The 134608-nt window shown below is 47.1% G+C and overlaps 3 protein-coding genes, 2 long non-coding RNA genes and 1 pseudogene across 5 annotated transcripts; 4 read left to right on the top strand and 2 right to left on the bottom strand.

Moving 5' to 3' along the window:
• Positions 1 to 5016: 5016 nt before the first annotated feature.
• Positions 5017 to 12983, top strand: LOC131924260 (serine protease inhibitor A3F-like). Its single transcript, XM_059279531.1, is given in 5 exon segments — positions 5017 to 5440; positions 5443 to 5622; positions 7537 to 7810; positions 11689 to 11839; positions 12783 to 12983. Coding segments are annotated over 5 exon segments (1230 nt in total).
• Positions 12984 to 21970: 8987 nt separating this feature from the next.
• LOC131924220 (serine protease inhibitor A3N-like) lies at positions 21971 to 26932 on the top strand. Its single transcript, XM_059279471.1, has 4 exons — positions 21971 to 22584; positions 24473 to 24746; positions 25666 to 25816; positions 26738 to 26932. Exons 1-4 carry the CDS (start codon positions 21978 to 21980, stop codon positions 26930 to 26932), a joined length of 1227 nt encoding a protein of 408 aa, XP_059135454.1. The 5' UTR covers positions 21971 to 21977.
• A 5371-nt stretch (positions 26933 to 32303) lies between these two features.
• LOC131924521 (uncharacterized) lies at positions 32304 to 38845 on the bottom strand. The gene is made up of 3 exons (XR_009382927.1): positions 38761 to 38845; positions 33572 to 33891; positions 32304 to 33063 (listed from the first exon to the last, which is right to left on the bottom strand). It is a non-coding gene; the product is annotated as an uncharacterized LOC131924521 (long non-coding RNA).
• Positions 32889 to 71445, top strand: LOC131924518 (serine protease inhibitor A3N-like; annotated as a pseudogene).
• On the bottom strand, positions 53023 to 73500 carry LOC131924522 (uncharacterized). Its single transcript, XR_009382928.1, has 2 exons — positions 72953 to 73500; positions 53023 to 53253 (listed from the first exon to the last, which is right to left on the bottom strand). It is a non-coding gene; the product is annotated as an uncharacterized LOC131924522 (long non-coding RNA).
• Positions 73501 to 81422: 7922 nt separating this feature from the next.
• On the top strand, positions 81423 to 89940 carry LOC131924519 (serine protease inhibitor A3N-like). The gene is made up of 5 exons (XM_059279835.1): positions 81423 to 81554; positions 83441 to 84094; positions 86334 to 86607; positions 87443 to 87593; positions 88525 to 89940. Exons 2-5 carry the CDS (start codon positions 83458 to 83460, stop codon positions 88723 to 88725), a joined length of 1263 nt encoding a protein of 420 aa, XP_059135818.1. The 5' UTR covers positions 81423 to 81554; positions 83441 to 83457; the 3' UTR covers positions 88726 to 89940.
• The last annotated feature ends 44668 nt before the right edge of the window (positions 89941 to 134608 follow it).

Raw genomic sequence — 134608 nt, forward strand, 5'->3', positions numbered from 1 at the left:
TTAAATCTGGGGCAGCACATCTGAGATAACCCACGGAGGGAAGCAAAGGTTTGGTTTGATCACAGTTTCAGAGAGTTCAGGCCGAGATCTGCTGGCTTCTTTGCTTTGGGCCTGAGGCAGGGCAAGCTTTGTACATTGAAAGAAACTATCAAGAGGCTCATCCTGGGACATGGGCAGGTGCATAAAGTGCTGGTCTCATATGCATGAGGATCTGAGTTATATTCCCTGATACAGAAGTAAAACAGTTTAGTGTGGTAGCATGAATGTGTGATCCCAGCTCTGGGGTGGAAACAGGTGGATTCCTGGGACTTCCTGGCTAGTGAACCTTGGCAATCAATGAATTCCAGGTCTATGGAGAGACCTTATTCTAAAACCAAGGTGGATGAGGAATGGCAGTTGAAGTTGACCTCTGACCTTCATATGGATGTGCACATGGATGCACACATACACATTCACAAACACAGAGAACCACATAAAGTAAGTGTTCAAGGAGAAAGAGAAAAGGGCTGGGGAGGTAGCTTGGTGGTGGGATGCTGGCTTGGCTTATAGATGTGAAGTTTAGGGTCCCTAGCACTGTGAGACTGAAGAGATAACCCCCAGGATGGTAGAAAATGTCTGCAGCTCAGGCGTCTGTGCATGGAATTCTTATAACTCAAACAGATAACAAAGGCATCCTTCACACCACCAGGAAGGCTGTATGGTTCCTCAGCGGTTACATCAGTGTGTCCTCACAGCCAGGCTGGGTATGGGTCAGCAGGTTCCAAAGCTGTGGTGATGGAGAGGATGGACACCATCCAGCTGGACTGGATCACACTCCTGGATTGTCTCAGCATTGACTAGTGTCTGGCCCTAGGATTCTATACAGTAGGCAGTCAACACCGGGGGACACCTCAGCAAGTACTGATGAGGATGCAACAAGGTCTTAGGCATGAAGGACAGAGCAGCAGTGGTGACCTTTGTGGTCTCTGTGGGGAGAGAGAATGAAGAGCAGGAAGAGGGGCTTCTGCCTAGGGAAGATTCCGCTGTGAGACACTGCTGTGGTGTTGAAATGATCCACATGACATAGTTATTAACAACACTAGTATTAAGCCAGTTATTGGTTTAAATACTTTTATTAATCGTCAGACTAATGGTGATCTCATGACTCCAAAAGTTTGTAGGTGTCCAAGTTCAGGGACACAGCACATTTAAAGGCAAAACCCACAGAGACCATAATTTACATACAAGTTAGATGAAGGTCAGATTAATTTAAAATGTTCTTTTCTGGCAGAGTCGAGTTACTATTTAAATCATAGCATGAATAATAATTTTGAGTTATAGCTTTTTTATTTATTGTGATTTCCTTTAGTTATTCTGGTCTATTCTGTGCAGCATGGACATGTCCCTGGAACTCTCAAATACATGTGAATGCAGACATGACTGTGGTGGGGAAAAGAGAGAGCTGAGAAATCTGTGAGGAAACACAAGATGGAGTCAGGGCATGAAGGACTTACCTTGGTCATTTCAGTGAGAGCCTGCAGGTTGTCTTCTGACTTGTCTGTCCATACTCTCTCCCTTGGTCCTAAGGACTAAGAGGGAGACTGCTCTTGTCACACATCTGTTGATGCAGAATAAATTGCCCCCAAATAAATGCACAGCTTAAAAGAATAAGCATGGAATATCTCACAGTGTCAGGCACCCATGAGGAGTCAGGCTGGATGGTTCTTCCTAGGGGCCTCTCGTGAGTCATTCAGTTGGCTGAAGACTTGACACATACTGGAGGATCCATGTCCAAGTTTGCTCTCATGACGTTCTTTTTTTTCTGGTGCTATAAACTGAACCAAGCTATAGTGTTTTCTGGGCAAACCCCTGACCACTGGTCTAACCCCCAGCCCTCTCATGGCTTATAACAGAAAATCTCTCTGGGCCTACTCAAAGGGCTGCTCAGTTAGGCAGGAGCCTCAAGACAGGAGGGAAGCTTCTCTACAGGTTCAAGATGTCATCTGCTGCCATTCTTAGCTTTTGGATTGAAGCTGGTTGTCTGCTAAGTGAATAGACTCTATTGTCACAAGGTTGAGTTCTGACACAGAGGGAAGAAACATGGCTGTTCCAGAGAGGCAGCACCTAGTCCATGAGAAGGTCATTAGCCTCTGACCTGCAGTGTTCCCATCTCTCTACAGTACTGAAATTCAGATCAGCCAGCCAGGCTCTGCAGACACAGATTCCTCTAGGAGTTTTCCTTCACCACCAGACAAGGCAGCTTCCCTCCAGAAGTCAAGAGGGGACAGTAAGTCTGATGAGAACATGCCCATTGCTGCCAGACAGGATGGTTACACAGATGTACATGGGTATCTTTAAGCATCCAGGCATGTGTTTATTAATGTATGAGTTTCCATAAAGAAATTAGGGAGCATGGAAATAAAGTTTTTGTATTCTTTTTGAAGTGTCATAAATAGTCTAGGGAAACTATTATCTGTAGCCCTACCTGGTGACGAGTACAGCTTGTGTCCTGTCTTTTTAACTCTGACTTCTCCCCAGTTTCACACTGACCATTTACCATTAGAGAAACAGAAAGCCACAATGGCAATCCAGTGGGCTTGTTGTTAGGAACAAAGAAGCCATGATGTGAAGCAGATGTTAAGATACCAGTAAGCCACGAGCCATGTGGCAACTTATAGATTAATAGAAATGGGTTAATTTAAGATATAAGAACAGTTAGCCAGAAGCCTGCCTTGGCCATACAGTTTGTAAGCAATGTATGTTTACTTGGGGGACACGAGTGGGAGAAATTTGTCCCGACTGCCAGCAGGCTGGGACACAGGAAAACTTTAGCTACACAGTGATATTTTCCAAAGAATATTTTTCCAGCAATTGGGTCTCAATAACTGACTTTAAATATGGAATAAAAATCACATTGTTAGCATATTTAAAAAAAGAACATGGTTAGAGGATTTCCCATCAGGATGTGGTTCTGCCTCCTGGAGCTTCTAAATGCACATTACCTGAAATCATCCCATGTGTATATTTCCAAACTGAGCACAGAGCACAACTTGTCTGGGCCAGCATTTCCTAAGGAGAGGGAGGAGTCCCTGGTGGGGATAAATAGACATCAGTGTGCTTGGGGAGAACAACACACCAGGCAGACAGCCACCCGAACATCAGAACTCAGCTGTCACAGGCTCTGGCAGAGGGCGTCAGCTCTGCAGGTAATGCCCGGGATTCTTTCTCTCTGGGGACAGAAAAGGTACCTTTACAGGAGTGAGTGCTACTGGTAATGACCTAAAGTCTTTATTTGGAGGGGTGAGGAGTAGTTCCTGGGACACTGGGTTAGAATCAGGGAACATTTCTGGGGTGCATATAAATCTTCTCTCCAGTCTGGGTCTTCATGTGTATGAAGATGTGGGTGCCATGGGCTATGCTCCTTCTGACCCTCCACCGGGAGGAAGTATTGAGACCTTGACTAATGCCAGGTGCAGCTGTAGGAACCAGAGGGAGACAGAAGAGTTACATAGTCCTTTTGGGGGTGGTGACACCCCTGCAGTGCTTACAGCAGAGAGGAGATGCCTTGGGGTCAGGGGCCCCACTTCCCCCACAGATCCGATGCCCAAGAAAAGGGACCACACCCTCTCCTAATAAGGAAAAGAAGGCTACAGCTCAGCCACTGAGCCAGGTCTCCTCCTCAAACGGACTCACCTCTTTTCTGTGGAAATATTTTTGATTTAAAATATGGTTGAATGTTTTCCAAATAAATGGTTGCTTCATTCTGACAATAAACACAGGGTAAAGTCAGCTGAAGTCCCTGGCCCCTCTTCAGGCATGTCACAGCCCTGGGGACCTGTGGCTCAGCTCCAACACCTCCCTCCCCTGCTCCCTCCATTCTCCTCCTACACTCTCCTGGTCTTCTCTCACCTCCATCTTCTCCTTGACTCCCTCATCTGATCCCCCTCCCTCCTCCAGTCCCCCCTCCTCTTCCCCCCACTGTCTCACTTCAGCCTCTTTTCCCACCTGGTCCTCTCTCCTCTGTTCTTCTTCCTCACTTTCCTATTCCTCTAGCATCTACGTTCTCCTCTGAACTCATCTACAGTGTGGACAGAGGCTAAGGTGGGTAGCAGTGTTTACCATGATCATCAGCCTTCAACTGTAGTTTTTATGATGCTCCCAGTCCAGGGATGTATGGAGGAGATGGCCCGCTGGACATTCCCTACAAATACCCACAATGCCCATAATAAGCCATACACTTTTACTAAGAGTGTAACCTTGGTCACTCAACAGCTGCCCAGACAGTTCTATGCATTTCTTTGCCCCACACAGACATCATAACAGTCAAAATGAAATCTGGTCCAGGCATCCACGACTGGAACACCATTCAATTTCCTTCCCATCAGGAGGCCTTCCAAGCTGAGATACAAACCTCCGTGTGCTATCCTGGCAGGGCTGAGAGCACCTTCCCCTATTGGTCCTTCTAATACCTGTTCTCACCAAGGCTTTGGCGCTGCACCAGTCATCTCCAGTGCTGCCCTCTGTTAACCCTTCACACTCCCAGAAACAGTCACAAGGTTCAGCCGAGAGCTGTGAGATTTCTTGGTGTGTCTGCTGCAGTTTGCGGTGGGCCTTGTGCTACAACACTGGTCTAAGGTTCCTTCCCTGCATCCAGAATAGAAGTTGGTGATGGGGTAGAGGACACAAGTGCAAAGGAGGAGATCCCGTGCTTTCTAATGACTCCTTATGCCAATCCAGAAGAGGAGAGGAGACATTCGGATTACATAAGGCTTGAACCCATCCTCAGGTTCTTCTCCTCCTTACCCAGTGACCCTGGCAAATCTCTTCAACCCTTTGAGCCTTGGTTCTCTATTGGGAATATTAGGTTCTCTATTAGGAATACTATCTGAGTGGCCAGAGCACCTCCCATGGATAGTCACAGAGGTAGCAGAGCAGGGACAGAGCACAGACCACATGGGAGGACAAGAAGATGGTTAGGGCAGCAAGTTACCCTCCCTAACAAAAGGATCTTTTCTTTTCAACCAGGAGAACAGAGTAATGGCTGAGATCTCCCCTGATGTCCTCTGCCAACCAGATGGCACATTGGGAAGGGACAATGCTGTCCAGGAAAACCCGAACAACAGGACACCAGTGGACAATCTAGCACTGACATCCACCAACACTGACTTCGCCTTCAGCCTCTACAAGGAGCTGGCTTTGAAGAATCCAGATAGAAATGTCGTCTTCTCTCCATTCAGCATCTCAACAGCCTTGGCCGTCCTGTCACTGGAGGCAAGGAGCAAAATCCTGGAAGAGATTCTAGGAGATCTCAAGTTCAGTCTCACAGAGACCCCTGAGACAGACATCCACTGGGGCTTTGGGTACCTTCTACACATGCTCAGCCAGCCAGGGGACCAGGTGAAGATCAGCATAGGCAGCATGACGTTTGTTGAAAAGCACCTGCAGATCCTGGCAGACTTCAAGGAAAGACAAGGGCACTGTACCAGGTCGAGGCCTCCATGACTGACTTCCAACAGCCTCATGAGGCCAAAAAGCTCATCAATGACTATGTGAGAAAAAAGGCCAAGGGGAAGATCAAGGAACTGATCTCAGACCTGGATGAGAGTACAGTAATGGTGCTGGTGAATTACATCTACTTTAAAGGTAAAGATGGTTGATGTTTCAGGGTTATATAGAAAGAGTGTTGGCTGTGTGTGCACCTTGTGTCCATACACTGACCACTGGGAAGGAAGTACTCATTGACTTAGAGACATGTGTGCCTAACTTCTTATTACTAACTGGCCTTACTTCTCTTCTGTGGTATTCTGGATGGTGGTTGAGTTTCCTGGTACTTACTCAACAGAACCCGTGAGCTCTCAGCCTAAGAGGACTCTTTTTGGCTGTGACTTAACCTTACTGACTAGCAGAATGCATAGCTTGCTTGTCCAGTCCTCCCTGAGTAGGGAGAAGCCATGGCTTCTCCCTGCAGAGACAGATCCCTAGGTCTGCCCACTCCAGAATTTCTAATCTGTTCTTGTAGAAGGTGTCCATCCCTGCTGGAGAGCCTCTATCTCTAGGAGAGTCCAGGTGGGCTGGAAACCTTTTACCTAAGGAGCATGGATACAGACACTTAAGGGGAAAGAGGCATAGCTAGTGAAGTACCATAGCTAGTAAAGAGCCCTTCTTGTATTCCTATGCAAGACCTCTCCCGTGATCCTTTCTGCACCAAGCTAGACCTGGGCATGGAAAAGCAGGTGGGGCAAAGCCATTAGAGAAGAAAGATCAGCCATGCAGTGTTCTGTGTTCAGTGTCTGGCTGCTTTGTGGAATTTTGCTTTTGTAAAACTAATACCTGGCAGCCTGGAAGGTTGCAGTGCACAACACTCACACCTGAGCCAGGGAATCTGGAGTTACAGAGCTAATGATTTGGGAAACTAGGCTGGAATTGCTTTGGGTAAGGGTTTTGGGATGGACATCCAGAGCCTACACTCATAAATCCTGCCTGATAGAGACCGTGGATTGACGCTATAACCCAGAAAATTATGTCTGATGAAAATCTTGATGTGACTAGACCTGGGGTGGATTTGAGGCTGGACATAGGATAGTCTAGGATACAGGAGAACATGCTCTGAGACTCTAGACAGAAGGTCAATTGACCATGGACAGAAGCAGATAGGAGGACAGAGGACAGGAGACCAGGATGACCCCAGAGCAGCTGTGCTCTGAGGAGAAGGGAAGCAGAGTGATGGCCTGGAGGATTAGTCTGCAGGGCCTGGCTCTCTCTGCTGGGCCCAGATCCCAAGCACCAAGGCTGCTTGGCTGCGAGCTGGGGATATATGTTTATGCTGTTGGATCCTGAGCCCAAGAAATTGTCAAAGTACCATGTCCCCTAGGGTATATTGCAGATGGTCACATGCACTTGGAATGTGCATAAAGTCTAAGTAGGGTATCTTTGATTCACGGAGGTGAACATGACCCGCAAGGGAGAAGAGGACTCATTACCAATGTCTTAGTCAACCAACTATTGGATCCTGGTAATCCAACTCTGGGAAGTTCCAGGGCCCTGGAGCTTGATTCTAAGCCCAATTTGGCTCTGGGCTCTGCCTTCCATTAGGTGTTTCACATTGATGAGCAACATTGACAGGTCACTGTCTGGAGGTTTCAGATTCTTCCTGTTTCTCTGGTAACCTGTCCCACAAGCAACTGCCTTCTAGACAGGGTTCCTCCTAAGGAAGAAGGGATCCCCAAATCTCCCCAGGCTCGGGTCTCACCACTTTTACTTTCATTTCTCTTTAAATCACCCATTCTCAGATCCCAGATTGTTTCCCAGGTTCCTCAAGGAGCCAGGCTTTGGTTTTGAGTTCCCTTTTCCAAACCAAGCCTGTGGATCACTTCTCATTCATAGTTCTGCATAGATCAAGGTTTTTCCAATCCAGATTATGCAAGCACCTAGGGATACTACACTCTATGTTGTTGAAGATGGATTGATTGTTCTCTTGATTCCGAAACTGGGCCAAAATGTGGTGGAGGTGGTGTCTCTCCTGTGTTGTTACATTCTGATAGCCTGCTCCATATTTAGGGAAATGGAAGACATCATTTAACCCTCGTGACACATTCGAGTCTGAGTTCCATTTGGACAAGAAGAGGTCTGTGAGGGTGCCCATAATGAACATTGAGGAACTGACCACACCCTACTTCCAGGATGAGGATCTGTCCTGCTCTGTGGTAGAGCTGAAGTACACAGGCAATGCCAGGGCCCTGTTCATCCTCCCTGATGACGGCAAGATGCATCAGGTGGAAGCCAGCTTGCAAACAGAGACCCTGAGGAAGTGGAAGGACACTCTGAGGCCCAGGTGTGTGTCCAAAGGAACCAGAGATGGTCTGGCTCCCTATCCTGCTGCTGGTTTGAGGTCCAGTGTCCCTGTCCCTCAGAGTCCCACTTACCATTCAGTGTATTACCTGGGGAGTCAGCAGGGACAGGTGGAGTGTAGCTGACTTCCTTTCTAAACTTGATAGTTGAGGCAAATTTTAATGTCTTTTTTGTTGTTCACAAGATGAGATCACCTAGAGCAGGAGCTGAGGATTTCTCTGTGTCCAACAGTCTGTAATTATAGGGAATCTTGATGGGTTTGGGGATGCAGAGGAGAGTAAGGTTGAGATGAGATCAGCTCTGAGAATCAGCTCTGCTCTGTGTAGCCATCTCATCCCCTCATCACTCATTCATTCACCATTCATGGAATGATGACTTGAAGACCTATGTGCTGTGCTCGAATTTAGACCCTGAGAGGGTATCAGAAACTCAAGTACATAATTTCTTATCCTCACAGGCTCACCTTGAAATTGAAGAGGAGAGAGTAGGTGATTGAAAATACAATTAATCATTATTTGACTAGTTAAAAAGCAAGAAGCAGTGATGTTTTAAAAAAGGGGGGGAGTGTCCAAGGATAAGGAAAGCTGGAGTCAGAAGGAGTGTGCAATTTTAAATAGAATGATCATTAGATGAAGTCTGAGGGTCCACATGACAGCGAAGTACTGCATTTTGAGGATCTTGGAAAAAAGCATTCTTGGTAAGGGAACTACTAGTTCCAAGTCTCATCACCTGCCCCTGTGAAAACTCTGTGGCATTGATGGTTAGTTAATGCATTAGGAAAGAAAAATCAAGTGGTCTAGGATGGATGGAAAGAGGGCTGCTCTCCTGTGAGAGGGCTGTCTGTGGAGAGGCGCCCTAGTGAAAAGGTGGGTTGTGTGGCAACGAGTCCAGTGACTCTTACATTTCTCTTTTTCATTCTCAGGGTGATCGATGATCTCTACATGCCCAAGTTCTCCATCTCCACTGACTACAACCTGGAGAACAGCCTTCCACAGCTGTTCTCTGGGCATCAGGGAAGTCTTCTTCACAATGGCTGACCTGTCTGGGATCACAGGGGCCAAGGACCTGAGAGTCTCTCCGGTAAGTCAAGAAACACTGGGTGGTTCTCACTGGGTGCCAGAATATGTATGCTGAAAACCAGGTGGCAAGAGGAGATGGTAAATGTGTGAGAAAGCCTGCATTGTGAAATTACCTCATCTTGGGAGAGCTGGATTTCAACCTAGATACTCCTGCTGGAGAGCATGCTGCCAATCCCTCCTCTCTCCCCTGAACATAACTTCACCCAGGAGCCCAGGGTGGGGAAAAAGACCGTGCTTGATGTTAGACCACCATAGGCACCGACCTGTGCTGCAGTGCAGATACCACCCACAATCCACTGCAGGGCAAATCTCATCCAGCCTCAGCTTATTCACTGCAGAGCTGACCCAGTACTTCCTGAGGAGCACACAGAATACTAGCAGGAAGGAAATAACAAGGGATGATTGGCAGTTGTGATGAAAAGCTTAAGAGTAGGAGAGAAGATTCCTTAGGACCCCACACTACATTCCCCGATGCACAGATCGGCATTGCCTTCTGTCTCTCCAGTGACAACTCTGACCTCTGGGTGCAAATCTGTACAAAAAGGACATGGCATTTTAATAAAGAGAAGCCATGCCCTGTGTATTGTAGTTGTATGTCCCAAGGAGGCTGGAGCAGGAGGGATGCTGAAGCCCGCTCTTGCTGACAGCACACTGGCTGTTCACTGTGGGTCTCCTGAGAAGCTGCCTGTGGAGTAAAGACTGGCATTGCCTACACCCATACCCCAGTTTGAGGATGGGTTTGAGGGCAACACAGATTCTCAGAGACTGAGCAGACCCAGAGCATGCCTCATCTCACACCCTGAGCAGAGGCTTGGAAACACCAGGGGTAGAGCTCACTGTAGGAACAAACCATTTCACCAGCAGCTGAGGCCAGCAGTGGATGCTTGCTCCAGGGATCTCCTCTGCTGCCTTCCCTACTCTCCAGTGAGTGATGTCTTTCTCCTACAGGTGGTCCACAAGGCTGTGCCGGATGTGGCTGAGACAGGCACTAAGCAGTAGCCACCACAAAAGTCAAAGTGGTCCCTTGTTGTGCAGGTGAGTGAGCAGGGAGAGGGCATAAAGATAGATTCCAAGCTCAAAAACATTAGCAGGTGCTCCCAAGAGGCCTGAGAGCCTGTCACTCACAGTTCAAGGCTCCTGTGCATGTAGGAGTCATGAAGTTAGTCAAGGTCACTGTCCAAGCCAGGTATACAAAACCAATCAGAGCACGGAGTCCAAGATGTACACACCCACATGCAGACTGCCTCCTGGGCTCCTGGGCAGAAGCCTCTCCACTTGGGAAGCTCTAGCCTCACTTAGGGTTGGAGATTTTGTCCAGAAAGAGGGTCATCTGAGTAATCGTTTCAGAGACAAACATTCTGTGTGGCCCCAAACTATGGAGTCAGTGGAGGGAAAGTTGCCTCCACTCCACCTGTCCTTGTGGACTCTGGAACCATTACACTCATGCTAGAGAGACTCTGGGGGACAGGGACACTGGGCCTCAGGCCAACAGCAGAATGGAGAGCCAGACCAGCTCTGGTTCCTATGGACATACACCTAGACCTCATAGAGTCCTCCCACTTCCTCAGGGTCTCTGGTTGCAAACTGGCTTCCACCTGCTGCATCCTGCCCTCATCAGGGAGGATGAACAGGGCACTGGCATTGCCTCTGTACTTCAGCTCCACCACAGAGTAGGGCAGATCATCATCCTGGAAGTAGCGTGTGGTGAGAAACTTATGGTGCATCATGGGCACCTTCACAGACCTCTTCTTGTCCAAGTAGAAGTCAGACTCATGTGTGAAATGAGGCTCAAAGATTCTTTTCCGTTTCCCTAAATGTGGGGCAGGCCATCAGATTGTACCATTAGCAGAGAGACTCCACCTCCACGCCATTTCTGCCCAAATTCTCACTCTTGACAGAAATCAACCCATCTTCAACAACCTAGAGTGCCCCTTACTGGTTACATAATCTAGATTAGAAATAAACATTAACAAATGTAGAACTATAAATGAGAAGTGATCCACAGGCTTGGTTTGGAAAGGGGAACTCAAAACCAAAGCTTCTCTACATGAGATATCTGAAAAATGGCCAGGGACTCCTCCCTCTTCTTAGGAAATGCTGTCCTGAACAAGTTGTGCTCTGTGCTTAGTCTGGACGTGTGCAGATGGGATGACTTCTGGTAGTGTGCATTTAGAAGCTCCAGGAGGTAGAACCAATTCCTGAAGGTGGTAAACAACAAGCCCACTGGATTGCCTTTATGGCTTTCTGTTTCTCTAATCATTTAATGGTGAGTGTGGAACAGGAACGAAATTAGAGTTAAAAAGACAGGGCATAAGTCCTGTGTGTCTTTGGGTAGGGTTGCAGCTAACATTTAACCTATACTTTCTAATTCATTTTGAAAAGAACACATCTCTATGTCTGTGCTCCCTGATTTCTTTAGGGAAACACACATTAACAAAGACTTGCCTCAATGCTGACAGAACCCCACCTGCATCTATATAACCAACTGTCCCGCCTGGCAGCAAGGGATATGTTCAAATAGAGACTCCATTTTGTAGATCTGGAAGAAAAGCATTCTCCTCAGAGGAACAGGAAGTACCAAGCTATGTTACCTGGCCCCTGTAAACACTCTCAGGCACTGATAGATAATTAATGCATTTGAAGAGCAAATCACATGGTCTAGACATGGATGGAAAGAGGGCTACTCTCCAGTGAGAGGGCTGTCTCTGGTTACCCAGCTATAAGGTACATTAATGGAGCAACAGAGTCGATTGACTTTTATATTTCTCTTTTTCATTCTCAGGAAGATCAATGATCTCTACATGCCCAAGTTCTCCATCTCCACTGACTACAGCTTGAAGAAAATCCTTCCACACCTGGGCATCAACGAAGTCTTCTCCTCACAGGCTGACCTGTCTGGGATCACAGAGGCTAAGGACCTGAGAGTCTCTCAGGTAAGCCAAGACACACTGGGTAGTTCACTTTGGTGCCTGAATGTGGATGGTGAAGGACAAGTCGTGTGTGGGGAATGGTAAATGTGTGAGAAAGCCTGCATTTCTGAGATTCCCTCATCCTGGAAGAGCTGGATTACAGCCTAAATACTCCTGCTGGATATCATGCAGCCAGTCCTTCCTGTACCCCCTGAGCATAATCTCACCTAGGAGCCTATGGTGGGAAAAAGCCTGTGCTTGGTCTTAGACCACCTAGGCATGACCCTGTGCTGCAGTGCGGATACCACCCACATTCTGCTGCAGCGCGAATCATTTCCAGTCTCAGCTTTTTCACTGCAGAGCTGGCCAGGATTTCTTGACTAGCACACAGAATGGTAGTAGTAAAGGAAATAACAAGGAATGAATGGCAATTGAGATGAAAAGCTTAAGAATAGGTGAGAAGATGCCTTAGATCCCACATTACGTTCCTAGACACACAGCCTGGGATAGCCTAATGCTCTGTCCAGTGCCCACTGAGAGGCCTGAGCTCAGACCTGTACCAGCAGGGCATGCCATTCTGGGAATGAGAAGCAATGTCCTATGCAGCGCTGTTGTATTTACCAAGGAGGATTGAGTAGCAAGGATGTGGAAACCTGCACTGGCTGCCAGCACGCTTGCTGTTCTCTGTGGATCTCCTGATAAGCTGTCTTGGGGGTAATGACTTGTTCTACCTACACCCATCCTCCAGTTTGTAGGGTTTTTTAGGACAACACAGATTCTCAGAGAATGATCAGACCTAGGGCATGCCTCCTCTCACACCCTGAGCAGACACTTGGAAACATCAGGAGTGGAGCTCACAGTAGAACAACATCTTCATCAGCAACTGAGGCCAGCTGTGGATGCTTGCTCCAGGAATCTCCTCTCCTGCCCTCCCTGGTCTCCAGTGAGTGATGTCTTTCTCCTACAGGTGGTCCACAAGGCTGTGCTGGACGTGGCTGAGACAGGCACAGAAGCAGCTGCCACCATGGGTTGGAGTTCTGTGGGATCAGCTCTAATTTTGAACCCTCTGAGAGTGTATTTCAACAGGCCATTCCTGGTGATTATCTCTGACACAAATACTCAGACTCCACTCTTTATGGCCAAAGTCACAAATCCCAAGGGAAACTAAAATTTCCCATGTGGTGAGACTTGTTCCTGGGAGCCAGGAATTGAGCCTGTATGTGGGTCTCTATGTGCATTTTGGCCTCCATGCTCTGACTGGCTGTGGCATGCCTGGACTGGACAGTGACAGTGATTAACTGTATGACTCCCTCATGGACAGGGGACTGGGGACAGTCAAATGTCAGGTTCCCTGTCCTCTGACAGCACTGGCTCACATTCCTGAGCCTGAAATCTGTCTTTGTGTTTCTCCCTGCTGCCTGTCCTGTATCTGCCTCTACACAAAAGCCTGGGCCCTGGCAGGTAGGATCAGTTCCTAGCCAGGCTCTGGTTATGTCTGCCTTCAGCTTCCGCAGGCTTGATGGGACTATGCAAACCTAGAGGCCAACCTCAGCCCCAGCACTGAGAAGGAAACCTGCCACCTTGAGTCTATTTCCAGCATCTGGGCCCACTGTGTGCCCAGTTCCTGCCTCACACTTTCCCTCTTCCAGGCTGTGCCACCCACTGTCCCTTGCAGGGGTGCCCTGCCCACATCTGGCACAGTTTTTGGATCTCTCATTCCTGCAGCTCTTGGAGTCGGTTGGAAAGACCAGCTCCTTTCCCCCTAGAACACCTAGGGCAGTGGAGTCTTTTTCTAGGCACCCACTGACCAACTTCACACAACAGATGGACATGTCCACCTTCCTCACCCAAAATGCAGTGCTTTGAGCAAAAGATCAATAAACACATAACTGCTCAGAAAGTGTCCAGGCAGTGTTCACTCAGCTCCTTTTGGCAGGGGTGTACCCTCTAGTGACCACAGAGTAGTAGAGATTGTCACTCACAGTCTGTGACTCCTATGATGGACATCTGACCTACATGTTATTATCAGTCCTTTTTATGGATGAGGAAACAGAGGTACAGAGAAGCTTAGTTCTTTCCCATGGCCTCACAGCTAGACAATATGTCTGGCAGGATGTTCTTCAAGTGTCCTGATGTCACAGGAACAGTTTTCACCTAGCAGGGGTTCTATGCATAGGCATCACCACGGTGGTGTGAAGGTGGATCATGAAACAAGGCTCTGATGCTTCACAGAGAGCTTCCAAAAGAGTCTATGGATCATGTGACCTATATGCTGTGGGAGAGTAGGATGAGAAGGCAGTCAGGTGACCAGAAAGAATGCTTTGGGCAGGACAAAGAACTATGGAGGCATTTTAAGAATCGTGGTGGGTTTAAGTAAAAGAAGAAACAGCCATTGGATTGCCAAGAGCCTGCACCTGTGAGAATTCTCAAATGACTCAGAACTACAGAGAACTTTAAGGGGTGAGTCACTGTTCCTGCCTTGGGAAACTCATAACTCTGTGTGGCAATAGGGCAGAGAACTGCTCTGGGTAAATATGGGGATTTTCACTGAAGGCAGTTTCATGGAACATCAGGCCACATAGTAGAGGAGAGTAGGTGATTTATCTCAAGGATTAACTGGTTTGTTGCCCAGACAGAGGATGAGAGGAGGTCACAGAGCATTTAGGTTGGGGTGCTGGGTGTCCGTGGAGAATCTGTGAGCTCTGAAACACTGCTGGAGGCCTGCACAGACAGGGAAAATTGTTCACTCAGTTTGAGACACACTTGAGTCTTGAGACACCTAAAAACACACAATGCATAGGTGGACTCATTGTTACAGAGAATTACAGCCTGGAGGCTCACACACAGGATTCTCTTCCACAGTGTGCACTAAGGTATTACTCCATGAGGACCATGGAGAGATAAGAACGGGACCCATGTATTGAAAATGGCCATGTCCCAACAAATCCAATGTGTCCAACAGTCAGTCAAGGCCCTGAGTTCACCACCTCATGCACTCCATGATCACTTACAGGCCTCAGCTGCAGTCCTGCATCTTTCCTGGCTTCAGCATAGATATCTAAAGAGCCTGGCGCTGAGTACTTCTCATACTGCCTGTGAACTGTTTCCAGAAGTGTTGGCCGAGTCTGAGTCCATCTCTTAAGGGAGTCTAGGACACAGATGTCAGGGTTTCACTTTTGCCCATTCTATGAGAGTTCCCCCAGGATTTGGCCAGCAAATGTTGCCAGGGTGATGAACTCTCTACAGGGACCACGGTGTGCAATAGAGGTAGCAGACTGTGAGGGGAAGAGGTTTACAGTAGTGATCTCAGACACCTGTGCTCCAAACTAAAACCAGGACAAGGTACCTAAGGATAACCCCACCTAGATGTGAGGACCCCCAAGGGGTAGCCACTGTGAAGTGCCTGATTTGAAGATCATAGCATGATTCCAGAGCCTTCTGAGAGGATATTGAGCTGCCATCCAGCTGGCTGCCTCCATCTGTTTTCTGTTGTTGTTACTGAGGCCACAGAGCAGACAGTAGATAGAGGGATATGTCAGTTAGCCTTATGTCACTGGGACAGCACATTAAGACAACCCACTGAGGGAAGCAAAGGTTTGGTTTGAATCACAGTTTCAGAGAGTGCAGGCCGGGGTCTGCTGGCCTCTTTGCGTTGGGCCTGAGGCAAGTCAAGCTTTGTGCATCTAAAGACACTATCAAGAGGAAGAAGGATGGGGACATGGCCAGGTGGGTAGAGTGTTCCCACGCCACACACACACATTAGGGCCAGATTTTTATGCTCTGAAACTAAAGTAAAAAAAAACAAGTTGGGTCACATGAACTTGTGATCCCAGCTCTGGGGCAGTGGAGACAGGTGGATCCCTAGGGCTCCATGGGGAGCCAACCTAGGCAATTCAGTGTCTTTAAGGCCTATAAAGAGACCCTGTCCTGAGCTTTTCTACAATGACTGATGGAAGCAGATGCAGAGATCCACAGCCAGGCGCCAGGCAGAGCTCCTGGTGTCCAGTCAGGGAGAGAGAAGAGGGAATCTATGAGCAAATGCATCAGGATCATGATGGGGAAACCTGCAGAGATGGCCAAACCAAACTAGTGGGAACCCAAGAAATTTGAATCAACAGATGTGGAGCCTGCATGGGACTGGGCTGGGCCCTCTACATGGCAAGACAGTTGTATAGCTTGACCTTCTTGGGGAGTCCCCTGGCAGTAGGATTAGAATCTATACCTTGTGCATGAGCGGGCTTTTTAGAGCCCACTACCTATGATGGAACACCTCACACAGACTTGAGAAAGGTGGAGGGGCTTAGAATTGCCTCTACTGGATGTGCCTCCTCATGGGAGGCCTTGCCTTTCTGTTGGGGAGAGTGGGGAACAGGTTGGGACAGGGAATCTGGGGGGGAGGAAAGAGGAGGATCATTGATTGGTGTATAAAATGAAAGGAAAAATTATTTTAATAAAAAGGGAGAGAGAGAATCCCTGTCCTAAAACCAAGCTGAATGAAGAATGACAGTTGAGGTTGACCTCTGACCTTCATACGGACGTGAACATCGATGCACACATACACATTCACAAACACACAGAACCACATAAAGTACGTGTTCAAGGAGAAAGAGAAGAGGACTAGAGAGCTAGCTTAGTGGTGGAATGCTGGCTTGGCTTGTAGATGTGAAGTTTAGATTCCCCAGTACTGTGAGAGTGAGGAGACAAGCCCCAGCATGAGAGAACATGTCTGCAGTTCAGGCATCTGTACCTAGAATTCTGGTGAACTCAAACAGTTGGATAACAAAGCCATCCTTCATACCACCAGGAAGTCTGTATGGTTCCTCAGCTGTTACATCAGTGTGTCCTCACAGCCAGGCTGGGTATGGGTCAGCAGGGACCAAAGCTGTGGTGATGGAGAGGATGAACACCATCTGGCTAGTCTGGATCACACTCCTGGCTTGGCTCAGCATTAACTGGTGTCTGTCTCTGGGATCCTGCACAGTAGGCAGTCAACACTGGGGGACACCTCAGCAGGTGCTGTGAAGAGGCAACAGGGTCTTAGGCATGAAGGACAGAGCAGCAGTAGTGACCTTTGTGGTGTCTGTGGGGAGAGAAAGAGAAGAGCAGGAAGAGGGGCTTCTGCCTAGGGAAGATTCCACAGTGAGACACTGCTGAGGTGTTGAAATGATGCACATGAGGTAGTTATTGACAACAACACTAGTAAGCCAAAAATAATTTAAGTCCTTTTATTAATGATCAGACCAAGAATGAGCTCATGTCTTTTAAAAGGTTATAGGTGCTCAAGCTCAGGGACACAGAATGTTTAAGGGCAAAACCACAAAGACCATAATTTAATTACAAGTTAGATATAGTTCAGATTATGCTGAAATGTTCTTTGTTGACAGAATAGAGTACTCATCTCAATTATAATATGACAAAATAATTTTGAATTATAGCATCTTTATTTATTGTGGTTTTCTCACTTGTTCTGGTTGATTCTTCTGCACCATGGATGTATCCATAGAAATCTGAAATACATGTGAAGGCAGACATGACTGTGGTGGGGAACAGAGAGGGTTGAGAACTGTGTGAGGAAACACAAGATGGAGTCAGAGCATGAAGGACTTACCTTAGTCATTTCAATGTGTGCCTGCATGTTGCCTTCTGACATGTCTGTCCTTACTCTCTCTCTTGGTCCAAAGGACTAAGAGGGAGACTGGTCTCCTCTCACGAATCTGATGATGCAGAGTAAATTGCTCCGATATGCACAACTTGAAATAATAAACATGGAATATCTCACAGTGTCAGGCACCCATGAGGAACCAGGCTGGGTGGTTCTTCCTCAAGGCCTCTCGTGAGTAACACTGTTGGCTGAAGACTTGACACATGCTGGAGGTTCCATGTCCAAGTTTGCTCTCATGATTTTCTTTTTCCTCTGGTACTATAAACTGAACCAGGGTATTGTGTTTTCTGGGCAAGCCCCAGACCACTGAGCTAACCCCCAGCCTCTCACGGCTTATAATGGAAAATCTCTCTCAACCTACTCAAAGGGCTGCTCAGTTAGGCAAGTGCCTCAAGACAGGAGGGAAGCTTCTCCACAGGCTCAAGATGGTATCTGCTGGCATTCTTAGCTTTTGGATTGAAGCTGTTTGTCTGCTAAGTGAATAGACTCTATTGTCACAAGGTTTAGTTCTGACACAGAGGGAGGAAACATGGCTGTTCCAGAGAGTCAGCACTTAGCCCCTGAGAAGTTCATTAGCCTCTGACCTGCAGTGTTCCCATCTCTCTACAGTACTGAAATTCAGATTAGCCAGCCAGGCTCTGCAGACACAGATTCCTTTAGGAGTTTTCCTTCACTGCCAGACAAGGCAGCTTCCCTCCAGAAGTCTGAGAGCCAAAGAGGTGAGAGTGAGTCTCTATTTAGAATATGCCCATTGCTGCCAGACAGGATGGTTACACAGATGTACATGGGGTTCTGTCAGGATCCAGGCATGTGTTTATTAATGTGTGAGTTTCCATAAAGAAATCAAGGAGCATGGAAATAAAGTTGTTGTATTCTTTTTGAAGTTACTTAGAAAGTCTAGGACAAAGTGGATCAAAGACCTCAACACATATCCAGTTACACTAAACTTAATAGAAGAGAAAGTAGGAAGTACTCTTGAACGCATTGGCACAGGAGATCACTTCCTAAATATAACACCAGCAGCCCAGACATTGAGCACAACAATTAATAAATGGGACCACATGAAACTGAAAAGCTTTTTTAGGGCAAAAGACACCGTCAATAAGACAAAAAGACAGCCTATAGAATGGGAAAAGACCTTCACCAACCCCACATCTGACAGAGGACTGATCTCCAAAATATATAAAGAACTCAAACTAGACATTAAAATACTGAACAATCCAATTAAAAAATGGGCTAAAGAACTAAACAGAATTCTCAAAAGAAGAATCACAAATGGCTGAAAGACTTTTAAAGAAATGCTCAACATTCTTAATCATCAGAGAAATGCAAATCAAAACGACTCTGAGATACTACCTTACCTTGTCAGAATGGCTAAGATCAAAAAACATCAATGACAGTCAATGTTGGAGAGGATGCGGAGTAAAGGGAGCACTCCTCCACTGTTGATGAGAATGGAAATTTGTACAATTACTGTGGAAATCAGTATTGCGGTTTCTCAGAAAATTGGGAATCGATCTACTTCAAGACCCAGCCATACCACTCTTGGGCATATACCCAAGGACTGCTCAATCATACCACAAAGATACATGCTCAAATATGTTCATAGCAGCACTATTCATAATAGCCAGAACCTGGAAACAACCTAGATGCCCGTCAACTGAAGAATGGATTAAGAAAATGTGGTACGTATACACAATGGAGTACTACTCAGCAGAGAAAAACAATGACAGCATGAAATTTGCAGGCAAATGGATAGAACTAGAAAATATCATCCTGAGTGAGGTTACCCAAACCCAGAAAGACAAAAACGGTATGTACTCACTCACAAGTGGATTCTAGATATAAAGCAAAGAAGAATCAGACTGCAACCCACAGAACCAGGGAGGCTATATAGCAGGGGGGACCCTAGGATGACCGTGGCTTATAAGTAGTTTTGGTTTTACTCAATTCCTGGGCAAGCCACAACGAAACATTTCACAAATAGGATAAGAATTTATACTATATCAAGTTGATAATAAAAAAATAAATAAATAAAATGGGAAAAAAATAAAAAAACAAATGAGTAAAAAAGAACTAATTTAAGGGGCTAGAGAGATGGCTCAGAGGTTAAGAGCACTGGCTCCACTTTCAGAGAACCCAGGTTCAATTACCCGCACCCACGTGGCAGCTCACAGCTGTCTGTAACTCCAATTCCAGGGGATCTGACACCTTCACACCAATGCACATAAAATAAAGTTGAACAAATTATTTTTTAAAAAAGGACTAATTTAAAATAAAAAAAAGAAAAGAAAAAAAGAAAGTCTAGGACAACTATTATCTGCATCCCTACCTGGTGGCAAGTTCGGCTTGTGCCCTGTCTTTTTATCTCTGATTTCTGCCCAGTTTCACACTGACCATTAAACAATTAGAGAAACAGATAGCCAGAATGGCAATCCAGTGGGCTTGTCATTTAGACAAAGTTAGGGGATTTTCCCATCAGGATGTGGTTCTGCCTCCTGGAGTTCTAAATGCACATTACCAGGAATCATGCCATGTGTATATTTCCAAACTGAGCACAGAGCACAACTTGTCTGGGCCAGCATTTCCTAGGAAGAGGGAGGAGTCCCTGGTGGGGATAAATAGACACCAGTGTGCTTGGGGAGAACAACACACCAGGCAGACAGCCACCCGAACATCAGAACTCAGCTGTCACAGGCTCTGGCAGAGGGCGTCAGCTCTGCAGGTAATGCCCGGGATTCTTCCTCTCTGGGGACAGAAAAGGTGCCTTTGCAGGACTGTGTGCTACTGGTAATGACCTGAAGTCTTGGTTTGGAGGGGTGAGGAGTAGTTCTTGGGGCACTGGGTTAGAATCAGCAAACATTTCTGGGGTGCATATGAATCTTCTCTCCAGTCTGGGTCTCCATGTTTATGAAGATGTGGGTGCCGTGGGCTATGCTCCTTCTGACCCTCCACGGGGAGGAAGTATTGAGACCTTGACTATCCCAGGTGCAGCTGTAGGAACCAGAGGGAGACAGGAGAGTTACAGAGTCCCTATGGGGGAAGAGACATCACTGTCATGCTTAGAGAGATAGGAGATGACTTAGGGTCAGGGGCCCCACTTCCCCCACAGATCCGATGCCCAAGAAAAGGGACCACACCCTCTCCTAATAAGAAAAAGAAGGCTACAGCTCAGCCACTGAGCTGGGTCTCCTCCTCAAACGGACTCGCCTCTTTTCTGTGGAAATAATTTTGATGTAAAATATGGTTGAATGTTTTCCAAAGAAATGGTTGCATCAGTCTGATGGTAAACACAGGGTAAAGGCAGCCAAAGTCCCTGGCCCCTCTTCAGGCACAGGCCTGCATAGCCCTGGGGACATGTAGCTCAGCTCCAACACCTCCCTCCCCCATTTGATCCCCTTCCCTCCTCCAGTCCCCCCTCCTCTTCCCCCCACTGTCTCACTCCAGCCTCTTTTCCCACCTGGTCCTCTCTCCTCTGTTCTTCCTCCTCACCTTCCTATTCCTCTAGCATCTACGTTCTCCTCTAAACTCATCTACAGTGTGAACAAGGCTAAGGAGAGTGGCAGTGTTTACCATATCATAAGCCTTCAATTGTAGTTTTCGGGATGCTTGTGCCCCAGTCCAGGGATGTAAGAAGGAGATGGCCCTCTGGACACTCCCCACCAATACCCACAAAGCTCCTAATAAGCTATACACTTTTACTAAAAGTGTACACTGGGTCACTTAACAAGCTGTCCAGAGAGGTCCACCCATTTGCTTGCTACCACCACACAGTCATCCTGACAGCCAAAATGGAAAATGGTCCAGGTGTCAGAGACTCAAACATCTTTCAATTTCCTTCCCACCAGGAGGTCTTCCAAGCTGAGATACAAACCTCCCCTATTGGTCCTTCTAATACCTGTGATCAGGGGTCCCAAGGCTTTGGAGCTGCACCAGAGCCACCCTCAATTAACCCTTCACACTTCCAGAAACAGGCACTAGGTTCAGCCCATGGCTATGGGATTTCTTAGACATGTCTGCAGGAGGTTGGGGTGGGCCCTGTCCTGCACAACTGATCTAAGGTTCTTTCCCTGAGCCAGGACTAGAGGTTGATGATGGAGTAGAGGACACAAATGCGAAATAAGAGATCCCCTGCTTTCTAATGAGTCCTTATGTCAATCCAGAAGAGGAGAGGAGACATTCAGATTACACAAGGCTTGAGTCCATCCCCAGATTTTTCTCTTCCTTACCTTGTGACTCTAGCAAATCTCTTCATCCCTCTGGGTTTTGATTCTCTATTAGGAATATTGGTTGCTGCAACAGCAGTTCTTCCTGTGGTAAAAGGGAGCAGAGGCTGTGGCACTACCATCTGAGTGGCCAGAGAACCTCCCATGCACAGTCACAGAGGCAGCAGAGCAGGGACACTGTGCTGGCCACATGAGAGGACAAGGAGATGGTCAGGGAACCATGTGACCCTCCCTGACAAAAGGATCTTTTCTTTTCAAGCAGGAGAACAGAGTAATGGCTGAGATCTCCCCTGATGTCCTCTGCCAACCAGATGGCACATTGGGAAGGGACACTGCTGTCCACGAAAACCCAAACAATAGGACACCAGTGGACAATCTAACATTGACCTCCACCAACACTGACTTCGCCTTCAGCCTCTACAAGGAGCTGGCTTTGAAGAATCCAGATGGAAATGTCGTCTTCTCCCCATTCAGCATCTCAACAGCCTTGGCCATCCTGTCACTGGGAGCAAGCAGCAACACCCTGGAAGAGATTCTGGAAGGTCTCAAGTTCAATCTCACAGAGACCCCTGAGGCAGTCATCCACCGGGGCTTTGGGCACCTCCTCCACATGCTCAGCCAGCCAGGGGACCAGGTGCAGATCAGAACAGGTAGTGCCATGTTTATTGAAAAGCGCCTGCAGATCCTGGCAGAGTTCAAGGAGAAGGCAAGGGTGCTGTACCAGGCTGAAGCCTCCACGATTGACTTCCAGCAGCCTCATGAGGCCAAAAAGAACATCAATGACTATGTGAGGAAACAGACCCACGGGAAGATCAAGGAACTGATCTCAGACCTGGATGAGAGTTCATTAATGGTGCTGGTGAATTACATCTACTTTAAAGGTGAGAATGATTGCTGATTCAGGGGTGGATGAAGAGGGTGTTGGCTGGGTACTTTGTGTCCATACACTGACCACTGGAAAAGAGGTGCTCATGAACTTAGAGAGGGGTGCCTAACTTATTATTATTAACAGGCATTACTTCTCTGTGGTATTCTGGATGATGGTTGAGGTTCCTGGTGCTTACTAAATAGAACCCCTGAGCCCTCAGCCTAAGTGGGCTCAGTTTGACTGTGACTTAAACTTAGTGACTAGCAGAATGCATAGCTTGCTTGTCCAGTCCTCCCTGAGTGGGGAGAAGCCAGGGCTGCCCCTGCAGAGACTGAGTCTCTCAGTGTGCCCACTCCAGCATTTCTAATCTGCTCCTGTAGAAGGTGTCCATCCCTACTGGAAAGCCTCTATCTCTATGAGGGTTCAGGTGGGCTGGACTTTTTACCTAAGGGGCCTGGCTACCCAATCTTAAGGAGAATGTAGCATGTGCCATAGCTAGTGAAGAGCCCTTCATGTATTCCTATGCAGGACCTCTCCCTTCATTCTTTCTCCATCAAGCTAGACCTGGGCATGGAAAAGCAGGGACTGGGGCAAAGACATTAGTTTGAAGAAAGATCAGTCATGCAATGTTCTACGTTCAGTGTCTGGCTGCTTTGTGGAATTTTGCTTTTGTAAAACTACTTGCCTGGCAGCCTGGGAGGTCACAGTGCACAATACTCACTCCTGAGCCAGGGAATCTGGAGGTAGGGAGCTAGTGATTTGAGAAACTGGGCTGGAATTGCATTGGGTAAGGATTTTGGGGCGGACATCCAGAGCCTACACTCCAAAACCCTGCCTGATAGAGACCAGGGATTGAGGCGATAGCCCATAGAACAATTCCTGATGAAAATCCTGATGTGGCCTGACCTGGGGTGGACTTGAGGCTGGACACAGGATAGTCTAGGGCAGAGGAGGACAGATTCTGAGACTATAGCAGAAAACCAATTTGCCATGGACAGAAGAAGATAGGAGGACAGAGGACATTTGTTCAGGATGGAGTCAGAGCAGCTCTTCTCTGAAGAGAAGGGAAGCAGAGTAAAGGGCTGAAGGATTACTGCAGGGCGAGGCTCTCTTGCTGGGCCCTGAACTCAAGCTCCAGGGCTGCTTGGCTGTGAGGAGGAGTTGTATGTTTATGCAGCTGCATCCTGAGTCCAAGAAATTGTCAAAGTACCAAGTCCCCCAGGGTGTATTGTAGATGGTCACATGCACTTGGGACGTGCACAAAGCCTGGGCAGGATATCTGTGATTCATGGAGGTGAACATGGCCAATGTGGGAGAAAAGGACTCATTACTCATCTTAGTCAACTAACTATGGGATCCTGTTAATCCAAATCTAGAAGTTACAGGTCCCTGGAGCTTGAGTCTAAGCCCACACTTGGCTCTGGGCTCTGCCTTTCATTAGTTGGTTCACACTGAGGAACACTATCAACAGATCACTGCCTGGAGGTTCAGTCTCTCTTGTTTCCTTGAAATCTGTCCCCCAGCAATTGCCGTCTAGACAGGGTTCCTCCTGAGGAAGAAGGGATCCCCAAATATCCTCAGGCTCCATTCTCTCCACTTTCACTCACATTTCTCTCTAATATACCCCACCCTCAGATTCTAGATTGTTTCTCAGGTACCTCAAGTAGCCAAGCTTTGGATTTGAGTTCCTCTTTCCAAACCAAGCCTGTGGATCAATTCTCATTCATAGTTCTGCATCTAGCAATGTTTTTTTCCAATACAGACTATGCAGACACCAAGGGATACTACACTCTCTGTTGTTTAAAATTGATTGCTCTTTTGACTCAGAAACTGGGCAGAAATGGGGAGGAGGTGGTGTCTCTCCTGTGCTGTTATATTCTGATGGCCTGCTCCACATTTAGGGAAATGGAACAGACCATTTGACCCTCATGACACATTCGAGTCTGAGTTCCATTTGGACAAGAAGAGATCTGTGAGGGTGCCCATGATGAAAATTGAGAAACTGACCACACCCTACTTCCGGGATGAGGATCTGTCCTGCACTGTTGTGGAGCTGAAGTACACAGGCAATGCCAGTGCCCTGTTCATCCTCCCTGACGAGGGCAGGATGCAGCAGGTGGAAGCCAGCTTGCAACCAGAGACCCTGAGGAAATGGAAGGACTCTCTGAGGCCCAGGTGTGTGTACACAGGAACCAGAGCTGGTCTGGCTCCCCACCCTGCTGTTAGCCCAGTGTCACTGTACCTCAGAGTCTCACTAGCACCCAGTGTAATGGTTGGAGAGTCAGCAGGGACAGGTGGAACAGAGGTTACTTTCTCAGGAGTTTTTGGACATTTTTTACTGTCATTTTGTTGTTCACAAAATGACATCAGCTAGTGCAGGAGCTGAGGATTCCTCTTTGTCTAACAGGCTGTAATTACAGGGAATCTTGAATGGGTTTTGGAAGGCAGAGGGAAGTGAGGTTGAAATGAGATCAGCTCTGAGAATCAACTCTGCCCTGTGTAGCCATCTCATTTCCTCATCACTCATTCACTCACCATCCATGGAATGATGACTCTAAGACCTATGTGCTGTGCTCAAATTTAGACCCTGAGAGGGTATCAGAAACTCAAGCATATAATTTCTTATAACCACAGGCTCACCTTGAAATTGAAGAGGAGAGAGTAGGTGATTGAAAATATAATTAATCATTATTTGAAGAGTTAAAAAACAAGAAGCAGAGATGTTAAAAGCAGGGAATGTCCATGGGGAAGGAGAGCTGGAGTTAGAAGGAGTGTGCAATTTTAAATAGAATGATCATTAGATGAAGTCTGAGGGTTCACATGACAGGGGGAGAAATGCATTTAGTGGGAGAAAAGCATTCTTGGTAAGGGAACCAACAGCTAGTTCCAAGCCTCATTGCCTGCCCCTGTATAAACTCTCAGGTATTGATGGTTAGTTGATGCATTAGGAAAAGCAAACTCAAGTGGTGTGGGATGGATGGAAAGAGGGCTGCGCTCTTGTGTGAGGGCTGTCTGTGGAGAGGCGCCCTAGCAAAAGATGGGTTGATGTGGCCATGGAGTCCAGGGACTCTTTCATTTCTCTTTACATTCTCAGGAAGATCGATGAGCTCTACATGCCCAAGTTCTCCATCTCCAGTGACTACCGTCTGGAGAACATGCTTCCACAGCTGGGCATCAGGGAAGTCTTCTCCAGACAGGCTGACCTGTCTAGGATCACAGGGGCCAAGGACCTAAGAGTCTCTCAGGTAAATCAAAACACACTGGGTGGTTCTCACTGGGTGCCAGAATATGTATGCTGAAAGCCAGGTGGCAAGAGGAGATGGTAAATGTGTGAGAAAGCCCGCATTTCTGAGATTCCCTCATCCTGGGAGAGCTGGATTACAACCTAGACACCCCTGCTGGAGAGCATGCATCTAATTCCTCCTCTACCCCAGAAGCCCAGAGTGGAAAGAGCCTGTGCTTGGTCTTAGACCACCATAGGCACTGACCCTGTGCTGCAGTGCGGATACCACCCACAATCCACTGCATGGCAAAGCACTTCCAGACTCAGCTTCTTCACTGCAGAACTGACAAAGTACTTCCTGACTAGCAAACAGAATAGTAGCAGTAAAGGAAATAACAAGGGATGAATGGCAGTTGTGATGAAAAGCTTAAGAGCAGGAGAGAAGATGCCTTAGGACCCCACATTACAGTCCCAGTTGTGCAGCCTGGCAATGCCTTTTGTCCGTCCAGTGCCCACTCTGACCCCTGGGTGCAAGTCTGTACAAATAGGACATGACAGTTTGGTAAAGAGAAACCACACTCTGTGCATTGTGGTTGTATGTTCCAAGGAGGCTGGAGCAGGAGGGATGCCAAAACCTGTACTGGCTGCCATCACACTGGCTATTCACTGTGGGTCTTCCTGCCTGTGGAGGAAGGACTAGCGTTGCCTACACCCATCCTCCTGTTTGTAGTGGGTTTGAGAGCAACACAGATTCTCAGAGACTGAGCAGACCCAGGGCATGCCTCATCTCACACCCTGAGCAGAGACTTGGAAACACCAGGGGTAGAGCTCACTGTAGGAACAAACCACTTCACCGGAAGCTGAGGCCAGCAGTGGATGCTTACTCCAGGAATCTCCTCTCCTGCCCTCCCTGACTCCAGTGAGTGATGTCTTTCTCTTACAGGTTGTCCACAAGGCTGTGCTGGACGTGGCTGAGACAGGCACAGAAGCAGCGGCCGCCACAGGAGTCAAAATGAGGCCTTGTTGTGCGAAATTTATATCGATGACAGTCCGTTTCAACAGGCCATTCCTGATGTTTATCTCTGAAACAGATACTCAGACAACCCTCTTTCTGGCCAAAATCTCCAACCCTAAGTGAGGCTAGAGCTTCACAAGGTGAGAATCTTCTGCCCAGGAGCCCAGGAGGGAGCCTGCACGTGGGTGTGTACATCCTGGAATCCATGTTCTGATTGGCTTTGTATACCTGGCTTGGACAGTGACCTTGTCTAACTCCATGACTCCTACATACACAGGAGACTTGGACTGTGAGTGACAGGCTCTCAGGCCTTTTGGGACCACCTGCTCATGTTTCTGAGCCTGGAATCTATCTTTATGCCCTCTCCTTGCCTACTCACCTGTATTTGTCTGTACCCCAAATGTAGGCACTATCATGTAGGCTCAGTCCCAGTATACTCTCTAGGCACATCTGCCTTCAACATTTATGGCCATGATGGGATCATTCAAGCTTACCGGCCAATCCATGAGGACCAGGACCAGGACTGAGAAGGGAAGCTGCTGCACCGAATCTCACTCCTGCATCTGGTACCTCCTGGTGACAAGTTCTTACCTTGTGCTTTGCCTCTCCAGTCCCTAGGCTCTGCCACCCACTGCCCTTTGCAGCAGATGCTGACCTTGCACATATCTGGCCCACTGTTGGAGACTTCACTCATCTTGAGGGGCCGATTGGTCAGACCAGCTCCTTTCCCCCAGCACTCCTACTTAGGGCGCAGTACCCATTTTCTAGGTTGGCAACTGACACCTCCAATTTCATCACCCAAAATGCAGGGTTTGGAGCAAGGATCAATAAAAGTATAATTCACTCAGCTCCTATTGGCAGGGGTGTGCCCTCTAGTGACCACAGGGTAGTATAAATTGTCACTCATGCTCTGTGACTCCTGTGATGGACCTCTGACCTACATGTTATTATCAATCCTTTTTATGGATCAGGAAACTGAGACACAGAGAATCTTAGTCCTTTCCCATGACCTCACAGCTAGACATTATGACTGGTGGGATGTTCTTCAAGTGTCCTGATGCCAGAGGAACAGTTTTCACCAAGTGGGGATATGTGCACAGGCATCACCATGGTGGTGTGCAGGTGGATCATGAAACAAGGCTCAAGATACTTCACAGAGAGCTCCCAAAAGCACATATGGATCATGTGACCTCTGTGTTGAGGTCAGAGGAGGGTGAGAAGGTCATCACATGACCAGAAAGAATGTCTTGAGCAGGGTTCCCAGTAATGGAGGCATTTCTAAGAATCTGAGAGGAAGTGAGTCTTTGGGACAACACAACAGAAGGGTAGTAGAGAGGAAGAAGCAATTACAGACACAAGACGGCAAAGAGCCTGGCTCTAGGAGGATTCTGAAGTTCCTCAGAGCCACAGTGAGCATTGGAGGTGTTAATTGGTGTTTGCTGTCTTAGGCAAGTTATTTGTGTGGTTACAATGCAGAGAACTGAGTTATTCAGAGATCAGGTTGTTATTGAGGGCTTTTTTAGGGAACAGCTGGAGAGGGGAGTTGATGATCCAGATCAAGAGATTAGCTTTCTTGGTGTGTAGATGCAGAAGGAGAAGAGGAGGCCTAGACATTGGATTGGGGCACCTGGTAATCATTGAGAATCCTCTGAGCCCAGAAACACAGCCAGCAGCCTGCACGGAGAGGGAAAGTTGAACATTCAGTTGGAGACTTACTTGTGTCTTAAAGATCCTAAGGAAACTCTTGACAGGTGGCTCTGAGATCAGCAGAGATGTGCAGCCTGGCAGGACCCTCAAAGAACCCCTTCCCCAGTAAACACCGAGATACCATTCCATGAAGGATGTGATGTGAGAGAAAAGCAAACATCTATTGAAAGCAAACAAATGTTCCAACCATCTTTCCAACGTGTAGCAGGGCAGGTCCTGAGGCAGGGGTACAACCAGCACTCCATGGGCACTGACACGTCCCAGCTGTATCCCAACATTTTTCCTGGTTTCAGTGCAAGTATATAAGGAGGCTGGTGCTGAATGCATCTCAAGCTGACCAGACCTGTGTCTGGAACTTGTGGACAAAGTCTGAGTCCACCTCTTATGGGAGTCTAGGACCTAGATATCAGGGTTCACTTTTTCTCATTCCCTGGGGGCTGAGGATTCTCTCATTTCTTGGCCATCAAATGTTGCCTTAATGATGAACTCCTTACAGGGACAGGCCCAGCTTTCAATAGACGTAATGGAGTGTGGAGGGGGAAGGGAGGGGCCTGTAAACTGCAGTTTACTGAGGTTGAAGGCCTGGGAACTCCATGCTTAGCTCAGGAGTTTCTACATGTTGAACAATCACCTTATAGAAATTTAGCAATGGTAAGTGGCTGAGTGGTGTGGTGTGGTGGGGTGGTGGTCTTAAAAACAATGCACCATATTCTTCATTCTGTGCTTCTGAACATGGCCCATCAGGTCTAATAATAGTCTGACATTCTGTAGGCTGTTGTTTTGTCTTATTGACTGTGTGTCTTTTGCCCTACAAAAGCTTCTCAGTTTCAGGAAGTCCCATTTATTAATTGTTGCTCTCAGTGTCTGTGCTACTGGTGTTATATTTAGGAAGTGATCTCCTGTGCCAATGCATTAAAGACTACTTTCTACTTTCTCTTCTATGACGTTCAGTGTAATTGGATTTATGTTGAGGTCTTTGATCCACTTGGATTTGAGTTTTATGCATGGTGACAGATATGGATCTATTTCCAATCTTCTACATGTTGACATCCAGTTATGCCAGCACCATTTGTTGAAGATGCTTTCTTTTTTCCAAACAACAACCTACAGAATGGGAAAAGATCTTCACCAACCTCACATCTGACAGAGGGCTGATCTCCAAAATATATAAACAACTCAAAAAGCTAGACATCAAAATAACCAACAATCCAATTAAAAAATAGGCTACAGAGCTTAACAGAGAATTCTCAACAGAAGAATCTCAAATGGCTAAAAGACATTTAAGGAATTGCTGAACATCCTTAGTTATCAGGGAAAAGCAAATCAAAATTACTAAGATACCATTTTACCCCTGTCAGAATGGCTATGATCAAAAACACTGAAGACAGCTTATGTTGAAGAGGATGTGGAGCAAGGGGAGCACTCCTCCACTGTTGGTGGGAATGCAAACTTTCACAGACACTCTGGAAATTAGTATGGTGGTTTCTCAGAAAATTGGGAATCAATCTATCTCAAGACCCAGCTATACCACTCTTAGGCATATACCCAAGGAATGCTCAGTCATACCACAAGGACACATGCTCAGCTATGTTCATAGCAGCATTATTGATAATAGCCAGAACCTGGAAACAACCTAGGTGCCTCTCAATCAAAAAATAGATAGAGAAAATGCAACACATATACACAATGGAGTACTACTCAGCAGTAAAAAACAATGATATCATTAAATTTGCAAGCAAATAGATGGAACTATAAAATATCCTGAGTGAGGTAACCCAGACTCAGAAGGACAAACACAGTATGTACTCACTCATAAGTGGATACTAGATGTAAGGCACAGGATAACCAGACTACAACCCACAGCTCCAGAGAAGCTAGGAAACAAGGAGGACCCTACAAGGGACACATAGATAGCCCAGTGCAAGAGAAATAGATAAGATCTACATGAGCAAACTAGGAGTGTGTGAGGGGGTAATGGAGGGCAAAGAATGGGGGATGAGAACATAAGGAAATGGGAAGTTCAAGCTGGAACAGGGGCAGAGTGGGAGAGCAAGGAAAGAGATACCATGATAAATGAAGACCTCACGGGAATAGGAAGAGGCACGGTGCCAGGGAAGTTCTCAGGAATCCACAAGGATGATCCCACCTTGGACTACTGGCAATGGTCAAGAGGGTGCCTGGACTGGTCTATTCTGGTGACCAGACTAGTAAATACCCTAACTGTCATCATACAGACTTCATCCAGTGACTGATGGAAGCAGATGCAGAGATCCATGGCTGGGTGCCAGGCTGAGCTCCAGGAATCCAATCAATGAGACAGAGGAGGGAGTCTATGGGCAGGGGACATCAAAATCATGATGGGAAAATGTGCAGAGATGACCAGCCACACTAGTGGAAGCCCATGAACTGTGGACTGATAGCTGAGGAGCCCTATAGGACTAGACAAGATACTCTGGATATGGGAGGACAGTTGTTTAGCTTGAACTGATTGGGGACCCCCAGGCAGGGTGATCAGGATCCATCCCTGGTGCATGGGCAGGCTTTTTAGAGCCCAGTGCCTATGGTGTGACACCTTGCACAGCCTTGGTGCAGGGAGGAGGGTCTTGGACCTGCCTCAGCTGAGTGTGTCAGGCTCTGCTGACTCCCCATGGGAGACCTTGACTTGGGAAATGTGGGGATGAGGGGTGGATTGGAGGGGGAAGGCTGAGGGGTGGCGAGAGGTAAGAGGGGGGATCTGTGGTTGATATGTAAAGTGAATAGAAAATTTCTTAATAATAAAAAAAATAGTCTGACATATAATTCTCTTGGCCAAATTACTTGTCAGAGGTAATTACCAAGGTCTCATGTCTAAACATCAATAATCAGAGAATACCAACCATGAAGTACTATGGAAGTGGTAAGAGTAGTAGTGGCAATGGTTATAATGACCATCAAGGGCCAGGCTGCCTCTTCCTCCCACCCCTTCAGCCACATCAGAAACCCACTCCAATATTCGAGCATGGGAAGAATACTTATCCCTTCAGGTGTTGTGCAGTTGGCACAGCCCAGGAGGGCACTGAAGCAGCTGCCAACAGGAATCAAGAGTGACCTCCCTGCAGAGAACAATGCCAGCCACTGTGCATCATCAGAACCCATGGTATCCATGCTCACCCAGAATGGCAGCAATATCTTCTCTCAGAGAATAATCCTCAACCCCAGGAAGGTGTGCTATAGTAACTTGCTAAGCAGACTGTAGGAGATGTGCACTACAGAGCATTCATTCCCAGCCTGTGCCTTACAACAAGCACAAAATCTACAGCGTGTTTACAGTAATAAGTTCAGAGATCTGTGCTCCAAACCAAGGCCAGGACAGAGTATCTAAGGTAACCCCACCAGATGCCAGTATCCCAAGGGAGAACCACTGTGAACTGCATGATCTGCAGATCCTTACCAAGGTTTCTCCCCCTAGAACAATCACAGCCAACTCCAGGGCCTTCTGGGAGGATGCTGAGCTGCCATCCAGCTGGCTGCCTCCATCTGTTTTCTGTTGTTGTTTCTGAGGCCACAGAGCAGACAGCAGAGAGAGAGGTGTGTCAGTTAGCCTTATGTCACTGGGACAGCACATCTGAGATAACCCACTGAGGGAAGCAAAGGTTTGGTTTGAATCACAGTTTCAGAGACTTCAGGCCGGGGTCTGTTGGCTTCTTTGCTTTGGGCCAGAGGGAAGTCAAGCTTTGTGCATCTAAAGACACTATCTAGGGAATGAGGATTGGGGATATGGCCAGGTGGGTAAAGTGCTGGTCTCATATGCATGAGGATCTGAATTTATTCCCTGAAGTAAAAAAGCCAACTATGATGACATGAACTTGTGATCCCAGCTCTGGGGTGGAGACAGGTTGGTTCCTGGGACTCCTGGGAGAGCCAACCTTGACAATTCAATGAATTGCAAGCCTATGGAGAGACCTTATCCTAAAACCAAGATGGAAGAGGAATGACAGTTGAAGTTGACTTCTGACCTTCACGTGGATGTGCACATGGATGTACACATACACATTCACAAACACATGGAACCACATAAAGTAAAAATTCAAGGAGAAAGAGAAGAGGGCTTTGGAGTTAGCTTAGTGGTGGAATGCTGGATTGGCTTATATATGTGAAGTTTTGGTTCCCCAGTACTGTGAGTGTGAGGAGACAACCCCCAGGATGGGAAGAAATGTCTGCAGCTCAGGATTCTGTACGTAGAATTCTGAAGAACTCAAACAGTTTGATAACAAAGGCATCCTTCACACCACCAGGAAGGCTGTATGGTTCCTCAGCTGTTACATCAGTGTGTCCTCACAGCCAGTCTGGGTATGGGTCAGCAGGTTCCAAAGCTGTGATGATGGAGAGGACAGACACCATTCAGCTGGTCAGGATCATACTCCTGGATTGACTCAGCATTGACTAGTGTCTGGTCCTGGGATCCTTCACAGTAGGCAGTCAACAATGAGGCTCACCTCAGCAGGTAGGAAGATGCAACAGGGTCTTAGGCATGAAGGACAGAGCAACAGTGGTGGCCATCATTGTCTCTGTGGAAGAAAGAACATCAGGAACAGGGGCTTCTGCCTAGGGAAGAATCCACTGTGAGACACTACTATAGTGTTGAAATGATCCACATGACATAGTTATGGAAAACAATAATATTAAGCCAATTCATGGTTTAAGTACTGTTATTAATGATGAGACCAAAAACAAGCTTATGCCTCCAAAAAGTCTATAGGTGCCCAAGCTCAGGGACACAGCATGTTTAAAGGAAAAAACCACAAAGACCATAATTTACAAACAAGTTGGGTGTAGGTCAGATTAATTTGAATTGTTCTTTCCTAACAGAGTAGAGTTACTATTTCAATCATAATTTTGAGTTATAGCTTCTTTATTTATTGTGATTTCCTTTAGTTGGTCTATTCTGTGCACCATGGACATGTCCCTGGAACTCTCAAATACATGTGAAGGCAGACATGACTGTGGTGGGGGAAAGTAGAGAGCTGAGAAATCTGTGAGGAAACACAAGATGGAGTCAGAGCATGAAGGACTTACCTTAGTCATTTCAGTGAGAGCCTGCAGGTTGTCTTCTGACATGTCTGTCCACATTCTCTCCCTTGGACATAACGACTAAGAGGGGGATGAATGGTCTTGTCACATGTCTGGTGATGCAGAATTAATTGCCCCCAAATAAATGCACAACTTGAAAAAACATGAAATATCTCATAGTGTCAGGTACCCATGAGGAGCCAGGCTAGATGATTCTTCCTCAGGGCCTCTCATGAATCATTCAGTTCACTGAAGACTTGACACATGTTGGAGGCTCCATGTCCAAGTTTGCTCTCATGATGTTCTTTTTCCTCTGGTGCTATGAACTGAAGCAAGGTCTGTAGATGTAACCAACCATCTTATTAAATAAGAAACAGAGCCGATTCAGAGCAGAAAGCCAAGAGATCAGAGCTAAGAGCCTCACCCTTCCTGCTTCAACGATCCTCTTCAGCCAAGAGAGAGCTCCGCCAGGGGCCTACTTCCTGTGTATGTCTTTATATAGTCTAGCTGTTCTGCCTTCTCATTGGTTGTAAACCCGAACACGTGACTGCCTCATCACTGCCTGTATGTACAGCCCTCCAGGTCCTCTATGGTATTGAGATTAAAGGCATGTGTCTCCAATGTTGACTGTATCCTTGAACACACAGAGATCTACCTAGCTCTGTCTATCAAGTGCTGGGATTAAAGGTGTGTGCCACCACCGCCATGATCTTGCTACGGCTCTAATATCTCTGAACCCCGGGCAATTTTATTTATTAACATACAATTAAAATCACATTTCAGTACAAATAAAAATACCACCATAAAGGTCTAGTGTTTTCTAGGAAATCCCCCTACCACTGAGCTAACCCCCAGTCCTCTCACAGCTTATAATGGGAAATCTCTCAGGGCCTACTCAAAGGGCTACTCAGGGAGGCAGGTGCATCAATTGGAGGAGCTTCTCCACAGGCTCAGGGTGTTAGCTGCTGGCATTCTTAGCTTTTGGATTGAAGTTAATTGTCTGCTAAGTTAATAGACTTCATAGTCACAAGGTTTCTAATTGAAACGTATCTTTGTATACCTAGAAAACCTAACTAAGACGGCTACAAATTTGACTTTTATAGATGACTATTAATCTGGGTTTTATAATTATACATTGCATTTTTAAGTGAGCTGCATAAACATAACCTTAAAAAAGAGTAAAAATATACATACAGTGTGACAAAATTGACTTTAAATTTGTATCAATAACCTAAAATTCAAACCAATGTAAAATATTTGAGATTAACAGTTGTTTTTTGCCTAAAGTAGATGCAATAATCTACATCTTCTTTTCATCATAATAATCTCCCCTTTTCCCCATCATTAATATATCATATCCCCCTTTCTTCTTTAGAAAGAGATCGACTATAACCAATAACACATAGGGTGCCAGGTATTGCAGGAAAGAATTCTAGGTTCAAACCAGGTTTATTAACATGTGAAATCAATAAGGTACACTCATGACACAGAACAAAGCTAAGACGGAGCCACTGATTCAGCTGCTGAGGTCCTGCCATTCTGCCCAAGTACGATGGGAACTAAACTGCAAGCCATGCTTTTCTGACCCTCACTATCTACTCTGACCAGCCCAAGAGAGGGCAGGACCATTTCCCCACAGTTCTTAAGGGGTCACACGTCTTGAGAAAAGACAACACCCATTGGGCTCAACAAACCGCTCCATACAATTGGCCATTGGACTGAATGGCAGAATTCCCACAACTATAGCCTCCACTATGGAGGCATTTTCTCAATCGAGGGTCCCTCCTCTCAGATGGCTATAGAGGGTGTCAAGTTGACATAAATCTAGCCAGTGGAGAAGAGAAACAGCTGGAAAAACAGACTCTAAAATTTAGACTTGAACTAGGTGGGGGTAGTGGGAGGGAATGGCAATAGCCAGCAGAAGCAAGTGATTGGCACGCAGGGTGTCAAAACATAGGCACTTTAGTTCACTTAGAGTGGATAGGGCCCTTTCTAAGGTGCCCAGTGCTCTCTCCATGGTTACAGAACCAAATGTAAGTCAGTGTGGGGAGAAATAGAGATTCATTGAGGATTAAACGATCAGGATTTTCTCTCTGCGTTGGCAGAGAAAATAAGCAAAATGGCAGAAAAAGAAATAGTTTGTTTTAATGACATTGAGGTAGGGATGTTTGAACTGATTCAGCCTGTCTGGTTGAAGGGGAACTGGGTGTCTGTGCCTGAGTTAGCAGGTGTTTTTTTGGGAAGGTTAGGATGTGTCCTGATAAACAGAAATGCACCATGGGTGATCTGCCTCTCTGGAACACAGAGACTTTAAGCTACTGTTTACTCAGCCAAAATCCTTGTTGTTAGGATCAGCACCTCCATCATTTGGGGACAACAGCTTTTGACCAAACACCTGCCTGCTGAGTTTGACCACACTGTGGACACAAACACCACAGCTCTCATCCTATGGGGAACAACAGACACTTCATAAGAACAATTTTAGGTGACAGGATCTGAGAACACAGATTTAGGTTACTCAAATTTCATGTTCCAGTATGGAAACAGTTTCATGAACTTGATAGCTTAATCAAACCAAGTCACAAATCAAGGCAAGTTTAAAATGCAGGGGAGGGAACTTCAGGGAGGCAGATGCATCATCAAGATCGGGGAGCTTCTCTACAGGTTCAAGATGTTATCTGCTGCCATTCTTAGCTTTTGGATTGAAGCTGGTTGTCTGCTAAGTGAATAGACTCTACTGTCACAAGGTTGAGTTCTGACACAGAGGGAGGAAACATGGATGTTCCAGAGAGTCAGCACTTAGCCCATGAGAAGGTCATTAGCCTCTGACCTGCAGTGTTCCCATCTCTCTACAGTACTGAAATTCAGATCAGCCAGCCAGGCTTTGCAGACACAGATTCCTCTAGGAGTTTTCCTTCACCACCAGACAAGGCAGCTTCCCTCCAGAAGTCTGATAGTCAAGGGGACAGCAAGTCTGTTGAGAATATGCCCATTACTGCCAGACAGAACGGTTACACAGATGCAGGTGGAGTTCTATAAGCATCAAGGCATGTGTTTATTAATGTGTGAGTTTACTTAAGGAAATTAGGGAGCATGGACATAAAGTTGTTGTATTCTTTTTGAAGTGACTTAGAAAGTCTAGGACAACTATTATCTGTAGCCCTACCTGGTGACAAGTTCGACTTGTGCCCTGTCTTTTTAACTCTGACTTCTCCCCTGTTCCACACTGACCATTAAACAATTAGAGAAACAGATAACCAGAATGTCAATCCAGTGGGCTTGTCATCCAGAACAAAGTAGGGGATTTCCCATCAGGATGTTGTTCTGCTTCCTGGAGCTTCTAAATGCACATTACCTGAAATCATCCCATGTGTATATTTCCAAACTGAGCACAGAGCACAATTTATCTGGGCCAGCATTTCCTAAGGAGAGGGAGGAGTCCCTGGTGGGGATAAATAGACATCAGTGTGCTTGGGGAGAACAACACACCAGGCAGACAGCCACCCGAACATCAGAACTCAGCTATCACAGACTCTGGCAGCGGACATCAGCTCTGCAGGTAATGCCCGGGATTCTTTCTCTCTGGGGACAGAAAAGGTACCTTTGCAGGACTGTGTGCTACTGGTTATGACCTGAGTTTTGGTTTGGAGATATAAGAAGTTGTTTCTGGGGCACTGGTTTGAAATCAGGGGACATTTCCGGGGTACATATGAATCTTCTCTCCAATCTGGGTCTTCATATGTTTGAAGATGTGGGTGTCATGGTCTATGCGCCTGGAGAGAGAATGGAGCCTGCTCCTTCTGACCCTCCATGGGGAGGAAGTATTGAGACCTTGACTATCCCAGGTGCAACTGTAGGAACCAGAGGGAGACAGGACAGTGACAGAGTCCTTGTGGGGGTGGTGACATCCCTACAGTGCTTACAGCAGAGAGGACATGTCTTGGGGTCAGGGACCTCACTTCCCCAACAGATCCCATGGCCAAGAAAAGGGACCACACCCTCTTCTAATAAGGAAAAGAAGGCTACAGCTCAGCCACTGAGCCAGGTCTCCTCCTCAAACGGACTCGCCTGTTTTCTGTGGAAATAATTCTGACATAAAATGTGGTTGAATGTTTTCCAAAGAAATGGTTGCATCAATCTGACAATAAACACAGGGTAAAGGCTGCTGAAGTCCCTGGCCCCTCTGCAGGCCCGGGCCTGCATAGCCTGGGGACCTGTGCCTAAGCTCCAACTCCTCCCTCCTCTGCTCCCTCCATTCTCCTCCTACACTCTTCTGGTCTTCTCTCCCCTCCATCTTCGCCTTGGCTCTGTCCTACTGTCCTCCCCACTCATCCTCCCTCCTCTTACCCCCCACTTTCTCACTCCAGCTTCTTTTCTCACCTGGTCCTCTCTCCTCTGTTCTTCTTCCTCACCTTCCTTTTCCTCTAGCATCTACATTCTCCTCTGAACTCTTCTACAGTGTGGACAGAGGCTAAAGGAGGGTGGCAGTGTTTACCATGATCATCAGCCTTCAACTGTAGTTTTTATGATGCTTATGCTCCAGTACAGGGGTGTATGGAGGAGATGGCCCTCTGGATATTCCCCACAAACATCCAAAGTGTTCCTAAAAAGCCATAGACTTTTACAAATAGTGTACACTAGGTCACTCAACAAGCTGTCAGTAGACGTTCACCTATTATTTTGCCCCACACAGACATCCTAACAGTCAAAATAAAATATGGTCCAGATCTCAGAGACACAAACACCACTCCAGTTCCTTCCCATCAGGAGGCCTTTGAAGCTGAGATACAAACCTCCTTGTGCTATCCTGGCAGGGCTGAGAGCACCTTCCCCTATTGGTCCTTCTAACATTTGTGGTCAGGGGTCCCAAGGCTTTGGTGCTGCAATACTTGTCTCCAGAGCTGCCCTCAATTAACCCTTCACACTCCCAGAAACAGGCACTAGGTTCAGTCCATGGCTGTGGGGTTACTTGGATATATCTGCTGCAGTTTGGAGTGGGTGCTGTGATAAATAACTGGTCTAAAGATCCTTCCCTGAGTCCTGAACAGAGATTGATGATGATGGGGTAGTAGACATAAATGCAAAGGAGGAGATCCCCTGCCTTATGATGAGTCCTTATGCCAATTTAGAAGAGGAGAAAAGACATTCAGATTACACAAGGCTTGAGCCCATCCCCAAGTTCTTCTCTTCCTTACCTTGTGACCCTAGCAAATCTCTTCATCCCTCTGGGTATTGTTTCTCTATTAGGAATATTGGTTGCTGCAACAGCAATTCTTCCTGGAATAAAGGGAGCAGAGGCTGTGGTACTCCCATCTGAGTGGCCAGAGAATCTCTCATGCACAGTCACAAGGGCATCAAAGGGGCAGCAGAGCAGGCACACAGTGTAGGAACACAGTGGGAGGACAAGGAGGTAGTCAGGGAAACACATGACTCTCCCTAACAAAGGATCTTTTCTTTTCAACCAGGAGAACAGAGTAATGGCTGAGATTTCCCTTGATGTCCTCTGCCAACCAGATGACACATTGGGAAGGGACACTGCTGTCCAGGAAAACCAGAACAACAGGACACCAGTGGACAATCTAGCACTGACATCCACCAACACTGACTTCGCCTTCAGCCTCTACAAGGAACTGGCTTTAAATAATCCAGATAGAAATGTTGTCTTCTCTCCATTCAGCATCTCAACAGCCTTGGCCATCCTGTCACTGGGAGCAAGCAGCAACACCCTGGAAGAGATTCTGGAAGGTCTCAAGTTCAGTCTCACAGAGACCCCTGAGGCAGTCATCCATCGGGGCTTGGGACACATTCTCCACATGCTCAGCCAGCCAGGTGACCAGGAGCAGATCAGAACAGGTAGTGCCATGTTTATTGAAAAGCACCTACAGATCCTGGCAGAGTTCAAGGAGAAGGCAAGGGTGCTGTACCAGGCTGAGATCTCCACAGCTGACTTCCAGCAGCCTCATGAGGCCCAAAAGAACATCAATGACTATGTGAGCAAACAGACCCAGGGGAAGATCAAGGAACTGGTCTCAGACCTGGATGAGAGTTCATTAATGGTGTTGGTGAATTACATCTACTTTAAAGGTGAGGATTGTAACTGTTTCAGGGGTTGATTATAAGGTGCTGGATGGGCACTTTGTGTCCATATTCTGCCCACAGGAAAGGAGGTGCTTATGGCCTTGGAAACATGGTAACCTCACTTCTCATTACTAACAGGTCTTACTTCTCTGGAGTGTTCTACATAATGGTTACAGTTCCTGGTACATACTCAACAGAACCCCTGTGCTCTCAGCCTAACAGGGCTGAATTTGGCTGTGACTTAAACTTATTGACTTGCAGAATGCATAGATGACATGTCCATCCTACATGAATGGGGAGTAGCCATGGCTTCTCCCGGCAGAGTTGGAGTCTTAGTCAGTATTCTATTGTTGTGATGAGACACCAAGACCATGGCAACTCTTATAAAGGAAAATGTTTAATTAGGGTGGCTCACTTACAGTTCAGTTTCAGTCCATTATCATCATGGTGGGACATGACAGTGTGCAGGCATACAAGATGCTAGAGTGGTATCCGAGAGTCCTACAACTTTCAGACAAGAGGAAGTGGTCTGGGACTCTGGGCAGTATCTCGAGCATTTATGAGACCTCAAAACTTGCCTCAACAGTGACACACTTTCTCCAACAAGACCACACCTACTCTAACAAAGCCACAATTCCCAATAATGCCACTCCCTGTGAGCTTATGGGGGCCAATTGCATTCAAACTACTTCAAAAGAAGTCCCTCATTCAGCCCATTCCTGCATTACTGAAATGCTCCTAGAGAATCCATTTGATAGAGAACCTATGTCTTTAGGAGGTCTCAGGTGGTCTGGGACTTCTTGACCTAAGGAGCCTGGTTACTCAATCTTAAAGGGGGAAATACCAGGTGCCATAACTACTGAAGAGCCTGTCACACATTCCTATGCAGGACCTCTCCCTGGGCCTTTTCTGTAATGCTGGACATGGACATGGAAAAGCAGGGACTGAGGAAAAGCCATTAGTGAGAGGGAGGTGTCAGCCAGGCAGTGTTCTGTGTTTAGTGTCTGGCTGATCAATGCAATTTCAGTTTGTAACATTAGTAGTCAAAGCAGACTTCAGGGTCACAGTGCTGAAGACATACTCCTGGGACAAGGGATCTAAGTTTTGGGGGCAAGAGAGTTGGGAGACTGTACTAGAATTGCTGTGGGTAATTGTTAGTGGGAACACATGCAGAGCCCACACCCACAAAACCCTGCCTGATAGACCAAGGAGTCAGGCAATGGCCCACAGAATGATTCCTGATAAGACCTGATGTGGCTGGATATGGGGTGGATTTGGGACTCTGGACTCTGGACAGGCCAAAGCAGAGGAAGATAGGCTCTGAGACTATACACAGAAAACCAACTGACCATGGACAGAAGAGGGTAGGAGGACAGAGGACAGGAGTCCAGGATGGCCCCAGAGCAGCTGTTCTCTGGAGAGAGGGGAAGTAGAGTGATGGGCCTGAAGGATTAGACTGTAGGGTGTGGTTCTCTCTGCTGGGCCAGGACCTAAACTCCAAGGCTGATTGGCTGTGAGCTGGGTATGAATCTTTATGCTGCTGGGTCCTGAGGCCAAGAAATTGTTAAAGTACCATGTCCCCAGGGTATTGCACATTGCCACATGCACTTCGGATATTGGGTAAGTCTGAGTAGGATATCTTTGATTCATGGAGGTGAAATGGATGATATGGGAGAAGAAGTCACATTACCCATGTCTTACTCAACCAACTATACTGGTAATCTAACTCTGGGAAGTTGAAGATCTCACCAGCTTCAATATAAACAGACTCATGACTTTCATTAAGGTGGTTCACACTGAGGGGCACCATGGACAGATCACAGTGTGGGAGAACAAAGTCTCTCTTGTCCTGTTCTTCCTAAAACCAGTCCCACAAGACACAGCCTTCTATACATGGCTCCTGGGGGGAAGAAGGGATCCTCAACTCCTCAAGCTCCAGGCTCCCCAATTTCAATCTCATCTCTCTGATACACTACCCCACCTTCAGATACCTGGCTGTTTTTCAAATATCTCATATAGGGAAGCTTTGGTTTTGAGTTTCCCTTTCCAAACCAAGCCTGTAGATCACTTCTCATGCATAGTTCTACATTGGACAAGGTTTTTCCTAATCTAGATTATGCAACCAGTAAGGATCCCTCTATGCTGTTGAAGATTGATTGATTCCTGTCAAGACTGAGAATCTGGCAGAAATGGGGTGGAGGTGGGGTCTCTCTGCTAATTGTACAATCTGATGAGCTGCTCCACATTTAGGGAAATGGAAGAGGCACTTTGAGCCTCATTTCACACGAGAGTCTGACTTCTACTTGGACAAGAAGAGGTCTGTGAAGGTGCCCATGATACACCATAAATTTCTGACCACACCCTACTTCCGGGATGAGGATCTGTCCTGCTCTGTGGTGGAGCTGAAGTACTCAGGCAATGCCAGTGCCTTGTTCATCCTCCTTGATGAGGGCAGGATGCAGCAGGTGGAAGCCAGCTTACAACCAGAGACCCTGAAGAAATAGAAGGACTCTCTGAGGTCCAGGTGCGTGTCCACAGGAACCAGAGCTGGTCTGGCTCCCCACCCTGCTGTTGCCTGAAGCCCAGTGTCCCTGTACCTCAGAGTGTCAGGAGTACCCAGTGTAACGGTTGGAGAGTCATCAGGGACAGGTGGATTCGAGGTGACTTTCCCTCCACTGACTCAGCAGTTTTTGGACAGATTTTACTGTCATTTTGTTGTTCACAAGATGACATCAGCTAGTGCAGGAGCTGAGGATTCCTCTGTGTCTAACAGTCTGTAATTACAGGGAATCTTGAATGGGCTTTGGAAGGCAGAGGAGAGTGAGGTTGAGATATTAGCTCTGAGAATCAGCTATGCCCTGTGTAGCCATCTCATCCCCTCATCACTCATTCATTCACCATTCGTGGAATGATGACTTGAAGACCTACTATGTGATGTGCTCTGATTGATACCCTAAGAGGTTATCAGAGACTCAAGAATAAAATTTCTTTCCCTTGAGGGCTCCTCTTGTAATGAGGAAGAGAGAATGGGGACGTGAAGATACAACTAATCATTATTTGATTAGTTAAAAGGTGAGGAGGGGTGAAATTGAGGAGAGTGTTCAAGGATTAGGAAAGCTGGAGTCAGATGCAGAGTGAAATTTAATATACTAGTGTCATTAGGAGATGTCTGAGGGTCTACAGGTCAAGGGAAGGGCTCCATTTTGTGGATCTTGGAGGAAAGTATTTTCGGGAGAGGAACAAAAAGTATTAAGCCTAGACGGGCAGTGGTGGCGCACGCCTTTAATCCCAGCACTCGGGAGGCAGAGCCAGGCGGATCTCTGTGAGTTCGAGGCCAGCCTGGACTACCAAGTGAGTCCCAGGAAAAGGCGCAAAGCTACACAGAGAAACCCTGTCTCAAAAAACCAAAAAAAAAAAAAAAAAAAAAAAAGTATCAAGCCTCACTGCCTGGCCCCTGTAAACACTCTCAGGCACTAATGGAAAATCAAGTGATCTAGGCATGGATGGAAAGAAGGCTGCTTTCTAGTGAGAGGGCTGTCTCTAGTTCCCCAACTATAAAGTGGGTTGATGGGACAATGGAGCTCAGTGACTCTTATATTTCCCCTTTTCATTCTCAGGAAGATTGATGATCTCTACATGCCCAAGTTCTCCATCTCCAGTGACTACAGCCTGGAGAACATCCTTCCACAACTGGGCATCAGGGAAGTCTTCTCCACACAGGCTGATCTGTCTAGGATCACAGGGGCCAAGGACCTGAGTGTCTCTCAGGTACGCCTAGAAACACTAGGTGGTTCTCATTGGTGCGTGAATGAGGATGGTGAAGGCCAAGTGGTGTGTGGAGAAATGGCAAATGTGTGAGAAAGCCTGCATTTCAGAGATTCCCTCATCCCAGGAGAGCTGGATTACAGCCTAGATACTCCTCCTGGATACAATACCACCAATCTCTCCTCTACCCACTGAACATAATCACACACTGGAGCACATGGTAGGAAAGAACCTGTGCTTGGTCTTAGACAATGATAGGCACCGACCTTTGCTGAAGTGCAAATACCACCCACAATCCACTGCAGGACAAAGCACTTTAGCCTCAGTTTCTTTACTGTAGAGCTGGTCCAGTATTCTTGATTAGAACACAGAACAGCAGCAGTAAAGGAAATACCAAGGGATGAATTCAGTTGGGATGAAAAGATTAAGAATAGGAGAAACCGGGCGGTGGTGGCGCACGCCTTTAATCCCAGCACTCAGGAGGCAGAGGCAGGCGGATCTCTGTGAGTTCGAGGCCAGCCTGGTCTCCAAAGCGAGTTCCAGGAAAGGTGCAAAGCTACACAGAAAAACCCTGTCTCGAAAAAAAAAAATAGGAGAGAAGATGCCTTAGGATCCCACACTACATTCCCAGATACAGAGTCTGGCATTTCTGGTGTTCTGTCCAGTGTCTACTCAGAGGCCTGGGCTTAGATCTGTACCAGCAGGGCATGGCAGTCTGGTAATGAGAAGCCATGCCCTGTGCATTGAGGTTGTATGTCCCATGGAGGATAGAGCAGGAGAGATGCTGTATCCCACACTGGCTGCCAGCACCCTGGCTTTTTCCCTGTGGGTCTTCTGAGAAGCTGCCTGTGGAGTAAGGACTGGCATTGTCTACACCCAACCTCCAGTTTGAGGATAGGTTTGAGGGCAACACAGATCCTCAGAGACTGAGCAGACCCAGGGCATGCCTCATCTCACACCCTGAGCAGAGACTTGGAAACACCAGGGGTAGAGCTCATGATAGGAACAAACCACTTCACCAGCAGCTGAGGCCAGCAGTGGATGCTTGCTCCAGGAATCTCCTCTCCTGTCCTTCCTGGTCTCCAGTGAGTGATGTCTTTCTCCTACAGGTGGTCCACAATGTTGTGCTGGACGTGGCTGAGACATGCACAGAAGCAGCTGCCGCCACAGGATGGAGTCCTGTGGGATCAGCTCTAATTTTGAACCCTCTGACAATAGAATTCAGCAGGCCATTCCTGGTGGTGATCTCTGACACAAATACTCAGACTCCACTCTTTATGGCCAAAGTCAAAAACCCCAAGGAAAACTAGAACTTCCCAAGTGGTGAAGCTTGTTCTTAGAAGGCAGGGGTTAAGCATGTATGTGGATCTCTATGTGCATTTTGGCTTCCATGCTATGATTGGCTGTGGCATGCCTGGATTGGACAGTGACAGTGACTAACTGTATGACTCAACCATGCACAGGGGACTGGGGACAGTCAGTGTCAGGCTCCCAGTCCTCCTGGCAGCACTAGTTCATGTTCCTGAGCTTGAACTCTGTCTTTGTTGCCCTCCCTGCTGCCTCTCCTGTATCTGCCTCTACCCAAATCCGGGCCCCTGGCAGGTAGGCTCAGTCCCTATCTAGGCTGTGGTTATTTCTGCCTCAGCATCAGCAGGCTTGATTGAACTATGCAGCCTTATAGGTCAATCATGTAGCGCTCAGTCCCAGGACTGAGATGGGAACTTGCCACCCTGAGTCTATTTCCAGCATCTGGGATCACTGTGTACCTAGTTCCTACCTCAAACTTTCCCTCCTTCAGGCTCTGCCACCCACTGTCCCTTGCAGGGGCTTCTGACCCTGCCCACATCTGGCACATTGTTGGATCCCAAATTCCTACTGCTCATGGAGTTGGTTGGTCAGACCAGCTCCTTTCCCCTAGTACACCTACTTAGGTTAGAGGAGCCTTTTTCTTGGTTCCCCACTGACCAACCTCACACAACAGATGGACACATCCACCTTCCTTACCCAAAATGTAGGGCTTTGAGCAAAGAATCAATAAACGTATAACTGCACAGGAAGTGTCCAGACTGTGTTCACTCAGCTCCTGTGGGCAGGGTATGGCCTCTAGTGACCATAGGAAAGTAGATATTGTCACTCACACTCTGTGACTCCTGTGATGGACTTCTGACCTACATGTTATTATCAGTCCTTTTTAATGGATGAAGGAACTGAGGCCCAGAGAAGCTTAGTTCTTTCCCGTGACCTCACAGCTAGGCATTATGACTGGCAGGATGTTCTTCAAGTGTCCTGATGACAGAGGAACAGTTTCCATCAAGCCAGGTTCTTTGCACAGGTATCACCATGGTGGTGTGCAGGTGGACCATTAAAGAAGGCTCTGAATCGTTCATATCAAGCACCAGGATGAGTCAATGGTTCATATGACCTCTGAGCTTAGGTCAAAGGAGGATGAGAAGGTGGCCAGATGACCAAAAAGAATTCCTTTGGCAGAGCATACAGCAATGGAGGCATTTATAAGAATCATGGGTTTTTAGGAAAAGGAATAAGTCACCAGATGTCAGCACACCTGGCCCTGTGAAGATTCTCAAAGGACTCAGAACTACAGAGAGCTTTGGAGTGGTGAATCACTGTTCTTGTCTTGGGAACCTCATAACATGGTGTGGCTATAAAGCAGAGAGCTGCTCTAGGCAAATGTGGGGATTGTCACTGAGGACAGCTTCAGGGAACATCAGGCCACATTTGGAGAGGAGAAGAGGTGATTCAGCTTAAGGATTAGCTGCATTAGTGCCTGGACAGAGAAGGAGAGGAGGACACTGTGAATCTGGGTTTGGGTGCTGGGTGTCCATAGGGCATTTGTGAGCTCTGAAACAGTGCTTGACCCTGCACAGATAGGGAAGGTTGTTCGTTCAATTTGAGATATCCTTTAGTCTCAAGACTCCTAATAACAAACATTGAGCAGGTGGACATGTAGTTGCAGAGAATTACAGCCTGGAGAATCACACACTGCTGGGGCCCACAGGAATATATCATAAGAACTCTGCTGGTTATGGCAAAGTCACTACCTGGAGGGATCAAGGAATTTCTCCAGAGGAAGCCAAATTCCAAGGAGCTTTTGGTATTATTTGGCTTGTTACATATCAGCTGTATTCTGCTATGAAAATCATGTGTCCCAATTGACTTTTCCCTAAGAAGGGCTAACAGTGTGGTCTGATCACTCTCTGGACATACAAATTCCAGGTATTTGGAGAACAGCCTCAGGAAAGGCTTCCTCTGGAATCAGATATCTCCCTTGGCCACTTTCAAGGACTAGCAGTAATAACAGTCCACATGCAAGTCTCCTGATTTAAGCTAAATTCTACAAGGAGACACCACCTAGGTCAGGTGGTCGTTAAGTAATAGCTTTACACAGTTTAGCTCAGACCCTCCTTTCTTACAGCCTTACTAACTTTATAGACCTTTAACTCTTTAGCTAACCACTTCTAGAAATATTTAGATAACTTTCTGTGCTGACAGCTATGCTCAGCCAGAACCCTAGTTCAAGCCTCCCTGTAATTATCATTATTGGCAGCATCCAGTCAGGTCCATCCCCAGATGGAGGAAAGTACCTTATCAGAGATACCTCTGTACTCTCTAAGAACAGACTTAAGCATCCAGGCTACTTGTTTGAGAAGGCCTGGCAGATATGCCAATTAAGCTTTACTTCCTCCTTTCCCTTGGACAGATAGGAGCCATAGGAAAAAAGAACGCATTTTATTTTCTCCCATTGACCTAGCAACTTATAGAGTCTTAACATTTTCTACCAATCATGTTTAAGACTATAGTTGAGCATATAAGATCCCTCTTAGATATTACCCGAATTTAGCCTTTAGTTAATTCATTTCCCCATTAGTCACTTCCCTTTTGGGTTGCAAGTGATTCTTATCACCCCTCCATTTGACCCTGGAAGCCTGGCTTTGCATTGTCCAGGGATTACTGCTTGTAATTGTATATATACCAGAACTTCCAGGGCACCAGGAAGCAGAGAAGAGAAAAGAGAAGGGAAGAACTAGATTGGTAAGAACTTAAGAGGAACAAACTGAGATGGGGAAGAACTAGATTGAGGGACTAGAAGACAGTACTAGAGGAACAAGATGGAAGATGAGGAAGAGCCAGATGGGGAAGTACAAGATGAAGAAGAAACAGATGAGAGAGAAGGAGATGGGAGAGGAGCTGATATGGGAAAGAACTAGATGGAGGAATTAAGATAGAACCTAGAGGGGACAGCAGATATATGTAAAGAGAAATTGAGCAAGAAAGGAGTTAAAAATGAGAGCAGAGTATAAGCTTGTAGAGAGAGAACCAACACAAAAATAATAAAGTGTATGGACTACAGAGTTTTGTGTATATAGATTCATTTCTTTTCTTCAAAGATTAATTATCAGCTGGTTGTAGATTCTTCCCTGACCCTGGGAGAGGATATCAAGGGGCTGGATGCTCATACTCTCTGATAACACAAGGATTCCCTTTCCCAGTGTACATCAAGGTACCACTCCATGAGGACAATGGATAGATAAGAACAGGACCTGAAGACACTAAGACCATGGATGCCAGCATAGACTAATATACCCAGCAAAACTTTAAATCACCATAGACAGAGTGAACATGACATTACAAGACAAAACCAGATTTAAACAATACCTATCCACAAATCCAGCCCTACAGAAAGCACTAGAAGGAAAATTCCAACCTAAGGAAGTCAGATACACCGATGAAAACACAGGCAATAGATAACCTCACAGCAGTAAATCCCAAAGAAGAGAAATACACAAACACTACCACCAAAAGCTAACAGGAATTAACAATCACTGGTCATTAATATCCCTTGGTGTCAATAAATTTAATTCACCCATAAAAAGACACAGAATGGTTACAAAAGTAGGGCCCATCTTTCTGCTGCATACAAGAAACACACCTCAACTTCAAAGACAGACACTACCTCAGAGTGAAAGACTGGAAAAAGACTTTCCAATCAAATGGACTTAAGAAGCAAGCTGGTGTAGCTATCCTAATATCTAACAAAATAGACTTCAAACTAAAATCAATCAAAAGAGATCAAGAAGGACATTACATACTCATCACAGGAAAGATCCACCAAGATGAAGTCTCAATTCTAAACATTTATGCCCCAAATACAAGGGCACCAACATATGTAAAAGAAACATTACTAAAGCCTAAATCATACATCAAACCCCACACATTAATAGTGGGAGACTTCAACACCCCACTCTCACCACTGAACAGATTGAAACTTAACAGAGAAATAAGGGGCTTAACTGATGATATGATTTAAATGGACTTCATTAATGTTTACAGAACATTCCACCACAAAAAAGAGTAAACCTTGTTCTCAACACCCTATGGAACTTTCTCTAAAATCAACCATATACTCAGTCACAAAACAAATCTCAACAGATACAAAACAATTTGAATAACCTCCTGTGTTCTATCAGATAACCATGGCTTAAAGTTAGATATCAACAACAAAAATTATAGAAAGCCTACAATCTCATGGAAACTGAATAATGCTCAACTGAATCACCAAAGGGTCAAGGAAGAAATAAAGACAGAAATTAAGCACTTCCTACAGTTCAATGAAAATGAATGTACTACATACCCAAACTTTTGGGATGCTATGAAAGCAGTGCTAAAAGGAAAATTCATAGCTCTAAATGCCCTAACAAAGAAGTTGGAGAAATCTCACACTAGTGAGTTAACAGCACACCTGAAAGCTCTGGAACAAGAAGAAGCAAGTCACCCAGGAGGAATAGATGCCAGGAAATAATCAAATTGAGAGCTGAAATCAATAAAATCGAAACAAAGAGAATAATATAAAGAATCAATGAAACAAAGAGTTAGTTCTTTGAGAAAATCAAAAATAAATCAAGCCCTTATCCAAATTAACCAAAAGGCAGAGAGAGAGCATCCAAATTAACAAAAATCTGAAATGAAAAAGGAGATATAACAACTGACAATGAAGAAATCCAGAGAATCAGCAGGTCATACTTCAAAAACCTGTACTCCACAAAATTTGAAAACCTAAAAGAAATGGACAACTTTTTGGATAGGTACCACAAACCAAAGTTAAATCAAGACTAGATAAACAACTTAAATAGACCAATAACCACTAAGGAATTAGAAACAGTCATTAAAAGTCTCCCAACCAAAAAAAGCCCAATACCAGATGCAGAATTCTACCAGATTTTCAAAGAAAAGTTAATATGAATACTCTTTAAATTCTTCCCCATAATAGAAACAGGAAGAATGTTATCAAACTCCTTCTATGAGGCTACAGTTACTCTAATTCCCAAGCCACATAAAGATGCAACAAAGAAAAAGAATTTCAGACCAATCTCCCCCATGAACATTAATGCAAAAATACTCAATAAAATATTGGCAAATCGACTCTAAGAACACATCAGAAACATTATCCACCATGATCAAGTAGGTTTCATCCCAGAGATGCAAGGATGGTTCAACATACGAAAGTCTGTCAATGTAATACACCATATAAAAAAACTGAAAGAAAAAAAACCACATGATCATTTCATTAGATGATGCAAAGGCCTTTGACAAAATCCAATACTTCTTTATGATAAATGTCTTGGAGAGATCAGGAATACAGGGAACATACCTAAACATAATAAAGGCAATTTACAGCAAGCCAACAGCCAACATCAAATTAAATGGAGAAAAAATAAAAGCGATTCCACTAAAATTAGGAACAAGACAAGGCTGTCCATTTTCCTCATATTTATTCAAAATAGTACTTGAAGTTCTAGCTAGAGCAATAAGCCAGCAAAAGGAGAACAAGGGGATACAAATTGCAAAGGAAAAAGTCAAATTTTCACTATTTGCAGGTGATATGATAGTATACATAAGTGACCCCAAAAATTCGACCAGGGAACTCCTACAGCTGATAAACACCTTCAGAAATGTGGAAGGATACAAGATTAAATAAAAAAATCAGTAGCCCTCCTATATACAAGTGATAAACTGGCTGAGAAAGAAATCAGAGAAGCATCAACCTTTACAATAGCCACAAATAATATAAAATGACTCAGTATAAATCTAAAAAAGAAAGTGAAAGACATATATGAAAAGAACCTTAAGTCTTTGAAGAAGAAATTGAAGAAGATATCAGAAAATGGAAAGATCTCCCATGCTCATGGATAGGTAGGACTAACATAGTAAAAATGGTAATCTTACCAAAAGCAATCTACAGATTCAATGCAATCCCCATCAAAATCCCAACACAATTTTTCACAGACCTGGAAAGAACAATACTCAACTTCATTTGGAAAAACAGAAAACCCAGGATAACTAAAAGAATCCTGTACAACAAAACCATCTCTGGAGTCATCACCATCCCTGACAATAAGCTCTACTGTAGAGCTATAGTAATAAAAACAGCTTGGTATTGGCATAAAAAACAACATGTGGACCAATGGAATCAAATTGAAGACCCTGACATTAACCCACACACTTATGAACACCTGATTTTTGACAAAGAAGCCAAAACTGTACAATGGAAAAAAGAAAGCATCTTCAACAAATGGTGCTGGCATAACTGGAGGTCAACATGTAGAAGATTGCAAATAGATCCATCTCTATCACCAGGCAAAAACTCAAGTCCAAGTGGATCAAAGAACTCAATATAAAACCAGTTACACTGAACCTGATAGAAGAGAAAGTAGGAAATAGTCTTGAACACATTGGCATTGGAGACCACTTCCTAAATATAACACCAGTACCACAGACACTGAGAACAACAATTAATAAATGGGACATCCTGAAACTGAGAAGCTTCTGTAAGGCAAAGGACACAGTAAGTAAGATAAAATGACAGCTTAAAATTACAGCCCACATCTGACAGAGGGCTGATCTCCAAAATATATAAAGAATTCAAGAAACTAGACATCAAAATAACAAACAATCCATTTTTAAAAAAAAAAAAATGGCCTATAGAGCTAAACAGAGAATTATCAAAGGAAGAATTTCAAATGGCTAAAAGACATTTAAGGAATTACTCAGCATCCTTAATTATTAGGAAGATGCAAATCAAAATGACCCTGAGATACCATCTTACACCTGTTAGAATGGCTAAGATCAAAAGCACTGCAGACAGCTTATGCTGGAGAATATAGGGAGCAAGGGGAACACTCCTCCACTCTTGGTGGGAGTGCAAACTGGTACAGCCACTTTCAAAATCAATATGACGGTTTCTCAGAAAATTGGGAATGAATCTACCTCATGACCCAGCCATACCACTCTTGAGCATATACCCAATGAATGCTCAATCATACCACAAGGACACATGCTCAACTATGTTCATAGCAGCATTATTCATAATAGCCAGAACCTGGAAACAACCTAGATGCCACTCAACTGAAGAATGGATTAAGAAAACGTGGTACATATACACAATGAAGTACTACTCAGCAGAGAAAAACAATGACCTCATGAAATTTGCAGGTAAATGGATGGAACTAGAAAATATCATCCTGAGTAAGATAACCCAGACTCAGAAGAACAAACATGGCATGTACCCACTCTTAAGTGGATACTAGATATAAAGAAAAAGATAATCAGGCACCAACCCACAACTCCAGAAAGGCTAACGAACAGAGAAGATCCAAAGAGGGTCTCATGGACCACACTGGGAAGGAGAAACAGATGAGGTTTGCATGAGTAAATTGGGCATGAGGGGTGGGCAATGGATGGTAGGGGCTAGGGGATGAGAACATAAGGGAATGGGATGGTTGAGCTGGAACAGGGATGGAGGGGGTAAGCAATGAAAGAGATACCATGATAGAGAGAGATATCATGGGGATAGAGAGTAACCTGGTGCTAGGAAAGTTGCCAGGAATCCTCAAGGATGACCCCAACCTGGAATTCTAGCAATAATGGAGAGGGTGCCTAAACTGAAATGGCTTGCCCCAGAGATCAGACCAGCAAATACCTTAACTGTCATCACAGAGCTTTTCTCCAATGACTGATGGAAGCAGATGCAGAGATCCACAGCCAGTCACCAGAGCTCCAGGAGTCCAGTCAAAGAGAGAAAAGAGGGATTCTATGAGCAAGTGCATCAGGATCATGATGGGGAAACATGCAGGGATGACCAAACCAAACTAGAGGAAACTCATGAAAGTTGGATCACTGGCTGTGAAGCCTACATGGGACTGGACTAGGCCCTCTGCATGGCAAGACAGTTGTGTAGCTTTATCTGCTTGTTGGGCCCCTTGGTGGTAGGATCAGAATCCATCTCTGGTGCATGAATGGGCTTTTTGGAGCCCACTACCTATGATGGGACACTGCATGCAGCCTTGAGGCAGAGGGAATGGCTTGAACTTGCCTCTACTGGATGTGCCTCCCCATGGGAGGCCTTGCCTTCTTGTGGGGGGGGAGTGGAGGTTCAGTTGGGAGGAGGAGGCTGGGGAGGAGGGAGGAGGGCATAGGGGGATCTTTGATTGGTGTGTAAAATGAATGAAAAAAATCTTAATAAAAAAGGGGAAAATACAGTAAAAAAAAATAGCAAAACAAAATATAATCAAACAAACAAAAGAACAGGAAAACAATAGTACTAAAAACAACCATGTTTCAACAAATCCAATGTGTCCAACAGTCAGTGAAGGCCCTGAGGTCACCACCTCATGCATTCCATGTTCACTTACAGGCCTCAGCTGCATCCTTGCATCCTTCTTGGCTTCAGACCAGGCATCAAAGGAGCTTGGTGCTGAGTTCATCTCATGCTGCCCAAGAGCTGCATCCAGAAGTTGTTGGCAAAGTCTGAGTCCACCACTTAATGGAGTCTAGGACACAGATATAAATGTTTCATTATGCCTATTCTATGAGGGTTCCCTCATGATTTGACCACCAAATGTTGCCCTGGTGATGAACCCCCTGCAGAGACAGTCTCATGGTGCAATAGAGATAGCAGACTATGAGGAAGGAAGAGGCATGCTTATAGTAGTGATCTAAGACACCTGTCTCCAAACGAAGGCCAGGACAAAGTATTTTAGGGTAACCATACTTCATAAAAGGGTTCCCAAGGCGTAGCCACTGTGAACTGCCTAATCTGCAGAGTTTGATGAACTTTCTCCCTATAAATCATAGTAGCCAGACTCCAGAGCCTTCTGTGAGGATGCTGAGCTGCCATCCAGCTGGCTGCCTCCATTAGTTTTCTGTTGTTGTTACAGAGCAGACAGTAGATAGAGGGGTGTGTCAGGTAGCCTTATGTCACTAGGACAGCACATTGAGATAACCCACTGAGGGAAGCAAAGGTTTGGTTTGAATCACAGTTTCAGAGAGTTCAGGCCGGGGTCTGCTGGCTTCTTTGCTTTGGGCCTGAGGCAGGGCAAGCTTTGTGAATTTAAAGACACTATCAAAAGGATGAGGGCTGGGGACATGGCTAGGTGGGTAGAGTCTTCCCACGCCCCCCCCCTCACACACACACACATTAGGACCATGTTTTTATGCTCTAAAACAAAAGTAAAAAAGCCAAGTGTGGTCAAATGAACATCTGGTCCCATCTCTAGGGAGGTGGAGTCAAGTGGATCCCTGGGACTCCATGGGGAGCCAATCTATGCAATTTGGTGTCCTCCAGGCCTATAAAGAGACCCCATCCTAAAACCAAGGTCTATGAGGAAACACAGTTGAATTTGACTCCTGACTTTCATATGGATGTGCACATGGATGCACACATACACATTCACAAACACAGAGAACCACATAAAGTAAACATTCAAGGAGATAGGGAAGTGGGCTGGGGAGCTGTTTAGTGGTCAGTTGCTGGCTTGAATTGTATATGTGAAGTTTAGGGTCCCCAGTACTGAGTGTGAGGAGAAAACACCCAGAATTGGAGAAAATGTCTGCAGCTCAGGTATCTATACATAGAATTCTGATGAACTCAAACAGTTAGATAACACAGCCAACCTTCACACCACCAGGAAGGCTGTATGGTTCTTCAACTGTTACATCAGTGTGTCCTCACAGCCAGGCAGGGTATGGGTCAGCAGGGACCAAAGCTGTGGTGATGTAGAGGATGGACACCATCCAGCTTGTCTGGATGACACTCCTGGATTGACTCAGCATTGACTAGTGTCTGGTCCTGGGATCCTTCACAGTAGGCAGTCAACAATGGGGCCTACCTCAACAGGTGCTGGTGAGATTGCAACAGGGTCTTAGACATGAAGGAAAGAGCAACAATGGTGGCCATGATTGTCTCTGTGGGGAGAGAGAAAGAAGGGAAGAAGCAGGACTCGTGCCTAGGGAAGAATCGGTTGTGAGACACTGCTGTGGTGTTGAAATGATCCACATGAAATAGTTATTGACAACAATGCTATTAAGCCAATTAATGGTTTAAGTACTTTTATTAATGAACAGACCAAGAGTGGGTTTATACCTTCAAAAAGTCTATAGGTGCCCAAGCTGCAGGGCACAGCATAATAAAAGGCAAAAAGCCACAAAGACCATAATTTACATACAAGTTAGATGAAGGTCATATTAATTTGAAATGCTCTTTCCTGGCAGAGCAGAGTGCTTATTTAATCATAATGTGGCAATGAATGTTGACTTCTTAGCATCTTTATTATTGTGGTTTCTTTACTTACTCTGGTTGATTCAACTACACCATGGAAAAGTCCATGGAAATCTCAAATACATGTGAAGGCACATGAGACTGTGGTGGGGAAACAGAGAGGGCTGAGAACTGTGTGAGCAAACACAAGATGGACTCACAGCATGAAGGATTTCCCTTAGTCATTTCAGTGTGTGCCTGCATGTTGTCTTATGACATATCTGTCCTTACTATCTCCCTTGGTTCTAAGGACTAAGCAGAAGACTGGTCTTCTTACTCATCAGCTGATACAGAATAAATTATCCTCAAATGCACAGCTTGAAACAATAAACATAAAATATCTCACAGTGTCAGGCACCCAAGAGGAGCCAGCTTGGGTGGTTCTTCCTCGGGGCCTCTCATGAATCATACTGTCGGCTGAAGACTTGACAAGGGCTCCAGGTTCAATATCCAAGTTCACTCTGATGACTTCTTTTTCTTTTTCCTTTAGATACTGTAGACTGAACCCAAGGTCTTGTGTTTCCTGGGCTAGCACTTTACCACTAAGCTAAACCTCAAGCTCTCTCACCTCTTATAATGGGAAATCTCGCTGGGCCTCCTCAAAAGCTGTTCAGACATAACTTCTGAGAGAGGGATCCAAAGAGTTAGGGAAAGATGAGGGAAGAGAAGAAGCAGAAGACAAAGGAGGAAGAGGGGAAATCAGGGGAGAAGAGGAGGAGGTTAGGGATGAGGGGAGGAGAGAGGTCAGGTGTGGAGGCCTTGGGAGGGCCCCGAGAAAGAACTACCAGAGCTGAGGCTCAACACACATGAATCCAAGCACTAGAAAGGCTGACACAGGGTGACCAGGAGTGTGAGGATATCTTGGGTATGTTAGCTGGTATCCTTGTTGCCAGGTCATTTTTAATACCAGATGTGAACAACTTGGAGGTAGAAGGGTTTATTGGGCTCTTGTTCTCTTGGCAGGAAAGACAGAGTGACAGGATGAGTTTTGATGCGTGGTGGAAGAAGAGATCAGCATGTCCCATCTGAAAGATCAGAAACCAGAACTCAGCCAGTTAATTCCCTCTAGCTCACAGCGTCAATCAAAACTTAGTCACTAGTCTCCCAAATAGAGTCACCAACAGGAGGACAAGAATTCAAACCATGATCCTCTAGGGATCAATTCACATTCAAACCATAACCCTTCACTACATAACAAGACTCTATTTCCAAAACCAAAACTGAACAGAAACCAGTGGGTAGAGGGGAAGGTGTGTCTGTCTTTTCACAACTCAAACCTGTGATGACCTCCCTTTTTGTGCTCACATTCTATCCTTGAGATGCAGAGATGCAAGTGATAACTGACACTCTCACAAAAAAAGCCACCCACTGCAGTGAAGTGTCTACATGGCTCATTGATGAAGATGTCATTATTGTGTACATTTGGAATACTGCCTACCAAACAAAATGATCTAGGGCTATTATTTAATACTCATTCATCATTGAACTTATTGTGTGAATGGCTCATTAAATTTTATGTGTTAGGATTCACTATAGGAACAAAGGCTGCAGGAAGAATCTATATATAAAGAAGGAGAATTTGTTAGAATGGCTTGAAAGGTGTGATTCAATTGGTCCAAATATGGCTGTCTTCCAATAGAAGGTCCAGGAATGCAGTAGTTGTTCTGTCCACAAGCCTAGATGTCTCACCTAGTGATCAGTATATGCTAGAATCCTGAAGAAGTAGGCTCTAATGCCAGTAAAAGGTGGATTTGCCAATGAAAGTGAGAACAAGTAGGCAAAGGAACCAAGCATTCTTTTTCCAAGTCCTTTACATAGGCTGTTGCTTTGAAATAATCTTTTGTACACTATAAAGATTTGTAACTCAAATTGGTTTAATAAATTGCCAATTGGCCAGTAGCCAGGCAAGAAGTATAGGCAGTGTGACCAAACTATTGGTGATGGGAAGGAGAAGGGAAGAGTCAGAGAGTTGCCAGAAAAGGCAGAGAAGCAAGATGAGAATGTCATACTGAGAAAAGGTACCAAGCCACGTGGCTAAACATAGATAAGAATTATGGATTAATTTAAGTTTAAGAGTTTGCTAGTAACAAACCTGAGCTATCAGCCAAGCATTTATAAATAATATTAAGGATCTATTTCAGTTATTTGGGAGCAAGCAGTCAGGACAGGAAAATGTCAATCTACAGGCTGACAGCAGAATGTGTGGCCCAGATTAAAAGTGGATCTTTCCACCTCAGAGGATCCAGATTAAAAGTATCTCTTCCCACTTAAAATTATTTAATTAAGAAAATTCCTCACAGGTATACCCAGCTTCTTCGATTTTAGTTAATTCTAAAAGGAGTAAAGTTATCTTTACTCAATAGTACCCATCACAATTTCACCCATTCCCAACTTGACACATGATCATATCTCCTTAAATTATACTTAATTTCCACTGAATATAATAATCAGGTCTTAGTTATGTCTTAGAGGGTTTTATTATCATATGAATAATTGCAAATGCATTATATATTTAACATGCAATAATCAAACCAAATATGATATGACTATCCTTCATCCTACCACAAATGCATTATAAATTTTATAATAGGTGGCAATGTTTCTAGAGAGATATTCTCTTAGTATCTCAAATTTGAATATTATATCCTCTAATATGCTCTCAATTGGTATTAATTACATGATAAAGAAATTGAGGAAAGAAAACACAAATATCTCTACAAATACATGCTTAACAAAAAATTGACAGCAATACTCCTGTCGATTACAATCCTCATTTCTGCAACTGATCACTCAGCCTCAGCTGGTTTTTATACCTATATTCTTCCACAACCATCTGCATTTCCTATGCACAAAGCAAGCATATCACCTGGTCCTTGCTCTTTCCTGGAGAAGTGACCCACACCTTCATTCCCTTTGTCATCCTGACTGGATTAGGTTGTTGTAGTTTTTCATGATCATCTCAGGACATAGAAACATAAAGGGACTCCCTTAAGGATCACCTGACCTCTAGACATAATCTATCTTCCTTCCACTGTGGAGAAGTAATCTAATTCTGCTTGGTAATCTGGACCAACCCCTCCATCTGACACATTTATTCCATGCTGTGGGATGTATGGCAAATGTGTTGCTAATTAATCAATAAAACACTGATTGGCCGTTGGCTAGGCAGGAAGTATAGGCGGGGCAAGGAGGAGAATAAAGCTGGGAAGTGGAAGGCTGAGTCAGAGAGACACTGCCAGCCGCCACGATGAGAAACAGCTTGTGAAGATGCCGGTAAGCCACGAGCCATGTGGCAAGGTATAGGTTTAAGGAAATGGATTAATTTAAGCTATAAGAACAGTTAGCAAGAAGCCTGCCACGGCCATACAGTTTGAAAGCAACATAAGTCTCTGTGTTTACTTGGTCGGGTCTGAGAGGCTGTGGGACTGGCAGGTGAAAGAGATTTGCCCTGACTGTGGGCCAGGCAGAAAAACTTAAGCTACAATTCCACTCTTAGACTGTTGGATAAAAGCTATCAGAAGCCCAAATAGCCAGGGGAAGTCTGAGTTTTCAGTTCAGTGGAATGTTCATTGTGTGTACAGGCAAGAGCCATCCCTCCTTCACAACTAAAACTATTAGACCAACAGAAAGTAAGGGGTATGTGACCAAAAACCTTCATAGTAGGTCACAGGAGATGATAGTTCATGGAACCATTGACCTCTTCAGTCCTGGACCTGTGGACCTGGCTATAGGAGAAACCATACTATACATTGGACAATGGTTCAAAGCATATACCACCATCTGGAGAACCCTGCCCCAGCCCTCCAGGCTGCTGCTACTGAATTGGCACTGTAACTATGTCTGCAGAAAGCCATTCCATCTTTCTATCAGAACAGCTACTTCAGAATGTGGGGAACATGGTAAGACCAGTGGTGTTCATGATCATGGGCTCACTGTCCCACTTCTCTGGGTGTGAGGTGAGCTGGAAGCAATGCTGGGTAGATAACATTACTGTGGATAAGATATTAGGTAAGTCTGTGGATGATGGTTTTGACAGAAGCATTACATTCAAGAAAGGCAAGTACCTACTCCAATAAAGAAAAGGTATTGTCCTTTTCACAGAGGAAAAGGTCCATTATATTCAAATTGCCTCCAGAACATTGGCTAGTTGTCCAAGAGAATGGTGCCATATCTGGAGCTCAGTGTTGGTCTCTGCTGCCAGCAGATCTGGCATTCAGCTGCAGACTTAGCCAGGCCATCCTCCTGACTGACAGTCCATGTTGTCAAGATCATGAATAACCCCCATCTCTGCCACCATGACCATTTTGCTCATGGCCCCTGTGCTGGCTGATCTGATGTCAACTGGACACACAAACTTGAGCTATCTGAAAGAAGGAATCCTTAATTGAGAATATACTCCCGTAATATCTGGCTGTAAGGCATTTTATTCCTTAGTTATTGATGGGCCAGGGCTCAGCCCATTGTGGGTGGTACCCTCCCTGAGCTGGTGGTCCTGGGCTCTATAAGAAAGCAGGCTGAAGCCGGGCGGTGGTGGCGCACACCTTTAATCCCAGCACTTGGGAGGCAGAGCCAGGCAGATCTCTGTGAGTTCGAGGCCAGCCTGGTCTCCAAAGCGAGTTCCAGGAAAGGCGCAAAGCTACACAGAGAAACCCTGTCTCGGAAAAAAAGAAAGAAAGAAAGAAAGAAAGAAAGAAAGAAAGAAAGAAAGAAAGAAAGAAAGAAAGGAAGGAAGGAAGGAAGGAAGGAAGGAAGGAAGGAAGGAAGGAAGGAAGAAAGGAAAAAAGGAAGAAAGGAAGAAAGGAAGAAAGGAAGAAAGGAAGAAAGGAAGAAAGGAAGAAAGAAAGCAGGCTGAGCAAGCCAGGAGAAGCAGGCCAGTAATCAGCAGCACTACATGGCCTCTGCATCAGCTCCTGGCTTCAGATTATTTTGTTATTTGTGTTCCCATCTTGATTTCCTTCTGTGATGGACAAGCATATGGAAGTATCAGCCAAATAAACCTGTTTCTCCACAACTTGCTTTTGGTCATAGTGTTTTGCCCCAGCAACAGAAAACCCTAAATAAAGCAGGATGGTACCAGTGTAGTGGGGTATTTTTGTGACCGACCTACTACATTTTAGGAAGGATTGTGGAAGGACTTTGGATCTTTGGGCTAGAAGCCACTAAGTGCTTAGAGCTCAGTTGGAAGTTTTGTGGGTGCTTAAAAGATAAGAATCTTGAAATCAGTGAAGAGAGTGAAGGCCTGACTTGTGAGGGGTCAGAGGGAAGTTTAAAGACCCTATCTAGATCCATGCAGGGGCCAGCTCCAGGTTCTGATCATCCTTGGGAGGAGGTTTGACCTTTGACAGGAGATTCTGGTGAGAATGTCATCAGGCACAGAGAGAGAACAAGAATTGAAGGAAAGAAAGCCTGAACACGCTCTGTGAAACGGCAGAATTTGTCCAGATCAGTGAGAATGTGGTAGTTGAATACATCATTTAATGGTCATTGAGAATGTCTGCCAAGCTTATGGTATAGCCAAGCCATGTTGCAATAAAAAAATAAGGTGGTGAGACTTAATGAGATCTGTAAGTGTGAGGTGGGAAAGAGACTTAAAGATAGAAGCAAGTGGAGTTGAAGAGTCACACTTGGAAAGGAAAAAGCCCAAATTTGAGCAAGTGAGAGAGACAGAGCAAGCAGAAAGAAAGACAACCTTGAAAAGGCAGCAGTAGAAGACTTCAGAGTGAAGAGGAAGTAGGAGTCTTAGAGAAGAGGGTGGAGGAATCCCACCAGGAGAAGGATACCGATAGCACAGGAACAAAGGCACAGGGAGGGATGCAGTGAGTGATGTAGGGACAGAGTCTCAGTCTGAGGGTGTCTCCATAGAGAAAGAGACTCCTCAGAAAGATGCTCAGCCTCCCAGTGAACAGATGTCCCTTTACAGAGGATGGGGTGCCCAGAAGTGTATAAAGGAGCTACCTGATGAACAGCAAGACTTTTGTCCAATACACTTCAGGAGTTCAGAAAGACAGAGGGACAGCAGGCTCCCGTGATGCAATGAGAGAGATAGACACAGAGGAGGAAATTCCAAAATGTCACTTAAGCAAGCAGGGATGGACAGAGAGTGGGCAGAGTAGGTAAATATCTTTGCTAGGGTTTCTACTGCTGTGGTGAAACATCATGACAAAAAAAACTAGATGAGGAGGAAAGAATTTCTTTGCCATAAAATTCTGTAACAATGTTCATACATTAAGTAAATCAGGACAGGAAATCCAACAGGGCAGGGTCCTGGAGGCAGGAGGTGATGCAGAGGCCATGGAGGACTGCTGCTTACTGGCTTGCTCAGCTTGCTCTCTTACAAAACCCAGGACCACCAGCCCAGGGATGACACCACCTACAATGGGCTGTGCCCTCCCCATCAATCACTAAACAAGAATATGCTCTATAGGCTGGCACACAGGCCTGACTTATGGAGGCATTTTCTCAGTTGAGGTTCCTTCCTCTCAAATGTCTATGGTTTGTGTCAAGTTGATATGTGTCTAGCGAGCACAGTGGAGTAGAGAAACAGCTGGATAGGCCAACTCAAAAATTTGGAGTTGAAGGCCGGGCGGTGGTGGCGCACACCTTTAATCCCAGCACTCGGGAGGCAGAGCCAGGCGGATCTCTGTGAGTTCGAGGCCAGCCTGGGCTACCAAGTGAGCTCCAGGAAAGGCACAAAGCTACACAGAGAAACCTTGTCTCGAAAAACAAACAAAAAAAAAAAAAGAAGGAAAAAAATTTGGAGTTGAATATGGTAAGAGAGGAGCCAGCATAGTGATACTCACTGAGGGGTGTGCAAAATCAATACTTCAGTTGAGTTAAGGCATATAGGGCCACTTGAATGGTGCCCGGGTTTCTCTTCCTGGCTTCACCAGCAAATGTAAGACATGAAACAGTAAAATCATCAAACTACACAACTCCATGGATAGAAAGATATACTGATTGGGGATCAAACTGCCAAAGCTCTATCTCTCTGGAGAGTGGGGCCAGAGAGATGCAGAATATCAGAAAAGAAAACGATTTTCCCTGACAGCAGGGTAGGGACATTTGAACTAATTCGGTCTGTCTAGATTGAAGGGGAGCTGGGTGATTTGCCTGAGGTAGCTGACATTTGTGGGAAGATTTGGGTGGCTCCTGGCAAACAGAAATGTACCATGGGTAATCTTCTTCTCTGCTACACAGAGACCTGCCTTTAGGCTTCTGTTTACTGAGCCAAAATCCTTCTTGTTAGGACCAGCACTGCCGTTGGGGGGACAGCAGCTTTGGACCTAACACCTGCCTGCTCAGTGCCTGCCTAACACCTCCCCATCCTTGACACAAACACCACAGCTCTCATCCTGAAGGGAATGACAGACACTTTATAAGAGCCATTTCTAGTGACAATGAGCTGAGAACATAGATTTCTATCACCCCAATTCCATGTTCCAGTGTGGAAGAAGTTTCATGAAAACTTGATAGCTTAACCAAACAAAGTCACAAATCAAGGCAAGTTTAAAATGCAGGGGTGGGAACCTCAGGGAGGCAGATGCATCATCAAGATTGGGAAGCTTCTCTACATTCTCAAGATGTTCTCTGCTGGCATTCTTAGCTTTTGGATTGAAGCTGGTTGTCTGCTAAGTGAATAGACTCTATTGTCACAAGGTTGAGTTCTGACACAGAGGGAGGAAACATGGCTGTTCCAGAGAGGCAGCACTTAGGCCATGAGAAGGTAATTAGCCTCTGATCTGCAGTGTTCCCATCTCTCTACAGTGCTGAAATTCAGATCAGCCAGCCAGGCTCTGCAGACATGGAGTTTTCCTTCACCACCAGACAAGGCAGCTTCCATCCAGAAGTCTGAGAGCCAAAGAGGGTAGAGTGAGTCTGTTTAGAATATGCCCATTGCTGCCAGACAGGACGGTTACACAGATGCAGGTGGGGTTCTTTAAGCATCCAGTCATGTGTTTATTAATGTGTGGGTTTCCGTAGAGAAATCGGGGAGCATGGACATAGAGATGTGTTCTTTTCAAAGTGACTTGGAAAGTATAGGTCAAATGTTAGGGGCAACCCTACCCCGTGACAAGTAGGGCTTGTGCCCTGTCTTTTTAACTCTAACTTATCCCCTGTTCCACATGGACCATTAAATGATTAGAGAAACAGAAAGCCACAAATGCAATCCAGTGGGCTTGTTGTGTACAACCTTCAGGAATTGGTTCTACCTCCTGGAGCTTCTAAATGCACATTACCAGAAATCATCCCATCTGCACACGTCCAGACTAAGCACAGAGCACAACTTGTTCAGGACAGCATTTCCTAAGGAGAGGGAGGAGTCTCTGGTGGGGATAAATAGACATCAGTGTGCTTGGGGAGAACAATACACCAGGCAGGCAGCCACCCCGACCATCACAACTCAGCTATCACAGGCTCTGGCGGCAGGCATCAGCTCTGCAGGTAATGCCCAGGATTCTTTCTCTCCGGGGACAGAAAAGGTACCTTTGCAGGACTGTGTGCTACTGGTAATGATCTAAAGTTTTGGTTTGGAGGGCTGAGGAGTTGATCCTATGGCACTGGGCTAGAATCAGGGAACATTTCTGGGGTGCATATGAATCTTCTCTCCAGTCTGGGTCTCCATGTTTATGAAGATATGGGTGCCATGGTCTATGCTCCTGGAGAGTGAATGGAGCCTGCTCCTTCTGACCCTCCATGAGGAAGAAGTACTGAGACCTTGAATAGTTCAGGTGTAGCTATAGGGACCAGAGGGAGACACGAAAGTTACAGAAACCCTATGGGGGAAATGACATCACTGTCATGCTTAGAGTGACAGGAGATGCCTTGAAGTCAGGGACCCAACTTCTCCAACAGATCCCATGGCCAAGAAAAGGGATCATACCCTCTCCGAATAAGGAAAAGAAGGCTACAGCTCAGCCACTGAGCCAGGTCTCCTCCACAACCAGACTAGCCTGTTTTCTGTGGAAATAATTTTGACATAAAATATGGTTGAATGTTTTCCAAAGAAATGGTTGCTTCATTCTGACAATAACCACAGGGTAAAGTCAGCTGAAGTCCCTGGCCCCTCTGCAAGCATGTCACAGGCCTGGGCACATGTGGCTCAGCTCCAACTCCTCCCTCCCCTGCTCCCTCCATTCTATTCCTACACTCTTCTGGTCTTCTCTCACCTCCATCTTCTCCTTGACTCCCTCATCTGATCCCCCTTCCTCCTCCAGTCCCCCCTTCTCTTCCCCCCACTGTCTCACTCCAGCTTCTTTTCCCACCTGGTCCTCTCTCCTCTGTTCTTCTTCCTCACCTTTCTATTCCTCTAGAATCTACGTTCTCCTCTGAACTCATCTACAGTGTGGACAGAGGCTAAGGTGGGTAGCAGTGTTTGCCATGATCATCAGCCTTCAACTGTAGTTTTAAGAATGCTTGTGCCCCAGTCCAGGGTTATATAGAGAGGATGGCCTGCTGCGCTTTCCCTACAAATACCCACAATGCCCATAATAAGCCATACACTTTTACTAATAGGGTACCCTGGGTCACTCAACAAGCTGCCCAGTCAGGTCCACCCATTTCTTTGCCCCACACAGACACCCTGACAGCTAAAATGAAATCTGACAAGTTCTCGGAGACACAGACACCATTCAATTTCCTTCCCATTAGGAGGCCTTCCAAGTTGAGATACAAACCTCCATGTGGTATGCTGGCAGGGCTGAGAGAACCTTTCCCTATTGGTTCCTCTAGTACCTGTTCTCAGGGATCCCAAGGCTTTGGAACTGCACCAGTCCTCTCCAGTGCTGCCCTCTATTAACCCTTCACACTCCCAGAAACGTGTACTAGGTTCAGTCCAGGGCTGTGAGATTTCTTGGTCATATCTGTGCAGGTTGTGATGGACCCTGTGCTACATGACTGGTCTAAGGATCCTTCCCTGAGTCCTGAACAGAGATTGGTGATGGGGTAGAGGACATAAATGCAAAAAGGAGATCCCCTGCTTTCTAATGAGCCCTTATACCAATTTAGAAGAGGAGAGGAGACATTCAGATTACACCAGGCTTAAGCCCATCCTCAGGTTCTTCTCTTCCTTACCCTGTGACCCTGGCAAATCTCTTCATCCCTCTGGGTTTTGATTCTCTATTAGGAATACTGGTTACTGCAACAGCACTTCTTCCTGTGGTAAAAGGGAGCAGAGGCTGTGGTACTCCCATCTGAGTGCCCAGAGAACCTCCCATGCACAGTCACAGAGGCAGCAGAGCAGGCACACAGTGCAGGAACACAGTGCTGGCCATGTGGGAGTGCTAGGAGGCGGTCATGGAACCATGTGACCCTCCCTGACAAAAGGATCTTTTCTTTTCAACCAGGAGAACAGAGTAATGGCTGAGATCTCCCCTGATGTCCTCTGCCAACCAGATGACACATTGGGAAGGGACATTGCTGTCCAGGAAAACCAAAACAACAGGACACCAGTGGAAAATCTAACATTGACCTCCACCAACACTGACTTCGCCTTCAGACTCTACAAGGAGCTGGCTTTGAAGAATCCAGATAAAAATGTCGTCTTCTCTCCATTCAGCATCTCAACAGCCTTGGCCATCCTGTCACTGAAAGCAAGGAGTAAAAACCCTAGAAGAGATTCTGGAAGGTCTCAAGTTCAGTCTCACAGAGACCCCTGAGACAGACATCCACCAGGGCTTTGGACACCTCCTGCACATGCTCAGCCAGCCAGGGGACCAGGTGCAGATCAGAACAGGTAGTGCCATAATTATTGAAAAGCACCTGCAGATCCTGGCAGAGTTCAAGGAGCAGACAAAGGCACTGTACCAGGCTGAGGTCTCCACAGCTGACTTCCAGCAGCCTCATGAGGCCAAAAATCTCATCAATGACTATGTGAGGAAACAGACCCAGGGGAAGATCAGGGAACTGATCTCAGACCTGGACGAGAATACAGTAATGGTGCTGGTGAACTACATCTACTTTAAAGGTGAGGACGGTCACTGTTTCAGGGGTTGATTATAAGGTGCTGGCTGTGCATCTTGTGTCCATACACTGACCACTGCCTTGGAGACATGGGTGTCTCGCTTCTTTTTACTAACAGACATTACTTCTCCTTTAGGGTATTCTATATAATGGTTACGGTTCCTTCATAGTCCACGAAACCCCTGAGCTCTCCATATAAGAGAGCAGAATTTGGCTGTGACTTAAACTTACTGACTACCAGAATGCATAGATTATGTGCCTAGTCCTACCTGAGTGGGCAGAAGCAATGCTGAGATGGTGTCGTGGTCAGTTTTTTATTGCTGTGAAGAGACACCATGACCACGGCAACTCTTATGAATGAAAACATTTAATTGTGTTGGCTCATTTACAATTCAGAGGTTCAGTCCATTATCATCATGGTGGGACATGGCGGTATGCAGGCAGACATGGTGCTAGAGCCGTATCTGAGAGTCCTACATCTTTCAGGTTATAGGAAGTTGTCTGATACTCTGGGCAGTATCTTGAGCATTTGAAACCTCATAGTCTGTCTCAACTGTGACACACTTCCTCCAACATGATCACAACTGCTCTAACAAAGCTACACCTCCTAATTATGCCACTCCCTAAGAGTTTCTGGGGCCTAATTACATTCAAACTACCCCAAAAGGAGACCCCCATTCAGGCCACTCCAGCATTTCTGACATGCTCCTGGAGAATCCATCTGCTAGAAAACCTCCATCTCTAGCAGGACCTGGGTGGTCTGAGGACTTCTTGACCTAAGGAGCCTGGCTACCCCAATCTTGAGGGGAAAGAAGTATGGCTGACAATTATTGAAGTGCTCTGTGGGAGGTTTCTATGCAGGACCTCTCCCTGAGCCTTTTCTGTAATGCTGGACATGGACATGGAAAAGCAAGGACTGAGGAGAAGCCATTAGTGAGAGGGAGGTGTCAGCTGGCAGTGTTCTGTGTTTAGAGTCTGGCTGCTTTGTGGAATTTGCTTTTGTTAAATTAGTAGTCAAGGCAGCCTGCAGGGTCACAATGCTGAATAACCAATTCTGGGACAAGGAGTCTGGGTTTGGGGTGCAGGAGACTTTAGAAAATGGGTTAGAATTTCAGTGGGTAAGGATTAGTAGGGAGACATCTAGAGCTCACACACACAAAACCCTGCCTGATAGACCAAGGAGTGAGGCAAAGGCCCACAGGATGATTCCTCATAAAAATCTTGATGTGGCTGGATATGGGGTGGATTTGGGACCATGGACTCTGGATAGGCCAGGGCAGAGGAGGGTAGGCTGTGGGACTATAGACAGAAAACCAATTGGCCATGGACAGGAGAGGATGGAGGACAGAGAACAGGAGTCCCGGATGGCCCCAGGGAAGCTCTGCTCTGAAGAAAAAGGAAGCAGAGTGATGGCCTGAAGGATTAGACTGCAAGGCGTGGCTCTCTCTGCTGGGTCCAGAACCCAAACACCAAGGCTGCTTGACCCTGAGGTGGGGATATATGTTTATGCTGCTGGATCCTGAGCCCAAGAAATTGTCAAAGCACCATGTCCCACAGGTTGTATTGCAAATGGTCATATGCACTTGGATGTACGTAAAGTCTAAGTAGGATATCTTTGATTCATGAAGGTGAACGTAGCCCACATGGGAGAATAGTTCTCATTACCCATCTCTTCCTACCAGAAACTGTGGGATTCTGGTAATTCAACTCTGGGAAGTTGTAGATTTCACGAGTTTCAATTAAAACCCCCTCATGGTTCTGGGAACTGAATTCCATTAAGGTGGTTCACACTGAGGGGCACCATGGACAGATCACGGTGTGGGAGAACACAGTCTCAATTGTTTCCCCTAAAACCTGTCCCACAAGGCATAGCCATAGACATGGCATCTCCTAAGGAAGAAGGGAGCCTCAACTCTCCCCAGTCTCCAGTCTCCCTAATTTCAATCTCATCTCTCTGTTACACACTACACCCTCAGATCCCTGGCTGTTTTTCAGATATCTCACATATGGAAGCTTTGATTTTGAGTTCCTCTTTCCAAACCAACTCTGTGGATCACTTCTCATTTATAATTCTACAACTGCCAAGGTTTTCTCTAATCTGGATTATGCAACCAGTAAGGGACACTCTATGCTGCTGAGGATGGATTGATTTCTGTCAAGACTGAGAATCTGGGCAGAAATGGGGTGGAGGTGGGTCTGTCTGCTGATGGTACAATCTGATGACCTGCTCCACATTTAGGGAAATGGAAGAGGCCATTTGAGCCTCATTTCACATACAAGTCTGACTTCTACTTGGACAAGAAGAGGTCTGTGAAGGTGCCCACGATACACCATAAATTTCTGACTACACCCTACTTCTGGGATGAGGATCTGAACTGCTCTGTGGTGGAGCTGAAGTACACAGGCAATGCCAGTGCCCTGTTCATCCTCCCTGATGAGGGCAGGATGCAGCAGGTGGAAGCCAGCTTACAACCAGAGACCCTGAAGAAATGGAAGGACTCTCTGAGGTCCAGGTGCGTGTCTACAGGAACCAGAGCTGGTCAGGCTCCCCACCCTGCTGTTGGCCTGAGGCCCAGTGTCCCTGTACCTCAGAGTATCAGAATCACCCAGTATAATGGTTGGAGAGTCATCAGGGACAGGTGAAGTGGAGGTGAGTTTCCTTCTGCTGACTCAGTAGTTTTTGGACAGGTTTTGCTGTCATTTTGTTGTTCACAAAATGACATCAGATAGAGCAGGAGCTGAGGATTCTTCTGTGTCTAACAGGCTGTAACTACAGGAAATCTTGAATGGGTTTTGAAGGCAGAGGGGAGAGAGGTTGAGATGATACCAGCTCTGAGAATCAGCTCTGCCCTATGTAGCCATCTCATTCCCTCATCACTCATTCATTCACCATTCATGGAATGATGACTTGAAGACCTACTATGTGCAATGTTCTGATTTAGACCCTGAGAGGATATCAGAGACTCACAAACAAAATGTCTTACCCAGAGGGCTAATCTATCTTGTAATGAGGAAGAGATTGAGGACATGAAAATGTTAACTAATCATCATTTGATTAGTTAAAAGATGAGGAGGGGTGAGATTGAGAAAGGGAGTGTTCAAGGTTAAGGAAAGGTGGAGTCAGATGCAGAGTAAAATTTAATATAATAGTATCATTAGGAGATGTCTGAGGGTCCACAGGACAGATGAAGGGCTCCATTTTGTGCATCTGGGAGAAAAGCATTTTCCTAAGAGGAACAAGAAGTACCAAGCCTCATTGCCTGGCCCCTGTAAACACTCTCAGGCACTGATGAGTAATTAATGCATTAGGAAGAGGAAAATCAAATGCTCTAGGCATGGATGGAAAGAGGGCTGTGCTCCAGTGAGAGGGCTGTCTCTGGTTCCCCAGCTAAAAAGTAGGTTGATGGAGCAACAGAGTCCATCGACTTTTATATTTCTCTTTTTCATTCTTAGGAAGATCGATGATCTCTACATGCCCAAGTTCTCCATCTCCACTGACTACAGCCTGGAGAACATCCTTCCACAGCTGGCTATCAGGGAAGTCTTCTCCACACAGGCTGACCTGTCTGGAATTGCAGGGGCCAAGGACCTGAGAGTCTCTCAGGTAAGCCTAGACACACTGGGTGGTTCACCTTGGTGCCTGATTGTGGATGGTGAAGGTCAAGAGGTGTGCAGGGGAATGGCAAATGTGTGAGAAAGCCTGCATTTCTGAGATTCCCTCATCCTGGGAGAGCTGGATTACAGCCTAGATACTCCTGCTGGATACCACAGACAGTCCCTCCTGTACCCTCTGAATATAATCTCACCTAGGAACTCATGGTGGACAAGAGCCTGTGCTTAGTCTTAGACCACCACAGGCACCACCCTGTGCTGCAGTGGGGATACTACCCACAATCCACTGCAGGGCAAATGCATTTCCAGCCTCAGCTTCTTCACTGCTAGCTGGCCAGTACTTCTTGACTAGCACACAGAACAGTCGCAGTAAAAGAAAAGGCAAGGGATGAATGGCAGTAGGGATGAAAAGATTAAGAACAGAGGAAAAGATGCTGTAGGATCCCACATTACATTCCTAGACACACAGCCTGAGAATGCCTAGTGTTCTGTCCAGTGCCCACTCAGAGGCCTGGTCTCAGATCTGTACCAGCAGGGCATGGCATTCTGGGAATGGGAAGCCATATCCTATGCATCACTGTGGTATTTACCGAGGAGGATGGAGTAGGAAGGATGTGGAAACCTGCACTGGCTGCCAGCACCCTTGCTGTTCACTGTGGATCTCCTGAGAAGCTGTCTTGGGGGTAATGACTAGTTCCATCCTCCAGAATTTAGGGTTTTTTAGGACAACACAGATTCTCAGAGATTGAGCAGACCTAGGGCATGCCTCCTCTCACACCCTGATCAGACACCTGGAAACATCAGGGGTGGAGCTCACGGTAGAACAAACATCTTCATCAGCAACTAAGGCCAGCAGTGGATGCTTGCTCCAGGAATCTCCTCTCCTGCCCTCCCTGGTCTCCAGTGAGTGATGTCTTTCTCCTACAGGTGGTCCACAAGGCTGTGCTGGACGTGGCTGAGACAGGCACAGAAGCAGCTGCCGCCACAGGATGGAGTCCTGTGGGATCAGCTCTAATTTTGAACCCCCTGAAAATAGATTTCAACAGGCCATTCCTGATGATGATCTCTGACACAAATACTCAGACTCCACTCTTTATGGCCAAAGTCACAAATCCCAAGGAAAACTAGAACTTCCCAAATGGTGGGGTTTGTTCCTAGGAGCCACGGAGTTAGTCTATATGTTGCTCTCTATGTGCATTTTAGCCTCCACGCTCTGACTGGCTGTGGCATGCCTGGACTGGACAGTGACAGTGACTAACTGTATGACTCCCACATACACAGGGCACTGGGGACAGTCAGTGTCAGGCTCCCAGTCCTCCTGGCAGCACTAGTTCATGTTCCTGAGCTTGAACTCTGTCTTTGTTGCCCTCCCTGCTGCCTCTCCTGTATCTGCCTCTACCCAAATCCGGGGCCCTATCTAGGCTCTTGTTGTCTGCCTTCAGCTTCAGCAGAACTTGAAAGGACTATGCAAACTTATAGGCCAATCTGTATGGACCTCACCCCAGCACTGAGAAGGGAACCTGCCACCCTGAGTCTATTTACAGCATCTGGGACCACTGAGTGCCCAGTTCCTGCCTCACACTTTCCCTCTTCCACGCTGTGCCACCCACTGTCCCTTTCAGGGGCTCCTGACCCTGCCCACATCTGGCACAGTGTTGGCGCACTCCTTCATGCAGCTGCATGGAGATGGTTGGTCAGACCAGATCCTTTCCCCCAGTACACCTACTTAGGGCACAGGAGCCTTTTTCTAGGTGCCCCACTGACCAACCTCACACAACAGATGGACACCTCTACCTTCCTCATCCAAAATGTAGGGTTTGGAGCAAAGGATCAATAAAAATATAACTGCACAGAACATGTCCAGTCAGTGTTCATTCAGCTCCTTTTGGCAGGGGTATGGCCTCTAGTGACCACAAGATGGTAGAGATTGTCACTCACACTCTGTGACTCCTGTGATGGACCTCTGACCTACATGTTATTATCAGTCCTTTTTATGGATCAGGAAACTGAGGCACAGAGAAACTTAGTCATTTTATGACCTCACAGCTAGACATTATGACTGGTGGAATGTTCTTCAAGTGTCCTGATGTCAGAGGAACAGTTTTCACCAAGCAGGGGTTCTGTACACAGGCATTACCATGGTGGTGTGCAGGTGGATCATAAAACAAGGCTCTGGGTGTTTCACAGAGAGCTTCAAAAACAGTCTATGGATCATGTGACCTCTCTGCTGTGGTCTGAGTTGGATGAGAAGGTGGTCAGGTGACCAGAAAGAAAGCTTTGGGCAGGGCAAAGAACAATGAAGGCATTTTAAGAATCTTGGTGGGTTTAAGAAAAAGACAAAAACAGCCATTGGATTGCCAAGAGTCTGCACCTGTGAGGATTCTCAAATGACTCAGAACTACAGGGAACTCTGAAGGGGTGAATTACTGTTCCTGTATTGGGAAACTCATAACTTTGTATGGCTATAAAGCAGAGAACTGCTCTGGGTAAATATGGGGATTTTCACTGAAGGCAGTTTCATGGAACATCAGGCCACATAGGAGAAGAGCGCAGATGATTTATCTCAAGGATTAACTGGTTTGGTGCCTAGACAGAGGATGAGAGGAGGTCACAGTGCATTTAGGTTGGGGTGCTGGGAGTCCGTGGAGAATCTGTGAGCTCTGAAACACTGCTGGAGGCCTGCACAGACAGGGAAAGTTATTCATTCAGTTTGAGACACACTTGAGTCTTGAGGCTCCTAAGAACACACAATGAATAGGTGGACACATGGTTACAGAGAATTACAGCCTGGAGGCTCACACTCAGGATTCTCTTCCATAGTGTGCACTAAGGTATTACTCCACGAGGACCATGGTGTGACAAGAACAAGACCCAAGTATTGAAAATGGCCATGTCCCATCAAATCCAATGTGTCCAACAGTTTTATTCAAGGTCTTGAGGTCGAGACCCATGCACTCCATGAGCACTGACAGGCCTCAGCTGCATCACTCCATCCTCATGGCTTCAGACCAGGTAACTAAGGAGCCTGGTGCTGAGTACATCTCATATTGCCCATGAGCTGTTTCCAGAAGTGTTGGCAGAGTCTGAGTCTACCTCTCACTGGAGTCTAGGACACAGCTATGAGGGTTTCACTTTCACCCATTCTATGAGGGTCCCCTGTACCTGGCCACCAAATGTTGCCCTGCTGATGAAGCCCCCGCAGGGACCACCTCAGTGTGCAATAGAGGTAGCAGACTGTGAGGGGAAGAGGTTTACAGTAGTGATCTCAGACACCTGTGCACTGAACTCAAACCAGGACAAGGTACCTAAGGATAACCCTACCTAGATGTGAGGACCCCCAAGGGGTAGCCACTGTGCAGTACCTGATTTGCAGATCACAGTATGACTCCCGGGCCTTCTGGGAGGATGTTGAGCTGCCAACCAGCTAGCTGCCTCCATCTGTTCTCTGTTGTTGGTACTGAGGCCACAGAGCAGACAGTAGACAGAGTGGTGTGTCAGTTAGCCTTATGTCACTGGGACAGCACATCTGAGATAACCCATGGAGGGAAGCAAAGGTTTAGTTTGAATCAGTTTCAGAGAGTTCAGGACAAGGTCTGCTGGCTTCTCTGTTTTGGGCCTGAGGCAAGTCAAGCTTTGTGTATGTAAAGAACCTATCAAGGGGATGAGGGCTGGGGACAGAGGTAGGTGGGAAGTGTGTTCTCACCCCACCCCCCAATAATACACATAAGGGTCAGATTTTTATGCCCTGATACAAAAGTACAAAAGCCAAGTGTGGTCACATGAACTTGTGATCCCATCTCTGGGGAGGTGGAGACAGGTGGATCCCTGGGGCTCCCGGGGGAGCCAACCTAGGCAATTCAGTGACTTCCAGGCCTGTAAAGAGACCCTATTCTAAACCAAGATGGGTAAGGAATGACAGGTGAGGTTGACCTCCTACCTTCATATAGACATGCAAATGGATGCACACATGCACATTCACAAACACACAGAACTACAAAAAATAATTGTTCAAGGAGAAGAGAAGAGGGCAGGGAGCTAGCTTAGTGGTAGAATACTGGCTTGGATTGTGTATGTGAAGCTGAATGTCCCCAGTACTGTGAGAGTGGGGAGACAACCCCCAGGATGGGAGGAAATGTCTGCAGCTCAGGATTCTGTACATAGAATTCTGATGAACTCAAACAGTTGGATCACAAAGCTATCCTTCACACCACCAAAAAGGATGCACCTTTCTTCATCTGTTAGATTAGTGAGTCCTCACAGTCAGGCTGGGTATAAGTCAGCAGAGACCAAAGCTGTGTTGATGCAGAGGATGGACACATTCTGGCTAATCTGGATCACACTCCAGGTTTGACTCAGCATCAACTAGTGTCTGGTCCTGGGATCCTATACAGTAGGTCATCAACACTGGGACCCACCTCAGCAAGTGCTGGTGAGGATGCAACAGGGTCTTAGGCATGAAGGACAGAGCAACAGTGGTAACCTTTGTGGTCCCTGTGGGGAGAGAAAAAGAAGAGTAGGAAGAGAGACTTCTGCCTAGGGAAGAATCCACTGTGAGACACTGCTTTCATGTTGAAATGATACACCTGAGATAGTTACTAACAACAATAATATTAAGAAAATCAATGGCTTAAATACTTTTATTAATGGTCAGACAAAGAATGAGCTCATGCCTACAAAACATCTGTAGGTGCCCAAGCTCAGGGACACAGCATGTTTAAAGGCAAAAACTACAAAGACCATAATTTATATACAGTTAGATGAAGGTCATATTAATTTAAAATGTTCTTTCCTGACAGAGCAGAGTTACTATTTCAATCACAACATGAATAATAATTTGGGGTTACAGCTTCTTTGTTTATTGCAGTTTCCTTGCATATTCTGGTCAATTCTGTGCACCACGGACATGTCCATGGAACTCTCAAATACATGTGAAGGCTGACATGACTATGGTGGGGAACAGAGAGGGTTGAGAACTGTGTGAGCAAACATAAGATGGAGTCATTATGAAGGATTTACCTAAAACATTTCAGTGTGAGCCTGAGTGTTGACTTGTGACATGTCTGTCTTTACTCTCTCCCTTGGTCCTAAGGACTAAGAGGGAGACTGATCTTCTCTTGCATATGCTGATACAGAATAAGTTGCCCAAAAATGCACAACTTGAAACAATAAACACAGAATATCTCAGTGTCAGGCACTCATGAGGACCCAGGCTGGGTGGTTCCTCCTCAGGGTTACTCATGAGTCCCACTGTTGGCTGAAGACTTGACAGAGGTTCCATATCCAAGTTCACTCTCATGACCATTTTCTTTTTCTTTTTTCTCTTGTACTCTGAACTGAACCCAGGGTCTTGTGCTTGTTGTACAAGCCCCCTACCACTGAGCTAACCCCCAGCCCTCTCATGACTTTCGATGGGAAATCTCTCTGGACCTACTCAAAGGGCTTCTCAGATCTAACTTCTGAAAAGGAATCAAAAGATATCAAGAGAGAGGGAAAAGAGAAGAAACAGAAGAGAAAGAAGGAGGTGGGGAAAGCAGGAGAAAAGAGGAGGAAGTGAGGGGAGAAAAGAAGAGAGAGGTCAGGTGGGGCTGGGGAGGGCCCTGGGAAAGAACTGCCAGAGCTGAGGCTGTACACACATGTAATCCCAGCACTAGAATGGCTGAGACAGGGAGACCTGGAGTGTGAGGATAGCCTGGGTATGTTAGTTGTTATCCTTGTTGATGGGTCTCAATACCCAACAGAAGCAACCTGAATGTAGAAAGATTAGTTTCAACACTTGAGTGTTGTGGATATCACTCTGTATGCTGTGGATGTGTTGCTCTGATTTGGCTGATAAATAAAATGCTGATTGGCCAGTAGCCAGGCAGGAAGTATAGTATAGGTGGAATAAGCAGAGAAGAGATTCTGGGAACAGGAAGGCTGAGTCAGAAGACGCTGCCAGCCACTGCCATGAGGAGCAAGATGTAAAGATACCGGTAAGCCAGGAGCCAAGTAGCAAGGTATAGATTTATAGGAATTGGTTAATTTAAGATGTAAGATCTAGGTAGCAAGAAGCCTGAGCCATTAGGCTATACAGTTTTAATTAATATAAGCCTCTGTGTGTTTATTTGAGTCTGAGTGGCTGTTGGCCTGGGTGAGACTGGAGAAAACTCCAGCTACACTTGAGTTCTTGACAAGACAGGCAGGATGACAGTCCACGTTTCAATATAAGGCTCCAGACGCAGATCAGCTGGTCCCATCTAAAGAATCAGGAAATAGAAAACTTGGTCAAAATTCAGCCAGTTAAATTCCTCTAGCTTACTGTATTAGTCAAAAGTTATCCACAGGACTACCAAAGCAGTGTCATCAACAGGAGGACAAGAATTCAAACCATGAGCCTCTGAGGATCATTTCACATTCAAACCATAACCCTTCACTACATAGCAAGGTTCCATTTCCTAAAGCAAAACTGAAGAAAACCCAGTGGGTAGAGTGAAAGGCAAATCTGTCTTTTCATAACTCAAGCCTGTGTCTCCCTCCTTGTTTGCTGCCCACATCTACCCATAAGATGAAAGTGATAACTGACACTCTCACAGAGAAAGCCACCACCTCAGTGCAGAATTTACATGGCTCACAATGAAAACCTCACGAATGTGCAGAGTGGAACATTGTTATATTGATTTAAATTATCATGGGTTATGACTTAGTCCCCATAAATACCCATTCATCATTGAATATATGAAGTAAATGGGCCATTAAATTTCAGCTGTTAGGGTTCTCTAGAGAAACAAAACTTATACCATGATTCTATATTTAAAAAAAAAGGAATTTATTAGAATAGCTTAAAAGCTGTGGTCCAATTGGTCCAAAAATGGCTGTCTACCAATAGAAGGTCCAAGAATGCAATAGTTGTTCAGTCCACAGGCCTAGATGTCTCACCTGGTCTTCAGTTTATGCTGGAATCCTGAAGAAGTAGGCCCTGATGCCAGGGAAGAAATGGACTTGCCAGGAAGAATGTGAGTAAGCAGGCAAAGAAAGCAAGTTTCCTTCTTCCATGTCCTTTATATGGGCTGTCAGGCAAAGGTGTATTCCTGATTACAGGTGGATCTTCCTACCTCAAAAGATCCAAAGTAAATGTACCTCACCCTATTTAAAATTATTATTTAAGAAACATTTCTTGACAGGTATAGCCTGATGCTTGAGTTTTACTTAATTCCAAATGGAGTCAAGTTGATGATCAATAGTAGCCATCACAAGTCCACCCCTTGTCTACTTGACACACATCATGTCTCCTTAATTCATGCCTAACTTCAGATTGAAAATAATAATCAGGTCTTAGCTATGTCTTACATGGGTTAACAATCATATGTACAATTACAAATACAGTATATATCTAACATGTCAAAATCATAACTAACATGATATAACTATCCTTCATCTGACCACAAATGCATTATTAATTTTATAATAGGTAGTAGTATTCCTTGGGAGTCATTCTTTTAGTGTGTCTACAAGAATATTATATCTATTGATATTCTCTGAATTGATGTTACATTGCATGATAAAGAAACTGAGGAAAGAAAATACTAATATCTCTACAAATACACTCTTAACCAAAAAAAAATGACAGGAACACTTATGTCTATTATAATCCTAGTTTCTGGAACTGGTCACCAAGCCTCACCTGTATTTATACCTATGTTCCTCTTCTACACATTCTGTATTTCTTCCACACTCAGCAAGCACCTTACCAGGTCTTTACTCTTTCCTGGACAAGTGACCCATGCCTTCATGCCCTTTGTCATCCTGACTGGATTAGGTTGTTATGGTTTCCCCTGACTTTAATCTCAGGACATGGTAACACAAAGAGACTCCCTAAAGGATCACCTGACTTATAGACAGAGTCTATCTTCCTTCTACTGTGGAGAAGCAATCCAATTCTACTTGGGAATCTGTACCAACCTCTCTACCTAACAGATTTATTCCATTCTTAGACTGTTGGATAAAAGGCATCAGAAACCCAAATAGCCAAGGGAAGTCTGACCTTTCAGTTCAGTGGAATGTTTGTTGTGTTTCCTGGAAGAAGCAATCCAACCTCTAGAAACACAACTTCTAGGCCAGCATAATTTAGATCATGGGAATAGGAGTCACAAACGTTCATTAAGATGACTAGGGGGGATAGTGAGTGGAATCACTCCCTTTTCACCTCTTATCTCCCGGATCTATGGGTCGTATGCTGTGGGATGTTCTGTATGGCAAATGTGTTGCTCTGATTGGTTAGTAAATAAAACACTGATTGGCCAGTAGTCAGGCAGGAGGAAGTATAGGTGGGACAAGGAGGAGAAGAATTCTGGGAAGTGGAAGGCTGAGTCAGAGACACTGCCAGCCCCCGCCATGAAAAGCAGCATGTGAAGATGCCGGTAAGCCACGAGCCACGTGGCAAGGTATAGATTTATAGAAATATATTAATTTAAGCTATAAGAACAGTTAGCAAGAAGCCTGCCACGGCCGTACAGTTTGTAAGCAATATAAGTCTCTGTGTTTACTTAGGTGGGTCTGAGCAGCTGTGGGACTGGCGGGTGAGAAAGATTTGTCCTGACTGTAGGCAAGGCAAGAAAACTCTAGCTATAGTCATGCCTATGGGAGAAACCATACAATATATTTGCTAATGATTTGCAGCATGTATCACTTTCTGGAGAATGCTACCACAGCCCTCTGGACTGTTGCCACATAATTGGCACTGTAACTGTTTTCAATAGGCCATCCTATCTCTCTATCAGGCCAGCTGCTTCAGTATGGTGGGGAACAGAGTAAGATCAATGGATTTGTACTTCTTGGGCTCTGAAGTGAGTTCCTTGATCAGAAGCAATACTGTGTGGATTGACATCATGGTTATTAAGACATTCTGTAAGTCCATGGATGATGGTTTTGGCAGAAGCATTCCACACAAGAAAGGAAAATCCATAACCAAAGTAAGTACCTACTCTAGTGTCTTAGTGTTCTATTACTATGAAGAGGCACCATGACCACAGCAACTCTCATAAAGGAAAACATTTAATTGGACCTTGGCTTACAGATCAGAGGTTCAGTCTCTTATCAGCATGTCAGGAAAGCATGGCAGCATTCAGACAGACATTATACTGGAGAGGAGCTGAGAGCTCTATGCTGTGGAATGTTCTGTATGCTGTGAATATGTGTTGCTCTGATTGATTGATAAATAAAACACTCATTGGCCAGTAGCCAGGCAGGAAGTATAGGCAAAACAAGAGGACAAGGAGAATTCTGGGTATAGGAAGGCTGAGTCAGGAGACACCAGCCTGCCACCCAGAGAGCAGCATGTAATGGCATACAGGTATAGCCATGGAAAACATGGCAACATATAGTTTAACAGAAATGGGTTAGTTGAAGTGTAAGAGCTAGTAAGTAGTGAGCCTGAGCTAATGGCTGAGCAGTTTTAATTAATATAAGCCTCTGTGTGTTCATTTGGGTCTCAGTGGATGTGGGACTGTGAGGCCATGGGAGCCAGGTGAGCACAGAAAAACATTCAGCTACAGTTCTACATCTTGATCTGCAGGCAACAGGAAGTGAATTGAGACACACTTCCTTCAGCAATGCTACATCTACTGCAATAAGGCCACACCTCCTACTAGTGCCACTCCCTATGGGCCAAGCATTCAAACACATGGGTCTATTGGGGCCCACCACCACATCCAGTAAAGACAAGCCATTTTCCTATTCAAGAAAAAAGTGATCCAATGTGGTCAACCTGCCACCAGGTCATTGGCTAGTTATCTAGGAAAATGGTGCCATATGTAGGGCTCAGTGTTGGTATATTGGCTGACTGATCTGGCACTCAGTGACAAATGTAGCCAGGTAAGCCTTGCTTACTGGTGGTCCATGTTGTCATACCTATGTATAACCCTTATCTCTATCACCATGACCAGTTTGCTCATAGGCCCCTTGCTGGCTGGTCTTATGTCAACTTGGAACACAAACAGTTAAATTAAAGAAAGGAAGCTTAATTTAGAATATGCTTCCATAAGACCTGGCTCTAAGGATTTTCTTAATTAGTTATTGAAGAAGGAGGATGCAGCCCACTATGGCTGGTTGCATTCCTGGACTGGTGGTTCTATAAGAAAGCAAACTGAGCAAGCCAGGGAAGCAAGTCAGTAAGCAGCACCCCTCCAGGACCTCTGATTCAGCTCTTGGCTCCAGGTTCTTTCCCTTTTGAGTTCCTCTCCTAACTTTCTTCAATGATGAACAGCAATATGGAGGTAAAAGCCAAATAAACCTTTTCCTCCCCAACTTGCTTTTTGGTCATAGTGTTTCATCACAGCCATAGAAAACCCTATGTACGACAAGATGGTACCAGTGTAGTGTGCTATTGCTATGACAGACCTACTATATTTTGGGAAGGATCATATAAGGACTTTGGAACTTTGGAACAGAAAAGCCATTGAGTGTTGAGAGCTCAGTGGGATGTTCTGTGGAAGCTTGGAAGACAAGAATGTTGAGAGCTGTTCAGAGAATGGAGGTCTGGCTTGTGAAGTTCAGAGAGAGGTTTAAAGACTCAATCAGCACCCATGTGGAAAAAAATGACAGAAAACATTTTATATGACAGTGGGGTAGATATCCTTGAGCTGATTCATCCTGTCTGGATTGAAGGGGATCTGGGTGTCCTTGCCTGAGGTAGCTGACATTTGTGGGAAGGTTAGGGTGGCTTTTGGCAAACAGATATGCACAATGGATGATCTGCTTCTCTGAAACACAGAGACCTGCCTTTGGGCTTCTGTTTATTTAGCCAAAATCCTTCTTGCTAGGACCAGCACCTCCATTTTGGGGAGAGTAGTTTTGGACCTAAAACCTCTGCGTTGAGTCTCTAACCACACTGTTGACACAAACACCACAGCTCTCATCCTATGGGGAATAACAGACACTTTATAAGAGCCATCTTGAGCAACAATGAGCTGAGAACACAGATTTAAGTTGCCCAAATTCCATGTTCCAGTGTGTAAGAAGTTTCATAAAAACCTGATAACTACACAAAACAAAGAAAGCCCCAAATCAAGGCAAGTTGAAAATGCAGGGGTAGGAACCTCAGGGAAGCAGGTGCCTCAAGATCGGGGAGCTTCTCTACAGGTTCAAGATGTCATCTGCTGCCATTCTTAGCTTTTGGATTGAAGCTGGTTGTCTGCTAAGTGAATAGACTCTATTGTCACAAGGTTTGGTTCTGACACAGAGGGAGGAAACATGGCTGTTCCAGAGAGCAGCACTTAGCCCCTGAGAAGTTCATTAGCCTCTGACCTGCAGTGTTCCCATCTCTCTACAGTACTGAAATTCAGATCAGCCAGCCAGGCTCTGCAGACACAGATTCCTCTAGGAGTTTTCCTTCACTGCCAGACAAGGCAGCTTGCCTATCAAGTCTGAGAGCCAAAGAGGGGAGAGTGAGTCTCTATTGAGAATATGCCCATTGCTGCCCAACAGGATGGTCACACTGATGAAGACGGGGTTCTGTCAGGATCGAGGCATGTGTTTATTACTGTGTGAATTTCCCTAAAGAAACCAGGAATCATGGGCATAAAGTTGTTGTGTTCTTTTGGAAGTGATTAGAAAGTACAGGATAAATGTTAGCTGCAGCCCTATCTGTTGACAAGTGGGACAGGGATAGTGCACAGTCTGTTTGCTTCTGACATGCCCAGAATATCGGGTAGTCTTTTTTAGAACACTTTGGGCAATTTCCCATCAGAAGGATCTGCTAGCAGAAGCCTCTAAATGCAATATTACCAGAAATCATTCTGTCTGCCCATTTCCAGTCTGAGCACAGAGAACAGCTTGTCCACACTAGTATTTCCTAAGAAGAGGGAGGAGTCCCCAGTGGGGATAAATAAGCATTAGTGTGCTAGGGAGAACAACACACCAGGCAAGCAGCAACCCAGAACATCAGAACTCAGCTGTCATAGACACTGGCAGCGGCGATCAACTCTGCAGGTAATACCCAGGATTCCTACCTTCTGGGGACAGAGTTAGAACCTTCCTAGGACTGTTAGGTACTGGCAATGAGCTGAAGTCTTGGTCTGAAGGAGGAATGATGAGTTGTTTCCTGGGGCACTGGATTGGAATCAGGGGATATTTCTGGGGTGCATATGAATCTCCTTTCCAATCTTTCCAATCTAGGTTTTCATGTGTATGAAGATGTGGGTGCCATGGGCTATGCTCCTGGAGAGGGAATGGAGCCTGTTCCTTCTGACCCTCCACGGGGAGGAAGTATTGAGACCTTGCCTAGCCTGTGTGCTGCTATCATAGCTGGGGGGAGACAGGAGGGCTGCAGAGTCCGTCTGGAGGAGGTGGCAGTCCTGCCATGCTTACAGCTGACAGGAGTTGCCTGGGGGTCAGGGACCCACTTCCCCCATAGATCCCATGGCTGAGCAGATCCGCCTCACCCTCAACTAGGGAAGCAAAGAAGGCCATAGCTCAGCCCCTGAGCCAGGTCTCCTGCTGCGCACACCTTGCAGCCCCTTTCCTCTGGAAACTATCCTGGCACAAAGTATTGCTCAGTGCTTTGCCAAAGAAATGCTTGCATCAGTCTGAAAGCAAATACAGCAGCCAACTTGCTGAGGTCCCTGGCTCCTCTGCAGGCGTCTCACATCCCTGGCGACATGTGGCTCAGCTCCAGCCCCTCCTTCCCCTGCTCCCTCCAGTCTCCTCCTACACTCTTCTGGTCTTCTCTCCCCTCTGCCTCCCCCTTGGCTCCTCCTCCTTTCTCTAGCCCTCCCTCCTCCCATCTCCCTGCCTGTCCACTTCCACTTTCTCGCTCCTTCTTGATCTCTCCAACCCCCTGCTGTCCCCTCCCTCCTCTTCCTGTCCCTCCCACTCATTTACTATCCACTTTCACCTTTGGACACCTGAACAAATGTTCAAGGCTAGTTGTGGGTGTCTGTGTTTACCATGATGACAACCCCTCAACAATAGTCCTTTAGGATGCTTGTGGCCCCCACTCCAGGGGTGGATGGAAGAGATAGCCCTCTAGACATTCCCTACAACTAACCCATTGACCCATAATAAGCCAGACACTTACCAATAATGTAAACTGGGTCACTCACCAAGCTTCTGAGAGAAGTCTGCCCATTTGCCTGCTACCACACAGCCATCCCAAGAGCCAAAACAAAATCTGGTCCAGGGGACAGAGACTGACATCACTCACCTTTCTTCCCACCAGGAAGCCTTTCAAACCTGAGGTTCAAAGCAACATGTAGTTCCCTGGCAGGACTGAAAGAACCTTGCCCTGTTTGACCTCCCATGACCTGTTCTGGAGGTGCCAAGGCTCTGGCACGACACCAGATGTCTCTGGTGCTGCCTCTCAATTATTCCTCTCCAGGTCCAGCTTCATGTACCACATTCTGTCAAGGGCTTTGAGATTTCCCAGACTTTTCATCAAGAGGCAAGTTTAGAGCCTGTGCTAACCACTTCTTCAAGGACCCTAAGTTCTGCCTACGGGGAGGGGGTGTGAGTGCAAAGGAAGAGGGTCCCCAGCCTTCTAATGAATCCTTCTGCAGGAGAGAATGAGAGGAGACAATTTGACCAGACCGGGCTCGTCCCACCCCTCCACTCCTCTTCTGGCTTCTCTGTGGACCTGGCGTGTCCATTCCCCTCTCTGGGTCTTGGTTCTCTGTGAGGAGACTGGGCTACTACAATGCTTCCTCCAGTGCTGATAACAGGAGCACATTCTGTGGGACTGCCATCTGAGTGACCAGAGCACCTCCCATGCACAGTCACAGAGGCAGCAAAGGGCAGCAGAGCAGGGACACAGTGCAGCCCTGTGGGAGGACAAGGACACCACTTGGTCCTCCCAGACTCAAAAGATCTTTACTTTTCAGCCTGGAGAGCAGAGAAGATGGCCCTCCGTGTAGCTCTGGGGCTCTTGATAGCAGGGATCTGCCCTGTTGTCCTCTGTCAATCAGATGGCACATTGGGAAAGGACACCGAAGTCCATGAAGACCAAAAGAATGGGACACAAATGGACAGTCTGATACTGGCCTCCATCAACACTGACTTTGCCTTCAGCCTCTACAAAGAGTTGGCTTTGAAGAATCCAAATAAAAATGTTGTCTTCTCCCCACTCAGCATCTCAGCTGTTTTGGCCATCCTGTCCCTGGGAGCAAGGAGCAAAACCCTGGAAGAGATTCTAGGAGGTCTCAAGTTCAATCTCACACAGACCCCCGAGGCAGACATCCACAGGGGCTTTGGGCACCTCCTCCACATGCTCACTCAGCCAGGAGATCAGGTGAATATCAGCATAGGCAGCATGATATTTGTTGAAAAGCACCTGCAGATCCTGGCAGAGTTCAAGGAGAAGGCAAGGGCACTGTACCAGGCTGAGGCCTCCGTGACTGACTTCCAACAGCCTCATGAGGCCAAAAAGCTCATCAATGACTATGTGAGGAAACAGACCCAGGGGAAGATCAAGGAACTGATCTCAGATCTAGATGTGAGGACAGTAATGGTGCTGGTGAACTACATCTACTTTAAAGGTAAGACTGCTCACTGTTTGGGGAGTAGAGAGAAAGAATGGTGACTGGGAACCTTGTATTCTTATGCTGACCACTGGAAAGGTGGTGCTCACAAGCCTGGAGACATGAGTGCCTCCTTTCTTTCTACACACAGGCCTTACCTCTCCCCTAGGATTTTTTTGGATACAGTTGTGGTTCCTGGCACATACTACACAGAACTCCTGAGCTCTAAGTCTAAGAGGGCTCCTTATGGCTGTGACTTAAACTTATAAACTAGCAGAATGCATAGGTTGCGTGTCCAGTCCTACCTGTGTTGGGAGAAGCCAGGGCTGCTCCCTGCAGAGATGAGGTCCCATAGTCTGCCCTCTCCATCATTTCTAATCTGCTCCTGTAGAAGGTGTCCATCCCTACTGGAGAACCTCTGCCTCTAGGAGACTCCAGGTGGGCTGGGGACCTCTTGACCTAAGGAGCCTACCTACCCATCTTATGGTGAAAGTAGCATGTCCCATAACTACTGAAGAGCCCTGTGGGCAATTCCTGTTCAGGACCTCTCCCTTGAGCCATTTTGGTAATGAGCTGGGCCTGGACATGGGAAACCAGGGATGCAGAAGCAGACACTAATGAGAGGGAAGTGTCAGCCATGCAGTGTTCTGTGTTTAGGGTGTGGGTGCCTCCTGGAATTTTGCTTTTGTAAAATTGCTAGCCCAAACATCCTGAAGGTTAGAATGCCCAAGATATACTCCAGGGCCAGTGAGTCTGATGAGAGTTGGGTGCAAGAGAGCTGGGAGACTCAGTCTGATATGTAATCAGTAAAAGTAGTGGGGGGACTTGCAGAGCCCACACCCACAACACCCTGCTTGACAGAGACCAGGGAGTTAGGAGACAGCCCAGAACTTGGAATCTGAGAGAAGTCATGATGTAATCAGATCTGGGTTGAATTAAGGATAGTGCAGTGTAGATGTAACTGACCATCTTATTAAATAAGAAACACAGAACCAATGCAAAGAAGAAAACCAAGATCAGAGCTAAGAGCCTTACCTGCCTGCTGCAGCTATCCTCTTCAGCCAAGAGACCTCTCCAAAAGAGAGCTACTTCCAGTCTATTTGTCTTTATATAGACTTTCTGTTCTGCCTTCTCATTGGTTGTAAAACCAACCGCATGACTGCCTCGTCACTGTCTTTTGTACAGCCCTTCAGGTCTTCTGTGGTATTGAGATTAAAGGCGTGTGTCTCCAATGCTGGCTGTATCCTTGACCACACAGAGATCTACCTAGCTCTGCCTACCAAGTTCTGGGATTAAAGGCGTGCACCACCAACGCCCAGCTTTTGCTATGGCTCTAATAGCTCTGACCCCCGGGCAACTTTATTTACTAAACATACAATTAAAATCACATTTCAGTACAAATAAAATACCACCATAGTGCAGGGCAGAGGGAGGGCAGCATCTGAGACAATGAACAAAATCTCAAGGTGGCCATGGACAGAAAAAGAGGCTAGGAGGACAGAGGACAGGAGGACAGGATGGCTGCAGAACTGCTGTGGGCTGGGAATGGTGGAAGCAGAGTGATGGCCTGAAGGATGGCTGGGCATGGCTCTCTAGCCTCAGGACCCAAGCTCCAATGCTGCTTGGCTGTGAGGTGGACATGCATGTTTAGGCTGCTAGATTCTAAGCCCAAGAAATTGTTTCAGTACCAAGCTCTGTAGGGATCCAGGATAAGTCTGAATGGGATATCTGTGATTTGTAGAGGTGGCCATAGCCCATGTGTGACATGAGGACTAGTTACTCACATTTTAGTCAGCAATCTATGGGACCATGGACTGCTCACAGTGTGGGAGAACACAGTCTCTCTTGTCCTGTTTTCCCTAAAAATCTGTCTCACAAGACATTGCCTTCTAGACATGGCTCCTCCTGAGGAAGAAGGGATCCTCAACACTCCCCAGGCTCCAGTCTTCCCACTTTTAATCTCATCTATCTGTTACACATCCCATGCCCAGAACCCTAACAGTTGCTCAGGAGCTCAAGTAGCCAGGCTTTGGTTTGAGGTTCCCCTTTCCAAACCAAGCTTGGAGTCTCTTCTCATCTCTAGGAACTTGTCCACCTACAAGGGTTTTTTTTCCCAATCCAGACTATGCAACCTAAAGGACACTCTGTGTTGTTGAAGTTGGATTGATGGCTGTCACAACACAGGAGCTGGACAGAAATGGGACAGAGGTGGGGTCTCTCAAGTGACATCACAAACTGATTACCTGTTCATCTTTAGGAAAATGGAAGATGCCCTTTGACCCTGAAGATACTTTTGAGGCCAAGTTCTACTTGGGCAAGAGGAGGACTGTGAAGGTGCCTATGATGAAAATTGAGGACTTGACTACACCCTACTTCTGGGATGAGGATCTGAACTGCTCTGTGGTGGAACTGAAGTACACAGGCAATGCCAGCGCCCTGTTCATCCTCCCTGACGAGGGCAGGATGCAGCAGGTGGAAGCCAGCTTGCAACCAGAGACCCTGAGGAAATGGAAGGACTCTCTGAGGCCCAGGTGAGTATCCACAGGAACCAGAGCTGGCCTGGCTCCCCATCCTGGTGTCCATGTCCCTCAGAGTCTCACTAGCACCTAATGTAATGATTAGAGAGACAACAGAGACAGGCAGAGTGGGGGTGAATTTCCCTCTGCTGAGAATTCCTCTGTGTCTAACAGGCTGTAATTACAGGGAATCTTGAATCGGTTTTGGAAGGCAGAGAGGAGTGAGGTTGAGATGAGATCAGCTCTGAGAATCAACTCTGCCCGGTGTAGCCATCTCATCCCCTCATTCATTCACTATTCATTGAATAATGACTTGAAGACCTACTATCCACCGTGTTCTGACTTAGACCCTGAGAGTATATCAGAGACTCAGCACAAAATTCTTACGCTTGAGGGTTCCTCTTATAATTGAGGAAGAGAGAGTGGGGAGATGGAAATGCAACTAATCATTATTTGATTAGTTAAAAGGTGAGGAGGGGTGAGATTGAGAAGGGTTCAAGGATTAGGAAAGCTGGAGTCAGATGCAGAGTGAAATTTAATATACTAGTGTCATTAGGAGATGTCTGAGGGTCTACAGGACAAGCGAAGGACTCCATTTTGTGGATCTTGCAGGAAAGCATTCTCCTCAGAGGAACAGGAAGTACCAAGCCTCATTGCCTGGCCCCTGTAAACACTCTCAGGCACTGATGGGTAATTAATGCATTAGGAAGAGGAAAATCAAATGCTCTAGGCATGGATGGAAAGAGGGCTGTGCTCCAGTGAGAGGGCTGTCTCGGGTTCTCCAGCTATAAAATGGGTTGATGGGGCAATGGAGCCCAGGAACTCTTACATTTCCCCTTTTCATTCTCAGGATGATTGATGAGCTCTACATGCCCAAGTTCTCCATCTCCAGTGACTACCGCCTGGAGAACATCCTTCCACAACTGGGCATCAGGAAAGTCTTTTCCACACAGGCTGATCTGTCTGGGATCACAGGGGCCAAGGACCTGAGTGTCTCTCAGGTACGCCTAGAAACACTGGGTGGTTCTCATTGGTGCCTGAATGTGGGTGGTAAAGGCCAGGTGGTGTGTGGGGAAATGGCAAATGTGTGAAGAAGCCTGCATTTCTGAGATTCCCTCATCCTGGGAGAGTTGGATTACAGCCTAAATACTCCTGCTGGATACCATGCAGCTAGTCCCTTGTCTACACCCTGAACAAAATCTCCCCCAGGAGCCCAGTGCTTGGTGTTAGACCACCATAGGCACCAACCTGTGTTATAATGCGGATGCCAACCACAATCTGCTGCAGGGCAAATGCACTTCCAGCCTCAGCTTTTTCACTGCAGAGCTGGCCAGCACTTCTTGACGAGCACCCAGAACAGCAGCAGTAAAGGAAATCATCAAGGAATGAATGGCAGTTGGGATGAAAAGATTAAGAATAGGGGAGAAGACTTAGGACCCCACACTATATTCCCAGTTGCAGATTCTGGCAATGTCTGGTGTTCTGTCCAGTGCCCACTCTGAGGCCTGGGCTCAGCTCTACACCAGCAGGGCATGGCAGTCTGGAAATGAGAAGCCATGCCCTGTGCATTCCTGATGTGTGTCCCAAGGAGACTGGAGCAGGAGGGATGCTGTAGCCCACAATGGCTTTCAGCACCCTGGCTTTTTATCTGGGTCTCCTGAGAAGTTGCCTGTGGAATAAGCACTGGAGTTTCCTACTCCCATCCTCCAATTTGAGGATGGGTTTGAGGGTAACACAGATCCTCAGAGACTGAGCAGACCCAGGGCATGCCTCATCTCACATCCTGAGAAGAGACTTGGAAACACCAGGGGTAGAGCTCGCTGTAGGAACAAACAACCTCACCAGCAGCTGAGGCCAGCAGTGGATGCTTGCTCCAGCAATCTCCTCTCCTGCCCTCCCTGGTCTCCAGTGAGTGATGTCTTTCTCCTACAGGTGGTCCACAAAGCTGTGCTGGACGTGGCTGAGACAGGCACAGAAGCAGCTGCCGCCACAGGAGTCAAATTGGTCTTAATGTCTGCAATATTGGACCCATTTATTTTGAGTTTTGACAGGGCATTCCTGATGATGATCTTTGACACAAATACTCAGATCCCACTCTTTTTGGCCAAGATCACAAACCCCAAGAAAGGCTAGAACTTCCCAAGTGGTAAGCCTTCTTCCTGGGAGCCAGGAATTGAGCCTGTATGTGGATCTCTATGTGCATTTTGGTTTCCATGCTCTGGTTGGCTGTGGCATGCCTGGACTGGACAGTGACAGTGACTAACTGTATGACTCAAGCATGCACAGGGCACTGGGGACAGTCAGTGTCAGGCTCCCAGTCCTCCTGACAGCACTAGTTCATGTTCCTGAGCCTGAATTCTGTCTTTGTTGCCCTCCCTGCTGCCATTCCTTTATCTGCCTCTACCCAAAAGCCTGGGCCCTGGCAGATAGGCTCAGTCCCTATCTAGGCTGTGGCGATGTCTGCCTTCAGCTTCTGCGGGCTGGATAGGTCTATGCAAACTTATAGTTCAATCATGTGAACCTCAGTCCCAGCACCGAGAAGGACACCTGCCGCCTGGAGTCTTCTTCCAACATCTGGGACCACTGTGTGCCCAGTTCCTGCCTCAAACTCTGCCTCTTGTGTCCCTTGCAGGGGCTCCTGACCCTGCCCACATCTGGCACAGTGTTGGAGCCCTCTTTCCTACAACTCATGGAGTCAGTTGGTCAGACCAGCTCCTTTCCCCCAGTACACCTACTTAGGGCACAGGAGCCTTTTTCTCGGTTCCCCACTGACCAGCCTCACACAACAGATGGATGCCTCCACCTTCCTCACCCAAAATGCAGTGCTTGGAGCCAAGGATCAATAAACACATAACTGCACAGAAAGTGTCCAGGCCGTGTTCACTCAGCTCCTATTGGCAGGGGTATGGCCTCTAGTGACCACAGAGTAGTAGAGATTGTCACTCACAGTCTGTGACTCATGTGTTGGACCTCTAACTTACATGCTTATTGCAGCTCAAAGGGCTTGGGGTCAAGGCCTAGGACCAAACCCAAATGCCCCCTTGTGAAAATCAGATTTGTACCGAACTGAAGTTATATGAACACCCTTATACCCATCAGCAGATTCGTTCACTTTCAACACATGGCATACATGTGTGCACACATATATGTTCATATATACACATCCGTCTGTACACACACACACACACACACACACACACACACACACACACACACACACCTCCATATCTTCCCCCCTCTGGAATGTTTTGAAGTAAATTCTACACCTTCTTGTTTTCTAAGAACTTTTCCTCTCCCCCACCATATAGACTCATGTGACATAGAAGCAGGCATTCTGAAGTATTCAGCATGGTGACAGTTAGTTCCCTGAGCTCCCAATGCTGTACAGCTCTTGGATATGAAGGGAGCTGGAGAGGGTTAGGTTTCCAAGCACTGGCCTTTCCTCAAACAACAAAAATCCCTCAAAGTGTTTGCCAGTGACAGCAAAGCCAAAAGGCATACCAAGGACGACAGTAAAATGTCATTAATTATGTCAGATTCCTCATGAGATGGGTTTTCTCTCTGGGGAGGGCACTGGAACTCGAACTCAGAGCCTAACAAATACTGAGAAAACTCCCTCACACTGAGTCACCCCAGCCCTCTTCTTACATTTCTGCTTTGACACAGTGCCTCACTAGGCTGCCCTGATTAAACTCACATAGCTCCTCCTTGGCCCCAAAGAAGGAGCAGATGAAATGACATGAAAATGTGCTTCTCTGTCTCCTCACTGTGGTAGGGCAAAGCCAGTGAACTGTCAAGGAGGGGCCACAGCTGGAAAAGTCCACCCCAGCAGGCCTGGGGGGGCACAGAGGAGTACTGCTCTCTACTCCCAAAGACTCTGGGTGCAACCTGATCCCCCTGCCCTGCCTTGGCCCCCCCCACTTCACTAAAGTTCCAGTGAACAAAGACAGCAACTGGGCCTTCCCTCTGCCTGTCCTGGCCTTTCCCATCATTAGAGCTTAGAAAACCTCCCCTCAGGTCTCACATTTCCTTCCTGCCTGGGCCTAGTATAGTTTTTATCCACCAACATGATTTCCCAGTTGGTCTAGCTTCAAACTATTTTAGTCACTTCTGAATGGATTCCAGAGCCGTGGATGAGTCACCCCCATCACCCCTCTCCATAGCTCCTGACAATCATTACACTTCGCATACATATTAATTCCCACGTTCTGCATATTGCATGCTCTGTGATGGAGTCACATCACACAGACCCTACTGTGTCTGGCTTCCACTGAGCTCATGGGTGTGCTCACACACACTGCAACAGGAAATGGCACCTCCTTCCTTTGTCTAGCATACTAACAGTGTTTGGCTAGAGCAGGCTGCTCATCCATTCATTGGTTGGTAGGCCCTTGAGTTGTAAGCCCTTGGCTGACGATGAAGAACCGTCCTGGGGACTGGCAGCACCTGTCAAGTCCTTAGTTCCTGTTCCTCTGAGGACATACCTACAGTGGAAGAGCTGCATCATGGGACTGTCAACCTTTCCAAAGATATCACCCCTTTCTACGTTCCTACTGGCTGTGTAAGAAGGCTTTGAATTCTACCTACCTGCAAAGACATTAATTACCTACCTTCCTTTTACGTTTTTAATGAATTCATCAGCTCACATTTATGTATTTGGTGATTTTTGTGTGTGTGTGATAAAACCCATGGCTTCTTGCATGATAGACACCTTTAGGAAGGTATGGTCTTCCTGACCAGTGGGTGTGTGTGGTGGCTTTGTCATCCAACTGTTCGAGTTCTTTAGAATTCTAGGTACAGATGCCTGAGGTGCAGACATTTCCTCCGATCCAGTGTGTCCTCTCAGTCTCACAGTACTGGGACCCAGAACTTTGCATATTCAAGGCAAGGCAGCATTCTACCACCAAACTCCACCCTAGCTCTTACTTTCTTTCTCTTTTGTGGTAGTTTGAATAAGAATGGCCCCAGAGGTTCATATATTTAAATGCTTAGTGAGTAGCAGCATTTGAAAGGATTAGGAAGTGTGGCCTTATTAGAGCAACTTTGTCACTGGGGGTGGGCTTTGAGGTTTGGAAAGCCCAAACTAGGCCCAGTGGCTATCTCTTCCTGCTGCCTGCAGATCCTGATGTAGAACCCTTAGCTCCTTCTCCAGCACCATGTCTGCCTGCATGCTACCATGCTTCCCACCATGCTGACAATGGACTAAACCTCTGAAACTGTAAGCAAGCCCCAATTAAATGTTTTCCTTTATGAAAGTTGCTGTGGTCATGGTGTCTCTTCACAACAGCAGAACCTTGACTAAGATATTCTTGAATATTTATTTAATGTGTGTCTATGTGTTTATGAATGTGTATGTGTACATCCATGTGCATACCCATAGGGAGGTCAAAGATCAACCTCAGCTGTCATTCATTTTCAGGTGCCATCCATTTGGTTTTTAGAACGGGGTTTCTTCATAGGCCTGGAAGTCACCAAATTGCTGAGGGTGGCTGGCCAGGGACTCCCAGGGATCCTCCTGTTTCTAACTCCCCAGAGTTGGGATCATAAGTTCATGTTACTTTGGGCTTTTTTGTTTCTATTTCAGGGAATATATCTCAAGTCCTCATGCATGTGAGACCAGCACTTTACCCACCTGACCTTGTCCCCAGCCCCCAGCCCCTTGATAGTGTCTTTAGATGCACAAAGCTTGACTCACCTCAGGCCCAAAGCAGAGAATCCAGCAGACCCCGGCCTGCACTCTCTGAAACTGTGGTCAAACCAAACCTTTTGCTTCTCTCAGTGGGTTATCTCAGATGCGCTGTCCCAATGACAAAGGGCTAGCTCACCCACCCTTTTCAAAGTGTCAATCCATGGTCATCCTCTCAGAAGGCTCTGGAGTCTGGCTGTGATGGCTTTAGGGGCAGAAAGTTCAGTGAGGACCAGGCAGTTCCCAGTGGTTACCCCCTTGGGGATCCACACATACGGGTGGAGTTACCCTTACATTTTCCTCATCCATAAAAGTAATTAATGATGGTATGTAGGATTGTCAGGAGCTATGGGGAAGAGCAATGGGGGTGACTCATCAGGGGCTCTGGAATCCATTCAGAAGTGACTAAAATAGTTTGAAGCTAGACCAACTGGGAAATCATGTTGGTGGATAAAAACTATTCTAGGCCCAGGCAGGAAGAAAATGTGAGACCTGAGAGGAGGTTTTCTGAACTCCAATGATGGGAAAGGCCAGGACAGGCAGAGGGAAGGCCCAGCTGCTGTGTCTTTGTTCACTTGAACTTTAGTGAAGTGGGGGGCCATGGCGGGGGAGGGGGAGCAGGTTGCACCCAGAGTCTTTGGGAGTAGAGAGCAGTGCTCCTCTGTGCTCTCCCCAGGCCTGCTGGAGTGGACTTTTCCAGCTGTGGCCCCTCCTTGACAGTTCACTGGCTTTGCCCTCCCACAGTGAGGAGACAGAGAAGCGCATTTTTGTGTCATTTCATCTGCTCCTTCTTTGGGGCCAAGGAGGAGCTATGTGATAGTGAGTTTAATCAGGGCAGCCTAGTGAGGCACTGTGTCAAAGCAGAAATGTAAGAAGAGGGCTGGGGTGACTCAGTGTGAGGGAGTTTTCTCAGTATGTGTGTGGTAGTCTGAATGTAATTGGCCCCCGTAAGATCATAAGGAGTGGCACTATTAGGAGGTGTGGCCTTGTTGGAGGAAGTGTGTCACTATGGGGGCAGGCTTTGAGGTCTCCTATGCTCAAGCTATGCCTAGTTCAGACCACTTCCTGTTGCCTGTGGGTCAAGATGTAGGACTCTCAGCTCCTTCTCCAGCACCATGTCTGCCTGCAAGCCACCATATCTCATCATGCTGATAAAGGACTAAACATCTGAAAATGTAAGCTAGCCCAATTAGATGTTTTATTTTATAAGAGTTGCCATGGTCATGGTGTCTCTTCACAGCAGTAGAAACCCTAACTATGACAGTACATGAGGCTCTGAGTTCAAGTTCCAATGTCCTCCTCAGAAAGGCAAACCCATCTCATGAGGAATCTGACATAATTAATGACATTTTACTGTCGTCCTTGGTATGCCTTTTGGCTTTGCTGTCACTGGCAAAAACTTTGAGGGATTTTTGTTGTTTGAGGAAAGGCCAGTGCTTGGAAACCTAACCCTCTCCAGCTCCCTTCATATCCAAGAGCTGCACAGCATTGGGAACTCACGGAAGTAAATGCCACCATGCCAAATACTTCAGAATGCCTGCTTCTATGTCACATGAGTCTATATGGTGTGGAGGGAAAAATTCTTAGAAAACAAGAAGGTGTAGAATTCACTTCAAAATATTCTAGAGGGGAAAATATAGATAGATAGATAGATAGATAGATAGATAGATAGATAGATAGATAGATATGTTTGATGCCACTCCATCTCCTTATATATATGAGTGTATATAGGTGTGTGTGTGTGTGTGTGTGTGTGTGTGTGCGCACACGCGCGCGCGTGCCATGTGTTGAAATGGTGGAATCTGCTGATGGATGTAAGGGTGTTCATGTTCCTTTGAGTTCTGTGCAAGTCTGATTTTAACAGGGGACCATTTGGGCTTGTTCCCAGGCCTTGAACATGAGCACTTCAAGGTGCAGTAAGCAGAAGCAAGGGAAGGAATGGATACAGGACTCTCATGGCAAACCCACATGTCTCCAAGAGAAAGTACTGAGGCACCGGGACTCGGGCAGACTGTGTGGGTGCTGCTTGCAGGAACAGCAGGAGGAACAGGGCACAAATAAAACCATAGCAAGAGGGCTGGAGAAGGACATCTGCCTCATAGACTTCTCCCTACACTTAGTCAGCCAGGTCACTTTTACTCCATCCTTGGCCCGGAGCCAGCTGAGGAAGGACCAGGGATGCAGTTGCTAAGGTTTAGGAAATCCTCTTCCTCAAAGTGCATACTCACATTTCTAAAGCATCTGAGTGTCAAATCCTGCTAACAGGTTGTTTTCCATCACCCACCATCACAGTGCTAAAAACACCAGAGCCTGCATGGATCAACCATTAGGACATGTTTTAAATAATCACAGAGCTCCCTGGAGAGGAGAACAGGGACTCGTGTGTGTCTGTTCCAGGCATGAGCAGCAGGCATCCACAATGTGCAGAAATGGACACTGGAGGAAGATGGCACTCTGTATTTCCTAGTGGCCTAGTGGCATTCATGTGTCACTAGATGTAACCTTCATGGCAAGCCTAGAGCTGAAAGGAGGCCAGGAGGAGAAACTGAGGCTCAAGAGAGTATTAAACAGCAAATAAGAGGTGGTTCTGGGCCTTGTCCTAAACTCTCACTCTGTTCCAAAAGTATCCATGCTCCCCACTTGTCGTCCGAATGGGCAGGGAGGGCAGGGCTGCTGTCCTGTGTATCTTTGTGCGGTGGACACTGAGCCAAGTGTGACTTCTGCTCAACCTGTGCACATGCCAAAGTCCAGCCTTCCATTGTCCTCCCTGCAAGGACCAACTCCTGTGCCAGGGCCACGTTGATCTGTTGAGTCTCATTTCAAGGGAATGTGGGGCCAGGGCTGCCCAATCAGCTTGCTGATCATGACACAGTCCACCACAACTCACTCTCCTACACACACACACACACACACACACACACACACACACACACACACACACGGGGGTGGGGTGCACTCCTTCTACTGTACACCATGGGCAGTGGGAGGTGGGGGCAGTGATGCAGACTCACCCTGCCCAGTGACCTCCAGCATATGCCATACCTCCGAAGCCCCACCCCTTTCCTTCCTCTCTTCTTAGCAGAGTGGATCCTCCTCTGCAGCCTTCTGGAGCTCCCCACCCTCCATGCCTCTGCTCTCTTCTCTCAGGACACCTCCCTTTGCCTTCCCTTCACAGAGCGCTGATCAGCCCTCTGCCACCTCCAACCCCGGAGCAGCTAGCTGTCAGTCAACTGTAGTTTTCTATTAGGTTTAGAACTTTCTTACTTAGAAAAAAAGGGGAAATGTACTGGGTATTCATTCCACCTATGACGTTGGGGTATCAACCCCCAGAGCGTAGCCCTTTGGCTAGCTTAAGACCTGAGGAACACGTACGTGGGACCCTTTGCTCTTGGATGGTGAAGACTGGGCCAGGCAGCATGAAACAGTGTGGGACCAGATCCCAGCCTTCCAGCGACTCTTGGACTGAAACTGCCATATTGAATATCAGTGAGTTCATACTCCATATAATCCCCTAATAAATAGATTCATTATCAGTAATCCATAGATTTCCTTTCCTGCATTAGGCAACTGGGTGAGAAGATGCAGGCTACTATGCTTCCTGTCCTGCCTGCTGGTGATCCATTTAAGGAGGGGCTCAGTGGGGGATGGAGCAGCTTTTCACTGCCCTTCACTGCATGAGGCAGGTTCAGCTCAAAAGTTCTGAGGTTGGGGGACCTTGGAGAATGCATCGACCACAATCAGAACCCTTACCAACAAGACACAGTGACATAAGAGAATAGGACTGCTGGGCAGGACACTGGACTAGAGACGGTCTGTCATCAGCCTAGCCACACAGCAGGTACTGCACCACCACAGTCTCCATGGTGTCTGCCGCCACCTCCCAGACCCAAGCCACCAGGCCAGCAGCTGAGGCCCATAGCCTATCCTCTGCATACAGTTCAAGTCCTCATTCACAGCAACAGTGAATGCATGAATGTGTGAGTGAATGCACGCATGCATGTATGATGAACATATGAATGTTAACTATAATGAGAATGAAGCCTCGGTCTTATCAGCAAACCAGGACATTCACCAAGGCAGATGGGCATGCGCAGAAGGGAACAGGCTGGTCCTCTTCATGGAGGAGGCTTTGCTGACAAGAGGTTTCCCAGCAGGCTCAGCCTCCTGGAAGGTGGGCCTTCTCTTGACTCCTCCTTCACAGACACTGAACTGGAGTTCAAAAAGTTTCAGACTGTCCAAGGCCACATGGGGAAATGACATCAGGGCATGTGGTGGCATGATGACAAATTCTGCTAATGATTAACCCAAACACAGAGTGAGCAGAGGAAAGTAGTTTATCACAGTGGGAGACAGAGATGGGTCAGGGAAATGCCTGTGATCTGAGGCAGGGGCCTGGATCCCCAGGATCCCCTTGGTCCCCAAGGTTGAGTGCATGAGCCAGCTGGGATATCTGCATCCACTCAATGCCACGCACTGGGAAATAAGCAGTGTATGAGGCAGCAGAATACCTCCCTGTGAAGTTAACTTCTTGTTGGGGAAGCTAAACCAACAGGGCATAGCATTCCAACAGCATGTAGGAAAAACAGAGAGAGAGAGAGAGAGAGAGAGAGAGAGAGAGAGAGAGAGAGAGAGAGGAGAGAGAGAGAGAGGGCCAGCGGTAAGGTGAGGCAGCTCCAGAGGTGCAGAGAGTTCAAGGAAGTGAGCAGCGAGCTGTGCAAACGGCCTCAGAACCTGGGCGCTACGCAGCTGACAGCCAATGCCAAGGTCCTGAGGCAGGAGAAGAGGCCCAATATCTGGGGTCAGGTGGAACCAGGATTCACAGGAGGGTCCACTGGTAGAGGAACTAGAACGGTCAGATGAGACATCCCCCCCACCCGCCCCCTGTGATTCGGACAAGTGTCAGCCGGAGTTCTTCCTGGGTCAGGAGAACTGCAGAGGACTTAGCCACTCCCAAACCCGGGGACAGGCATGGAGGAGGCATGAGCACCCTGGTGGCCCATAGAGTCCAGTCTTGGGTACACTCTGACCCCAGGGCACTCCCAGCAGATTGTGTGTGTGTGTGTGTGTGTGTGTGTGTGTGTGTGTGTGTGTGTGTTTCCGACAGAATGTTCCCAACCTCCCTTGACGACCTGCTCCACCTGGGATCAAGTCCAGCATCCACTTCCACCTCTTGCTTAGTTTAATGGCCCTCCTTAGCTTTCCCATCTGCTTATCTGTGGAATCAAGACGGAAGAACACCGTCCCCGGGAGGGCTAGGTGAGGTCACCAGAGGACACCCAGAAAGCACTGGTACAGGGAAGTGCTCTAGGAAGCCTATATGTTCTTGTCATTATAGCTGTCTTCCAGGCCACTGTAGCTTTCAGAGCAAGGAACATGGAGGAGGGGGGAACCGTTGATCACTGCACTCATGGCTGTGTCTCACTGGCCCTGATTGAGCAAGGAGCTTCTGATGCCATGGACCTTTGTCCCCAGGATGGCTCGTCCAGGCCTGCTCTGCCCTGCCACAAAGTCTCTGTGGGCAACATAGACTTTGCTTTCAGCCACTAGAGGAAGCTGGCCCTTCCTGTTCCAGGAGAAAACATTCTCCTCTCTCTGGCCAGCATCTCCTTGGCCTTGGCCACACTTCCCCTGGAGACCACAGCAGCCAGGAGAGCTCAGTCCCTGGTTGACGGAGACTTCAGCCTCTCCATAGTGCTGCAGCTGAGGTCCGGACTGGGTATATGATTTGCTGATCCAGCTGCCAGAGTGGAGCTCCCAGCTACTTTTCATGCTGGCCAGCACGGGCTCATTGGCCTGGGCCCCCAGACCACTCAGGACCTGAAGGGAGGCCCAGACATGTGTGGCATGTATACACAGAAGCAGACCCAAGAGAGGTTCTGGGCCTAGAACGAGAACCTCAGCCAGGACACTACAGCAGTTGTGGTGAATCACGTGTTCTTCAGAGGTAGAAGGTAGATATCCGACATCAGCCCCCACTTGCACCCCAGCCTCAATCTCTGCAGCAAATGGAAGCTCCTGTGCTGACTGACAGTGAGAAGTCACTCAGAAAATGTGGTGGCTGTGTCCTCGATCCTCTGTTTGAATGCCTCCAGTGGCAGGGGACTCACCACCTACCACATTTTAATGCTACTTGTTGAGTTCGTGTGTGAAGGTTCCCTACCTTCGGTGTGCACTGCTGGGGGATCTTGTTTGAAAAGCAGGTCCCACACCAATCCTAGGTGATTCTGATTCAGGGGCCGGGAAAGTCCAGGACCCAACCCCTGCACTGGAAGATCTTCCTTCCCTCACAGGTTTTTCTTCTGGGGTGGGGGGTGGGGGAGTAGGGGGGCACTATGACCTTCACTTTGAGTAGCACTGTAAACAACCCCAGGACCCTGAGTTACAGAGCGTGAACTCCCTCCCTCCAGAAAGTCTGGGAAGTGTGTGTGGAAACAGGAAGGGTCGTAAACAGAGGAGCAGGGAGGGCACCAGACAGAAAACAAAACTGACGTCTCTCAATAAAGTAGGCTGCCTGTTTCCACTCTTGCCTGGCTTGGAGTGATCAGCCAGCCTCGCAGGCCCTCTAGTGGCCATTTGGGAGAAGACAGCGGCAGGTGCTGGTTGTCCCTGGTTGCTCCCTTAGGGCTAGAGAGCCCTGCCACACTGTGTGTGCAGCAGCTGTGGGTCTCAGTCACTCAGGCCCTAGCTGTCTTCGACCCTGTCATCCTAGCGAAGCAATGTACATCTCAGCGGAGAAGGCCGACATTGGCGTTCCCAACTCACAGATGAGAAAATAGTTTTTATTGTCCTTGTTTTGAGACAGGGCCATGGGATGCCACCCACCTAAGGTGCCCTCCAAACTCTCCATCTGCCTGACTGCCTTCTGAGAGCTGAATTATAGATGCAAGCCACCATGCCCAGACAGAAAGCAATTTTTCTTTCTTAAAAAACAACAGATTGTGTGTGTGTGTGTGTGTGTGTGTGTGTGTGTTGTGTGTGTGCATTCACCTGTCACGGCAAGTATGTGGAAGTCAGAGGACAACTTTTGAGAGTCAGTTCTCACCACCCACCTTGTTGTGCAGGGTCTCGGGTGTCAACCACTGCACACAGTACTCCAGGCTCAGCACGTCCATCAGAGTCTTCTAGCTCCACCCCATCTTGTCTCAGGAGTGCTAGGATTGTAGAAACATGAGGCTTTTTGAGGTTTTGGGGATTGAACTCAGGTTTTCAGGCTTGTGTGACAAGTACTTTTGCCTATTAAGCCATTTTCTGGCTCTAGAACAGAATTTTAGACACAGAGAAAGAGAGTTCACTCATCCTATTAAGTGTCACTCAAGTATGCGCCTATGGATAGTCGTGGGACTCACGTTGAAGCATGCTCACACACGCACACTACATTCACAGTGAAATTCTTATTATGCATATGTAATTTTCTAGAGAGTCTCACTGTGGAGTTCTGCTAGTCTGGAAATTGCTATACAAACCCACCTGGCCTCAAACTCACAGAGATCCTCCTGCCTCTGCCTCCTGAGTGCTGGGACTAAAGGTATGTCCCATTACACCTGGCAAATCTATATTTCTTATCAAACCCTAAAGAGGGAGAGAGTGTTATTTCCATTAGAAAAATAAGGAGACTGAGGTCTGACAAATAGGCCCTGGGAACCTCAGCTCATCTCCACCTGCTTCAGAGGAGCTGTCTCCACAGTGACACAATTGTCTTAGAATTCACTACCTCCCAGAGACACGATGGCCTCAAACTCACAGAGATCCCCTTGTCTCTGTCTCCAAAGTGTTGGGATTAAAAACACGCACCACCACCGCCCAGCCTGTCTCTCATTTTCTTAAGCATTCTATTCCCTTAGTTTCTTCACAGCTTCTTGCCGAGTACAAGACAAAAATCCAGTTCCTCTAAATGGCATTCTCACCCTGCCCCTTGGTGCCATCCTAAGCTCTCTGTCCAGTCTTGTCCCCCACCTTCCTTCCATTGCTGCACTGATCCCACAAGTGTCCTGCATGTCCAGTACCTTTCCCCTCCTGGCCTTGGCTCAGACTGTTTGAAACATCCCAGAATGTTCCCCCCATCTCTAAATATACAAATTCCACACATCCTTCAAGATCCTGTGCGAATGTGTGTTTCCTTCTCTGTGAAGCTTCCTGTCAGGTTATCTCTCACCAGATGCAGAAGTAAGTCCCCTAGGCAACAATCCCCTTAATGTCCACTCTTCTCTGTCGAACCATGAGCTCCATGAGAGTCATTGCAATTCAATGGCCCCTGCTGTACCTGGCACAGTGGATTTTCTGTAATGGGCACCCTAGAAGCGTGTACTGAATACATCCTTGGATGAATGAGTGATGGGAGGAATGAAAATGAATTATCAAGAGGCAGTGAGTAATGTAGTCAATTGTGATTGGGTGAAAGAGTGGTCAGTTGGATGCAGAGAGAAGTGGATGGATAGATCCTGGTGTGATATTCAAAATATATCACAGCCAGTGTCATGCAGATGGAATCTGTGAAAATTTAAATAGATGAGTGGTTAAACTAATAGATGAATGTCTAGGTGAACTGTGGTGATATATAAATGAAATAATATGTAGAGAGACACATGGATGGCTGATTTGAACTAACGCTATTTCTCCCTTTCATAGTTGAGGATCATAAAAATTGGCAGATGTGGACAAGGTTACCCAGGTAGAATGCAGCAGAGACAGTATTCAGATGTGTTTTCTCACAAAGCCTTGGCTTTTCTGTTTCATCTGTTTGAAATGCTGGTGGTTCTCAAGCATGACTGCACACAAAAGTCCTGTGGGGCTTGCTCAAAAGTAGATTTTGATTCAACAGCTCTGGGGTGAGACTGGAGGCTTATGTTTCCCACAAGGCCCCAGTGATACTGAGGTTGCTGGTGAGGTAACCATGTTTTGAATGGCAGGTATTGGATGTTCTTGTCCTATTGCCTCAAAAGGAATGACATGTGTGTCCCTGGCAAGGGGAGAAGCTGATTAAATTTTTTTATAGATTTGTGGAGCTGATTAAATCTTTTGAGGATTCCTATTTGAAGTCTGCAAACTTTGCTTTGGAGTCACCTGTCAATTATCATGTAGGATAAAATAAAGATGAGAATTAAAACAACTCACAAGACTCAGAATATTTCTGAAACTTACAGGATTCACAAGGCCACCTACCTAAGGGGATGGGAGAAGGACAGTGAAGACAAAGGGGTCTGTCTGGGCCACTTGAAGGCAAAATCCACAGGATTTGTGAAGAGCCTGAGTCCTTGGGGGAAGAAATTACAGAAAGCCAAATGCTGTGCAGTGAGCTTCTAGAAGGCTGTAAAGGCTGTGGGGCAGTTCACAGAAGACACAGTGGTTAAAAAAAAAAAAAAAAAAAAAAAAGACAGGTGAAAAAATTAAGTCTGGCTCAGGGTGGGCAATCATCCCCCACAGACTACAAGCTGCACAGTTCTTCCCTGGAAGAATGTATACATGGGGTAGAGAATCCCCATGCCCAGGGCTCTTTCAGAAACCAGGTGTTGCTAATAGGAAGACAAGGGCCACAGTGCTGGCATGGAGTCTATTAAAACCAAGGAGCTGGCTCCAGGGGCCTGAACAGCCAACTATAGCGCAGCCTTGGGCTTGCTCCAGGCCAGGCTGTGCAAGCCAGCACTGCTGCGACCATCAAGAGTAGGGAAATGTCCAGTGGCTATACCACAACAGCAGCCTGTCAGCATGAGGAGGTCAGGTGATTCACGGAAAATGACAGTGATCTATAGAGGGCTAGATTGGGTAGTCATGTGCCTCCCACCATGCTGCTGTCCCCAACATGGTGGGGGGCACATGACTACCCTTTGAGAAATAATTGATGCAAATGATGGGCTCCTTTCATGTTGCCTTGGACCTTCTTAACACTTCTGTTTTAGCATCCCCTTAGCCACTCCTCCCTAGCCACCCAAGACCAACTGGTAATTGCATGGAATGGATGATGGTAGATTTTCAGAGGTCCTGCCCACTGTTTCTAAAAAGTTTATATATATGGCTATCCTGAGTGTCTTAAAGACTAATAACGTATCTTGGAGACTAGTAAAGACAGCCATTAAGGATTAAACAGAGGTACCCTATATGAATGGGCAAAGGCTTTCCCAGAAACCACAACCTTGTTTAATGAAATTCCCAGTGACAGGAGTGGACTGCCTTCCAATGGGCTGTTGTCCAGGGAGGCCTGAGGTCTAACAAACCATAACAGTTATTGCCAGTGCTGTTGGTTGCATGCCAGAGCTAGGTGGCACATCTCTCTCTATTTCTGTAGACACTCAATGGTTTGGCATGGGTCATGGAGAGTCAAGCTGGGGCTGAACTGGAAGCTCTTCCTGCTGGCAGGCTTTCATAGTATTGGAAGGTGCTGTGAAAACTGCTATGGAAGAATTGGACTTAGCCATGGTCCCTGCAAGTCATAGTAATAATGGGAAGATGTACTGGCCATTGCAATAGAAACACAGATGTTATGAATGCAGCCAGTTGCTTTCTGATAGAATTCAAGGTCCTCTCCACAGGAGGAAATTCACACCTGGTACTGTAAGTCAGGGCAAAACCCTGTGGCTGTGAAGGTCACAGGCTCCATAGGGGTGTTGATTGCTATTTTTTATCTTGGGATTTATACTAGGCGTACTTACAGGTAAGAAATGATATGCATAGGAGGATAGTCATTGCAGCATCACTTGAAATTGCAGAAACAAAAGAAAAAGATAGCACACACTAGTGAGCTCCAGAGGATGACATCGAATGCCCTGCTCTATCGTGGAGGAAGATTTTGACCTATTCAAAACACAGCTTTTAAGCTGGATATAGTAATGCATGCTTATCATTCCCAGCACTTTGGAAGCAGAGACAGGGGATTACCTCCAAGTTGGAAGCCAGCTTGGTCTACATAGCTACTTCATGCCCACCAGGGTTCCATGAGGAAGATCCTGTCTCAACAAAATAAAAAACTGTAATCCTGGAATTTGGAAGACAGAGGCAGGAGGAAGAGTTCAAGTTCACTCTCAGCTACGTGGTGAGTTCAAGTCTAGCCAGTGATACATAAGACCCTGTCTCAAAGACAAAGACAAAACCAAACAAAACCTTCATAGTTTTAAGTCAGAAAGAGAACTCAAACTCTCAGAATGTAACTAGTGCTGATAAGAGGCCTTGCTGAGGGCACATTAAACAATGAAATAGTGTTAGTGTGTTCCCAAGTATTGAAAACAATTATGTAATCCTAGACACAGCTGAATCTCATACTGAGAAGGTTCAGGCCATTGGCCATCAATCCTGCTGCGCTGAATTTTTATGTATTTCTGAAGGAGATATTTCTTCAGAAAAACTGAAGATTCTATTTCCTCAGAGAGCATTTCCCTTGTTTGTTTTCTGACTAAAGCTGTCCAGTTTCTCCAGAGGGCAAGGATACTTTCCATCCTCTTATCTTCGGTTGGGGTCCCATGAAGATCATGCTCCCAGCTGCCTTCTTATAGAAATAAGTGAAGGGTGGCCTTTGCTCCAGGGAGAGCCTTTCTGTTCTCTGAAATCATTAATGTCATGGTGAGAAACACCTGAGGTCCTGTGAGAAGCTTGATAGTGCCCTGTCTGGGACTGGCGATGCTGCCTCGGGGGTGGAGACAAAGGTCCACCTCAGCCCCTGCACTGTTCATTCTAGAAGAGCCATGAGTGGGGAGAAGGAGCCTTAGAATCTGAAGATTCGGTGTTGAGTCCACAAGGTGCAGAATCCCAGGATTTCTGCCTCTTTGTGAGAGCCCTGTTCCATTCTGCATCTGCTTCTATGTGGACGACACTGTGAGATTTGAATCATTCATCCTCCTTGGAGCTCTGGATTGTATCCCGCTGGCCACTCGGCACCTCATCCCTTCCTCCTTCTGAACCAGGCCTCTCATTCTCCTCCCCACTTGCCTTCAGGTCCGAGATCCATTCCAAAGTGAATGCACCCCATTTAGCATTGCCATTCTGCTGTCTCTGTCCCTGAGGATGTGTCTTTCTCTCCTTCACCCTGGGAAAGCTCACCCTCTTTGCTCACTAGTGTGGGCTATCTTTTTCTTTTGTTTCTGCAATTTCAAGTGATGCCGCAATGACTATCCTCCTGTGCATATCATTTCTTACCTGCATCTAGGCTAAATCAAGAACCTCCAATGCTGTCCCGAGTGTTGCCTTCATTCAGGCCCACCCCTGGAGGAGCCCGACAACCCTACATCTCTAAATCTCCATTTTCAGGAAATGTTTGCCTCATGGGATCACCTTGCCTCAGCTTCCCTAAGAAGATACTAAACTGCGATTCTTCTGTGTAGAGTCACAAAGGACTCCCCTCCTCTCTCCCCACCACAGCCATGTGTGGCATTTGACCAAGCAACAAAATCTCACTTCCAGAAAGGAACTTACTTCATTCACCCTTACTCATGGCACTTCCTGTGTCGCTAGTTGAACTTCCTCTTAATGCTGCTGTCTCAGAATTGAGGCCCTTTTGAATACTTCAAATCAGTACTACAGATTCATTCTTGAGCAAATAATCCACTGTGCTCTTGAAGTCTTCCTCTTCTGCATCCCTGAGGGTATTGGATGACACCCTGTGCTAAGACAGCCCCTTGTTGGCAGCATTCTCCAGCACAGAAGGGAGGCGATGTCACTCAGGTATTCCAAGGACCCCAGGTCCCTCCGGGGCTTCTGCCACTACTGCTTTGCAGCCTGTTCCCAGTTCTGAGCTTCCTCCTGCCCTTTACTGCCCTGAGGGCAGCCGTGGACTCCCAAAGCTTGGGGGAAAGGAGTATATTTTACAACTCCCAAAGTAGCAGGTCATGACAGCTCTGCAGATTCTTAAACAATATTAGGTTGTAAATACAATATGTGGATTTAGCCAAAAAATTAAGATGTTACATTAATACTACAACATCTTGGGGTCTCCAAGGCAATCCAGGCTTCAACTTCACAGCTTCATGCAATAGCCTCTCTAGGCCTCCATTCAGGGATACCCTGACACATGCCTGGCCTCAACATCTTTCCTTAGTTGCAGAGGAAGGTTCCATAATGCCTTTCTTCTATCCTTGACTCTAAAGCTGGAACCACACGGCTGAAGCTGCCAAGTTCTGCTTGCTGGGGCTGGAACATGACCCCCTCTTTCAATTACATCTTCACCAGCGTTCTGTTTCCCATGGTTTCCTCCACTGCCTAAGCTTAGCTGTCCTGGAACTTGCTCTGTAGACCAGGCTGGCCCCAAACTCAGAGATCTGCCAGCCTCTGCCTTCTGAGTGTTGGGATTAAAGGCATGCACCACCAACCCAGCTCTAAGTTTTTCCTTAATTTCTCTTCACAAGTTGGAAACTTGGATGGGTGGGATCTTGCCCTGAGGTCACCACTCCCTTTATTCCATTTCTTAAACTATTTATCTCCTTGAACACAGGATTAGCTCCGTTCTACTTCCTGATGCTCCTTTTCTCCTCAAATTGTACAGTTTGTATTTTTCTGTGCTCAGCTTGCTCCTTTTCACTATTAAATCATCATTAGAGTTAACGTTAATAACCACATGACAGAGTCTATACTAGGCTGTTCTGAGATTTCTTCTGCCAACAGAATTAATCCAAAACTCTTCTCTTTAGCCTCAGTCAGACTTTTCAGACAAGGGCAAAAAGTAGCCATATTCTTCACCAAAATATCACAAGACCAGTCTCTAAGCCACATACTAACATTCTTCTCCTCTGAAACCTCTTGATTCAGGCACCTACAGTTCAAATCACACTCAACACTGCTGATTTCCATGTTCCTACCAAGATGGTCCATTGTGCTATACTTAAAGCATTCAATTGCTTTTCTAATTCCTTTAAAAAAAAGAAAAACATGATCAGGCCTAATCACAGAAATAACCCACTCCCGGGTACAACTTCTGTCATAGTTAGGGTTTCTATTGCTGTGAGAGATGCCATTACCATGGCAACTCTTATAAAGAAAAACATTTCATTGTGGTAGCTTACATTTTCAGAGGTTTAGTCCATTATCATCATGGTGTGATATGGCAGCATGCAGACAGACATGATGCTGGAGAAGGAGCTGAGAGTCCTACATCTCAACCTGCAGGCAACAGGAAGTGGTCTGAAACACTGGGCATAACTCAAGCATAGGAGACCTCAAAGCCTGCCCGCACAGTGACACACTTCCTCTAACAAGGCCATACCCACTCCAACAAGACCACACCTCCTAATAGTGCCACTCCCTATGACCTTATGGGGGAGGGGGGAGACAATCAAACCACCACATCTAGCGATCCATTCATTGGATTTGAAGTTTCTCAGAGTCCAAGCAGAATGTGTGTGGGCTTTGGCTTAGCTATTCTCACAGAACTCTTACTCACAGCTTCAGCCTTCTGGCAAATGTTAGGACCCTCACAGAGACCTTAGGACACACTTGCACATGCAGACACACACACATCTGCACATGTTCACCTCGTTTGGATAAAATATGAATGGGAAAGCAGGGATGCACTAGCCCACTGAAGTACTCAAATTGTTTATGGTGGCATTCTCCAGGACTACACAGGGAAGTCCAGGAGGTTTAACAGCAGCTAACCTATTAATAGGCTAAAATGAATCTTCACAAATACCACAAGGATACCCCATGAGGGTTGATATCCACTCTTAGTTTAAGATGGTTGTGGAGGCACACACCGGTAGGATTTGCTGAAAAAGGTGGAGGCAGGAGGATTATAAGTTCGAGGCCAGCCTGAGCTACACTCTTACTTCAAATTTTTAGGGGGAAAATGTCAAATTTGAAAAGTATCAGAACATCAAGCTTAATGTCACATTTCATGGTAAGAACCACAGACATGGCAGTTTCACTGGGACCAAGAAAGGATGGCAGAGGCCGCACGTGTTGGCCCATGCTGTCCTGGAATTCTCATCCCACTCATTTCTGAACAAAGCAAAGAAAAAAGCAATAATTTCTGAGGGTGTAATGAAATCATGTCACTTTCAGACAGAATGATATGTCAAGAAAGCCCAGAGGAATAATCTAAAAACTATTTTAAAATGAGAGCTCAGTAACATGCCAGATACACACTAAAAATGCTGAAGTCAATAGATATTTTTTCCTTTAACATATCTGCAAGAACAGATAAGATGTGTATGGTTGGGGCAGGGGAAGGTATTCCTTCCTTAGTAACATTTTTTAAAGCCTACAGGAAATGGAGACACAGCTCAGTGAATAAAGTCCTTACCAAAAAGTGTGGGCACCTGAGTTTAGATCCCCAGAACCTGTGTGAAAGCTGGGGAGGTGTGGCCATCTGCTTAGAACCCTAGAGCCTAGGAGGCAGGATGGGGTCACTGAGGCACTCTGGCCAGCTAGACCAGCCAGAATCAGCAAGGTCTAGGGTCTGCAAGAGATTTTGTCTCAATAGATTAGGGAGAGATGGAGGAAAACGTTTGACATCAACCTCTGGCCTCCATGTGGTCACATACACCTACACATATGTACCCCACACATGTGTGAGCTGGCCTCCATGTGTTCATGTGCATCCACACATAAGTATTCCCACACTTGTGTGAGCTGTACTCCACATGTTTATGTGTGAGCATGAATACATGAATGTACATCACACACACAATAAATAAATAAATAAATAAATAAATAAATAAATAAATAAATAAAGTCTCTAAGGATGACTAAAAGGACAATGGAAAGTCCATAGGAAGAAAACGTAAAATTGTACAGATTGATATAAAAGGTTTAGAGCCACTTGGGCCTACAGTTCCAGAGGGGCAGGGAGGCATGGCAGCCAGGGTAAAGCTGAGAGCTCCCATGTCAATCACAAGCCGGAAGCAGAGAAAGCAGACTAGTAGGGCCAGGCTCCGAACTCTTAAAGCCCACCCCAGGATACACTTCCTCCAGCAAAGCTACACCTTCTAAACCTCCCTAAACAGCATCTCCAATTAGACACTAAGTCTTCAAATGCTTGAGCATTTCTCATTCAATCCCTCTCATAGGGAGCGGCAAAGACAGTCTCCTCACTGGCTAAGGCACAAGCAAACTGGTAATTACTCTCTCAGGATCCAGCCACTTCTGTATTCAGGAGTGCGCCCTCTGCTGGGCAGATAGAGAATTCTCATGGCTACAACTCTGAAACTGGACATGGACAGACATTAGTTTAGATTCCCAAGCTAACCGGAGCCATAAGATGCTTGAAACTTCAAAAGGAACCTGTTCTTGTAGCATCCGTATTTTCAGGATGCCAGTGGGTCTTTATCTTACTTGTTTTTTGGAGAACTCCAGTCTGGGTGCTACCTATACCAAACTATGACTATGCCAAGAAACACACAATGAACCACTTGCCTTCGGGGAGAATGTTCTTACAATCCACTATGATGGAAAGTATGGAATTTTTAAAAGGTTTGCTTTATTCCGTGTGTGCGTGGGGTGGGGGGGTGTTTTGCCTGCCTGCATACATATGCACCATAAGCATTACTGATGATCAAGGAGGCAGGTATGGGGGAGGCAGGAGCAGGGTGGACTCCCCCTTGGAACTGATGTTCAGGATTTTGTGAGCTGTCATGTGGGTGCTGGGAACTGAACCCGGGTAGCAAGTGCTTATAACCACTGAGCAGTCTCTCCAGGTGAAATATGGACTTAAAAAATCCTCTTCTCCCTGTTACTGGTAGTTGTAAGCATTTGGAACTGTTCCCCGTGGGGTCAAGAGGGGCCTAAGGGAAATTAGGAAATGGAAACCAGCTATTAGCTGGTGTTTCTTCTTGGCTTTTCCAGTGCTTACTTGGTTATTTCTAGTACACTAACGCACCTGGTGCTGGAAATGCAAGTCTGGGCACTGAAGTGAAAGGCTGAAGGGAAAATCAGGAGTCACTGTGATCCTGTTACTGTAGACAGCAAACAAGGGCTGCTGCACCATCCGCCTGGGAAAGTCTGCTCGCAATTGGCGGAAAGTGTCCTTTCCTTATAATGAAAAGTCCATAAATGTGATCGGTCTAGAAAGAGACTGTCATAAGCTAGAGGACACACACACACACACACACACACACACACACACACACACAGCAAGTCCACCACTTCTGCCCAGAATACCAGGGACACAGGTGGGAAGGGTAGATTTGACACTGAGGTTGATGACCCAAGAAGGCCAGGAACCTGTGGACCTTCCAATGGCTTCTTTTTTCCCTCTGTATCAACTGATGGCGTATACACTAGGCTGCCCTGGGAGCTGGCCATGCTATGCTGAGCACACAGCCCAGTGCCTCTGCCTTCATGGGTTTGCAGCTTTTCAGACAGGGTAAATCCTGTGGGGAGACTATAGGAAGGACCATGGGGAGGGGAATGTGGGCAGGCGGGGAGGGGGGTCAGATTCAGTGAGTGTTCTGTGGATAGCTGGGGCAGGGGGCAGATGATCAGATATGCCAACAAGAGTCCAACCAGCCTGTGAAGGAATGACCTGCACTTCTGGAGACACAAAGAAGCTGGAAGAGCAAAGCGGAGATGAGCAGGAAATGCTGGAGGTAAGATCAACATGAAGTCGGGAGACTTCACAGGGTACCCCCCTGGCCACCCTGGGACTTTGAGGAGATGAGAAACCTGTGACCTCCAGCTTCAGGTCACAGGTTCTCCAGAGGATGATCCAGTGCCCAGGTGGTTCATAGACACGGGCAGGTGGCAACAGCAAGGCTTTGTGGAAGTGATGCCCTCTTGAGCGGGATTATCTGACAGGGGTTCTCTAAGGCCCACAGTGTACCATTGCCAGGAGACTAGCTCCTTTTTATCCTTTCTTTATTTTCACCACGATGCTGAGGGTAGGCCTTGTACATGCCAGGTGACCAGTTCACCACTGAGTACACTACCATCCTCTTTTCCTTTTTAAAACATTTGAGGCCCAGCAGTGGTGGCACACGCCTTTAATCCCAGCACTCGGGAGGCAGAGGCAGATGGATCTCTATGAGTTTGAGGCCAGCCTGGTCTACAGAGTGAGTTCCAGACAGGCTCCAAAGCTACACAGGGAAACCCTGTCTGAAAAAAAAAAACTGAAGCAGGAGACTGGGGAGATTGCTCAGTGAGTAGGAGCAAATTTGCTCTGCAAATGTGAACATATCAGGACCTGAGTTCAAATCCCCAGCACCAAATAAAAATCTAGAGGCAGCTATGTGTGACTGTGGCTCCAGCATTAAGGGGCCAGAGCAAACAGGCAGATCCCAGAGAGCTAGCTCACTGACCAATCCACCTAGCCAAAAAAGGAGAGCTTATGGTTTGGTAAGACTTTCTGTCTCAAGGCAATAAGGTTTGATGGAGCATGATGAAAGAGGACCCCTGACATTGTGCTCTGATCTCTGCATGCACTCACCTGGGGATATGTATTTGCAAACCAGTACACATGAACACACACGCAAATTTGAGACAGGACCTCACCTATGCTAGCATGGAACCCATGCGGTCATCCAGGCAAGCCTTGACCTTACAATCCTCCTGCCTCACCTTCCCAAGTGTCTGGGATTGTAGGCCTGTGTCGCCAGCCCTGGAGAATCTGTTTCCCCAAGGTGATGAGTGCCATGATTTAAGATCTTCAGATTCAAGGGCAAGGCAGGATAGGAAGGAAAAGAGAGAAGTGGGAAGAAGTGGAGGAGGAAAAGAGTATGAGATGAAATGGCTGAGATACCACCCGTAGGAGAGTGGGAGGCTTTGTGGACCTGGGACTGAAAGGCTGGGGGTAGTTAGGGAAGAACAGGATGTAAGGGATCCGTGGCCTTTTTTAATTGTGGGTGCTTTTGTATTGTGGTAGTTTGACTGTAATTGGCCCCCATAATCTCATAGGGCGTGACACTACTAGGAAGTGTGACTTTGTTTGCGAAAGTGTGTCACTGTGGGGGCAGGGTTTGAGTTTTCTATGCTCAGGATACTGCCAAAGTATCTCAGCCAACTTCCTGGTGTTTCTGGTCAAGCATGGCACCATGCTACCCATCATGATGATAATGGACTGAACATCTGAAACTTTAAGTGAGCTACCCCAACTAAATATTCTTCCTTTATAAGAGTTTCCGTGATCACGGTGTCTCTTCACAGCAATAAAAACCCTAACACATGTACTGAGGGCTATAAATAGAAATAAATATGTAAGAAGTAACACACACACACACACACACACACACACACACACACACGACACCTCCCTCCCCAAGGCTGGCCTCCATTCTCTGACATTGACCCATCATGCAGATTTCACTGGCCTCTGGGGTCCACATTCTCACCCACCATGACCCAACTTGACAGTGAAGGCAGAGGAAACCGGAGACAGAGGCTTGGGAGGGAGATGAGTGGAATCCATATGCTTCCTCTTGTTCCTTCCTTTTATATAAACACTGTCATTTGCCATTAAGTGTGAAGATGATGTTGATTTGAGTGGCGGCATGGCAGCTAGTGGAAAGTGCTCCAGACTTGTTATAAAAACATCCAAGGCTTCGCTTTTAATCACCCACCTCGCACCAGATTCTCACGTAGACCATGCCAACAGCGTGCCTTCCCCTCAGAGGAGACAAATGAGCCTGCTTACCACATCCTTCCACACTCTTTGGTAGGGAAATGTGCTTAGCTTGAAAACAGAGTCCCCTTCCACGCTGTCTCTTGTTGGGTCTTTGTCCTTTGCTTTTGCCCTAGGTGCTGCTCTGGGTTGGTGGACCTTGAGTGTTCTTTTCTTTGGGGGGACAGAAGGGAAATCAGCACGGCTAATGTGAACTACATAACAAGTCTTAGGCCTCAGACCCAGCAGGTCTTCCAGACCCAGACCTGGACAGACAGTGGGAGCCTCTGGGGATATGGACTTGATTATTCACACACCTGAGCAGTGTACCTACTGTGTGCCATTTCATTGTTCACATGCCAGATCCTGAAATAGGAAAGGTACAGTCTGCCCCATGACCCAGATAGGAAGAAGGTAAACCCAGGAACAGATGAAGCCATTGGCTATTGTGGGCTGGGGCAAAGGTCTGTATAGGGACCTGGGACACAAAAGAGCAACAGGAAAAGTAAAAAGAACTTTAGGGAGGGGAGACAGATAACAGCTGGCCAGGGAATGAGGGTGGAGACAGCCACATGAGGGAGCCAGGGCAGTAACTCAATGCCTTCATAGGACCAGGAGGGCACCAGGGGCATGCTTGATGCCCACAGGTCCTCGAAGGTTTTGAACACTCCTTCTGAATTCAAGAATCTCCCCGGGAAAATCTTAGATTGCCCAGCAACTCTTTCCAAGACTCCCTTGCAGCTAGGCCACCACCATGTGACCTTGAATCGTCCAATGAGACACAACTGTAGAATGGTGTAAATATGGCTTGTAGACTCACCCTGCAGACTTCAGCTTGCCCAGGGGAACAAGGACTCCAGTAGTGACTCACTGACCAGCAGTGTCAGCATCAGCTGTGGCCTTTGTTTTTTGATAGTGGCCCTGGTCCTTCCATTGGAGCGGAATCCTCCAAACCAGTCAGTACTCCTGGCTCCCTACAAAATTCTGAGTGCTGCTAATATTTCTGTTGTTTTTGTTTTCTGAGATAGGTTCTCTTGTATACAAGGCTGACCCCAAACTCTCTATTAACCTTGACCTTTTGATACTCCTGCCTCCACTTTTCCAGTTCTGGAATTACAGGTGTGTGCCACCACACTTGCTTTATTTGGTGCTGGGAACAAAGCCCAGGGCTTTAAGCATGCTGGGGAGGTTTACAGCTTTATTGTTAAGCTATAGTCCCAGCCTGTTAACATCCTTTTAAAATATCCTGTTTTCTTCAAGATAAGTAGTGAGTTTCACTGCTTTTAACTTAGAATTCTTATCAGTACAGTGGTAATGCAACAAGAGCTAGGAGTGTGGACTTGACCTGGAACCCAGTGGCTTTCAATGGACATGATGGGGGGCCTTGCAACTTGATGGGGCTTCCTTAGGGCAAGATCACACCACCAGATGTTCCACCTTTATCTCTTTCTCATAGCGCTAAGCTTCCAGATGCAGAATAACAGTAAGAAAAAAGAAAAGCTGAAAGAATAATGATAATAACAATTTTGCAGTTACCAGTATGTTACTTACCAGACACCATGTGACAACTGTGTTTTCCAAGATGGCCAGAGCAGAATCTCCTCCCCATCTCCACCACTACCCCGAGCCCTGTGCTCTGTGGTCCCAGGAGCAGCAGTCTATACCAGCCCTGGACATGTCCAGTTTACAGAGCAGCGCGTCTGTGCCTGGACTTTGTCTTCATTAGCAGTGAGCAGATATTTGTACAGCCTTGTCTTGGCCGACCATGGACTCCGGGGAATCCTAAAATCTGCTTTGTTTCTTTCTGTAGCAGCAAACCTCGACCTGGGTGCCCATTGCACAGCCTGAAAAGTCATCAGGCTGAGAGCCCTTTTTATATGTGCATTATATTTCAATTAAAAGTTAATTTCAGAAATGACAGTAGTTCCCCATTATGTGAGGGGGACACATCCCAAGATCCCCAGTGGATGTCTGAAACCTTGGATAGGACCCAACCTTATAGGTATTGCTTTTCCCTACAGATACTTAGGATGGAGTCATATATTGTACTGAATATATGTACTGAATAGAACACTGTATTGTACCCCTGTAGAATATATTCTACTGGAAGGTATGTGAATGTGTTCTCTTTCTCTCTCTCTTTCTTTCTCTCTCTCTCTCTCTCTCTCTCTCTCTCTCTCTCTCTCTCTCTCTCTCCCTCCCTCCCTCCCTCCCTCCCTCCCTCCCTCCTGGGGTTTTCCAGGTAATATTTTCAGTCAGTGTGAGGACAGTGTACACAATCCACATGCTCCCACAGTGAAAAACCCCTTCAGTCTCAGAACCTGGGAATGGAACATGCTGTCCTCAGCTCTACCCATTCTCATAATCAGCAAGTTCATCTTCAGCTTGGCAGCACCTGGTCCCATCAGCATCTGTCCTCACCTGGTCGTGGTGGGTCTCTCTCTGGTCCACTGAGGCTGGATACAGGTATAGAGTGGGTTAAGTGTGGACAGGCAGCACTAGCCTGTTGGACGCACCGAGCCTATTAGCTAAGAACCTGGGTAAGGAGACATATTTGTCTCCTAGGCGGGCTCCTGGGACCTGGCCAACATCTGACCCCTCTCGGATGGCTTTTCCAGGGTCAGCCTATTATGAACGAATCCTGACTAATTCGGTCACCCTCCCATTTCTCAGGCATGATTTGTGGCTTAATTACAGCAGGAAAAAAAATAATGAGAACTACACAGCCCGGGTCATATCCATAATTCATAACTGCAATAAACCCCTGGACGTGCTGTTGTGACTTACAGCAGTCTGAGTAGTGTGCTCACTGGGGCGGGTGGGGGGCCCAGATGTTTCCGCTATAGAACTCCACAGAGTTTACAGACTGGAGGATCTGAGTTTCCCAACTTGGTGGCAGAGCGTTGCTTTGGTTAAAGGCAAAACCAAAGACTTGGGGCCCTGAGAAAGTCAACCCTTAAGCTGCTCTGGAGAGCAAGGCATATTGGAGGATCAGAGGCAGGAGAAGGAGGGAGAGGACGAGGAGGGAGAGAAGGAGGAGGGAGAGGAGGAGGAGGGAGAGGAGAAGGAGAAGGGAGAGGAGAAGGAAGAAGAGAAGGAGGAGAGAGAAGAGAAGGGAGAGGAGGAAGAGGGAGGAGGAGGAAGAAGAGGAGGAGGAGGAGAAAGAAGAAGAAGAAAAGAAGAGGAGGAGGAGGAAGAGGAAATACTGATTTCAGGATCAGGGGAGATAGTTCATTTGGTAAAATGTTTGCATTGCAATCATGAGATCTGCGTTCAGATCCCCAATACTCATATAAAAAGCTGGGTCTCATATAGTACATCTATCATCCTAATGCTGGAGAGGCTGAGATGGGGACTCCTGAAGCTCACTGGACAGCCCGCCTGCTGAATCTGTGAGTCTCAGGTTCAGTGAGAGGCTCTAGAGACTGTCTCAAAAATAAGGTAGAGAACAGTGGAGAAAGACATCTAACATTGACCTCTGGCCTGTGCACACATACATCTACATGAATTTGTACACACACACACACACACACACACACACATGCACTTCCCCACAGGGTTAAGCTGCACAGTTGCCACAGGGTCCATCTTTTTGGCTGTTTGTAGAAAAGTTCCCTGAGGTTGGCTACAACAGAAGGTTCATTTTCACAGTGGTCCTTGGCAGTGATAGCTAAAATAAGCCAGGGAAATTTCTGGCATGCAGGCTCCTTAAAATCAGAGCCATTAGGTCTTGTCTCTGCCCACACTCCAGCTCAGGACTCAGGTGGTGCCAGGATCCTGGATACTAAAAGTGATCTGGTACACTGGGCCCCACACAGACAGGTGTGGGACTGCATCTTCCCCCAACTGTGGTACCTCCTGGCCAGAGTGAAGAGCTGACCCTGGGGATGTTACAATCCCCAACATACAACAGTGAGTGTCTTCTGGGGCGTACTCTCTCCTCTGCTCAGGGCTATTTAAAGTAGGATGGTGGAAGGTAACCAAAGAGGCTGGGAGAGGGGGGTGCTGGGGCAGGAAGGGGCTGGGAGAAGGGGTACTAGGGGCAGGAAGAGGCTGAGAAAGGGAGGTGCCAGGGCAGGAAGAGACTGGGTGAGGAGGTGCCAGGGGCAGGAAGAGGCTGAGATAGGTGAGTGCCAGGGGTAAGAAGAGGCTGGGAGAGGTGAGTGCCAGGGACAGGAAGAGGCTGGGAGAGGAGGGTGCCAGGGGCAGGAAGTGTATATGAAGGCAAGTGATAAGGCACAATCAGCTCACCCCCACCCCTCTGGACACCAGCTTGTTAAAACCATGTCTTTCAAGAAATCTCCTGGGTAAACTATGGGTGAGGTAGGGTAGGGATGGAGGTATGGGAACATGAGGGATTAGGTTGGGGGGAAGGGTTAGGAGATTGGGGGAGGGGCGGATGGAGAGAACAATGAAAGAGATATCTTGATGATTGAGCATTTCAGGGTTAGGGAGAATCCTGGTGTCAGGGAAACTCCCAGGAATTCACAAGGATGGCCCCAGCTAAGACTCCTAGCAATAGTAGAGAGGGGGCCTGAACTGGCCATCTCCTGTAATCAGATTGGTGACTATCCTAATTGTCATCAGAGAGCCTTCATCCAGTAACTGATGCAGAGACCTGTTTCTTCATCCAGAAACAGATGCAGAGATCCACGGCCAAGCACTGAGCCAAGCTCCAGGAGTCCTGTTGATGAGAGGGAGGAGGGATTGTATGAGCAAGCAGGGTCAAGATCATGACAGGGGAACCCACAGAGGGACACCTGACCTGAGCTAGTAGTGGGATTCTAGATCGACAACTAGGGAGCCTGCATGGGACCAACCTAGGCTCTCTGCATGTATGTGACAGTTGTGTAGCTTGATCTGTTTGTAAGGCTCCTAGCAGTGGGATCAGAACCTGTCCCTGGTGCTTGAGCGGGCTTTTGGGGACCCAATCCCCATGCTGGGTTGCCTCAACCAGAGTTGATGCAGGGGAGGAGCTTGGTCCTGCCACAACTTGATGTGCCATGCTTTGTTGACTCCCATGGGAGGCCTGCCCCTTTCTGAATGGAGATGAGGAGGAATGGATGGGGGTCGGGAGTAGAAGAGAGGTGGGAGGAGGGAACAGGAGGAGAGGAGGGAGTGGAAACTGTGGTCAGTATGTAAAATAAATGAAAAAATTTTAATTTAAAAAAATTTTTTTTAAAATGTCTTTCTTCCCTCACTCATTGTGTTTATCCTCTCCAGGCAGACAGAAGTCTCATACCTTCTCAACCCCAACAGGCTACAATAGTGGTCTCTGGAATGGTGAGACAGTGCATTCCCATAGAATCCTTTGTTTTGTTTTGTTTCCTTTGAAACAGAGTCTCTGGTAGCCCAAACTGGCCTTGAATTTGCTATGTAGCTTGCATTCATGATCCTTCAGGCCCACCTCCTGAGTGGTTGGGATGCAGCTGTGCACCACCACATCTCCTTTTATACAGCACCAGGAACCGAATCCAGGCGTCTGTGCACACTGTGCTTTGCCTACTGACCCACATCTCTGGTCCTCACCACAGCTTTTTATCATATCTGTTACCTATGAGGCTGCTGGCTTCCCTGTTTGGACCAACACACCCTGGAGGCTGGCACAAGATAAGACCATACATATAGCCTCAGCCATGAAGAGGGAAGGACCGCATCTCTGAAGGTGGAGAACTCCGAAGCTCTTCTCAGTTTTTTCCGTTCTTTTCATACTTGCAATGAAGTGATGGAGGCTGAGTTAGAAGAGACTCCTCCGTCAGGCAAAAGAGATGTCTCGCATCCCAAAACATCCCAAGCAGCATTTCCATGAGTCCAAGGACACGGCAGCCCTGGAGAGCTTCATACTTGCCTGCTTCTATGTGAACATAGCAGAGGAGCAGAGAGAAGCCTGGAGAGGAGCCAACCCACACGCCCACTGCATGCAAAAGCTTACTGCCACCAGTACGCTGGTGGGTCAGAGTTCCACTAGGACTCCTTTGAAGAAGATGTGGAAGATGTATTTGTAATTGTATGTATGTGGGCGGGGGGGAGTTTGCATGTGAGTACAGGTGCTGGCAGAGTCCAGCAAAATGTGTTGGATCCCCTAGAGCTGGAGTTACCGGTGGTTGCAAGGCACTTGATGTGGGTACGGGGCAAGCTCTTAATGGCCAGGCCATTTCTCCAGCTCCCCACATGACTCTTAAGAGAACTCAAATGTGGGGGCCCCACATGAATCTCCTTGCCCACTTCCCACAAAGAATGTAAAATTAAGCAAAGGAAGCGAGTCTAGAGACACATACCTTTAACTCCAGCACTCAAGAAGCAGACAGAGGTGGATCTCCGTGAGTTCAAGACCAGCCTGGTCTACATAGTGAGTTTCAGGTCAACCAGAGCTACATAGTGAGACCTCACTCAAAGATAGATAGATAGATAGATAGATAGATAGATAGATAGATAGATATTTTGGAATATCAGAAAACTCTCCTGTAAGGAAAATAAAGCAACGCCTCCATAAATTTTCTGAATTTTTCTAATTATAACTTAAAATGATTTTTTTTCTCCCGTTTATCTATCAGCCTTTTTATTCTGGTGCCCCTGCCTTGCTGAAGCCCCTGGTATCTGCCTTCCAGGTGATCCAGCAATGATGTACACACATTCACACAGTTGCCTAGGGACAACAAGGGAGAACTCACACACAGCCAGACTCCTGATCCCGACATGTGCACATGGGCTCATATACCTGAGCACAAGCATGGACCCACACATGTGTGCGCACAGCCTCGTGGAACTCAGAGCTCAAGCCCTGAGAAGACATGCGGTGTTGGCACTCCCGCTGGCAGCCACAGCCAGCACTTCATAGGACACCTCCTCTGGTGTTTTAGCCATTGCCAGCTCCAAGCTTAGCAGGAAGTCACAGCATGCTCTCAAGTCCTGAGCCCTCCAGACCGTGAGGTGGGACAGTCTAATTCAGAGGAGCTCAGAGGCAGGGGAATGGGCACAAAGGGCTGCCAAGGGAGTGAATGATCAATCTCACATCAGTAGGTCCTGGAAATACAATAGCTGGCAGAACAGGAAATAGACGCCCCAGGATGTCCCAGACAGGGGAGAGCACTGTGCCATGGGTGTTTGGAGGATGGCCACTATAGGCCTGTCTCAGCTACAACCCAATCACCAGATCACCCCACCCCACCCAGACCCAGTCTAAGTCATGAATTTTGTTTATAACTTTAGACACTGATGAGAAGTTGGGGTGCAGTGGTAGAGTACTTGCTTGGTATACACACGGCAGGCACCTAGACCCCTCTTCAACTGGATCCAGCTAGCCTAAGTAGGCGTCTCTCAAACCTTCCCATATAGTCTGCCTTGAAACCAACCTTGGGGACCTCTGGTCTATAAGACCTGTGGTCCGTAAACACCTGTGCCACAGTACCCAGCAGCCCCTGCTTAGGAGACAAGTTCAGGACCCAGAGCCCTCTTCCTCCACAGTGAGGTGGTTCCAAATGCCCATATGGTAAAAAACCCGCCAAGGAGTGCCCTTCGGTTGTCACTGACAGGGAGGTGTCAGATCCTGCCACCCTGCTCTTGCCAATGGTGGCAGTTGTCAACATGGCCTGCCTCTTGCCGAAGGCCATGTGGCTGTCCCAGCAGCCCAGCCAGCTCCTGATTCTGTGTCCAGATCCCTGAGGGATTCTTAATTTTCACATTTTCCCACACCCTGTCCCGGAATGTTTTCTGCCCCAGCAGCTGAATTTGAGCCCTAAACGTATACATGACCTTGAGTTGATCTTTGACATCCAGAGTCTGCTTGCTGGAGCAAGGATTGGTCCTCACAGGCTTACAGATAGGCGTAAAGGAGAGGGCTTGGGAACTGCAAGGTGTGACAGGGATGCTCACTGTGAGCAGTGGTCCATGTCCAACTTCATCTGACTGAAGAAGCTGAGCTCTAAGCCACTGCCACCTATCATCCCAAGGGAAGCTAGAGGTGACCTTCGTGCCCAAGGCTCCTGGGGTCACCCAGGGGTGGAGAAAGGGAAGTCCCCGCATGCCTCTTCTAAGGGCCAAGCTGAGCCTCCCTCCAGATGAAGAGGGAAGCAGGGTTCATGGGCACTGCCAAGAAATTCCCAGACAGGTAAGGAGGGAGGGGACTCCTCTACGGTCACCACAAGTCATCTGGAGAACAGGGCTGGGGATCAAGGAGCCCCTGAGCCCTAAGCATCCTGTTTCCTCCCCACCAAGAGAGGCTCCCCCACAGCCCTCTGAGAATCTGCCATACCAGGGGATGGGCTAAGACCCTGCATGGATGGAAGGTGATTGTCAGTGCCCAGATTTACCAGCATGGGCTGGAGAGACGACTCCCCCCCACCACTTACACAGGAAGTCCCTAAGGTACACAAGGATCCAGTCACCAAAACCCTTCGCCTTTTGTAAAGCGTATCTACACGCGGGTTGAGTGCCTCTTTCTAAAATGCTCAGGACCAGCCGAGAACTGCCATTCCTGCTTAAAATCATCCCTGGAACCCACATAAAGATGAGAGGAGGGAAGAACCAACTCCTCAGAGTTATCCTTACACACACACACACACACACACACACACACACCATGTACACAAGAACAATATAATAATTTTTATTTACACAAAATACCCAGGGCCAGAACTGCTTCTGGATCCAGAAGTTTTTCAGAATTTTGGAATATCTGCATAAACATGAGACACATCTTGGAGATGGCATTCAAGTGAAAGATGCAATCTGTATGTCTCAGGTACTGTTTAGACCCTGAAGATATTTCAATGTAATATTTTGAATAATTTTGCTCATAAGAAATGTTGGTAGACATTGAACTATGTGACTCTGGTGTCAGACCCGGATGGGAATGTTCTGGATTTGGGGGCATCTGGGATTTCAGAGTTTGGGATTAAGAGTGTTCAGCCTGTGTGACTGATGCTTTCTTATCACAAGTCCTTAGGGTGTGTGTGTGTGTGTGTGTGTGTGTGTGTGTGTGTGTATCGGTCTGTCTGTCTCTGTGTGTATGTGCATGTGCATGCTGTGCCCACGGGGGTCAGCAGAAGGGTCAGATCCACCTGCAGCTGGAGTTATTGCTGGTTGTGAGCTGCAGAGAACAGAACTCAGGTCCTCTAGGAGAGCAGCAACAAGGCTCTAACTCTCCAGCCCGTGCCTGGCTTTTTAAATGTAGACTCTGGGGATTGAACTCTGGTCCTCATGCTTGCATGGCAAACTGGACTATCTCCCTAGACTGAGATAAAGAACATTTTTAAGAGGGCAAAATCTTTCTGACTATACATGCTGAAGCATAGTAAATGCATTTAAAAATGCAGGTATTGCCTATCATCCACTCTCATGTACTCTTCCATTCTGTGGTTACTGTCTTTACTTTTCATTGAAGAATTTTTTTTTTGTTTTGGTTTTCGAGACAGGGTTCCTCTGTGTAGCTTTGCACCTCTCCTGGAACTCACTTGGTAGCCCAGGCTGGCCTCGAACTCACAGAGATCCGCCTGGCTCTGCCTCCCGAGTGCTGGGATTAAAGACGTGCGCCACCACCGCCCGGCTCATTGAAGAATATTTAAAACTATGTAAAATTCATAGACCCAGGTGTGTGTCATTTCCCTGAACCCTTGTATGAAGGGATAGCCACTAGTTATATGGAGCCATAGAGCACCTTAGACCTCCACAGGGTCCTTGCCCTCCCCACCGCACAGAACTACCTTGCTTCATCCCCCAACTTAGAAGCTGTGAGATCCCTTCACATCACTGCCTGGGTTGTGGCTTTTCCATTGCATTCTAGGATTTTCTCAGAGAGCACGCCACTGTAAACTCACCTGATCTAGTGGGGATGGTCATGTATGTTTTATAGATTGTCATAGATTGAAGCCACTGTGAATGAGATACTGTGGAAATCTTACTTATTGATGGAGTTCCTACATCTAATGTCTTAACAATAATAATTACAGTATGTGCAACATACTTTGCATTGTATATTATATAATTTAATAAACAGAGCAACTAATACCAATAAATTAGGGAACTGAGGAGGTGGCTCAGTGAATAAGAACATTTGCTCTGCCAGCATGAGGGGCCTGAGTCCAAACACACAGCACTCACATAAAAACAAAAAGCCGCCGGGCGGTGGTGGCGCACGCCTTTAATCCCAGCACTCGGGAGGCAGAGCCAGGCGGATCTCTGTGAGTTCGAGGCCAGCCTGGGCTACCAAGTGAGTTCCAGGAAAGGCGCAAAGCTACACAGAGAAACCCTGTCTCGAAAAACCAAAAAAAAAAAAAAAAAAAAAAAAAAAAAAAAAAAAAAAAAAGCCAGGCCTGGCTGTGCCCACCTGTAACACCAACACTGGGGGATGGAGACAGGTGGATTCAAAAGGTGAAGCTTCTACCCAGCAAGAAACCCTGTCTTGAGGTAATTAAGACGTAGAGTTATAGAAAAAGGTACCTGGCATCCTGCTCTGGCCTCTGCATGTGTATGCATGGGTGTACACACACACATACTCACATGACACCATTACAATCCTGTTCTAGTCACACTGCTTGAAGGATCTCTATGATCATCGCTGGCTTTACTTTCCCATTTTATTGACTCGAAGGGAAGCATGAAGCCAGGACTCAGTTGTTGGTTTGGCTAATGAAAAAGGCTCGGTGTAAGGAAGGGAGTCGCAAAAGATAGAAACAGTGCCCAGGAAGCCCCTCATGAAGACAGAGCCACGTTCAAACGCTAAGGTGCTTAGCGGCTTGGCTTCAGCAAGCGAAGGCTGGAACTGGACCCTGAGCGTGGGACTTAAAGAGATGCTTTCCCGCCTTTGGCCACTAGGCGGTGACAGAGCAGCGTCCACAGCCGCCCGCAAGCTGAGCTGGATCACCAGGCAGCAGCCTGGAGACAAACCAGGCCTGTGAGCAAGATTTCTGGAAAAGACAAGGTAGGAGCAGGCTCTGGCCGAGGATCAGAAACTTTTCAGAAGACCGGCTCCCTTGTGCCTCGGCGTCCTGAGTATTCTAAATCACCTGAGCTCCCTGCGTGTACCTGACCTCATTCAGAGGCCTAAAAGACAAATGAGAAGAGGAAGGCAGGACCAGACAACATGAGAAAGGGTGAGCGTTCCCTCCCCCCCTCCCCCGGTGCTCCCTACCCTGCCCCCTCCACAAACAAAGAAGCATCCAGAAGAAGCCAGGCCCCAGTCTTCCACCTGCATCATCCTGCCCAGCCCCTCCGACCAGAGACATTTTCCAGAGTCACCGGAGTCCCCTGGGAAACACAGGAATGAAGAGTGTGGCTTACCTTTCTTAGACACGTTTATGCTTAGGATCTCAGGAAGACACTAAAAGAGATTGGAGACAAAAGCCACAGGGATGTCAAGAGCACTTCAGGGAGTTGGGACGGGAGGGTACACCTGTGATCCCAGACATGGAGATCGTGCTCAAGGCCAGCCTCGGCTACAAAGTGAGCTCCCGGCCAGTAAGGCACCATGAGACCCTTGCACGCTTTTTCTGAGCTCTGCCCTCCACACCTGGAAGGGCTGCAAGTCCTCACCCTCACCTGTCCAGCTGGCTTGTGACCCAGTGACACGGCCGCCTTTCTGAAGCTCTGTCTGTGCATCAGACTGGTACTTCCTGAGAACCGATCACCCGTTCCATCCCCAGCATCCTCCTGCATCTGTCCTAGGCTTGGTCCAGATCTCCAGTTCAGGGGACCTAGAACCTCAGTTCCTGGTCATCTTTTGTTACTTAGTGAGTTCAAGGACAGTCTGGGCTATGTGGGATTCTGTCTCAAAAACAAAACAAACAAACAAAATGTGGTGACCACAGCTCATTCTAAAGAGCAAAATAAATTCCAGATGAACCCGATGTGTATATGTTAAAAATCCTTTAAATGTTTTTTTTTTTTTTTTTAAACCACAGCATGCTTACATACAACTTCAAAAACGGCCAAATCCTTTCTCTAAGGGTAGTTGCTCAAACAGCGTAAAGGACTGCTAACTTCTCACAAATTGTGTGTGTGCGTGTGCATTCGTGTGTAAGTGCCCGTGTGTGAATGCATGTGTGTGGAGGTCAGAGGATAACTCCCACTGTTGTTTGTGTTTGTTTTTGTTTTGAGATGCTCTCACTGAGTATCCCTGGCTGCCCTGAAACTCACCGGCCTTGAATTCACAGAGTTCCGCTTATTTCTGGGTCACAGAGTTTCTGCCTCCCCGATGCTGGGATAAAGGGCTTTTGCCACAATACCTGCTCAGCTGTCATTCTGTAGGAACTGTCCATGTTGTGGTTTTTGCTTTTTGAAGCAGGGTCTCTCACTGGCCCGGAACTCATCAAGTAGGCTAGCCTGGCAAGCCAAGGAGTCCCAAGGATCTACCTGTCTGCCTTGCTGGTGCTCGGATTACAAACATGTGTCACCACATCTGGCATCTGAGAGGATTCAAAGGAGCAAACACAGACCCTCCTGCTTACAAGGCAAACCTTTACCCCTTGCTATCCCTTCACAAATGAACTTGAAAACTGAACAGGAAAAAGTGATGTCGAAAGTCAGCCAGCCAATGTGGACGATATTCACAATTCACATCAGGGATAAAGAAGCATTTTCTTGATATTGAAAGACACACACACACACACACACACACACACACACACACACACACACGTCCCAAGCTGACCATGGTGGTGCTTGCCTGTGTCAGCCCTTGAGAGGCTGAGACAAGAAGATCCAGATGAATTCAAGAGCAGCCTGGAGTACATAACAACCTTGTCAAAAAGAAAGTTAGGTGTAACACGAATCTTAAAAATTCTTATTAATAAAATCAAACCTGGAGCCAGGTATTGGGGTGAATGCTGGAAGATCAGAGAAGCAGAACAAGCCACAGCCACCTCACCTTGCCAATTCCTCAGCTGATCCTGTTTCCTCAGACTGGAAGCCTCTGAGTCCTTATCCAAATGGATCTCAGCTGAACTGCTTCTCGAAAGGCTGAAGCTTAACCAGGCCTAGTTCCTGGTCTTCATGCCTTATATACCTTTCTGCTTTCTGCCATCACTTCCTAGGATTAAAGGCTCTTGTTACCATGCCTGGCTGTTTCCAGTGTGGCCTTGAACTCACAGAGATCCAGACAGATCTCCACCTTTGGAATGCTAGGATTAAAGGTGTGTGTGCCACCATTTTCTGGCTTCTATATCTAGTGGCTGTTCTGTTCTCTGACCCCAGATAAGTTTATTAGGGTGCACAATATTTTAGGGAACACAATATCACCACAGTTAGGTTCATGAGTGGGTTCAAACCCTGGTCGTATCAGTTACGTACCAAGTTACTTGACCACACTGAGCCCAGGATTCCTAGTCTGTGGGGAAAAAAAACTCTGCCTCACTGGGTTGATATGAAGACGAATCCATAAAGACCCTTCAGTGTCACCATTATCAGCACACCTTGGTTTTTCTGCTCGCCCTGTCTGCCCTGCACTGGGCCATCTTGGCCAGGAGTAGCCAGGTGGGTCTGGATAAGGATTCCATTCCTTCTTTGACCTCAGACATGGTGAGACTTAAGTCCAGGTCATGCTGTGGGATGGTCTTTCTGTATGCTGTGAATATATGTTGCTACCATTGGTTAATAAAGAAGCTGCTTTGGCCTATGGCAAGACAGGTTATAGCCAGGCGGGAAATCCAAGCAAAGATACAGGGAGAAGGAAGGCGGAGTCAGGGAGACACTGTGGGCTGGAGGGGTGGGGGGCAACATGTAATAGAACACAGGTAAAACCACGAGAAACATGGTGATACATGGATTAATAGAAGTGGGTTAATTTAAGATGTAATAGCTAGCTAGCAATAAGCCTGAGCCATAGGCCAAACAGTTTGTAATTAATATTAAGCCTCTGAATGATTATAATGATTATTTTATAAGGGCCAGGCGGAACACAGAAAAGCTTCCCGTTGCAAGGTCACACTAGTGAAGGTGTCTCCATGTCCAAAGGGGAGAAAACAGGAGACTATGCAGGATGGCCTGGGTGGACATTGAAATTCACAGGCTTTGTTAGCAAATGGAACCAGAAGTTTCTAAATAGTGTTGTGGAGAGGCACTGGCATGGCAGAGGCCAGCACTTAGAGGCAAGAGGGGAAAGGCAGGCCAGACAAGCAGAATGACTCTGGTCTTGTAGGGCATCAGCAACAGTAAAGAGAGCCACCTGCCCCCAGGCTTGATGTCCTGGGCAGAGAAGGGGCCCTAGGCAAGTATCAGAGGGGTGGGTGGCAGCGAGCAGAGAGGAAGGAGGGGAAGGAAAGGCCACCTTCCCAGGTCACAGAATACCCTTCCCTGCCTGCTTGTAAAGTCACCTGCTTCCCCAGGGAGTCAGAGCCCTACAACAAAGAGGTAACAATGACTTTGATGCAGTATGTTTTTGACATGAGGTATTGGGGTGGGGTGGGGACATCAAATTCCAAACTGCAACTCAGTGACTTCCTCCTCCCTGAGCCTCAGTTTCTCCTTCAATGAGCCTGCTGGGCCCCAGAAGCCAAACAGTAGGAAGCACTCAATTCCCTGTGAGGCTTGCTATTTACCAAGGCTGAATCTTGTCCTGAAGTGAGAGGGTCTTAGGTATCTGCCTGGGTAGCGGTCCAGGGGGTTCTCCATAAGGTTTGTGCTGGTTGCCGCTCTGGTTATGGTCCTGGCTGAGGCCTGCTCGCTCATGGACAGATCATTCAACTGCTTCAGGCCCACCTCAGACTGACTGTCCTCACCATCCATAGCAGGAGTGAGACCCACAAAGCACACAGCTGTGTAGATGAGGAACCACCAGCGGTCTCTTATGGTGGTATTGTGTTCCCCAAAATATTGTGTACCCTAATAAACTTATCTGGGGTCAGAGAACAGAAAAGCCACTAGATACTTAGGATAGGCAGTGGTAGCACACACCTTTAATCCTAGCATTCCAGAGGCAGAAATCCATCTGTTCAAGGATACAGCCAAGCATGGTGACTCATGCCTTTAATCCCAGAAAGCGAGCCTTTAATCCCAGGGAGTGGTGGTAGAAAGCGGAAAGGTATATAAGGCATGAGGACCAGAAACTAGAAGCCTTTGGCTGGTTAAGCTTTCAGGCTTCTAGCAGCACAGTTCAGCTAGAGCCATTGAGATGAGGACACAGAAGCTTCCAGTCTGAGGAAACAAGACCAGCTGAGAAGTTGGCCAGGTGAGGTTAGCTGTGGCCTGTTCTATATCTCTGATCTTCCAGCTTCACCCCAATACCTGGCTCACAGGTTTGATTTTATTAATAAGAACTTTTAAGATTCATGCTACAGTCTCTGTCATACCAATGTTTGTTCCCAGGAGGAGTCTGTCAGACACATGAAAGCACACTCTCCTGCCTCCATTTCTCATTCTCACTCCCTTCTAGAGCCCAGGGCAGGACCAGCCCAGGCAACACTGGAAAGAATGCCTGGCCATGCTTTTGATTAGAAAGAGGTTGGGCACCAACACAGAGGAGTGCCAGCAATGTCATGGCACCATGTAGGGACCTTGGGAGCCTCTTCACACTAATGCCACCCTGACACCTTCACACTGGAGGCATAATCTGGGCTTCACTGGTGAAGAAATGGTTTAGAGGGGTCACGTTGGCTGCCTAGTGTCACGTGGTAAGAAAGCGGCAGAGTCTGGCATGGTTTCCAAGATTTTCAGACATCAGCGGCTAAAGCTCCCACTCTGGCCTGTCTTGAAATGGATGGATACGGAGGAATAGATGTAAACCAGTGGGAGGATGGATGGAAGAGTCTAAAGACACTTTTCCATAGTAAGTTTCCAGAATAAATGTCCTTCCTGTTTCCCCTCCCCATGGTTGCAGAAGCCCAGCTACCTATTTTCTTTTTTTTTAATTAAGAAAATTTTTATATTCATTTTACACACCAATCAAGATCCTCCTCTTCCCTCCTCCCATCCCTCCAGCCTCCCCATCTCAACACCCCACCCCATTCCATCCTACAAGAAGGTGAAGGTAAGCCCTCCCATAGGGAGGTACATTCAGTAGAGGCAGGTCCAATCCCCTCCCCCTACCTCTAGGCTGTGTGAGATGTCCCATCATAGGTAGTGGCCTCCAAAAAGCCTGCTCATGCACTAGAAATAGATTCTGATCCTACCACCGGGCCCCTTAAGCAGATCAAGCTACACAACTGTTTCTCCATGCAGAGGGCCTAGTCCAGCCCCATGCAGGCTCCACACCCAGCTACCCATTTTCACTAAGCCTCTAAATGAGATGCCAAATGGGGTTGCTTAAACAGCCAACAGCTAATAATGGCAAAGGCACCAATTTAGGCTGTGAAGGTTAGCCCCTCCCCCTTCCCACGCCTGCTGCCATGCCCCTACCCCCACCCCGGTGTCAGAACCATCTCCCTCTTCCCGCCTTCCCTTTCCTCCAGACCGCTTCAGGACAATAGGGGTCTCCTGGTGGGGAGGGACTGGATGTTCTTGACTCCCTAAACATCTTCCAGTTTCTTTTTTCTCCCATGTGCGACAAGCAGGTGACCCAACCGAACTTTGGTCTCCCGCCCCTCTCCCGGTACAAAGTGCTGAGTCATACTTCACAGACCGCATTTGTGTGTGTGGGGAGAGCCTTGCACAGGCAAGCCTCAATGACTGTCATGCCCTTCTGCCCACATGTGGCCCTGGCCCCAGTGCTCTCCAAGTGCCAGGCTTCTTTCGCTCATGGCTAGAGAGTCCTTGTACCTCCAGCCTCAAAGTATGTGTGCTGGAGTACTCGGAAGGACCCATGGAGGGTTCTGGATCCCTCCCCAAGTTCAGAGTCATCATTGAGTGTAGACTTACCTCTGGTGCTGGGAAGCAAGAGTTTTCCCACTCTAGGACCTGACCAGAAGTGGGCCGGTCTCCTGGAGAAAGGGTCGTTTTATACAGCTTGTCCCCACATGTACACACACACACACACACACACACACACACACACTCGCCTGATCATGTGACTATGTTCTTTCTGTTCCCCAGGAAAATCCCACTGTCTGGAGCAGTGTAACCTCCAGGAAGAAGTGTGCCAGCCAGCCTGGATGTTCTGACTTGCCTTGAAGGACAGTCACACCTCTACAAAATGCCATTTTTGTGGGCTGTTTTCAGCCTGCCAGTCCTGTGGGACAGTAAGACACAAGGATGTGGTGCCAAGGTGCTCAATGCCTCTCCAACATCAGAGAAAGTCAGACACAGGACCAGATGCTCCAGCAGACTCCAGGGGTCCAGAGAGCCTGGCTGGAGTGGGGGAGTCTGATTTCCATTCTGCCTCTTGAAGATTCACTTTCTTAAAAATGTTTTCTATTAATCTATATTAATTATACGAAGTGATGGGCTTCACAATGCTATTTCAGTTAAGTGTGTCATGCACTTGAACCACATTCACCTGCTGCTCTCTCTCCTTCTGCCCCTCTTAACAGTCTCTTTACCCTCCCCTTTCTATTTTCTACATATGTATGTTGATTGATTGATTGATTGATTGGCAGAAATTCTAGATTTTACATATGAGAAAAAAATATTTGTCTGAGTCTGGCTCATTTCCCTTAACACGGTGATTCCCCCAGCTCTACTCATTCTTGAGCAAATGACATAATTTCATTCCTTTTTATGGCTGAATAAAACCCCACCGTGGAGGAGCCGGCCAGACCACTAGTCAGGTAAGTCTTTCAGAGAGGGGACATGTTGAGAGCTTGCCACCTGCCCAGCTGATTTGGAATTAGCAAGAGCTAGATGCAGGGCTGGGCAACTGTGATCACAATGTCAGTTGTTGGAACAGCTGATCAGCGAGCAGGCTCACGGCTGAGGCCAAATGCAATCCCTAAGACTATCTGGGGTGAATTCAACCAATCACACAGCTGCAGGCCTACTTCCCACCCCAAAGGAGGGCCAGGCTGAGCTACACCCCAGAGCTCTCACTCCAAAGCCACTGTCCACTGAGTCACTCCTGCAAGAGGCAGAAGGAGGTGGGGCCAGCCACCGTGGCCTCTGCTTCTTCATCCTGCTGAGGGAGGGCAGCATCCTTCTATGGGACTCCTGGGAGTATGGCATTCTCCCAGGTACATCGTGGGCTGTTAGTGGCAGAGCTGGAACCAGAGGTGACAAGGAACTTGCAACATGGAGCTCAGGACGCTGAGAGGGAGGGAGGCCTATCAGGAAAGGGATGGCTGCTTGCTCCACAGACAGAATCTGGGAAGAGCACCATGAGGGACCAGAGACAAAGTGTAGGCCAGGCAAGGAGCATTGTGACACCAGAGACCAGCAAAGAGGTGCCAGCAGCAACTCTAGGGTGGATGAGGGGGATGGAGAGGAAAACCTGGGGGGTGGGGCTTGAAGGAGACCGAGCTCTAGAGGGCTCAGACGGTCTGATGGCTGCCAGAGAAACACCGAGGAACTGAGGAAGAAATCTTGGCCTCTCTGCCACCACCTGTTGTGGTGCTGGGGAAGGGGGCTCCCCCTAGCTAAAGTCTCAGCCCATAGGGGCAGCTTCCCATGCCCAGAGCTCAGAAAGGTTCTGAACCTGTGGGCTGGAGGGGTTGGATTGGGAAAATCAAGGGCACAAGAGCTGGCCATGCCATGTGCCTCTGTACAGTGCTATTGCTCTGACATGGCCCCCCAAGGCCAGCATGCTGAAAACTGGGTCCCTGGTGTGGTAGTACTGACAGGTCAGGAGATCATGGCCTGACAGGTGCCTTAAGGGGATTGAGCAGCAGTCACTACGGTTCTTAGAAGTAGTTACTGATTCAAGTTCCTGCCTGCCTCCCCCTCCCCCAAGTTGTCCTTTGCTATGCTACCATCACCTTCATCAAAATCAAGTCCCTCAGACGCAGACATTCCAATCTGTGGGACCATGAGAAGTGAGTGTGCTCTGTATAAATGATGCAGCCTGGGGTGTACCATAACACACACTGTTTTGTTTAACCCTCCAGGAGGCTTTGGACTAAGACATCCCCTTTGTACACCAGCACACAGCCTAGTCAGGTTAGGGAACATGACCCAAAGTTCACAGTGAAGACTCACTGGACTTGGTACAGATACCAGAACCATGTGTTCATTCTCTTTCAATCTCCCTCTGCAGCTCCACCCTCACAGCCAACCACAGGAGGGGAGAGGGGCTTCGGCTAGGTCACTGACAGGGAAATTCTTTCTTTTCTTTTCTTTTTTGTTCTGTTTTGGGTTTTTGTTTTGTTTTGTTTTGTTTTTGTTTGGTTTTGTTTTTGTTTTGTTTTTTCGAGACAGGGTTTCTCTGTGTAGTTTTGGTGCCTGTCCTGGAACTCACTCTGTAGACCAGGCTGGCCTTGAACTCACAGAGATCCGCTTGCCTCTGCCTCCCGAGTGCTGGGATTAAAGGCGTGTGGCCCCACTGGCTGGTCCCTTTCTTTTCTTACCAATTGTCCTAGAAGCACCAAGCCACAAGGACACAGTGTCATTGCCCATGCACACTCCTAGTTGTATTCTACACACACACACACACACACACACACACACACACACTCATACACACACACTGCAATGCAGTAACACCTGCTCTGCTGACGGCGAATACTCAGCCACCCCTTCTTGGCAGTCGGCAGAGGAATGTATGGGCAGACAACCAGGAAAAAGTGGGAAGGTGGCAGGAGGGCCTCCTCCATCCCCACTGAGGCGCTCCCAGGGGCAAGGGGGTGGGTGAGGGTAAACCTTGTACCAGAGCATGCCATTGCAGGGAAAGTGCTCAGTGCCGTGGAGCTGTGGAAGGTTGGCTGTGGGCTTCCTGCTCTCTAGCTGGGGGATCAGGGACTGGCACCGGCCTCTTCCGTCCAAACTGGTGAAACAGGACCTTAAAGTGGGGCCTGACTGACAACCTCCCTCCCAGGCTTGGTAAGAATACTAAGTGGCATTAGGACTGGAACTCGGTGCTCTTAGAGCTGGGGTGTTCAAAGAATGCAGTAGGGGCCGGGAACCACTCACCGGCAGGACACTTGCCTAGTGTGACAAGACTCTGCGCTCCATCTCAAGCACTGAAGCTAAATGCAAGACACTGTGACTTTGGATTGGCCCCAGGGCAGGTTAGCAAGCCTCCCAAGGCCTCAGATCCTTCCTCTGCAAGCGGGGATTAAACGGTGCCAGACTCCTGCATGTGACATGAGGTAGCCTGGCACACAGCCAGAACTCCTGCATGCCAGCACTCTCTTCCCCCACCCAGCTCCTGCTTAGCCAGCACCTGATGGGTCACCTCCTCCAGGAAGTCCTCCATGATACTGCTTTGGGATGAAATTTTAAGCCATGGGGACCCTCTCACTACTGAGTCTGTCCCTCCAAGCCACAGATGGCATGAATACAGACTCTGCCTCCCAAGGGCTGGAGAGTGAAGGTGTGCAGGCCTATAAGGAAGAAGGTGGCTCCATGACCAATCTCTTGAGTCTGGAAGGTTATGTGGGAAGTGTGGGGGGTGATGAGTATTCTGGGGAAAGAGCGCAGCATTGTGAAGACAGGAAGGATTTGAAGATGGGCTAGAGTGTAACTAACAGCGTGGAGGAGAAAAGGATTGGGGGGGTTCATTGTGCTCAGCCTTAAATGCTGGGCTGATGTGAATGTTAGAGATGGGGGGCGAGGAGGATGGGGATGCTAGAGAGTGGAGCACATGGGAGGATCAAGGATGTGTATGCTAGAGAGTGGGAGGATCAGGGGTATGTATGTTAGAGAGTGGGAGGATCAGGGGTGTGTATGTTACAGAGTATGGATTAGAAGACGGGCATGACAGAGAGCACAAGACAGGGGAGTCGAGGCTGGACAGTGATGGCTGCCAGACCCTGGGAACTCTGGGTATTGGGCGATCATTCACCGCTTCATCCAGGTAAGGCTATCTCACCCTGCTCATCCCCTCACGGCTGCTGGGAGGCTTGGAAGGCTGTTTGTCAGTGTGCAGTGAAAAGAACCCCTCATGGAGGGCAGGCTGCATGCTCATCAGGACCCGTACTTTCCACTGCTGGGGGTTTCAGCTCTACAATGCGCTTCTCATTCACTTTTCCACTCCCCCGGGACATCTATTTGACATTTGCCTTGTGTGACTGCGAGGGGTCGGTGCTGGGTACGGTCCTTTTGAACATCTTCACCTTGAAGGAAGAGGCACAAATGTTCGGGGAGCGGCTGGCAGTAGCCAGCTTTCTTTCAGTCCCCCCACTCCCCCACCCACCCCACGCACCCCCCTCCCCCGCACTCACCTTCCACCCTTAGTGCAGTCAGAAGATGGCTCAGTCCGTGCCCTGGGATCCAGTCAAAACCTCTGGGTCAACCTAGAACAGCCCACTGGTTCCAGCTCACGCTTTCCTGTCGGCACACTGTGACATTAACTTCATATACATGTATATGGTCCGTGTTCCTTTCCTTGGGTGTGTGTCTGTTGACAGGGCTTCCTTTGCCTCCCATTTCCAGTTTAATTTAGCCCAGTAGTGCTGCACTGGCCCCAGAGCCTTTTGGAAGGAGACAGATGCGTGTGAAGTCTCCAGGCAGCCAGATGGTGATGAAGCCCCATGAATGGAATTTATTGAGCATCCACCACAGTGCTCAGTGTTGTCCACCATCCTTGTCTGGCTCATTTGGTGTTTTTCTTTTATTTTTCTTTCATTTCATTTCAGTGTGTGTGTGTGTGTGTGTGTGTGTGTGTGTGTGTGTACAGTTGTACACAAGTGTGTGCATGTAGAGAGGGTAGAGGTTAACATAGGCTGTCTTCCTTGACCATTCTTCACCTTAGTTTTTTGAGACAGGGTCTCTCACTGAACCCAGAGCTCACTGATTGTCTGAGCAAGTGCCCCCAAGATCCTCCTGCCTCTGTCTCCCCAGAGCTGGGGTTATAGGAGCTGCTTTTACGTGGGTGCTAGGAATGGCCTTCCTGCTTTAGACACTGAGATGCGTCCCCACCCCCACTCACCCAAGCAGAATGCCTTTTGCTCTGATGATAAAGCTGGTGCTGGCTGCAAAGTGAACAATCAACACCCCACACACATGCTATGAAATGAACTGGGCAGCCTGCAGACATCGGCCATCCGGTTGCCCCATGCAGATAAACGCCGTTAACCATCTGACGTGAGCGTCAGACTTACCTAGGCATGTCAGGGGTACACAAATAAGTGTGCATGGGACTTTACAAAAATGCCCAAAACACAGCACAAGCTTCTACAACCCATCCCATGCCTGTGCTCTTATAGAAATACAGATGTGAGCCTAGGTTGCCATCCCAAGATAGACCTGCCCAGTTCTCTGTAGTGGGTATGACCTGTTTTCCTGGGGTGGGGAGAGACCTTTGATGATCTCACCTGCTATCAGCAGCGGGATTTTTGTCGCTTTTCACTCCTCTATATAAGGTAGTCTGAGGGTCCTTCATCCATCTTGATTTTCTCAAATAATGCTCCGAGGTCTGTTCTCCCGAGTGCCATGGCTGGGCCCAAGGGCATAAATATGGTTGTTGATCGTAATCACCAAGAGGATATAGGGGAACTGACTTCGGCCACCAGCTGTAGAAGGCCCCCCTCTCACCCCTTACTCTTTGGCTCTCTATACAAACCTCTTCAGAAAAATCTCGCGGCCAGTAAAGGGAATTGGGGTGAGCCACGCCCACCGGCACCTGTGCGTGAGGGAGAAGAGCGGCCCCTGCCGGCAGGAGCTGCCCACTGCAGCCCAAAGTAGCCGAGTTTCTCTCTGGGCAAATATTCTGCACCCAGCTCTGCCAGACTTGGTTTCCCCATCTGTCAAAAGGAGAGTATACACCCTGTGAGCCCTCTAGCCATCTCGAGGGTGAATCCTACTAAGGATTAGCAGTTTTTCTCCCCAAACTTGAACGCTCGGATTCCAGGTCCTGCCTGGAAAACACC

Source organism: Peromyscus eremicus, chromosome 14, assembly GCF_949786415.1.
Source record: "Peromyscus eremicus chromosome 14, PerEre_H2_v1, whole genome shotgun sequence".
NCBI classification, from domain to species: domain Eukaryota; kingdom Metazoa; phylum Chordata; class Mammalia; order Rodentia; family Cricetidae; genus Peromyscus; species Peromyscus eremicus.

What these genes read in the sequence shown, in the direction of transcription:
- LOC131924519 (XM_059279835.1), top strand. Translation starts at nt 83,458, where the DNA reads ATGGCCCTCCGTGTAGCTCTGGGGCTCTTGATAGCAGGGATCTGCCCT. An exon ending in GAACTACATCTACTTTAAAG is followed by an intron (nt 84,095 to 86,333) that starts GTAAGACTGCTC and finishes GTTCATCTTTAG; the next exon opens with GAAAATGGAAGATGCCCTTT. An exon ending in AAGGACTCTCTGAGGCCCAG is followed by an intron (nt 86,608 to 87,442) that starts GTGAGTATCCAC and finishes TTTCATTCTCAG; the next exon opens with GATGATTGATGAGCTCTACA.
- LOC131924220 (XM_059279471.1), top strand. Translation starts at nt 21,978, where the DNA reads ATGGCTGAGATCTCCCCTGATGTCCTCTGCCAACCAGATGGCACATTG. An exon ending in GAATTACATCTACTTTAAAG is followed by an intron (nt 22,585 to 24,472) that starts GTGAGAATGATT and finishes CTCCACATTTAG; the next exon opens with GGAAATGGAACAGACCATTT. An exon ending in AAGGACTCTCTGAGGCCCAG is followed by an intron (nt 24,747 to 25,665) that starts GTGTGTGTACAC and finishes TTACATTCTCAG; the next exon opens with GAAGATCGATGAGCTCTACA.